The sequence below is a fragment of the Telmatherina bonti genome, assembly GCF_933228915.1.
Source record: "Telmatherina bonti genome assembly, chromosome: 1".
NCBI classification, from domain to species: Eukaryota; Metazoa; Chordata; class Actinopteri; order Atheriniformes; family Telmatherinidae; genus Telmatherina; species Telmatherina bonti.
The window spans coordinates 1,261,683-1,405,417 of record NC_136619.1 but is presented as its reverse complement, the minus strand read 5'-3'; the positions used below and the strand labels follow the sequence as shown (position 1 = coordinate 1,405,417).

At 51.5% G+C, this 143,735-nt stretch overlaps 2 protein-coding genes across 4 annotated transcripts in view; both read left to right on the top strand.

Annotated features, from left to right (window-relative positions):
• The first annotated feature begins 23,318 nt into the window (after window positions 1-23,318).
• On the top strand, window positions 23,319-112,664 carry arnt2 (aryl-hydrocarbon receptor nuclear translocator 2). 2 transcript variants are annotated; one of them, XM_079239732.1, is made up of 20 exons: window positions 23,319-23,560; window positions 66,829-66,940; window positions 69,826-69,873; window positions 72,636-72,683; window positions 73,145-73,358; window positions 75,983-76,196; window positions 80,660-80,762; window positions 85,807-85,872; window positions 91,460-91,545; window positions 97,683-97,759; window positions 98,191-98,325; window positions 101,704-101,778; window positions 102,048-102,199; window positions 104,698-104,770; window positions 106,081-106,192; window positions 106,289-106,391; window positions 106,462-106,594; window positions 107,865-108,015; window positions 111,650-111,795; window positions 111,884-112,664. In XM_079239732.1, the coding sequence occupies exons 1-20, from the start codon at window positions 23,530-23,532 to the stop codon at window positions 111,980-111,982; spliced, it is 2,178 nt and encodes a 725-aa protein (XP_079095858.1). In that variant the 5' UTR covers window positions 23,319-23,529; the 3' UTR covers window positions 111,983-112,664. The 2 variants fall into 2 exon arrangements, with proteins under 2 accessions (XP_079095858.1, XP_079095859.1); XM_079239733.1 differs by lacking the exon at window positions 72,636-72,683.
• A 29,960-nt stretch (window positions 112,665-142,624) lies between these two features.
• Window positions 142,625-143,735, top strand: part of abhd17c (abhydrolase domain containing 17C, depalmitoylase) — a 32,545-nt gene continuing 31,434 nt past the window's right edge. Inside the window, exon 1 of one of the 2 annotated variants that reach the window (XM_079239643.1) lies at window positions 142,625-142,662. The gene's annotated coding sequence lies outside the window, so the exon portion shown is untranslated. Of the gene's footprint in view, window positions 142,663-143,560; window positions 143,689-143,735 lie in introns of those variants that run through there. The other variant, XM_079239642.1, reaches the window with a different exon arrangement.

Here is a 143,735-nt window from a genome sequence, read left to right as displayed (position 1 = left end):
AAGGGGACATGGAGACGGAGGGAACGGGTTGACAGGGGGACATGGAGACGGAAGGAACGGGGGGACATGGAGACGGAGGGAAAGGGGGGACATAGAGATGGAGGGAACCGGGGGACATGGAGACGGAGGGAACCGGGGGACATGGAGACGGAAGGAACGGGTTGACAGGGGGACATGGAGACGGAGGGAACCGGGGGACATGGAGACGGAGGGAACGGGGGGACATAGAGATGGAGGGAACCGGGGGACATGGAGACGAGGGAACGGGTTGACAGGGGGACATGGAGACGGAAGGAACGGGTTGACAGGGGGACATGGAGACGGAGGGAACGGGGGGACATGGAGATGGAGGGAACCGGGGGACATGGAGACGGAGGGAACGGGTTGACAGGGGGACATGGAGACGGAGGGAACGGGTTGACAGGGGGACATGGAGACGGAGGGAACGGGGGGACATGGAGATGGAGGGAACGGGGGGACATGGAGATGGAGGGAACCGGGGGACATGGAGACCGAGGGAACGGGTTGACAGGGGGACATGGAGATGGAGGGAACGGGTTGACAGGGGGACATGGAGACGGAGGGAACGGGTTGACAGGGGGACATGGAGACCGAGGGAACGGGTTGACAGGGGGACATGGAGACGGAGGGAACGGGGGGACATGGAGATGGAGGGAACCGGGGGACATGGAGACGGAGGGAACGGGTTGACAAGGGGACATGGAGACGGAAGGAACGGGGGGACATGGAGACGGAGGGAACGGGGGGACATAGAGATGGAGGGAACCGGGGGACATGGAGACGGAGGGAACCGGGGGACATGGAGATGGAAGGAACGGGTTGACAGGGGGACATGGAGACGGAGGGAACCGGGGGACATGGAGACGGAGGGAACGGGGGGACATGGAGATGGAGGGAACCGGGGGACATGGAGACGGAGGGAACGGGTTGACAGGGGGACATGGAGACGGAGGGAACGGGTTGACAGGGGGACATGGAGACGGAAGGAACGGGGGGACATGGAAATGGAGGGAACCGGGGGACATGCAGACGGAGGGAACGGGTTGACAGGGGGACATGGAGACGGAAGGAACGGGGGGACATGGAGATGGAGGGAACCGGGGGACATGGAGACGGAGGGAACGGGTTGACAGGGGGACATGGAGACGGAGGGAACGGGTTGACAGGGGGACATGGAGACGGAGGGAACGGGGGGACATGGAGATGGAGGGAACCGGGGGACATGGAGACGGAGGGAACGGGTTGACAGGGGGACATGGAGACCGAGGGAATGGGTTGACAGGGGGACATGGAGACGGAGGGAACGGGTTGACAGGGGGACATGGAGACGGAGGGAACGGGTTGACAGGGGGACATGGAGACGGAGGGAACCGGGGGACATGGAGATGGAGGGAACCGGGGGACATGGAGACGGAGGGAACGGGTTGACGGGGGGACATGGAGACGGAGGGAACGGGTTGACAGGGGGACATGGAGACGGAAGGAACGGGGGGACATGGAGACGGAGGGAACGGGGGGACATAGAGATGGAGGGAACCGGGGGACATGGAGACGGAGGGAAACGGGGGACATGGAGACGGAAGGAACGGGTTGACAGGGGGACATGGAGACGGAGGGAACCGGGGGACATGGAGACGGAGGGAACGGGGGGACATAGAGATGGAGGGAACCGGGGGACATGGAGACGGAGGGAACGGGTTGACAGGGGGACATGGAGACGAGGGAACGGGTTGACAGGGGGACATGGAGACTGAAGGAACGGGTTGACAGGGGGACATGGAGACGGAAGGAACGGGGGGACATGGAGATGGAGGGAACCGGGGGACATGGAGACCGAGGGAACGGGTTGACAGGGGGACATGGAGACCGAGGGAACGGGTTGACAGGGGGACATGGAGACGGAGGGAAAGGGTTGACAGGGGGACATGGAGACGGAGGGAACGGGGGGACATGGAGATGGAGGGAACCGGGGGACATGGAGACGGAGGGAACGGGTTGACAGGGGGACATGGAGACGGAGGGAACGGGTTGACAGGGGGAAAATGGAGACGGAAGGAACGGGGGGACATGGAGATGGAGGGAACCGGGGGACATGGAGACCGAGGGAACGGGTTGACAGGGGGACATGGAGACTGAGGGAACGGGTTGACAGGGGGACATGGAGACGGAGGGAACGGGGGGACATGGAGATGGAGGGAACCGGGGGACATGGAGACCGAGGGAACGGGTTGACAGGGGGACATGGAGACGGAGGGAACGGGTTGACAGGGGGACATGGAGACGGAGGGAACGGGTTGACAGGGGGACATGGAGACGGAAGGAACGGGGGGACATGGAGACGGAGGGAAAGGGGGGACATAGAGATGGAGGGAACCGGGGGACATGGAGACGGAGGGAACCGGGGGACATGGAGACGGAAGGAACGGGTTGACAGGGGGACATGGAGACGGAGGGAACCGGGGGACATGGAGACGGAGGGAACGGGGGGACATAGAGATGGAGGGAACCGGGGGACATGGAGACGAGGGAACGGGTTGACAGGGGGACATGGAGACGGAAGGAACGGGTTGACAGGGGGACATGGAGACGGAGGGAACGGGGGGACATGGAGATGGAGGGAACCGGGGGACATGGAGACGGAGGGAACGGGTTGACAGGGGGACATGGAGACGGAGGGAACGGGTTGACAGGGGGACATGGAGACGGAGGGAACGGGGGGACATGGAGATGGAGGGAACGGGGGGACATGGAGATGGAGGGAACCGGGGGACATGGAGACCGAGGGAACGGGTTGACAGGGGGACATGGAGATGGAGGGAACGGGTTGACAGGGGGACATGGAGACGGAGGGAACGGGTTGACAGGGGGACATGGAGACCGAGGGAACGGGTTGACAGGGGGACATGGAGACGGAGGGAACGGGGGGACATGGAGATGGAGGGAACCGGGGGACATGGAGACGGAGGGAACGGGTTGACAAGGGGACATGGAGACGGAAGGAACGGGGGGACATGGAGACGGAGGGAACGGGGGGACATAGAGATGGAGGGAACCGGGGGACATGGAGACGGAGGGAACCGGGGGACATGGAGATGGAAGGAACGGGTTGACAGGGGGACATGGAGACGGAGGGAACCGGGGGACATGGAGACGGAGGGAACGGGGGGACATGGAGATGGAGGGAACCGGGGGACATGGAGACGGAGGGAACGGGTTGACAGGGGGACATGGAGACGGAGGGAACGGGTTGACAGGGGGACATGGAGACGGAAGGAACGGGGGGACATGGAAATGGAGGGAACCGGGGGACATGGAGACGGAGGGAACGGGTTGACAGGGGGACATGGAGACGGAAGGAACGGGGGGACATGGAGATGGAGGGAACCGGGGGACATGGAGACGGAGGGAACGGGTTGACAGGGGGACATGGAGACGGAGGGAACGGGTTGACAGGGGGACATGGAGACGGAGGGAACGGGTTGACAGGGGGACATGGAGACGGAGGGAACGGGGGGACATGGAGATGGAGGGAACCGGGGGACATGGAGACGGAGGGAACGGGTTGACAGGGGGACATGGAGACCGAGGGAATGGGTTGACAGGGGGACATGGAGACGGAGGGAACGGGTTGACAGGGGGACATGGAGACGGAGGGAACGGGTTGACAGGGGGACATGGAGACGGAGGGAACCGGGGGACATGGAGATGGAGGGAACCGGGGGACATGGAGACGGAGGGAACGGGTTGACGGGGGGACATGGAGACGGAGGGAACGGGTTGACAGGGGGACATGGAGACGGAAGGAACGGGGGGACATGGAGACGGAGGGAACGGGGGGACATAGAGATGGAGGGAACCGGGGGACATGGAGACGGAGGGAAACGGGGGACATGGAGACGGAAGGAACGGGTTGACAGGGGGACATGGAGACGGAGGGAACCGGGGGACATGGAGACGGAGGGAACGGGGGGACATAGAGATGGAGGGAACCGGGGGACATGGAGACGGAGGGAACGGGTTGACAGGGGGACATGGAGACCGAGGGAACGGGTCGACAGAGGGACATGGAGACGAAGAGAACGGGGGACATGAAGATAGAGGGAACCGGGGGACATGGAGACGAGGGAACGGGTTGACAGGGGGACATGGAGACTGAAGGAACGGGTTGACAGGGGGACATGGAGACGGAAGGAACGGGGGGACATGGAGATGGAGGGAACCGGGGGACATGGAGACCGAGGGAACGGGTTGACAGGGGGACATGGAGACGGAAGGAACGGGTTGACAGGGGGACATGGAGACGGAGGGAAAGGGTTGACAGGGGGACATGGAGACGGAGGGAACGGGGGGACATGGAGATGGAGGGAACCGGGGGACATGGAGACGGAGGGAACGGGTTGACAGGGGGACATGGAGACGGAGGGAACGGGTTGACAGGGGGAAAATGGAGACGGAAGGAACGGGGGGACATGGAGATGGAGGGAACCGGGGGACATGGAGACCGAGGGAACGGGTTGACAGGGGGACATGGAGACCGAGGGAACGGGTTGACAGGGGGACATGGAGACGGAGGGAACGGGGGGACATGGAGATGGAGGGAACCGGGGGACATGGAGACCGAGGGAACGGGTTGACAGGGGGACATGGAGACGGAGGGAACGGGTTGACAGGGGGACATGGAGACGGAGGGAACGGGTTGACAGGGGGACATGGAGACGGAGGGAACGGGGGGACATGGAGATGGAGGAAACGGGGGGACATGGAGATGGAGGGAACCGGGGGACATGGAGACCGAGGGAACGGGTTGACAGGGGGACATGGAGACCGAGGGAACCGGGGGACATGGAGACGAGGGAACGGGTTGACAGGGGGACATGGAGACGGAAGGAACGGGTTGACAGGGGGACATGGAGACGGAGGGAACCGGGGGACATGGAGACGAGGGAACGGGTTGACAGGGGGACATGGAGACGGAAGGAACGGGTTGACAGGGGGACATGGAGACGGAGGGAACCGGGGGACATGGAGACGGAGGGAACAGGGGGACATGGAGACGGAAGGAACGGGTTGACAGGGGGACATGGAGACGGAGGGAACCGGGGGACATGGAGACGGAGGGAACGGGGGGACATAGAGATGGAGGGAACCGGGGGACATGGAGACGGAGGGAACGGGTTGACAGGGGGACATGGAGACCGAGGGAACGGGTCGACAGAGGGACATGGAGACGAAGAGAACGGGGGACATGAAGATGGAGGGAACCGGGGGACATGGAGACGAGGGAACAGGTTGACAGGGGGACATGGAGACGGAAGGAACGGGTTGACAGGGGGACATGGAGACGGAGGGAACGGGGGGACATGGAGATGGAGGGAACGGGGGGACATGGAGATGGAGGGAACCGGGGGACATGGAGACCGAGGGAACGGGTTGACAGGGGGACATGGAGATGGAGGGAACGGGTTGACAGGGGGACATGGAGACGGAGGGAACGGGTTGACAGGGGGACATGGAGACCGAGGGAACGGGTTGACAGGGGGACATGGAGACGGAGGGAACGGGGGGACATGGAGATGGAGGGAACCGGGGGACATGGAGACGGAGGGAACGGGTTGACAAGGGGACATGGAGACGGAAGGAACGGGGGGACATGGAGACGGAGGGAACGGGGGGACATAGAGATGGAGGGAACCGGGGGACATGGAGACGGAGGGAACCGGGGGACATGGAGATGGAAGGAACGGGTTGACAGGGGGACATGGAGACGGAGGGAACCGGGGGACATGGAGACGGAGGGAACGGGGGGACATGGAGATGGAGGGAACCGGGGGACATGGAGACGGAGGGAACGGGTTGACAGGGGGACATGGAGACGGAGGGAACGGGTTGACAGGGGGACATGGAGACGGAAGGAACGGGGGGACATGGAAATGGAGGGAACCGGGGGACATGGAGACGGAGGGAACGGGTTGACAGGGGGACATGGAGACGGAAGGAACGGGGGGACATGGAGATGGAGGGAACCGGGGGACATGGAGACGGAGGGAACGGGTTGACAGGGGGACATGGAGACGGAGGGAACGGGTTGACAGGGGGACATGGAGACGGAGGGAACGGGTTGACAGGGGGACATGGAGACGGAGGGAACGGGGGGACATGGAGATGGAGGGAACCGGGGGACATGGAGACGGAGGGAACGGGTTGACAGGGGGACATGGAGACCGAGGGAATGGGTTGACAGGGGGACATGGAGACGGAGGGAACGGGTTGACAGGGGGACATGGAGACGGAGGGAACGGGTTGACAGGGGGACATGGAGACGGAGGGAACCGGGGGACATGGAGATGGAGGGAACCGGGGGACATGGAGACGGAGGGAACGGGTTGACGGGGGGACATGGAGACGGAGGGAACGGGTTGACAGGGGGACATGGAGACGGAAGGAACGGGGGGACATGGAGACGGAGGGAACGGGGGGACATAGAGATGGAGGGAACCGGGGGACATGGAGACGGAGGGAAACGGGGGACATGGAGACGGAAGGAACGGGTTGACAGGGGGACATGGAGACGGAGGGAACCGGGGGACATGGAGACGGAGGGAACGGGGGGACATAGAGATGGAGGGAACCGGGGGACATGGAGACGGAGGGAACGGGTTGACAGGGGGACATGGAGACCGAGGGAACGGGTCGACAGAGGGACATGGAGACGAAGAGAACGGGGGACATGAAGATAGAGGGAACCGGGGGACATGGAGACGAGGGAACGGGTTGACAGGGGGACATGGAGACTGAAGGAACGGGTTGACAGGGGGACATGGAGACGGAAGGAACGGGGGGACATGGAGATGGAGGGAACCGGGGGACATGGAGACCGAGGGAACGGGTTGACAGGGGGACATGGAGACGGAAGGAACGGGTTGACAGGGGGACATGGAGACGGAGGGAAAGGGTTGACAGGGGGACATGGAGACGGAGGGAACGGGGGGACATGGAGATGGAGGGAACCGGGGGACATGGAGACGGAGGGAACGGGTTGACAGGGGGACATGGAGACGGAGGGAACGGGTTGACAGGGGGAAAATGGAGACGGAAGGAACGGGGGGACATGGAGATGGAGGGAACCGGGGGACATGGAGACCGAGGGAACGGGTTGACAGGGGGACATGGAGACCGAGGGAACGGGTTGACAGGGGGACATGGAGACGGAGGGAACGGGGGGACATGGAGATGGAGGGAACCGGGGGACATGGAGACCGAGGGAACGGGTTGACAGGGGGACATGGAGACGGAGGGAACGGGTTGACAGGGGGACATGGAGACGGAGGGAACGGGTTGACAGGGGGACATGGAGACGGAGGGAACGGGGGGACATGGAGATGGAGGAAACGGGGGGACATGGAGATGGAGGGAACCGGGGGACATGGAGACCGAGGGAACGGGTTGACAGGGGGACATGGAGACCGAGGGAACCGGGGGACATGGAGACGAGGGAACGGGTTGACAGGGGGACATGGAGACGGAAGGAACGGGTTGACAGGGGGACATGGAGACGGAGGGAACCGGGGGACATGGAGACGAGGGAACGGGTTGACAGGGGGACATGGAGACGGAAGGAACGGGTTGACAGGGGGACATGGAGACGGAGGGAACCGGGGGACATGGAGACGGAGGGAACAGGGGGACATGGAGACGGAAGGAACGGGTTGACAGGGGGACATGGAGACGGAGGGAACCGGGGGACATGGAGACGGAGGGAACGGGGGGACATAGAGATGGAGGGAACCGGGGGACATGGAGACGGAGGGAACGGGTTGACAGGGGGACATGGAGACCGAGGGAACGGGTCGACAGAGGGACATGGAGACGAAGAGAACGGGGGACATGAAGATGGAGGGAACCGGGGGACATGGAGACGAGGGAACAGGTTGACAGGGGGACATGGAGACGGAAGGAACGGGTTGACAGGGGGACATGGAGACGGAGGGAACGGGGGGACATGGAGATGGAGGGAACCGGGGGACATGGAGACGGAGGGAACGGGTTGACAGGGGGACATGGAGACGGAGGGAACGGGTTGACAGGGGGACATGGAGACGGAAGGAACGGGGGGACATGGAGATGGAGGGAACCGGGGGAAATGGAGACCGAGGGAACGGGTTGACAGGGGGACATGGAGACGGAGGGAACGGGTTGACAGGGGGACATGGAGACGGAGGGAACGGGGGGACATGGAGACGGAGGGAACGGGGGGACATGGAGATGGAGGGAACCGGGGGACATGGAGACCGAGGGAACGGGTTGACAGGGGGACATGGAGACCGAGGGAACGGGTTGACAGGGGGACATGGAGACCGAGGGAACGGGTTGACAGGGGGACATGGAGACCGAGGGAACGGGTTGACAGGGGGACATGGAGACCGAGGGAACGGGTTGACAGGGGGACATGGAGACGGAGGGAACGGGGGGACATGGAGATGGAGGGAACCGGGGGACATGGAGACGGAGGGAACGGGTTGACAGGGGGACATGGAGACCGAGGGAACGGGTTGACAGGGGGACATGGAGACGGAGGGAACGGGTTGACAGGGGGACATGGAGACGGAGGGAACGGGTTGACAGGGGGACATGGAGACGGAGGGAACGGGGGGACATGGAGATGGAGGGAACCGGGGGACATGGAGACGGAGGGAACAGGGGGACATGGAGACGGAAGGAACGGGTTGACAGGGGGACATGGAGACGGAGGGAACAGGGGGACATGGAGACGGAGGGAACGGGGGGACATAGAGATGGAGGGAACCGGGGGACATGGAGACGGAGGGAACGGGTTGACAGGGGGACATGGAGACCGAGGGAACGGGTTGACAGGGGGACATGGAGACCGAGGGAACGGGTTGACAGGGGGACATGGAGACGGAGGGAACGGCTTGACAGGGGGACATGGAGACGGAGGGAACGGGTTGACAGGGGGACATGGAGACCGAGGGAACGGGTCGACAGAGGGACATGGAGACGAAGAGAACGGGGGACATGAAGATGGAGGGAACCGGGGGACATGGAGACGAGGGAACGGGTTGACAGGGGGACATGGAGACGGAAGGAACGGGTTGACAGGGGGACATGGAGACGGAGGGAACGGGGGGACATGGAGATGGAGGGAACCGGGGGACATGGAGACGGAGGGAACGGGTTGACAGGGGGACATGGAGACGGAGGGAACGGGGGGACATGGAGATGGAGGGAACCGGGGGACATGGAGACGGAGGGAACGGGTTGACAGGGGGACATGGAGACGGAGGGAACGGGTTGACAGGGGGACATGGAGACGGAGGGAACGGGTTGACAGGGGGACATGGAGACGGAGGGAACGGGTTGACAGGGGGACATGGAGACGGAGGGAACGGGTTGACAGGGGGACATGGAGACGGAGGGAACGGGTTGACAGGGGGACATGGAGACGGAAGGAACGGGGGGGACATGGAGACGGAGGGAACGGGGGGACATAGAGATGGAGGGAACCGGGGGACATGGAGACGGAGGGAACAGGGGGACATGGAGACGGAAGGAACGGGTTGACAGGGGGACATGGAGACGGAGGGAACCAGGGGACATGGAGACGGAGGGAACGGGGGGACATAGAGATGGAGGGAACCGGGGGACATGGAGACGGAGGGAACGGGTTGACAGGGGGACATGGAGACCGAGGGAACGGGTCGACAGAGGGACATGGAGACGAAGAGAACGGGGGACATGAAGATGGAGGGAACCGGGGGACATGGAGACGAGGGAACGGGTTGACAGGGGGACATGGAGACGGAAGGAACGGGTTGACAGGGGGACATGGAGACGGAGGGAACGGGGGGACATGGAGATGGAGGGAACCGGGGGACATGGAGACGGAGGGAACGGGTTGACAGGGGGACATGGAGACGGAAGAAACGGGTTGACAGGGGGACATGGAGACGGAAGGAACAGGGGGACATGGAGATGGAGGGAACCGGGGGACATGGAGACGGAGGGAACGGGTTGACAGGGGGACATGGAGACCGAGGGAACGGGTCGACAGGGGGACATGGAGACGAAGAGAACGGGGGACATGAAGATGGAGGGAACCGGGGGACATGGAGACGAGGGAACGGGTTGACAGGGGGACATGGAGACGGAAGGAACGGGTTGACAGGGGGACATGGAGACGGAGGGAACGGGGGGACATGGAGATGGAGGGAACCGGGGGACATGGAGACGGAGGGAACGGGTTGACAGGGGGACATGGAGACGGAAGAAACGGGTTGACAGGGGGACATGGAGACGGAAGGAACAGGGGGACATGGAGATGGAGGGAACCGGGGGACATGGAGACGGAGGGAACGGGTTGACAGGGGGACATGGAGACGAAAGGAACGGGGGGACATGGAGATGGAGGGAACCGGGGGACATGGAGACAGAGGGAACGGGTTGACAGGGGGACATGGAGACGGAGGGAACGGGTTGACAGGGGGACATGGAGACGGAGGGAACGGGTTGACAGGGGGACATGGAGACGGAGGGAACGGGTTGACAGGGGGACATGGAGACGGAAGGAACGGGGGGACATGGAGACGGAGGGAACGGGGGGACATAGAGATGGAGGGAACCGGGGGACATGGAGACGGAGGGAACAGGGGGACATGGAGACGGAAGGAACGGGTTGACAGGGGGACATGGAGACGGAGGGAACCGGGGGACATGGAGACGGAGGGAACGGGGGGACATAGAGATGGAGGGAACCGGGGGACATGGAGACGGAGGGAACGGGTTGACAGGGGGACATGGAGACCGAGGGAACGGGTCGACAGAGGGACATGGAGACGAAGAGAACGGGGGACATGAAGATGGAGGGAACCGGGGGACATGGAGACGAGGGAACGGGTTGACAGGGGGACATGGAGACGGAAGGAACGGGTTGACAGGGGGACATGGAGACGGAGGGAACGGGGGGACATGGAGATGGAGGGAACCGGGGGACATGGAGACGGAGGGAACGGGTTGACAGGGGGACATGGAGACGGAAGAAACGGGTTGACAGGGGGACATGGAGACGGAAGGAACAGGGGGACATGGAGATGGAGGGAACCGGGGGACATGGAGACGGAGGGAACGGGTTGACAGGGGGACATGGAGACGGAAGGAACGGGGGGACATGGAGATGGAGGGAACCGGGGGACATGGAGACGGAGGGAACGGGTTGACAGGGGGACATGGAGACGGAGGGAACGGGTTGACAGGGGGACATGGAGACGGAGGGAACGGGGGGACATGGAGATGGAGGGAACCGGGGGACATGGAGACCGAGGGAACGGGTTGACAGGGGGACATGGAGACCGAGGGAATGGGTTGACAGGGGGACATGGAGACGGAGGGAACGGGTTGACAGGGGGACATGGAGACGGAGGGAACGGGGGGACATGGAGATGGAGGGAACCGGGGAACATGGAGACGGAGGGAACGGGTTGACAGGGGGACATGGAGACGGAAGGAACAGGGGGACATGGAGACGGAGGGAACGGGGGGACAGGGGGACATGGAGACCGAGGGAACGGGTTGACAGGGGGACATGGAGACGGAAGGAACGGGTTGACAGGGGGACATGGAGACGGAGGGAACCGGGGGACATGGAGACGGAGGGAACGGGGGGACATAGAGATGGAGGGAACCGGGGGACATGGAGACGGAGGGAACGGGTTGACAGGGGGACATGGAGACCGAGGGAACGGGTCGACAGAGGGACATGGAGACGAAGAGAACGGGGGACATGAAGATGGAGGGAACCGGGGGACATGGAGACGAGGGAACGGGTTGACAGGGGGACATGGAGACGGAAGGAACGGGTTGACAGGGGGACATGGAGACGGAGGGAACGGGTTGACAGGGGGACATGGAGACGGAAGGAACGGGGGGACATGGAGATGGAGGGAAATGGGGGACATGGAGACCGAGGGAACGGGTTGACAGGGGGACATGGAGACGGAGGGAACGGGTTGACAGGGGGACATGGAGACGGAGGGAACGGGGGGGACATGGAGATGGAGGGAACCGGGGGACATGGAGACGGAGGGAACGGGTTGACAGGGGGACATGGAGACGGAGGGAACGGGTTGACAGGGGGACATGGAGACGGAAGGAACGGGGGGACATGGAGATGGAGGGAACCGGGGGACATGGAGACCGAGGGAACGGGTTGACAGGGGGACATGGAGACCGAGGGAACGGGTTGACAGGGGGACATGGAGACGGAGGGAACGGGGGGACATGGAGATGGAGGGAACCGGGGGACATGGAGACCGAGGGAACGGGTTGACAGGGGGACATGGAGACCGAGGGAACGGGTTGACAGGGGGACATGGAGACGGAGGGAACGGGTTGACAGGGGGACATGGAGACGGAGGGAACGGGGGGACATGGAGATGGAGGGAACGGGGGGACATTTAGATGGAGGGAACCGGGGGGAAAGGAGACCGAGGGAACGGGTTGACAGGGGGACATGGAGACCGAGGGAACGGGTTGACAGGGGGACATGGAGACGGAGGGAACCGGGGGACATGGAGATGGAGGGAACCGGGGGACATGGAGACGGAGGGAACGGGTTGACAGGGGGACATGGAGACGGAAGGAACGGGGGGACATGGAGACGGAGGGAACGGGGGGACATAGAGATGGAGGGAACCGGGGGACATGGAGACGGAGGGAAACGGGGGACATGGAGACGGAAGGAACGGGTTGACAGGGGGACATGGAGACGGAGGGAACCGGGGGACATGGAGACGGAGGGAACGGGGGGACATAGAGATGGAGGGAACCGGGGGACATGGAGACGGAGGGAACGGGTTGACAGGGGGACATGGAGACCGAGGGAACGGGTCGACAGAGGGACATGGAGACGAAGAGAACGGGGGACATGAAGATGGAGGGAACCGGGGGACATGGAGACGAGGGAACGGGTTGACAGGGGGACATGGAGACTGAAGGAACGGGTTGACAGGGGGACATGGAGACGGAGGGAACGGGTTGACAGGGGAACATGGAGACGGAGGGAACGGGGGGACATGGAGATGGAGGGAACCGGGGGACATGGAGACGGAGGGAACGGGTTGACAGGGGGACATGGAGACGGAAGGAACGGGTTGACAGGGGGACATGGAGACGGAGGGAACCGGGGGACATGGAGACCGAGGGAACGGGTTGACAGGGGGACATGGAGACCGAGGGAACGGGTTGAAAGGGGGACATGGAGACGGAGGGAACGGGGGGACATGGAGATGGAGGGAACCGGGGGACATGGAGACCGAGGGAAAGGGTTGACAGGGGGACATGGAGACGGAGGGAACGGGTTGACAGGGGGACATGGAGACGGAGGGAACGGGTTGACAGGGGGACATGGAGACGGAGGGAACGGGGGGGACATGGAGATGGAGGGAACCGGGGGACATGGAGACCGAGGGAACGGGTTGACAGGGGGACATGGAGACGGAGGGAACGGGTTGACAGGGGGACATGGAGACGGAGGGAACGGGGGGACATGGAGATGGAGGGAACCGGGGGACATGGAGACCGAGGGAACGGGTTGACAGGGGGACATGGAGACAGAGGGAACGGGGGGACATAGAGATGGAGGGAACGGGGGGACATGGAGACCGAGGGAACGGGTCGACAGAGGGACATGGAGACGAAGAGAACGGGGGACATGAAGATGGAGGGAACCGGGGGACATGGAGACGAGGGAACGGGTTGACAGGGGGACATGGAGACGGAAGGAACGGGTTGACAGGGGGACATGGAGACGGAAGGAACGGGTTGACAGGGGGACATGGAGACGGAGGGAACCGGGGGACATGGAGACGAGGGAACGGGTTGACAGGGGGACATGGAGACGGAAGGAACGGGTTGACAGGGGGACATGGAGACGGAGGGAACCGGGGGACATGGAGACGGAGGGAACGGGGGGACATAGAGATGGAGGGAACCGGGGGACATGGAGACGGAGGGAACGGGTTGACAGGGGGACATGGAGACCGAGGGAACGGGTCGACAGAGGGACATGGAGACGAAGAGAACGGGGGACATGAAGATGGAGGGAACCGGGGGACATGGAGACGAGGGAACCGGTTGACAGGGGGACATGGAGACGGAAGGAACGGGTTGACAGGGGGACATGGAGACGGAGGGAACGGGGGGACATGGAGATGGAGGGAACCGGGGGACATGGAGACGGAGGGAACGGCTTGACAGGGGGACATGGAGACGGAGGGAACGGGTTGACAGGGGGACATGGAGACGGAAGGAACGGGGGGACATGGAGATGGAGGGAACCGGGGGAAATGGAGACCGAGGGAACGGGTTGACAGGGGGACATGGAGACGGAGGGAACGGGTTGACAGGGGGACATGGAGACGGAGGGAACGGGGGGACATGGAGATGGAGGGAACCGGGGGACATGGAGACCGAGGGAACGGGTTGACAGGGGGACATGGAGACCGAGGGAACGGGTTGACAGGGGGACATGGAGACTGAGGGAACGGGTTGACAGGGGGACATGGAGACGGAGGGAACGGGGGGACATGGAGATGGAGGGAACGGGGGGACATGGAGACCGAGGGAACGGGTTGACAGGGGGACATGGAGACCGAGGGAACGGGTCGACAGAGGGACATGGAGACGGAGGGAACCGGGGGACATGGAGACGGAGGGAACGGGGGGACATAGAGATGGAGGGAACCGGGGGACATGGAGACCGAGGGAACGGGTCGACAGAGGGACATGGAGACGAAGAGAACGGGGGACATGAAGATGGAGGGAACCGGGGGACATGGAGACGAGGGAACGGGTTGACAGGGGGACATAGAGACGGAAGGAACGGGTTGACAGGGGGACATGGAGACGGAGGGAACCGGGGGACATGGAGACGGAGGGAACAGGGGGACATGGAGACGGAAGGAACGGGTTGACAGGGGGACATGGAGACGGAGGGAACCGGGGGACATAGAGATGGAGGGAACGGGTTGACAGGGGGACATGGAGACGGAGGGAACGGGGGGACATAGAGATGGAGGGAACGGGTCGACAGAGGGACATGGAGACGGAAGGAACGGGTTGACAGGGGGACATGGAGACGGAGGGAACGGGGGGACATGGAGATGGAGGGAACCGGAGGACATGGAGACGGAGGGAACGGGTTGACAGGGGGACATGGAGACTGAGGGAACGGGTTGACAGGGGGACATGGAGACGGAAGGAACGGGGGGACATGGAGATGGAGGGAACCGGGGGACATGGAGATGGAGGGAACGGGTTGACAGGGGGACATGGAGACGGAGGGAACGGGTTGACAGGGGGACATGGAGACGGAGGGAACGGGTTGACAGGGGGACATGGAGACGGAGGGAACGGGGGGACATGGAGATGGAGGGAACCGGGGGACATGGAGACCGAGGGAACGGGTTGACAGGGGGACATGGAGACCGAGGGAACGGGTTGACAGGGGGACATGGAGACGGAGGGAACGGGTTGACAGGGGGACATGGAGACGGAGGGAACGGGGGGACATGGAGATGGAGGGAACGGGTTGACAGGGGGACATGGAGACCGAGGGAACGGGTCGACAGAGGGACATGGAGACGGAGGGAACCGGGGGACATGGAGACGGAGGGAACGGGGGGACATAGAGATGGAGGGAACCGGGGGACATGGAGACCGAGGGAACGGGTCGACAGAGGGACATGGAGACGAAGAGAACGGGGGACATGAAGATGGAGGGAACCGGGGGACATGGAGACGAGGGAACAGGTTGACAGGGGGACATGGAGACGGAAGGAACGGGTTGACAGGGGGACATGGAGACGGAGGGAACCGGGGGACATGGAGACGGAGGGAACAGGGGGACATGGAGACGGAAGGAACGGGTTGACAGGGGGACATGGAGACGGAGGGAACCGGGGGACATAGAGATGGAGGGAACGGGTTGACAGGGGGACATGGAGACGGAGGGAACGGGGGGACATAGAGATGGAGGGAACGGGTCGACAGAGGGACATGGAGACGGAAGGAACGGGTTGACAGGGGGACATGGAGACGGAGGGAACGGGGGGACATGGAGATGGAGGGAACCGGGGGACATGGAGACGGAGGGAACGGGTTGACAGGGGGACATGGAGACGGAGGGAACGGGTTGACAGGGGGACATGGAGACGGAGGGAACGGGGGGACATGGAGATGGAGGGAACCGGGGGACATGGAGACCGAGGGAACGGGTTGACAGGGGGACATGGAGACCGAGGGAATGGGTTGACAGGGGGACATGGAGACGGAGGGAACGGGTTGACAGGGGGACATGGAGACGGAGGGAACGGGTTGACAGGGGGACATGGAGACGGAGGGAACGGGGGGGACATGGAGATGGAGGGAACCGGGGGACATGGAGACGGAGGGAACGGGTTGACAGGGGGACATGGAGACGGAAGGAACGGGTTGACAGGGGGACATGGAGACGGAGGGAACGGGGGGACATGGAGATGGAGGGAACCGGAGGACATGGAGACGGAGGGAACGGGTTGACAGGGGGACATGGAGACGGAAGGAACGGGGGGACATGGAGATGGAGGGAACCGGGGGACATGGAGACCGAGGGAACGGGTTGACAGGGGGACATGGAGACGGAGGGAACGGGTTGACAGGGGGACATGGAGACGAAGGGAACGGGTTGACAGGGGGACATGGAGACGGAGGGAACGGGTTGACAGGGGGACATGGAGACGGAGGGAACGGGGGGACATGGAGATGGAGGGAACCGGGGGACATGGAGAATGGAGACCGAGGGAACGGGTTGACAGGGGGACATGGAGACGGAGGGAACGGGTTGACAGGGGGACATGGAGACGGAGGGAACGGGTTGACAGGGGGACATGGAGACGGAGGGAACGGGGGGACATGGAGATGGAGGGAACCGGGGGACATGGAGACGGAGGGAACGGGTTGACAGGGGGACATGGAGACGGAGGGAACGGGTTGACAGGGGGACATGGAGACGGAAGGAACGGGGGGACATGGAGACGGAGGGAACGGGGGGACATAGAGATGGAGGGAACCGGGGGACATGGAGACGGAGGGAACAGGGGGACATGGAGACGGAAGGAACGGGTTGACAGGGGGACATGGAGACGGAGGGAACCGGGGGACATGGAGACGGAGGGAACGGGGGGACATAGAGATGGAGGGAACCGGGGGACATGGAGACGGAGGGAACGGGTTGACAGGGGGACATGGAGACCGAGGGAACGGGTCGACAGAGGGACATGGAGACGAAAAGAACGGGGGACATGAAGATGGAGGGAACCGGGGGACATGGAGACGAGGGAACGGGTTGACAGGGGGACATGGAGACGGAAGGAACGGGTTGACAGGGGGACATGGAGACGGAGGGAACGGGGGGACATGGAGATGGAGGGAACCGGGGGACATGGAGACGGAGGGAACGGGTTGACAGGGGGACATGGAGACGGAAGAAACGGGTTGACAGGGGGACATGGAGACGGAAGGAACAGGGGGACATGGAGATGGAGGGAACCGGGGGACATGGAGACGGAGGGAACGGGTTGACAGGGGGACATGGAGATGGAAGGAACGGGGGGACATGGAGATGGAGGGAACCGGGGGACATGGAGACGGAGGGAACGGGTTGACAGGGGGACATGGAGACGGAGGGAACGGGGGGACATGGAGATGGAGGGAACCGGGGGACATGGAGACCGAGGGAACGGGTTGACAGGGGGACATGGAGACCGAGGGAATGGGTTGACAGGGGGACATGGAGACGGAGGGAACGGGTTGACAGGGGGACATGGAGACGGAGGGAACGGGGGGACATGGAGATGGAGGGAACCGGGGAACATGGAGACGGAGGGAACGGGTTGACAGGGGGACATGGAGACGGAAGGAACGGGGGGACATGGAGACGGAGGGAACGGGGGGACAGGGGGACATGGAGACCGAGGGAACGGGTTGACAGGGGGACATGGAGACGGAAGGAACGGGTTGACAGGGGGACATGGAGACGGAGGGAACCGGGGGACATGGAGACCGAGGGAACGGGGGGACATAGAGATGGAGGGAACCGGGGGACATGGAGACGGAGGGAACGGGTTGACAGGGGGACATGGAGACCGAGGGAACGGGTCGACAGAGGGACATGGAGACGAAGAGAACGGGGGACATGAAGATGGAGGGAACCGGGGGACATGGAGACGAGGGAACGGGTTGACAGGGGGACATGGAGACGGAAGGAACGGGTTGACAGGGGGACATGGAGACGGAGGGAACGGGTTGACAGGGGGACATGGAGACGGAAGGAACGGGGGGACATGGAGATGGAGGGAACCGGGGGACATGGAGACCGAGGGAACGGGTTGACAGGGGGACATGGAGACCGAGGGAACGGGTTGACAGGGGGACATGGAGACGGAGGGAACGGGTTGACAGGGGGACATGGAGACGGAGGGAACGGGGGGACATGGAGATGGAGGGAACCGGGGGACATGGAGACGGAGGGAACGGGTTGACAGGGGGACATGGAGACGGAGGGAACGGGTTGACAGGGGGACATGGAGACGGAAGGAACGGGGGGACATGGAGATGGAGGGAACCGGGGGACATGGAGACCGAGGGAACGGGTTGACAGGGGGACATGGAGACCGAGGGAACGGGTTGACAGGGGGACATGGAGACGGAGGGAACGGGGGGACATGGAGATGGAGGGAACCGGGGGACATGGAGACCGAGGGAACGGGTTGACAGGGGGACATGGAGACCGAGGGAACGGGTTGACAGGGGGACATGGAGACGGAGGGAACGGGTTGACAGGGGGACATGGAGACGGAGGGAACGGGGGGACATGGAGATGGAGGGAACCGGGGGACATGGAGACCGAGGGAACGGGTTGACAGGGGGACATGGAGACCGAGGGAACGGGTTGACAGGGGGACATGGAGACGGAGGGAACCGGGGGACATGGAGATGGAGGGAACCGGGGGACATGGAGACGGAGGGAACGGGTTGACAGGGGGACATGGAGACGGAAGGAACGGGGGGACATGGAGACGGAGGGAACGGGGGGACATAGAGATGGAGGGAACCGGGGGACATGGAGACGGAGGGAAACGGGGGACATGGAGACGGAAGGAACGGGTTGACAGGGGGACATGGAGACGGAGGGAACCGGGGGACATGGAGACGGAGGGAACGGGGGGACATAGAGATGGAGGGAACCGGGGGACATGGAGACGGAGGGAACGGGTTGACAGGGGGACATGGAGACCGAGGGAACGGGTCGACAGAGGGACATGGAGACGAAGAGAACGGGGGACATGAAGATGGAGGGAACCGGGGGACATGGAGACGAGGGAACGGGTTGACAGGGGGACATGGAGACTGAAGGAACGGGTTGACAGGGGGACATGGAGACGGAAGGAACGGGGGGACATGGAGATGGAGGGAACCGGGGGACATGGAGACCGAGGGAACGGGTTGACAGGGGGACATGGAGACGGAGGGAACGGGTTGACAGGGGAACATGGAGACGGAGGGAACGGGGGGACATGGAGATGGAGGGAACCGGGGGACATGGAGACGGAGGGAACGGGTTGACATGGGGACATGGAGACGGAAGGAACGGGTTGACAGGGGGACATGGAGACGGAGGGAACCGGGGGACATGGAGATGGAGGGAACCGGGGGACATGGAGACCGAGGGAACGGGTTGACAGGGGGACATGGAGACGGAGGGAACGGGTTGACAGGGGGACATGGAGACGGAGGGAACGGGGGGACATGGAGATGGAGGGAACCGGGGGACATGGAGACGGAGGGAACGGGTTGACAGGGGGACATGGAGACGGAGGGAACGGGTTGACAGGGGGACATGGAGACGGAAGGAACGGGTTGACAGGGGGACATGGAGACGGAAGGAACGGGTTGACAGGGGGACATGGAGACGGAGGGAACCGGGGGACATGGAGACGAGGGAACGGGTTGACAGGGGGACATGGAGACGGAAGGAACGGGTTGACAGGGGGACATGGAGACGGAGGGAACCGGGGGACATGGAGACGGAGGGAACGGGGGGACATAGAGATGGAGGGAACCGGGGGACATGGAGACGGAGGGAACGGGTTGACAGGGGGACATGGAGACCGAGGGAACGGGTCGACAGAGGGACATGGAGACGAAGAGAACGGGGGACATGAAGATGGAGGGAACCGGGGGACATGGAGACGAGGGAACCGGTTGACAGGGGGACATGGAGACGGAAGGAACGGGTTGACAGGGGGACATGGAGACGGAGGGAACGGGGGGACATGGAGATGGAGGGAACCGGGGGACATGGAGACGGAGGGAACGGGTTGACAGGGGGACATGGAGACGGAGGGAACCGGGGGACATGGAGATGGAGGGAACCGGGGGACATGGAGACCGAGGGAACGGGTTGACAGGGGGACATGGAGACGGAGGGAACGGGTTGACAGGGGGACATGGAGACGGAGGGAACGGGGGGACATGGAGATGGAGGGAACCGGGGGACATGGAGACGGAGGGAACGGGTTGACAGGGGGACATGGAGACGGAGGGAACGGGTTGACAGGGGGACATGGAGACGGAAGGAACGGGTTGACAGGGGGACATGGAGACGGAAGGAACGGGTTGACAGGGGGACATGGAGACGGAGGGAACCGGGGGACATGGAGACGAGGGAACGGGTTGACAGGGGGACATGGAGACGGAAGGAACGGGTTGACAGGGGGACATGGAGACGGAGGGAACCGGGGGACATGGAGACGGAGGGAACGGGGGGACATAGAGATGGAGGGAACCGGGGGACATGGAGACGGAGGGAACGGGTTGACAGGGGGACATGGAGACCGAGGGAACGGGTCGACAGAGGGACATGGAGACGAAGAGAACGGGGGACATGAAGATGGAGGGAACCGGGGGACATGGAGACGAGGGAACCGGTTGACAGGGGGACATGGAGACGGAAGGAACGGGTTGACAGGGGGACATGGAGACGGAGGGAACGGGGGGACATGGAGATGGAGGGAACCGGGGGACATGGAGACGGAGGGAACGGGTTGACAGGGGGACATGGAGACGGAGGGAACCGGGGGACATGGAGACGAGGGAACGGGTTGATAGGGGGACATGGAGACGGAAGGAACGGGTTAACAGGGGGACATGGAGACGGAAGGAACGGGTTGACAGGGGGACATGGAGACGGAGGGAACCGGGGGACATGGAGACGAGGGAACGGGTTGACAGGGGGACATGGAGACGGAAGGAACGGGTTGACAGGGGGACATGGAGACGGAGGGAACCGGGGGACATGGAGACGGAGGGAACGGGGGGACATAGAGATGGAGGGAACCGGGGGACATGGAGACGGAGGGAACGGGTTGACAGGGGGACATGGAGACCGAGGGAACGGGTCGACAGAGGGACATGGAGACGAAGAGAACGGGGGACATGAAGATGGAGGGAACCGGGGGACATGGAGACGAGGGAACCGGTTGACAGGGGGACATGGAGACGGAAGGAACGGGTTGACAGGGGGACATGGAGACGGAGGGAACGGGGGGACATGGAGATGGAGGGAACCGGGGGACATGGAGACGGAGGGAACGGGTTGACAGGGGGACATGGAGACGGAGGGAACGGGTTGACAGGGGGACATGGAGACGGAAGGAACGGGGGGACATGGAGATGGAGGGAACCGGGGGAAATGGAGACCGAGGGAACGGGTTGACAGGGGGACATGGAGACGGAGGGAACGGGTTGACAGGGGGACATGGAGACGGAGGGAACGGGGGGACATGGAGATGGAGGGAACCGGGGGACATGGAGACCGAGGGAACGGGTTGACAGGGGGACATGGAGACCGAGGGAACGGGTTGACAGGGGCACATGGAGACTGAGGGAACGGGTTGAAAGGGGGACATGGAGACGGAGGGAACGGGGGGACATGGAGATGGAGGGAACGGGGGGACATGGAGACCGAGGGAACGGGTTGACAGGGGGACATGGAGACCGAGGGAACGGGTCGACAGAGGGACATGGAGACGGAGGGAACCGGGGGACATGGAGACGGAGGGAACGGGGGGACATAAAGATGGAGGGAACCGGGGGACATGGAGACCGAGGGAACGGGTCGACAGAGGGACATGGAGACGAAGAGAACGGGGGACATGAAGATGGAGGGAACCGGGGGACATGGAGACGAGGGAACGGGTTGACAGGGGGACATGGAGACGGAAGGAACGGGTTGACAGGGGGACATGGAGACGGAGGGAACCGGGGGACATGGAGACCGAGGGAACGGGTTGACAGGGGGACATGGAGACCGAGGGAACGGGTCGACAGAGGGACATGGAGACGAAGAGAACGGGGGACATGAAGAGAGAGGGAACCGGGGGACATGGAGACGAGGGAACGGGTTGACAGGGGGACATGGAGACGGAAGGAACGGGTTGACAGGGGGACATGGAGACGGAGGGAACGGGGGGACATGGAGATGGAGGGAACCGGGGGACATGGAGACGGAGGGAACGGGTTGACAGGGGGACATGGAGACGGAGGGAACGGGTTGACAGGGGGACATGGAGACGGAGGGAACGGGTTGACAGGGGGACATGGAGACGGAGGGAACGGGTTGACAGGGGGACATGGAGACGGAGGGAACGGGTCGACAGAGGGACATGGAGACGAAGAGAACGGGGGACATGAAGATGGAGGGAACCGGGGGACATGGAGACGAGGGAACAGGAGGACATTGAGACAGAGGAAACGGGTCAACAGAGGGACATGGAGACGGAGGGAACGGGAGGACATGGAGATGGAAGGAACGGGGGGAGACCTACTGGTGTGAAACAATCAGATTTTTTACATGTAGAGTCAGAATCCGCAGAACTCAGATCCATTTTATATTTTGTTGGCTGAACTGGTAACCATGGTTACTGACAAATGAGCAGCAAGATCCCCCCGGTCCAGAACCGGTTCTGATAGACCTGCTCCCCCCAGTCCGGACCTGGATCTGACGGACCCGCCCCCCCCCTCGGTCCGGACCTGAATCTGACGGACCCGTCCCCCAGCCGGTCCGGACCTGGTTCTGACCGACCCGCCCCCCGGTCCGGACCTGGTTCTGATGGACCCGTCCTGTTTAACATGCATGTATTCTAGCCGCTGAAGTCTCGCGGTGTTTCCATTCAGACATCTCGCATGTCATTAAGTCTTTTCTCCCCCTCTCCTCCTCTCCTCCTCTTGTTTCCCTGCTGAGCAGCCGGTTCGGTTCGGTGGGATCTGGATCCTGGTTCTGGTTTCGAGCGCTTGGCGTTCGGACCGAGTCTCGCGCTAACCTCTGCAGAGTGAAGACTCGTCGCGCGCCTCTCCCGCCGTGATCAGCAGCGGCGCTTTCATCTGTCCGGAGGAAACATGGCGACTCCCGCCGCGGTCAACCCGTCCGGTGAGTCCGAACCGAGCCTGTTTCTGCCGCGGACCGGTGTGTGTGTGTGTGTGTGTGTGTGTGTGTGTGTGTGTGTGTGTGTGTGTGTGTGTGGAAGCGAGGCTGGGCGCTCCGCGGGGGGAGGCCTCCATCCCTTTCCCCCGCCCGGCCCGGATCTGGAGATCAGGCTCGGTTCCGCTGCTGGTTCCGTGGGTTCGAACCTCCAGCGGGTTTTCTGGTTTATTGATCCTTTGTTGTATTTGCGCTCGAGCTCCGCCAGTATGACAGGTTGGTGCGCGTGCGCGTGCAGTTTTCCCGTTTCCGTCATAACAAAGGTTCTGGAGTTTGGTGTTTCCGTCCAGATCTGCCGGAGCAGACACTGATCAAGGCCCAGTTCTGGTGGTGTCAGGTGGCATCCAGCTTCAGCTTTGCCTTGTTCTGGTCCGTGAGGGTTGGGAGGTTCTGGTTTTGGTCCGTGTGGGTTGGGAGGTTCTGGTTCTGGTCAGTGAAAGTGGACCGGACTCAGTTCTGCTGCTTGGACAGATCCAGTCCTAACTGGTCTGGTAGTTGGTCTGTGGGACGAAGATGTGGATCAGGACTGGTTCTGTGTGGAACCGTTTCAGAACCGGAGCAGCATCTGGGTTGAGGTCCAGCTGTGATGTTTGGAACATTCTCCACCTGCTGCTGGTTTCCCACCATCACTCACTGGGAATCTGGGATGTTGGAACGCTGCAAGGTCCTCCCAGCAGCTCCCAGTAACTCCCAGTTGCTCCCAGTAGCAGGACAAGGTGTGGGACGGAGCCGGAAGTCTGGTCGTCTTGAGACGTCTTGGTTCAGAATTTCTTCCAGTCAGAAACTGGAGACAAACTGGAAGTAAACCTGGAAAACGATGATTTACTGGAATAAAACGTGTTTTATCTTTTCATGGCAGGACTGCACCATTCTGGATAAAATGAGAATCAGGATTTTTCCACTTAGAACTGAGATCACGATTCTCTCAGGATTTTTTTCCACTGTGTGTGTGACACAAGCTAACTATTTATCCAGCTCGTCATGTCTCTAGAAAGTACAGAAAGGAGTGGGAATCAAATCCTGAATTAAAAACTGGCTGAAGCCGTTTATTGGAGACGATACGAGGACATTCTGCCTGGATTATAAGACTGATTTCTACGCTAAACTCTGCGATAAAAAAAATACATGACAACTTATAAACGTATCCATAAAGCAAAGCCTTATAATAGTTCATCATTTGAAAAGTCCTCCCTAGAGCACCTATTTTCATACGTTGCATTTATTACATCATGCAAAGGCACTTTATTTTGTTTTAAAATGACATGTTTCTGCCGATGCTTTAACTGTTCAATAAATACGGTTTTGATCAGTTTGCTTCGTTACAATTTCATCCTTTTGGCATGAATGTTTAAAATCAGCATATCTTAATGCAGTATGAACAGTTATGTTTTAATGGAGACACAAAATCATCTTACTGATGTGATTGTATGCACCAAAGCATTCATTCAAGGCTAAGGAAAATATCAAGGTATATATCGTATATCGTGACATGGCATAAAAATATCGGGATATTACTAAAAGGTCATATCGCTCAGCCCTAGTCTCCAGTAACTCTAGAAACATTCCAGTAACCCCAGAAACGTCTCCAGAGACGTGTCTAGTAACGTCTCCGGTAACGTCTCCGGTAACGTCTCCAGAAACGTCTCCAGAAACGTCTCCAGTAACATCTCCAGTAACGTCTCCAGTAACGTCTCCAGTAACTCCAGTAACGTCTCCAGTAACGTCTCCAGTAACGTCTCCAGTAACGTCTCCAGTAACTCCAGTAACTCCAGTAACGTCTCCAGTAACGTCTCCAGTAACGTCTCCAGAAACGTCTCCAGAAACGTCTCCAGTAACGTCTCCAGTAACTCCAGAAACGTCTCCAGTAACTCCAGTAATGTCTCCAGTAATGTCTCCAGTAACGTCTCCAGAAACGTCTCCAAAAACGTCTCCAGTAACTCCAGTACCGTCTCCAGTAAGATCTCCAGTAACGTCACCTCTAACGTCTCCAGTAACTCCAGTAACGTCTCCAAAAACGTCTCCAGTAACACCAGTAGCGTCTCCAGAAATTTCTCCAGAAACATCTCCAGTACCGTCTCCAGTAAGATCTGCAGTAACGTCACCTCTAACGTCTCCAGTAACTCCAGTAACGTCTCCAAAAACGTCTCCAGTAACACCAGTAGCGTCTCCAGAAATTTCTCCAGAAACATCTCCAGTAACGTCTCCAGTAACTCCAGTAACGTCTCCAGTAACGTCACCTGTAACATCTCCAGTAACTCCAGAAACGTCTCCAGTAGCTCCAGTAACGTCTCCAGTAACATCTCCAGAAACTCCAGTAACGTCTCCAGCAACTCCAGTAACGTCTCCAGCAACTCCAGAAACGTCTCCGGTAACGTCTCCAGAAACGTCTCCAGTAACGTCTCCAGTAACTCTAGAAACATCTCCAGTAACGTCTCCAAAAACGTCTCCAGTAACTCCAGTACCGTTTCCAGTAACATCTCCAGTAACGTCTCCAAAAACGTCTCCAGTAACTCCAGTACCGTTTCCAGTAACATCTCCAGTAACGTCACCTGTAACTTCTCCAGTAACGTCTCCAAAAACGTCTCCACTAACACCAGTAGCGTCTCCAGAAATTTCTCCAGAAACATCTCCAGTAACGTCTCCAGTAACTCCATAAATGTCTCCAGTAACTTCAGTAACGTCTCCAGTAACTCCAGTACCGTCTCCAGTAACTCCAGTACCGTCTCCAGTAACGTCTCCAGTAACGTCACCTGTAACATCTCCAGTAACATCTCCAGTAACGTCTCCAGTAACATCTCTAGTAATGTCTCCAGCAACTCCAGTAACGTCTCCAGTAACATCTCCAGTAACGTCTCCAGTAACATCTCCAGTAACGTCTCCAGTAACATCTCCAGTAACGTCTCCAGAAACTCCAGTAACGTCTCCAGTAACGTTCCAGCAACTCCAGTAACATCTCCAGTAACTCCAGAAATGTCTCCAGTAACTCCAGAAACGTCTCCAGTAACGTCTCCAGAAATGTCTCCAGTAACGTCTCCAGTAACTCCAGTAATGTCTCCAGAAACATCTCCAGAAACGTCTCCAGTAACATCTCCAGTAACGTCTCCAGCAACTCCAATAACGTTCCAGCAACTCCAGAAACGTCTCCAGAAACGTCTCCAGAAACGTCTCCAGTAACGTCTCCAGCAACACCAGTAGCGTCTCCACTAACGTCTCCAGAAATTTCTCCAGAAACATCTCCAGAAACATCTCCAGAAACATCTCCAGAAACTTCTCCAGAAACATCTCCAGAAACGTCTCCAGTAACTCCAGTAACGTCTCCAGTAACTCCATAGACGTCTCCATAAACGTCTCCAGTAACGTCTCCAGCAACTTCAGTAATGTCTCCAGCAACTTCAGTAACGTCTCCAATAACATCTCCAGTAACGTCTCCAGTAACGTTTCCAGTAACATCTCCAGTAACGTTTCCAGTAACGTCTCAGCAACTCCAGTAACGTCTCAGCAACTCCAGTAACGTCTCAGCAACTCCAGTAACGTCTCCAGCAACTCCAGTAATGTCTCCAGTAACGTGTCCAGTAACTCCAGTAACGTGTCCAGTAACTCCAGTAACGTCTCCAGCAACTCCAGTAACGTCTCCAGTAACTCCAGTAACGTTCCAGCAACTCCAGTAACGTCTCCAGCAACTCCATAAACGTCTCCAGCAACTCCAGAAACGTCTCCAGTAACGTCTCCAGCAACTTCAGTAATGTCTCCAGCAACTTCAGTAACGTCTCCAATAACATCTCCAGTAACGTCTCCAGTAACGTTTCCAGTAACATCTCCAGTAACGTTTCCAGTAACGTCTCAGCAACTCCAGTAACGTCTCAGCAACTCCAGTAACGTCTCAGCAACTCCAGTAACGTCTCCAGCAACTCCAGTAATGTCTCCAGTAACGTGTCCAGTAACTCCAGTAACGTGTCCAGTAACTCCAGTAACGTCTCCAGCAACTCCAGTAACGTCTCCAGTAACTCCAGTAACGTCTCCAGTAACTCCAGTAACGTCTCCAGCAACTCCAGTAACGTCTCCAGCAACTCCAGTAATGTCTCCAGCAACTCCAGTAATGTCTCCAGCAACTCCAGTAATGTCTCCAATAACGTCTCCAGTAACGTCTCCAGCAACTCCAGTAACGTCTCCAGCAACTCCAGTAACGTCTCCAGTAACTCTAGAAACATCTCCAGTAACGTCTCCAAAAACGTCTCCATTAACTCCAGTACCGTTTCCAGTAACATCTCCAGTAACGTCTCCAAAAACGTCTCCAAAAACGTCTCCAGTAACTCCAGTACCGTTTCCAGTAACATCTCCAGTAACGTCACCTGTAACGTCTCCACTAACACCAGTAGCGTCTCCAGAAATTTCTCCAGAAACATCTCCAGTAACGTCTCCAGTAACTCCATAAATGTCTCCAGTAACTCCAGTAACGTCGCCTGTAACGTCTCCAGTAACTCCAGAAACGTCTCCAGTAACGTCTCCAGTGACGTCTCCAGTAACATCTCCAGTAACATCTCCAGTAATGTCTCCAGCAACTCCAGTAACGTCTCCAGCAACTCCAGAAACGTCTCCAGTAACATCTCCAGTAACGTCTCCAGAAACTCCAGTAACGTTCCAGCAACTCCAGTAACATCTCCAGTAAGTCCAGAAATGTCTCCAGTAACTCCAGAAACGTCTCCAGTATCGTCTCCAGAAATGTCTCCAGTAACATCTCCAGTAACTCCAGAAATGTCTCCAGTAACTCCAGAAACGTCTCCAGTAACATCTCCAGTAACGTCTCCAGCAACTCCAATAACGTTCCAGCAACTCCAGAAACTTCTCCAGTAACTCCAGAAACGTCTCCAGTAACGTCTCCAGTAACACCAGTAGCAACACCAGTAGCGTCTCCACTAACGTCTCCAGAAATTTCTCCAGAAACTTCTCCAGAAACATCTCCAGTAACTCCAGTAACGTCTCCAGTAACTCCATAGATGTCTCCATAAACGTCTCCAGTAACTCCAGAAACGTCTCCAGTAACGTCTCCAGTAACTCCAGAAATGTCTCCAGTAACGTCTCCAGCAAATCCAGTAATGTCTCCAGCAACTTCAGTAACGTCTCCAATAACATCTCCAGTAACGTCTCCAGTAACGTCTCCAGTAACGTTTCCAGTAACGTCTCAGCAACTCCAGTAACGTCTCAGCAACTCCAGTAACGTCTCAGCAACTCCAGTAACGTCTCCAGCAACTCCAGTAATGTCTCCAGTAACGTCTCCAGTAACTCCAGAAACGTCTCCAGTAACTCCAGTAACGTCTCCAGTAACGTCTCCAGCAACTCCAGTAACGTGTCCAGTAACTCCAGTAACGTCTCAAGCAACTCCAGTAACGTGTCCGGTAACTCCAGTAATGTCTCCAGCAACTCCAGTAACGTCTCCAGTAACTCCAGTAACGTCTCCAGTAACTCCAGTAACGTCTCCAGTAACTCCAGTAACGTCTCCAGTAACTCCAGTAACGTTCCAGCAACTCCAGTAACGTCTCCAGCAACTCCATAAACGTCTCCAGCAACTCCAGTAACGTCTCCAGCAAATCCAGTAACGTCTCCAGCAAATCCAGTAATGTCTCCAGCAACTTCAGTAACGTCTCCAATAACATCTCCAGTAACGTCTCCAGTAACGTTTCAGCAACTCCAGTAACGTCTCAGCAACTCCAGTAACGTCTCCAGCAACTCCAGTAACGTCTCCAGTAACGTCTCCAGTAACTCCAGAAACGTCTACAGTAACTCCAGTAACGTCTCCAGTAACTCTAGTAACGTCTCCAGTAACGTCTCCAGCAACTCCAGTAACGTGTCCAGTAACTCCAGTAACGTCTCCAGCAACTCCAGTAACGTGTCCGGTAACTCCAGTAATGTCTCCAGCAACTCCAGTAACGTCTCCAGCAACTCCAGTAACGTCTCCAGCAACTCTAGTAACGTCTCCAGCAACTCCAGTATCGTCTTCAGTAACTCTAGTAACGTCTCCAGTAACTCTAGTAACGTCTCCAGTAACTCCAGAAACGTCTCCGGTAACGTCTCCAGAAACGTCTCCGGTAACGTCTCCAGAAACGTCTCCAGAAACGTCTCCAGTAACGTCTCCAGTAACTCCAGAAACATCTCCAGAAACATCTCCAGTAACGTCTCCAAAAATGTCTCCAGTAACGTCTCCAGTAACGTCACCTGTAACGTCTCCAGTAACGTCTGCAGTAACTCCAGTAACGTCTCCAGTAACATCTCCAGTAACGTCTCCAGTAACATCTCCAGTAACGTCACCTGTAACGTCTCCAGTAACTCCAGTAACGTCTCCAAAAACGTCTCCACTAACACCAGTAGCGTCTCCAGAAATTTCTCCAGAAACATCTCCAGTAACGTCTCCAGTAACTCCATAAATGTCTCCAGTAACGACTCCAGAAACGTCTCCAGAAACTCCAGACACGTCTCCAGTAACTCCAGAAACGTCTCCAGTAACTCCAGAAACGTCTCCAGTAACTCCAGAAACGTCTCCAGTAACTCCAGAAACGTCTCCAGTAACTCCAGAAACGTCTCCAGTAACTCCAGAAACGTCTCCAGTAACTCCAGAAACGTCTCCAGTAACTCCAGAAACGTCTCCTGTGTCTCCAGTAACACCAGTAACGTCTCCAGTAACGTCTCCAGTAACGTCTCCAGTAACGTCTCCAGAAACGACTCCAGAAACTCCAGAAACGTCTCCAGTAACTCCAGAAACGTCTCCAGTAACTCCAGAAACGTCTCCTGTAACTCCAGAAACGACTCCAGTAACACCAGTAACGTCTCCAGTAACGTCTCCAGTAACTCCAGAAACGTTCCAGCAACTCCAGTAACGTCTCCAGTAACTCCAGTAACATCTCCAGTAACGTCTCCAGTAACGTTCCAGCAACTCCAGTAACATCTCCAGTAACTCTAGTAACGTCTCCAGTAACTCTAGTAACGTCTCCAGTAACTCTAGTAACGTCTCCGGTAACTCCAGAAACGTCTCCGGTAACGTCTCCAGAAACGTCTCCAGAAACGTCTCCAGAAACGTCTCCGGTAACGTCTCCAGAAACGTCTCCAGAAACGTCTCCGGTAACGTCTCCAGAAACGTCTCCGGTAACGTCTCCAAAAATGTGTCCAGTAACTCTAGTAACGTCTCCAGTAACGTCACCTGTAACGTCTCCAGTAACGTCTGCAGTAACTCCAGTAACGTCTCCAGTAACGTCTCCAGTAACGTCTCCAGTAACGTCTCCAAAAACGTCTCCACTAACACCAGTAGCGTCTCCAGAAATTTCTCCAGAAACATCTCCAGTAACGTCTCCAGTAACTCCATAAATGTCTCCAGTAACGACTCCAGAAACGACTCCAGAAACGTCTCCAGAAACTCCAGAAACGTCTCCAGAAACTCCAGAAACGTCTCCAGTAACTCCAGAAACGTCTCCAGTAACTCCAGAAACGTCTCCTGTATCTCCAGTAACACCAGTAACGTCTCCAGAAACGACTCCAGAAACTCCAGAAACGTCTCCAGTAACTCCAGAAACGTCTCCAGTAACTCCAGAAACGTCTCCTGTAACTCCAGAAACGACTCCAGTAACACCAGAAACGTCTCCGGTAACGTCTCCAGAAACGTCTCCAGAAACGTCTCCGGTAACGTCTCCAGAAACGTCTCCGGTAACTCCAGAAACGTTCCAGCAACTCCAGTAACGTCTCCAGTAACTCCAGTAACATCTCCAGTAACGTCTCCAGTAACGTTCCAGCAACTCCAGTAACATCTCCAGTAACTCTAGTAACGTCTCCAGTAACTCTAGTAACGTCTCCAGTAACTCTAGTAACGTCTCCAGTAACTCTAGTAACGTCTCCAGTAACTCCAGTAACGTCTCCAGCAACTCCGGTAACGTCTCCGGTAACGTCTCCAGAAACGTCTCCGGTAACGTCTCCAGAAACGTCTCCAGAAACGTCTCCAGTAACGTCTCCAGTAACGTCTCCAGCAACTCTAGTAACGTCTCCAGTAACTCCAGTATCGTCTTCAGTAACTCTAGTAACGTCTCCAGTAACTCTAGTAACGTCTCCAGTAACTCCAGAAACGTCTCCGGTAACGTCTCCAGAAACGTCTCCGGTAACGTCTCCAGAAACGTCTCCGGTAACGTCTCCAGAAACGTCTCCAGAAACGTCTCCAGTAACGTCTCCAGTAACTCCAGAAACATCTCCAAAAATGTCTCCAGTAACGTCTCCAGTAACGTCACCTGTAACGTCTCCAGTAACGTCTGCAGTAACTCCAGTAACGTCTCCAGTAACATCTCCAGTAACGTCTCCAGTAACATCTCCAGTAACGTCACCTGTAACGTCTCCAGTAACTCCAGTAACGTCTCCAAAAACGTCTCCACTAACACCAGTAGCGTCTCCAGAAATTTCTCCAGAAACATCTCCAGTAACGTCTCCAGTAACTCCATAAATGTCTCCAGTAACGACTCCAGAAACGTCTCCAGAAACTCCAGACACGTCTCCAGAAACTCCAGACACGTCTCCAGTAACTCCAGAAACGTCTCCAGTAACTCCAGAAACGTCTCCAGTAACTCCAGAAACGTCTCCTGTAACTCCAGAAACGTCTCCAGTAACTCCAGAAACGTCTCCAGTAACTCCAGAAACGTCTCCAGTAACTCCAGAAACGTCTCCTGTGTCTCCAGTAACACCAGTAACGTCTCCAGTAACGTCTCCAGTAACGTCTCCAGAAACGACTCCAGAAACTCCAGAAACGTCTCCAGTAACTCCAGAAACGTCTCCAGTAACTCCAGAAACGTCTCCTGTAACTCCAGAAACGACTCCAGTAACACCAGTAACGTCTCCAGTAACGTCTCCAGTAACTCCAGAAACGTTCCAGCAACTCTAGAAACGTCTCCAGTAACTCCAGTAACATCTCCAGTAACGTCTCCAGTAACGTTCCAGCAACTCCAGTAACATCTCCAGTAACTCTAGTAACGTCTCCAGTAACTCTAGTAACGTCTCCAGTAACTCTAGTAACGTCTCCAGTAACTCCAGAAACGTCTCCGGTAACGTCTCCAGAAACGTCTCAGGTAACGTCTCCAGAAACGTCTCCAGAAACGTCTCCGGTAACGTCTCCAGAAACGTCTCCGGTAACGTCTCCAGAAACGTCTCCGGTAACGTCTCCAAAAATGTGTCCAGTAACTCTAGTAACGTCTCCAGTAACGTCTCCAGTAACTCCAGTAACGTCTCCAGTAACATCTCCAGTAACGTCTCCAGTAACGTCTCCAGTAACGTCTCCAGTAACGTCACCTGTAACGTCTCCAGTAACGTCTCCAGTAACGTCTCCAAAAACGTCTCCACTAACACCAGTAGCGTCTCCAGAAATTTCTCCAGAAACATCTCCAGTAACGTCTCCAGTAACTCCATAAATGTCTCCAGTAACGACTCCAGAAACGTCTCCAGAAACTCCAGAAACGTCTCCAGAAACTCCAGAAACGTCTCCAGTAACTCCAGAAACGTCTCCAGTAACTCCAGAAACGTCTCCTGTATCTCCAGTAACACCAGTAACGTCTCCAGAAACGACTCCAGAAACTCCAGAAACGTCTCCAGTAACTCCAGAAACGTCTCCAGTAACTCCAGAAACGTCTCCTGTAACTCCAGAAACGACTCCAGTAACACCAGAAACGTCTCCGGTAACGTCTCCAGAAACGTCTCCAGAAACGTCTCCGGTAACGTCTCCAGAAACGTCTCCGGTAACTCCAGAAACGTTCCAGCAACTCCAGTAACGTCTCCAGTAACTCCAGTAACATCTCCAGTAACGTCTCCAGTAACGTTCCAGCAACTCCAGTAACATCTCCAGTAACTCTAGTAACGTCTCCAGTAACTCTAGTAACGTCTCCAGTAACTCTAGTAACGTCTCCAGTAACTCTAGTAACGTCTCCAGTAACTCCAGTAACGTCTCCAGCAACTCCGGTAACGTCTCCGGTAACGTCTCCAGAAACGTCTCCGGTAACGTCTCCAGAAACGTCTCCAGTAACGTCTCCAGAAACGTCTCCAGAAACGTCTCCAATAACTCCAGAAACATCTCCAGTAACGTCTCCAAAAATGTCTCCAGCAACTCCAGTAACGTCTGCAGCAACTCCAGTAACGTCTCCAGCAACTCCAGTAACGTCTCCAGTAACTCTAGAAACATCTCCAGTAACGTCTCCAGTAACGTCGCCTGTAACGTCTCCAGTAACGTCTCCAGTAACTCCAGAAACGTCTCCAGTAGCTCCAGTAACGTCTCCAGTAACATCTCCAGTAACATCTCCAGTAATGTCTCCAGCAACTCCAGTAACGTCTCCAGCAACTCCAGAAACGTCTCCAGTAACATCTCCAGTAACGTCTCCAGAAACTCCAGTAACGTTCCAGCAACTCCACTAACATGTCCAGTAAGTCCAGAAATGTCTCCAGTAACTCCAGAAACGTCTCCAGTATCGTCTCCAGAAATGTCTCCAGTAACATCTCCAGTAACTCCAGAAACGTCTCCAGTAACATCTCCAGTAACGTCTCCAGCAACTCCAATAACGTTCCAGCAACTCCAGAAACTTCTCCAGTAACTCCAGAAACGTCTCCAGTAACGTCTCCAGTAACACCAGTAGCAACACCAGTAGCGTCTCCACTAACGTCTCCAGAAATTTCTCCAGAAACTTCTCCAGAAACATCTCCAGAAACGTCTCCAGTAACTCCATAGACGTCTCCATAAACGTCTCCAGTAACTCCAGAAACGTCTCCAGTAACGTCTCCAGTAACTCCAGAAATGTCTCCAGTAACGTCTCCAGTAACGTCTCCAGCAAATCCAGTAATGTCTCCAGCAACTTCAGTAACGTCTCCAATAACATCTCCAGTAACGTCTCCAGTAACGTCTCAGCAACTCCAGTAACGTCTCAGCAACTCCAGTAACGTCTCCAGCAACTCCAGTAACGTCTCCAGTAACGTCTCCAGTGACTCCAGAAACGTCTACAGTAACTCCAGTAACATCTCCAGTAACTCTAGTAACGTCTCCAGTAACGTCTCCAGCAACTCCAGTAACGTGTCCAGTAACTCCAGTAACGTCTCCAGCAACTCCAGTAACGTGTCCGGTAACTCCAGTAATGTCTCCAGCAACTCCAGTAATGTCTCCAGCAACTCCAGTAACGTCTCCAGCAACTCCAGTAACGTCTCCAGTAACTCCAGTAACGTCTCCAGTAACTCCAGTAACGTTCCAGCAACTCCAGTAACGTCTCCAGCAACTCCATAAACGTCTCCAGCAACTCCATAAACGTCTCCAGCAACTCCAGTAACGTCTCCAGCAACTTCAGTAACGTCTCCAATAACATCTCCAGTAACGTCTCCAGTAACGTCTCCAGTAATGTCTCCAGTAGCGTCTCAGCAACTCCAGTAACGTCTCAGCAACTCCAGTAACGTCTCCAGCAACTCCAGTAATGTCTCCAGTAACGTCTCCAGTAACTCCAGTAACGTCTCCAGTAACTCCAGAAACGTCTCCAGTAACTCCAGTAACGTCTCCAGCAACTCCAGTAACGTCTCCAGCAACTCCAGTAACGTCTCCAGCAACTCCGGTAACGTCTCCAGCAACTCCGGTAACGTCTCCAGCAACTCCGGTAACGTCTCCAGCAACTCCGGTAAAGTCTTCATCAACTCTAGTAACGTCTCCAGCAACTCCAGTAATGTCTTCAGCAACTCTAGTAACGTCTCCAGTAACTCCAGTATCGTCTTCAGTAACTCCAGTAACGTCTCCAGTAACTCTAGTAACGTCTCCAGTAACTCCAGAAACGTCTCCGGTAACGTCTCCAGAAACGTCTCCAGAAACGTCTCCGGTAACGTCTCCAGAAACGTCTCCAGAAACGTCTCCAGTAACTCCAGAAACATCTCCAGTAACGTCTCCAAAATTGTCTCCAGTAACGTCTCCAGTAACATCTCCAGTAACGTCACCTGTAACGTCTCCAGTAACGTCTGCAGTAACTCCAGTAACGTCTCCAGTAACGTCTCCAGTAACATCTCCAGTAACGTCACCTGTAACGTCTCCAGTAACTCCAGTAACGTCTCCAAAAACGTCTCCACTAACACCAGTAGCGTCTCCAGATATTTCTCCAGAAACATCTCCAGTAACGTCTCCAGTAACTCCATAAATGTCTCCAGTAACGACTCCAGAAACGTCTCCAGAAACTCCAGACACGTCTCCAGTAACTCCAGAAACGTCTCCAGTAACTCCAGAAACGTCTCCAGTAACTCCAGAAACGTCTCCAGTAACTCCAGAAACGTCTCCTGTATCTCCAGTAACACCAGTAACGTCTCCAGTAACGTCTCCAGTAACGTCTCCAGAAACGACTCCAGAAACTCCAGAAACGTCTCCAGTAACTCCAGAAACGTCTCCAGTAACTCTAGAAATGTCTCCTGTAACTCCAGAAACGACTCCAGTAACACCAGTAACGTCTCCAGTAACGTCTCCAGTAACTCCAGAAACGTTCCAGCAACTCCAGTAACGTCTCCAGTAACTCCAGTAACGTCTCCAGTAACGTTCCAGCAACTCCAGTAACATCTCCAGTAACTCTAGTAACGTCTCCAGTAACTCTAGTAACGTCTCCAGTAACTCTAGTAACGTCTCCAGTAACTCCAGAAACGTCTCCAGAAACGTCTCCGGTAACGTCTCCAGAAACGTCTCCGGTAACGTCTCCAAAAATGTGTCCAGTAACGTCACCTGTAACGTCTCCAGTAACGTCTGCAGTAACTCCAGTAACGTCTCCAGTAACAGCTCCAGTAACGTCTCCAATAACGTCACCTGTAACGTCTCCAGTAACGTCTCCAAAAACGTCTCCACTAACACCAGTAGCGTCTCCAGAAATTTCTCCAGAAACATCTCCAGTAACGTCTCCAGTAACTCCATAAATGTCTCCAGTAACGACTCCAGAAACGACTCCAGAAACGTCTCCAGAAACTCCAGAAACGTCTCCAGTAACTCCAGAAACGTCTCCAGTAACTCCAGAAACGTCTCCAGTAACTCCAGAAACGTCTCCTGTATCTCCAGTAACACCAGTAACGTCTCCAGAAACGACTCCAGAAACTCCAGAAACGTCTCCAGTAACTCCAGAAACGTCTCCAGTAACTCCAGAAACGTCTCCAGTAACTCCAGAAACGTCTCCTGTAACTCCAGAAACGACTCCAGAAACGACTCCAGTAACACCAGTAACGTCTCCTGTAACGTCTCCAGTAACTCCAGAAACGTTCCAGCAACTCCAGTAACGTCTCCAGTAACTCCAGTAACATCTCCAGTAACGTCTCCAGTAACGTTCCAGCAACTCCAGTAACATCTCCAGTAACTCTAGTAACGTCTCCAGTAACTCTAGTAACGTCTCCAGTAACTCTAGTAACGTCTCCAGTAACTCCAGAAACGTCTCCAGCAACTCCAGTAACGTCTCCAGCAACTCCAGTAACGTCTCCGGTAACGTCTCCAGAAACGTCTCCGGTAACTTCTCCAGAAACGTCTCCAGAAACGTCTCCAGAAACGTCTCCAGTAACTCCAGAAACATCTCCAGTAACGTCTCCAAAAATGTCTCCAGCAACTCCAGTAACGTCTCCAGCAACTCCAGTAACGTCTCCAGCAACTCCAGTAACGTCTCCAGTAACTCTAGAAACATCTCCAGTAACGTCTCCAAAAACGTCTCCAGTAACTCCAGTACCGTTTCCAGTAACATCTCCAGTAACGTCTCCAAAAACGTCTCCAGTAACTCCAGTACCGTTTCCAGTAACATCTCCAGTAACGTCTCCAAAAACGTCTCCAGTAACTCCAGTACCGTTTCCAGTAACATCTCCAGTAACGTCTCCAAAAACGTCTCCAGTAACTCCAGTACCGTTTCCAGTAACATCTCCAGTAACTCCAGTAACGTCTCCAGCAACTCCAGTAACGTCTCCAGCAACTCCAGTAACGTCTCCGGTAACGTCTCCAGAAACGTCTCCGGTAACGTCTCCAGAAACGTCTCCAGTAACGTCTCCAAAAATGTCTCCAGCAACTCCAGTAACGTCTGCAGCAACTCCAGTAACGTCTGCAGCAACTCCAGTAACGTCTGCAGCAACTCCAGTAACGTCTCCAGCAACTCCAGTAACGTCTCCAGCAACTCCAGTAACGTTTCCAGTAACTCCTGTAACGTCTCCAGTAACGTTCCAGCAACTCCAGTAACGTCTCCAGCAACTCCATAAACGTCTCCAGCAACTCCAGTAATGTCTCCAGCAACTCCAGTAATGTCTCCAGTAACGTCTCCAGCAACTCCAGTAACGTCTCCAGCAACTCCAGTAACGTCTCCAGCAACTCCAGTAACGTCTCCAGCAACTCCGGTAACGTCTCCAGCAACTCCGGTAATGTCTTCATCAACTCTAGTAACGTCTCCAGCAACTCCAGTAATGTCTTCAGCAACTCTAGTAACGTCTCCAGTAACTCCAGTATCGTCTTCAGTAACTCTAGTAACGTCTCCAGTAACTCTAGTAACGTCTCCAGAAACGTCTCCGGTAACGTCTCCAGAAACGTCTCCGGTAACGTCTCCGGTAACGTCTCCGGTAACGTCTCCAGTAACGTCTCCAGAAACGTCTCCAGTAACGTCTCCAGTAACGTCTCCAGTAACATCTCCAGTAACGTCACCTGTAACGTCTCCAGTAACGTCTGCAGTAACTCCAGTAACGTCTCCAGTAACGTCTCCAGTAACGTCTCCAGTAACGTCTCCAGTAACATCTCCAGTAACGTCACCTGTAACGTCACCTGTAACGTCTCCAGTAACTCCAGTAACGTCTCCAAAAACGTCTCCACTAACACCAGTAGCGTCTCCAGAAATTTCTCCAGAAACATCTCCAGTAACGTCTCCAGTAACTCCATAAATGTCTCCAGTAACGACTCCAGAAACGACTCCAGAAACGACTCCAGAAACGACTCCAGAAACGTCTCCAGAAACTCCAGAAACGTCTCCAGTAACTCCAGAAACGTCTCCAGTAACTCCAGAAACGTCTCCTGTATCTCCAGTAACACCAGTAACGTCTCCAGAAACGACTCCAGAAACTCCAGAAACGTCTCCAGTAACTCCAGAAACGACTCCAGTAACACCAGTAACGTCTCCAGTAACGTCTCCAGTAACGTCTCCAGTAACTCCAGAAACGTTCCAGCAACTCCAGTAACGTCTCCAGTAACTCCAGTAACATCTCCAGTAACGTTCCAGCAACTCCAGTAACATCTCCAGTAACTCTAGTAACGTCTCCAGTAACTCCAGAAACGTCTCCGGTAACGTCTCCGGTAGCGTCTCCAGAAACGTCTCCGGTAGCGTCTCCAGAAACGTCTCCGGTAACGTCTCCAGAAACGTCTCCAGAAACGTCTCCAGTAACGTCTCCAGTAACTCCAGAAACATCTCCAGTAACGTCTCCAAAAATGTCTCCAGTAACGTCTCCAGTAACATCTCCAGTAACGTCACCTGTAACGTCTCCAGTAACGTCTGCAGTAACTCCAGTAACGTCTCCAGTAACGTCTCCAGTAACATCTCCAGTAACGTCACCTGTAACGTCTCCACTAACACCAGTAGCGTCTCCAGAAATTTCTCCAGAAACATCTCCAGTAACGTCTCCAGTAACTCCATAAATGTCTCCAGTAACGACTCCAGAAACGACTCCAGAAACTCCAGAAACGTCTCCAGTAACTCCAGAAACGTCTCCAGTAACTCCAGAAACGTCTCCAGTAACTCCAGAAACGTCTCCAGTAACTCCAGAAACGTCTCCTGTATCTCCAGTAACACCAGTAACGTCTCCAGTAACGTCTCCAGAAACGACTCCAGTAACTCCAGAAACATCTCCAGTAACGTCTCCAAAAATGTCTCCAGCAACTCCAGTAACGTCTGCAGCAACTCCAGTAACGTCTCCAGCAACTCCAGTAACGTCTCCAGCAACTCCAGTAACGTCTCCAGCAACTCCAGTAACGTCTCCAGCAACTCCAGTAACGTCTCCAGTAACTCCAGTAACGTTCCAGCAACTCCAGTAACGTCTCCAGCAACTCCATAAACGTCTCCAGCAACTCCAGTAATGTCTCCAGTAACATCTCCAGTAACGTCACCTGTAACGTCTCCAGTAACTCCAGTAACGTCTCCAAAAACGTCTCCACTAACACCAGTAGCGTCTCCAGAAATTTCTCCAGAAACATCTCCAGTAACGTCTCCAGTAACTCCATAAATGTCTCCAGTAACGACTCCAGAAACGACTCCAGAAACGACTCCAGAAACGTCTCCAGAAACTCCAGAAACGTCTCCAGTAACTCCAGAAACGTCTCCAGTAACTCCAGAAACGTCTCCTGTATCTCCAGTAACACCAGTACCGTCTCCAGTAACGTCTCCAGAAACGACTCCAGAAACTCCAGAAACGTCTCCAGTAACTCCAGAAACGACTCCAGTAACACCAGTAACGTCTCCAGTAACGTCTCCAGTAACTCCAGAAACGTTCCAGCAACTCCAGTAACGTCTCCAGTAACTCCAGTAACATCTCCAGTAACGTTCCAGCAACTCCAGTAACATCTCCAGTAACTCTAGTAACGTCTCCAGTAACTCCAGAAACGTCTCCTGTAACGTCTCCGGTAGCGTCTCCAGAAACGTCTCCGGTAACGTCTCCAGAAACGTCTCCGGTAACGTCTCCAGAAACGTCTCCGGTAACGTCTCCAGAAACGTCTCCAGAAACGTCTCCAGTAACGTCTCCAGTAACTCCAGAAACATCTCCAGTAACGTCTCCAAAAATGTCTCCAGTAACGTCTCCAGTAACATCTCCAGTAACGTCACCTGTAACGTCTCCAGTAACGTCTGCAGTAACTCCAGTAACGTCTCCAGTAACATCTCCAGTAACATCTCCAGTAACGTCACCTGTAACGTCTCCAGTAACGTCTCCAAAAACGTCTCCACTAACACCAGTAGCGTCTCCAGAAATTTCTCCAGAAACATCTCCAGTAACGTCTCCAGTAACTCCATAAATGTCTCCAGTAACGACTCCAGAAACGACTCCAGAAACGTCTCCAGAAACTCCAGAAACGTCTCCAGTAACTCCAGAAACGTCTCCAGTAACTCCAGAAACGTCTCCAGTAACTCCAGAAACGTCTCCAGTAACTCCAGAAACGTCTCCTGTATCTCCAGTAACACCAGTAACGTCTCCAGTAACGTCTCCAGAAACGACTCCAGTAACTCCAGAAACATCTCCAGTAACGTCTCCAAAAATGTCTCCAGCAACTCCAGTAACGTCTGCAGCAACTCCAGTAACGTCTGCAGCAACTCCAGTAACGTCTCCAGCAACTCCAGTAACGTCTCCAGCAACTCCAGTAACGTCTCCAGCAACTCCAGTAACGTCTCCAGCAACTCCAGTAACGTCTCCAGCAACTCCAGTAACGTCTCCAGCAACTCCAGTAACGTTCCAGCAACTCCAGTAACGTCTCCAGTAACTCCATAAATGTCTCCAGTAACGACTCCAGAAACGACTCCAGAAACGTCTCCAGAAACTCCAGAAACGTCTCCAGCAACTCCAGTAACGTCTCCAGCAACTCCAGTAATGTCTCCAGCAACTCCAGTAATGTCTCCAGTAACGTCTCCAGTAACGTCTCCAGCAACTCCAGTAACGTCTCCAGTAACTCCAGAAACGTTCCAGCAACTCCAGTAACGTCTCCAGTAACTCCAGTAATGTCTCCAGCAACTCCAGTAACGTCTCCAGCAACTCCAGTAACGTCTCCAGCAACTCCAGTAAGGTCTCCAGCAACTCCAGTAACGTCTCCAGCAACTCCGGTAACGTCTCCAGCAACTCCGGTAATGTCTTCATCAACTCTAGTAACGTCTCCAGCAACATCTCCAGTAACGTCTCCAGAAACGACTCCAGAAACTCCAGAAACGTCTCCAGTAACTCCAGAAACGACTCCAGTAACACCAGTAACGTCTCCAGTAACGTCTCCAGTAACGTCTCCAGTAACGTCTCCAGTAACTCCAGAAACGTTCCAGCAACTCCAGTAACGTCTCCAGTAACTCCAGTAACATCTCCAGTAACGTTCCAGCAACTCCAGTAACATCTCCAGTAACTCTAGTAACGTCTCCAGTAACTCCAGAAACGTCTCCTGTAACGTCTCCGGTAGCGTCTCCAGAAACGTCTCCGGTAACGTCTCCAGAAACGTCTCCGGTAATGTCTCCAGAAACGTCTCCGGTAACGTCTCCAGAAACGTCTCCAGAAACGTCTCCAGTAACGTCTCCAGTAACTCCAGAAACATCTCCAGTAACGTCTCCAAAAATGTCTCCAGTAACGTCTCCAGTAACATCTCCAGTAATGTCACCTGTAACGTCTCCAGTAACATCTCCAGTAATGTCACCTGTAACGTCTCCAGTAACGTCTGCAGTAACTCCAGTAACGTCTCCAGTAACATCTCCAGTAACGTCACCTGTAACGTCTCCAGTAACGTCTCCAAAAACGTCTCCACTAACACCAGTAGCGTCTCCAGAAATTTCTCCAGAAACATCTCCAGTAACGTCTCCAGTAACTCCATAAATGTCTCCAGTAACGTCTCCAGTAACATCTCCAGTAACGTCACCTGTAACGTCTCCAGTAACGTCTGCAGTAACTCCAGTAACGTCTCCAGTAACATCTCCAGTAACATCTCCAGTAACGTCACCTGTAACGTCTCCAGTAACGTCTCCAAAAACGTCTCCACTAACACCAGTAGCGTCTCCAGAAATTTCTCCAGAAACATCTCCAGTAACGTCTCCAGTAACTCCATAAATGTCTCCAGTAACGACTCCAGAAACGACTCCAGAAACGTCTCCAGAAACTCCAGAAACGTCTCCAGTAACTCCAGAAACGTCTCCAGTAACTCCAGAAACGTCTCCAGTAACTCCAGAAACGTCTCCAGTAACTCCAGAAACGTCTCCTGTATCTCCAGTAACACCAGTAACGTCTCCAGTAACGTCTCCAGAAACGACTCCAGTAACTCCAGAAACATCTCCAGTAACGTCTCCAAAAATGTCTCCAGCAACTCCAGTAACGTCTGCAGCAACTCCAGTAACGTCTGCAGCAACTCCAGTAACGTCTCCAGCAACTCCAGTAACGTCTCCAGCAACTCCAGTAACGTCTCCAGCAACTCCAGTAACGTCTCCAGCAACTCCAGTAACGTCTCCAGCAACTCCAGTAACGTTCCAGCAACTCCAGTAACCTCTCCAGTAACTCCATAAATGTCTCCAGTAACGACTCCAGAAACGACTCCAGAAACGTCTCCAGAAACTCCAGAAACGTCTCCAGCAACTCCAGTAACGTCTCCAGCAACTCCAGTAATGTCTCCAGCAACTCCAGTAATGTCTCCAGTAACGTCTCCAGTAACGTCTCCAGCAACTCCAGTAACGTCTCCAGTAACTCCAGAAACGTTCCAGCAACTCCAGTAACGTCTCCAGTAACTCCAGTAATGTCTCCAGCAACTCCAGTAACGTCTCCAGCAACTCCAGTAACGTCTCCAGCAACTCCAGTAAGGTCTCCAGCAACTCCAGTAACGTCTCCAGCAACTCCGGTAACGTCTCCAGCAACTCCGGTAATGTCTTCATCAACTCTAGTAACGTCTCCAGCAACATCTCCAGTAACGTCTCCAGAAACGACTCCAGAAACTCCAGAAACGTCTCCAGTAACTCCAGAAACGACTCCAGTAACACCAGTAACGTCTCCAGTAACGTCTCCAGTAACGTCTCCAGTAACGTCTCCAGTAACTCCAGAAACGTTCCAGCAACTCCAGTAACGTCTCCAGTAACTCCAGTAACATCTCCAGTAACGTTCCAGCAACTCCAGTAACATCTCCAGTAACTCTAGTAACGTCTCCAGTAACTCCAGAAACGTCTCCTGTAACGTCTCCGGTAGCGTCTCCAGAAACGTCTCCGGTAACGTCTCCAGAAACGTCTCCGGTAATGTCTCCAGAAACGTCTCCGGTAACGTCTCCAGAAACGTCTCCAGAAACGTCTCCAGTAACGTCTCCAGTAACTCCAGAAACATCTCCAGTAACGTCTCCAAAAATGTCTCCAGTAACGTCTCCAGTAACATCTCCAGTAATGTCACCTGTAACGTCTCCAGTAACATCTCCAGTAATGTCACCTGTAACGTCTCCAGTAACGTCTGCAGTAACTCCAGTAACGTCTCCAGTAACATCTCCAGTAACGTCACCTGTAACGTCTCCAGTAACGTCTCCAAAAACGTCTCCACTAACACCAGTAGCGTCTCCAGAAATTTCTCCAGAAACATCTCCAGTAACGTCTCCAGTAACTCCATAAATGTCTCCAGTAACGACTCCAGAAACGACTCCAGAAACGTCTCCAGAAACTCCAGAAACGTCTCCAGTAACTCCAGAAACGTCTCCAGTAACTCCAGAAACGTCTCCAGTAACTCCAGAAACGTCTCCAGTAACTCCAGAAACGTCTCCTGTATCTCCAGTAACACCAGTAACGTCTCCAGTAACGTCTCCAGAAACGACTCCAGTAACTCCAGAAACATCTCCAGTAACGTCTCCAAAAATGTCTCCAGCAACTCCAGTAACGTCTGCAGCAACTCCAGTAACGTCTGCAGCAACTCCAGTAACGTCTGCAGCAACTCCAGTAACGTCTGCAGCAACTCCAGTAACGTCTCCAGCAACTCCAGTAACGTCTCCAGCAACTCCAGTAACGTCTCCAGCAACTCCAGTAACGTCTCCAGCAACTCCAGTAACGTCTCCAGCAACTCCAGTAACGTCTCCAGCAACTCCAGTAACGTTCCAGCAACTCCAGTAACGTCTCCAGTAACTCCATAAATGTCTCCAGTAACGACTCCAGAAACGACTCCAGAAACGTCTCCAGAAACTCCAGAAACGTCTCCAGCAACTCCAGTAACGTCTCCAGCAACTCCAGTAATGTCTCCAGCAACTCCAGTAATGTCTCCAGTAACGTCTCCAGTAACGTCTCCAGCAACTCCAGTAACGTCTCCAGTAACTCCAGAAACGTTCCAGCAACTCCAGTAACGTCTCCAGTAACTCCAGTAATGTCTCCAGCAACTCCAGTAACGTCTCCAGCAACTCCAGTAACGTCTCCAGCAACTCCAGTAAGGTCTCCAGCAACTCCAGTAACGTCTCCAGCAACTCCGGTAACGTCTCCAGCAACTCCGGTAATGTCTTCATCAACTCTAGTAACGTCTCCAGCAACATCTCCAGTAACGTCACCTGTAACGTCTCCAGTAACGTCTCCAGTAACATCTCCAGTAACGTCACCTGTAACGTCTCCAGTAACTCCAGTAACGTCTCCAAAAACGTCTCCACTAACACCAGTAGCGTCTCCAGAAATTTCTCCAGAAACATCTCCAGTAACGTCTCCAGGAACTCCATAAATGTCTCCAGTAACGACTCCAGAAACGACTCCAGAAACTCCAGAAACGTCTCCAGAAACTCCAGAAACGTCTCCAGTAACTCCAGAAACGTCTCCAGTAACTCCAGAAACGTCTCCTGTATCTCCAGTAACACCAGTAACGTCTCCAGTAACGTCTCCAGAAACGACTCCAGAAACTCCAGAAACGTCTCCAGAAACGACTCCAGAAACTCCAGAAACGTCTCCAGTAACTCCAGAAACGACTCCAGTAACACCAGTAACGTCTCCAGTAACGTCTCCAGTAACTCCAGAAACGTTCCAGCAACTCCAGTAACGTCTCCAGTAACTCCAGTAACATCTCCAGTAACGTCTCCAGTAACGTTCCAGTAACTCCAGTAACATCTCCAGTAACGTCTCCAGTAACGTTCCAGCAACTCCAGTAACGTCTCCAGTAACTCTAGTAACGTCTCCAGTAACTCCAGAAACGTCTCCGGTAACGTCTCCGGTAGCGTCTCCAGAAACGTCTCCGGTAACGTCTCCAGAAACGTCTCCGGTAACGTCTCCGGTAACGTCTCCAGAAACGTCTCCAGAAACGTCTCCAGTAACGTCTCCAGTAACTCCAGAAACATCTCCAGTAACGTCTCCAAAAATGTCTCCACTAACACCAGTAGCGTCTCCAGAAATTTCTCCAGAAACATCTCCAGTAACGTCTCCAGGAACTCCATAAATGTCTCCAGTAACGACTCCAGAAACGTCTCCAGAAACTCCAGAAACGTCTCCAGTAACTCCAGAAACGTCTCCAGTAACTCCAGAAACGTCTCCAGTAACTCCAGAAACGTCTCCAGTAAACGTCTCCTGTATCTCCAGTAACGTCTCCAGTAACGTCTCCAGTAACGTCTCCAGAAACGACTCCAGTAACTCCAGAAACATCTCCAGTAACGTCTCCAAAAATGTCTCCAGCAACTCCAGTAACGTCTGCAGCAACTCCAGTAACGTCTGCAGCAACTCCAGTAACGTCTCCAGCAACTCCAGTAACGTCTCCAGCAACTCCAGTAACGTCTCCAGCAACTCCAGTAACGTCTCCAGTAACTCCAGTAACGTTCCAGCAACTCCAGTAACGTCTCCAGCAACTCCAGTAATGTCTCCAGCAACTCCAGTAATGTCTCCAGTAACGTCTGCAGCAACTCCAGTAACGTCTCCAGTAACATCTCCAGTAACGTCTCCAGTAACATCTCCAGTAACGTCACCTGTAACGTCTCCAGTAACTCCAGTAACGTCCCCAAAAACGTCTCCACTAACACCAGTAGCGTCTCCAGAAATTTCTCCAGAAACATCTCCAGTAACGTCTCCAGTAACTCCATAAATGTCTCCAGTAACGACTCCAGAAACGACTCCAGAAACGACTCCAGAAACGTCTCCAGAAACTCCAGAAACGTCTCCAGTAACTCCAGAAACGTCTCCAGTAACTCCAGAAACGTCTCCAGTAACTCCAGAAACGTCTCCTGTATCTCCAGTAACACCAGTAACGTCTCCAGTAACGTCTCCAGTAACGTCTCCAGAAACGACTCCAGAAACTCCAGAAACGTCTCCAGTAACTCCAGAAACGACTCCAGTAACACCAGTAACACCAGTAACGTCTCCAGTAACGTCTCCAGTGACGTCTCCAGTAACTCCAGAAACGTTCCAGCAACTCCAGTAACGTCTCCAGTAACTCCAGTAACATCTCCAGTAACGTTCCAGCAACTCCAGTAACATCTCCAGTAACTCTAGTAACGTCTCCAGTAACTCCAGAAACGTCTCCGGTAACGTCTCCGGTAGCGTCTCCAGAAACGTCTCCGGTAACGTCTCCAGAAACGTCTCCAGAAACGTCTCCGGTAACGTCTCCAGAAACGTCTCCAGAAACGTCTCCAGTAACGTCTCCAGTAACTCCAGAAACATCTCCAGTAACGTCTCCAAAAATGTCTCCAGTAACGTCTCCAGTAACATCTCCAGTAACGTCACCTGTAACGTCTCCAGTAACGTCTGCAGTAACTCCAGTAACGTCTCCAGTAACATCTCCAGTAACGTCTCCAGTAACATCTCCAGTAACGTCACCTGTAACGTCTCCAGTAACGTCTCCAAAAACGTCTCCACTAACACCAGTAGCGTCTCCAGAAATTTCTCCAGAAACATCTCCAGTAACGTCTCCAGTAACTCCATAAATGTCTCCAGTAACGACTCCAGAAACGACTCCAGAAACGTCTCCAGAAACTCCAGAAACGTCTCCAGTAACTCCAGAAACGTCTCCAGTAACTCCAGAAACGTCTCCTGTAACTCCAGAAACGTCTCCAGTAACTCCAGAAACGTCTCCTGTATCTCCAGTAACACCAGTAACGTCTCCAGTAACGTCTCCAGAAACGACTCCAGTAACTCCAGAAACATCTCCAGTAACGTCTCCAAAAATGTCTCCAGCAACTCCAGTAACGTCTGCAGCAACTCCAGTAACGTCTCCAGCAACTCCAGTAACGTCTCCAGCAACTCCAGTAACGTCTCCAGCAACTCCAGTAACGTCTCCAGCAACTCCAGTAACGTCTCCAGCAACTCCAGTAACGTTCCAGCAACTCCAGTAACGTCTCCAGCAACTCCAGTAACGTCTCCAGCAACTCCAGTAATGTCTCCAGCAACTCCAGTAATGTCTCCAGTAACGTCTCCAGTAACGTCTCCAGTAACGTCTCCAGTAACGTCTCCAGCAACTCCAGTAACGTCTCCAGTAACTCCAGAAACGTTCCAGCAACTCCAGTAACGTCTCCAGTAACTCCAGTAATGTCTCCAGCAACTCCAGTAACGTCTCCAGCAACTCCAGTATCGTCTTCAGTAACTCTAGAAACGTCTTCAGTAACTCTAGTAACGTCTCCAGTAACGTCACCTGTAACGTCTCCAGTAACGTCTCCACTAACACCAGTAACGTCTCCAAAAACGTCTCCACTAACACCAGTAGCGTCTCCAGAAATTTCTCCAGAAACATCTCCAGTAACGTCTCCAGTAACTCCATAAATGTCTCCAGTAACGACTCCAGAAACTCCAGAAACGTCTCCAGAAACTCCAGAAACGACTCCAGAACCTCCAGAAACGTCTCCAGTAACTCCTGTAATGTCTCCAGCAACTCCTGTAATGTCTCCAGCAACTCCAGTAACATCTCCAGTAACGTCTCCAGTAACGTTCCAGCAACTCCAGTAACATCTCCAGTAACTCCAGAAATGTCTCCAGTAACTCCAGAAACGTCTCCAGTAACATCTCCAGTAACGTCTCCAGTAACGTCTCCAGTAACTCCATAGACGTCTCCATAAACGTCTCCAGTAACTCCAGAAACGTCTCCAGTAACGTCTCCAGCAAATCCAGTAATGTCTCCAGCAACTTCAGTAACGTCTCCAATAACATCTCCAGTAACGTCTCCAGTAACATCTCCAGTAACGTTTCCAGTAACGTCTCAGCAACTCCAGTAACGTCTCAGCAACTCCAGTAACGTCTCAGCAACTCCAGTAACGTCTCCAACAACTCCAGTAACGTCTCCAGTAACGTCTCCAGTAACTCCAGAAACGTCTACAGTAACTCCAGAAACGTCTACAGTAACTCCAGTAACTTCTCCAGTAACTCTAGTAACGTCTCCAGTAACGTCTCCAGCAACTCCAGTAACGTGTCCGGTAACTCCAGTAACGTTCCATCAACTCCAGTAATGTCTCCAGCAACTCCAGTAATGTCTCCAGCAACTCCAGTAATGTCTCCAGTAACGTCTCCAGTAACTCCATAAACGTCGCCAGTAACTCCAGAAACAACTCCAGAAACGACTCCAGTAACTCCAGAAACGTCTCCAGTAACGACTCCAGAAACGACTCCAGAAACGACTCCAGAAACATCTCCAGTAACGTCTCCAAAAATGTCTCCAGTAACTCCAGTGACGTCTCCAGTAACGTCACCTGTAACGTCTCCAGTAACGTCTGCAGTAACTCCAGTAACGTCTCCAGTAACATCTCCAGTAACGTCACCTGTAACGTCTCCAGAAACGTCTCCAAAAACGTCTCCACTAACACCAGTAGCGTCTCCAGAAATGTCTCCAGAAACATCTCCAGTAACGTCTCCAGTAACTCCATAAATGTCTCCAGTAACGACTCCAGAAACGACTCCAAAAACTCCAGAAACGTCTCCAGTAACTCCAGAAACGTCTCCAGTAACTCCAGAAACGTCTCCTGTAACTCCAGAAACGACTCCAGTAACACCAGAAACGTCTCCAGTAACGTCTCCAGTAACTCCAGAAACGTCTACAGTAACTCCAGTAACGTCTCCAGTAACGTGTCCAGCAACCCCAGTAACGTTCCAGCAACTCCATAAACGTCTCCAGCAACTCCAGTAATGTCTCCAGCAACTCCAGTAATGTCTCCAGTAATGTCTCCAGTAACGTCTCCAGTAACGTCTCCAGCAACTCCATTAACGTCTCCAGTAACTCCAGTAACGTTCCAGCAACTCCAGTAACGTCTGCAGTAACTCCAGTAACGTCTCCAGTAACATCTCCAGTAACGTCTCCAAAAACGTCTCCGCTAACACCAGTAGCGTCTCCAGAAATGTCTCCAGAAACATCTCCAGTAACGTCTCCAGTAACTCCATAAATGTCTCCAGAAACGACTCCAGAAACGACTCCAGAAACTCCAGAAACGTCTCCAGTAACTCCAGAAACGACTCCAGTAACTCCAGAAACATCTCCAGTAACGTCTCCAAAAATGTCTCCAGTAACTCTAGTAACGTCTCCAGTAACGTCACCTGTAACGTCTCCAGTAACGTCTGCAGTAACTCCAGTAACGTCTCCAGTAACATCTCCAGTAACGTCACCTGTAACGTCTCCAGTAACGTCTCCAGTAACTCCAGTAACGTCTCCAAAAACGTCTCCACTAACACCAGTAGCGTCTCCAGAAATGTCTCCAGAAACATCTCCAGTAACGTCTCCAGTAACTCCATAAATGTCTCCAGTAACGACTCCAGAAACTCCAGAAACGTCTCCAGTAACTCCAGAAACGTCTCCAGTAACTCCAGAAATGTCTCCAGTAACTCCAGAAACGTCTCCTGTAACTCCAGAAACGACTCCAGTAACACCAGAAACGTCTCCAGTAACGTCTCCAGTAACGTCTCCAGTAACTCCAGAAACGTCTACAGTAACTCCAGTAACGTCTCCAGTAACGTCTCCAGTAACGTCTCCAGTAACTCCAGAAACGTCTACAGTAACTCCAGTAACGTTCCAGCAACTCCATAAACGTCTCCAGCAACTCCACTAATGTCTCCAGCAACTCCAGTAATGTCTCCAGTAATGTCTCCAGTAACGTCTCCAGCAACTCCATTAACGTCTCCAGTAACTCCAGTAACGTTCCAGCAACTCCAGTAACGTCTCCAGTAACTCCAGAAACGTTCCAGCAACTCCAGTAACGTCTCCAGCAACTCCAGTAACGTTTCCAGCAACTCCAGTAACGTCTCCAGCAACTCCAGTAAGGTCTCCAACAACTCCAGTAAGGTCTCCAGCAACTTCAGTAACGTCTCCAGCAACTCCGGTAATGTCTTCAGCAACTCCAGTAACATCTCCAGTAACTCCAGTATCGTCTTCAGTAACTCTAGAAACGTCTTCAGTAACTCTAGTAACGTCTCCAGTAACATCTCCAGTAACGTCTCCAGTAACATCTCCAGTAACGTTTCCATTAACGTCTCAGCAACTCCAGTAACGTCTCAGAAACTCCAGTAACGTCTCAGCAACTACAGTAACGTCTCAGCAACTCCAGTAACGTCTCCAGCAACTCCAGTAATGTCTCCAGTAACGTCGCCAGTAACTCCAGTAACGTCTCCAGTAACTCCATAAACGTCGCCAGGTAACTCCAGAAACGACTCCTGTAACTCCAGAAACGACTCCAGTAACACCAGAAACGTCTCCAGTAACGTCTCCAGTAACGTCTCCAGTAACTCCAGAAACGTCTACAGTAACTCCAGTAACGTCTCCATAAACGTCTCCAGCAACTCCAGTAATGTCTCCAGCAACTCCAGTAATGTCTCCAGTAATGTCTCCAGTAACGTCTCCAGTAACGTCTCCAGCAACTCCATTAACGTCTCCAGTAACTCCAGTAACGTTCCAGCAACTCCAGTAACGTCTCCAGTAACTCCAGTAACGTCTCCAGCAACTCCAGTAACGTCTCCAGTAACTCCAGAAACATCTCCAGTAACGTCACCTGTAACGTCTCCAGTAACGTCTCCAGTAACGTCTCCAAAAACGTCTCCACTAACACCAGTAGCGTCTCCAGAAATTTCTCCAGAAACATCTCCAGTAACGTCTCCAGTAACTCCATAAATGTCTTCAGTAACGACTCCAGAAACGACTCCAGAAACTCCAGAAACGTCTCCAGAAACTCCAGAAACAACTCCAGAAACGACTCCAGAAACGTCTCCAGTAACTCCAGAAACATCTCCAGTAACTCCAGAAACGACTCCAGTAACACCAGTAACGTCTCCAGTAACTCCAGAAACGTCTCCATTAACTCCAGAAACGTCTCCATTAACTCCAGTAACGTCTCCATTAACTCCAGTAACGTCTCCAGTAACTCCATAAACGTCTCCAGTAACGTCTCCAGTAACTCCAGTAACGTCTCCAAAAATGTCTCCAGTAACGTCACCTGTAACGTCTCCAGTAACGTCTCCAGCAACTCCAGTAACGTCTCCAGCAACTCCAGTAACGTCTCCGGTAACTCCAGAAACGTCTCCGGTAACTCCAGAAACGTCTCCAGTAACGTCTCCAGCAACTCCAGTAACGTCTCCAGCAACTCCAGTAACGTCTCCAGCAACTCCAGTAATGTCTCCAGTAACGTCTCCAGTAACTCCATAAACGTCGCCAGTAACTCCAGAAACAACTCCAGAAACGACTCCAGTAACTCCAGAAACGTCTCCAGTAACGACTCCAGAAACGACTCCAGAAACGACTCCAGAAACATCTCCAGTAACGTCTCCAAAAATGTCTCCAGTAACTCCAGTGACGTCTCCAGTAACGTCACCTGTAACGTCTCCAGTAACGTCTGCAGTAACTCCAGTAACGTCTCCAGTAACATCTCCAGTAACGTCACCTGTAACGTCTCCAGAAACGTCTCCAGAAACGTCTCCACTAACACCAGTAGCGTCTCCAGAAATGTCTCCAGAAACATCTCCAGTAACGTCTCCAGTAACTCCATAAATGTCTCCAGTAACGACTCCAGAAACGACTCCAAAAACTCCAGAAACGTCTCCAGTAACTCCAGAAACGTCTCCAGTAACTCCAGAAACGTCTCCTGTAACTCCAGAAACGACTCCAGTAACACCAGAAACGTCTCCAGTAACGTCTCCAGTAACTCCAGAAACGTCTACAGTAACTCCAGTAACGTCTCCAGTAACGTGTCCAGCAACTCCAGTAACGTTCCAGCAACTCCATAAACGTCTCCAGCAACTCCAGTAATGTCTCCAGCAACTCCAGTAATGTCTCCAGTAATGTCTCCAGTAACGTCTCCAGTAACGTCTCCAGCAACTCCATTAACGTCTCCAGTAACTCCAGTAACGTTCCAGCAACTCCAGTAACGTCTGCAGTAACTCCAGTAACGTCTCCAGTAACATCTCCAGTAACGTCTCCAAAAACGTCTCCGCTAACACCAGTAGCGTCTCCAGAAATGTCTCCAGAAACATCTCCAGTAACGTCTCCAGTAACTCCATAAATGTCTCCAGAAACGACTCCAGAAACGACTCCAGAAACTCCAGAAACGTCTCCAGTAACTCCAGAAACGACTCCAGTAACTCCAGAAACATCTCCAGTAACGTCTCCAAAAATGTCTCCAGTAACTCTAGTAACGTCTCCAGTAACGTCACCTGTAACGTCTCCAGTAACGTCTGCAGTAACTCCAGTAACGTCTCCAGTAACATCTCCAGTAACGTCACCTGTAACGTCTCCAGTAACGTCTCCAGTAACTCCAGTAACGTCTCCAAAAACGTCTCCACTAACACCAGTAGCGTCTCCAGAAATGTCTCCAGAAACATCTCCAGTAACGTCTCCAGTAACTCCATAAATGTCTCCAGTAACGACTCCAGAAACTCCAGAAACGTCTCCAGTAACTCCAGAAACGTCTCCAGTAACTCCAGAAATGTCTCCAGTAACTCCAGAAACGTCTCCTGTAACTCCAGAAACGACTCCAGTAACACCAGAAACGTCTCCAGTAACGTCTCCAGTAACTCCAGAAACGTCTACAGTAACTCCAGTAACGTCTCCAGTAACGTCTCCAGTAACGTGTCCAGTAACTCCAGTAACGTTCCAGCAACTCCATAAACGTCTCCAGCAACTCCACTAATGTCTCCAGCAACTCCAGTAATGTCTCCAGTAATGTCTCCAGTAACGTCTCCAGCAACTCCATTAACGTCTCCAGTAACTCCAGTAACGTTCCAGCAACTCCAGTAACGTCTCCAGTAACTCCAGAAACGTTCCAGCAACTCCAGTAACGTCTCCAGCAACTCCAGTAACGTTTCCAGCAACTCCAGTAACGTCTCCAGCAACTCCAGTAAGGTCTCCAACAACTCCAGTAAGGTCTCCAGCAACTTCAGTAACGTCTCCAGCAACTCCGGTAATGTCTTCAGCAACTCCAGTAACATCTCCAGTAACTCCAGTATCGTCTTCCGTAACTCTAGAAACGTCTTCAGTAACTCTAGTAACGTCTCCAGTAACATCTCCAGTAACGTCTCCAGTAACATCTCCAGTAAAGTTTCCATTAACGTCTCAGCAACTCCAGTAACGTCTCAGAAACTCCAGTAACGTCTCAGCAACTACAGTAACGTCTCAGCAACTCCAGTAACGTCTCCAGCAACTCCAGTAATGTCTCCAGTAACGTCGCCAGTAACTCCAGTAACGTCTCCAGTAACTCCATAAACGTCGCCAGGTAACTCCAGAAACGTCTCCGGTAACTCCAGAAACGTCTCCGGTAACTCCAGAAACGTCTCCAGTAACGTTTCCAGCAACTCCAGTAACGTCTCCAGCAACTCCAGTAATGTCTCCAGTAACGTCTCCAGTAACTCCATAAACGTCGCCAGTAACTCCAGAAACAACTCCAGAAACGACTCCAGTAACTCCAGAAACGTCTCCAGTAACTCCAGAAACGACTCCAGAAACGACTCCATAAACATCTCCAGTAACGTCTCCAAAAATGTCTCCAATAACTCCAGTAACGTCTCCAGTAACGTCACCTGTAACGTCTCCAGTAACGTCTGCAGTAACGTCTCCAAAAACGTCTCCGCTAGCACCAGTAGCGTCTCCAGAAATGTCTCCAGTAACGTCTCCAGTAACTCCATAAATGTCTCCAGAAACGACTCCAGAAACGACTCCAGAAACTCCAGAAACGACTCCAGAAACTCCAGAAACGTCTCCAGTAACTCCAGAAACGTCTCCAGTAACTCCAGTAACGTCTCCAGTAACTCCATAAATGTCTCCAGTAACGACTCCAGAAACGACTCCAGAAACTCCAGAAACGTCTCCAGTAACTCCAGTAACGTCTCCAGCAACTCCAGTAAGGTCTCCAACAACTCCAGTAAGGTCTCCAGCAACTTCAGTAACGTCTCCAGCAACTCCGGTAATGTCTTCAGCAACTCCAGTAACATCTCCAGTAACTCCAGTATCGTCTTCAGTAACTCTAGAAACGTCTTCAGTAACTCTAGTAACGTCTCCAGTAACATCTCCAGTAACGTCTCCAGTAACGTTTCCAGTAACGTCTCAGCAACTCCAGTAACGTCTCAGCAACTCCAGTAACGTCTCCAGCAACTCCAGTAATGTCTCCAGTAACGTCTCCAGTAACGTCTCCAGCAACTCCATTAACGTCTCCAGTAACTCCAGTAACGTTCCAGCAACTCCAGTAACGTCTGCAGTAACTCCAGTAACGTCTCCAGTAACATCTCCAGTAACGTCTCCAGTAACGTCTCCAAAAACGTCTCCGCTAACACCAGTAGCGTCTCCAGAAATGTCTCCAGAAACATCTCCAGTAACGTCTCCAGTAACTCCATAAATGTCTCCAGAAACGACTCCAGAAACTCCAGAAACGTCTCCAGTAACTCCAGAAACGACTCCAGTAACTCCAGAAACATCTCCAGTAACGTCTCCAAAAATGTCTCCAGTAACTCTAGTAACGTCTCCAGTAACGTCACCTGTAACGTCTCCAGTAACGTCTGCAGTAACTCCAGTAACGTCTCCAGTAACATCTCCAGTAACGTCACCTGTAACGTCTCCAGTAACTCCAGTAACGTCTCCAAAAACGTCTCCACTAACACCAGTAGCGTCTCCAGAAATGTCTCCAGAAACATCTCCAGTAACGTCTCCAGTAACTCCATAAATGTCTCCAGTAACGACTCCAGAAACTCCAGAAACGTCTCCTGTAACTCCAGAAACGACTCCAGTAACACCAGAAACGTCTCCAGTAACGTCTCCAGTAACTCCAGAAACGTCTACAGTAACTCCAGTAACGTCTCCAGTAATGTCTCCAGTAACGTGTCCAGTAACTCCAGTAACGTTCCAGCAACTCCATAAACGTCTCCAGCAACTCCACTAATGTCTCCAGCAACTCCAGTAATGTCTCCAGTAATGTCTCCAGTAACGTCTCCAGCAACTCCATTAACGTCTCCAGTAACTCCAGTAACGTTCCAGCAACTCCAGTAACGTCTCCAGTAACTCCAGAAACGTTCCAGCAACTCCAGTAACGTCTCCAGCAACTCCAGTAACGTTTCCAGCAACTCCAGTAACGTCTCCAGCAACTCCAGTAAGGTCTCCAACAACTCCAGTAAGGTCTCCAGCAACTTCAGTAACGTCTCCAGCAACTCCGGTAATGTCTTCAGCAACTCCAGTAACATCTCCAGTAACTCCAGTATCGTCTTCAGTAACTCTAGAAACGTCTTCAGTAACTCTAGTAACGTCTCCAGTAACATCTCCAGTAACGTCTCCAGTAACGTTTCCATTAACGTCTCAGCAACTCCAGTAACGTCTCAGAAACTCCAGTAACGTCTCAGCAACTACAGTAACGTCTCAGCAACTCCAGTAACGTCTCCAGCAACTCCAGTAATGTCTCCAGTCACGTCGCCAGTAACTCCAGTAACGTCTCCAGCAACTCCAGTAACGTCTCCAGTAACTCCAGAAACGTCTCCGGTAACTCCAGAAACGTCTCCGGTAACTCCAGAAACGTCTCCGGTAACTCCAGAAACGTCTCCAGTAACGTTTCCAGCAACTCCAGTAACGTCTCCAGCAACTCCAGTAATGTCTCCAGTAACGTCTCCAGTAACTCCATAAACGTCGCCAGTAACTCCAGAAACAACTCCAGAAACGACTCCAGTAACTCCAGAAACGTCTCCAGTAACTCCAGAAACGACTCCAGAAACGACTCCATAAACATCTCCAGTAACGTCTCCAAAAATGTCTCCAGTAACTCCAGTAACGTCTCCAGTAACGTCACCTGTAACGTCTCCAGTAACGTCTGCAGTAACGTCTCCAAAAACGTCTCCGCTAGCACCAGTAGCGTCTCCAGAAATGTCTCCAGTAACTCCATAAATGTCTCCAGAAACGACTCCAGAAACGACTCCAGAAACTCCAGAAACGACTCCAGAAACTCCAGAAACGTCTCCAGTAACTCCAGAAACGTCTCCAGTAACTCCAGTAACGTCTCCAGTAACTCCATAAATGTCTCCAGTAACGACTCCAGAAACGACTCCAGAAACTCCAGAAACGTCTCCAGTAACTCCAGTAACGTCTCCAGCAACTCCAGTAAGGTCTCCAACAACTCCAGTAAGGTCTCCAGCAACTTCAGTAACGTCTCCAGCAACTCCGGTAATGTCTTCAGCAACTCCAGTAACATCTCCAGTAACTCCAGTATCGTCTTCAGTAACTCTAGAAACGTCTTCAGTAACTCTAGTAACGTCTCCAGTAACATCTCCAGTAACGTCTCCAGTAACGTTTCCAGTAACGTCTCAGCAACTCCAGTAACGTCTCAGCAACTCCAGTAACGTCTCAGAAACTCCAGTAACGTCTCAGCAACTCCAGTAACGTCTCAGCAACTCCAATAACGTCTCCAGCAACTCCAGTAATGTCTCCAGTAACGTCTCCAGTAACTCCATAAACGTCTACAGTAACTCCAGAAACGTCTCCAGTAACTCCAGAAACGTCTCCAGTAACTCCAGAAACGTCTCCTGTAACTCCAGAAACGTCTCCTGTAACTCCAGAAACGTCTACAGTAACTCCAGTAATGTCTCCAGTAACTCTAGTAACGTCTCCAGTAACTCCAGTATCGTCTCCAGTAACGTCTCCGGTAACTCCAGAAACGTCTCCGGTAACTCCAGAAACGTCTCCGGTAACTCCAGAAACGTCTCCGGCAACTCCAGAAACGTCTCCAGTAACGTTTCCAGCAACTCCAGTAACGTCTCCAGCAACTCCAGTAACGTCTCCAGCAACTCCAGTAACGTCTTCAGCAACTCTAGAAACGTCTTCAGTAACTCTAGTAACGTCTCCAGTAACGTCTCCAGCAACTCCAGTAACGTCTCCAGCAACTCCAGTAACGTCTCCAGTAACGTCTCCAAAAACGTCTCCACTAACACCAGTAGCGTCTCCAGAAATTTCTCCAGAAACATCTCCAGTAACGTCTCCAGTAACTCCATAAATGTCTCCAGTAACGACTCCAGAAACGACTCCAGAAACTCCAGAAACGTCTCCAGAAACTCCAGAAACAACTCCAGAAACGACTCCAGAAACATCTCCAGTAACTCCAGAAACATCTCCAGTAACTCCAGAAACGACTCCAGTAACACCAGTAACGTCTCCAGTAACTCCAGAAACGTCTCCATTAACTCCAGTAACGTCTCCAGTAACTCCAGTATCGTCTCCAGTAACTCCATAAACGTCTCCAGTAACGTCTCCAGTAACTCCAGTAACGTCTCCAAAAATGTCTCCAGTAACGTCACCTGTAACGTCTCCAGTAACGTCTCCAGCAACTCCAGTAACGTCTCCAGCAACTCCAGTAACGTCTCCGGTAACTCCAGAAACGTCTCCGGTAACTCCAGAAACGTCTCCAGTAACGTCTCCAGCAACTCCAGTAACGTCTCCAGCAACTCCAGTAATGTCTCCAGTAACGTCTCCAGTAACTCCATAAACGTCGCCAGTAACTCCAGAAACAACTCCAGAAACGACTCCAGTAACTCCAGAAACGTCTCCAGTAACGACTCCAGAAACGACTCCAGAAACGACTCCAGAAACATCTCCAGTAACGTCTCCAAAAATGTCTCCAGTAACTCCAGTAACGTCTCCAGTAACGTCACCTGTAACGTCTCCAGTAACGTCTCCAGTAACGTCTGCAGTAACTCCAGTAACGTCTCCAGTAACATCTCCAGTAACGTCACCTGTAACGTCTCCAGAAACGTCTCCAAAAACGTCTCCACTAACACCAGTAGCGTCTCCAGAAATGTCTCCAGAAACATCTCCAGTAACATCTCCAGTAACTCCATAAATGTCTCCAGTAACGACTCCAGAAACGACTCCAAAAACTCCAGAAACGTCTCCAGTAACTCCAGAAACGTCTCCAGTAACTCCAGAAACGTCTCCAGTAACTCCAGAAACGTCTCCAGTAACTCCAGAAACGACTCCAGTAACACCAGAAACGTCTCCAGTAACGTCTCCAGTAACTCCAGAAACGTCTACAGTAACTCCAGTAACGTTCCAGCAACTCCAGTAACGTGTCCAGCAACTCCAGTAACTCCAGTAACGTTCCAGCAACTCCATAAACGTCTCCAGCAACTCCAGTAATGTCTCCAGCAACTCCAGTAATGTCTCCAGTAATGTCTCCAGTAACGTCTCCAGTAACGTCTCCAGCAACTCCATTAATGTCTCCAGTAACTCCAGTAACGTTCCAGCAACTCCAGTAACGTCTCCAGTAACTCCAGAAACGTTCCAGCAACTCCAGTAACGTCTCCAGAAACATCTCCAGTAACGTCTCCAAAAATGTCTCCAGTAACTCCAGTAACGTCTCCAGTAACGTCTCCAGTAACGTCACCCGTAACGTCTCCAGTAACGTCTGCAGTAACTCCAGTAACGTCTCCAGTAACATCTCCAGTAACGTCACCTGTAACGTCTCCAGTAACGTCTCCAAAAACGTCTCCGCTAACACCAGTAGCGTCTCCAGAAATGTCTCCAGAAACATCTCCAGTAACGTCTCCAGTAACTCCATAAATGTCTCCAGAAACGACTCCAGAAACGACTCCAGAAACTCCAGAAACGTCTCCAGTAACTCCAGAAACGACTCCAGTAACTCCAGAAACATCTCCAGTAACGTCTCCAAAAATGTCTCCAGTAACTCTAGTAACGTCTCCAGTAACGTCACCTGTAACGTCTCCAGTAACGTCTGCAGTAACTCCAGTAACGTCTCCAGTAACATCTCCAGTAACGTCACCTGTAACGTCTCCAGTAACGTCTCCAGTAACTCCAGTAACGTCTCCAAAAACGTCTCCACTAACACCAGTAGCGTCTCCAGAAATGTCTCCAGAAACATCTCCAGTAACGTCTCCAGTAACTCCATAAATGTCTCCAGTAACGACTCCAGAAACTCCAGAAACGTCTCCAGTAACTCCAGAAACGTCTCCAGTAACTCCAGAAATGTCTCCAGTAACTCCAGAAACGTCTCCTGTAACTCCAGAAACGACTCCAGTAACACCAGAAACGTCTCCAGTAACGTCTCCAGTAACGTCTCCAGTAACTCCAGAAACGTTTACAGTAACTCCAGTAACGTCTCCAGTAACGTCTCCAGTAACGTGTCCAGTAACTCCAGTAACGTTCCAGCAACTCCATAAACGTCTCCAGCAACTCCACTAATGTCTCCAGCAACTCCAGTAATGTCTCCAGTAACGTCTCCAGCAACTCCATTAACGTCTCCAGTAACTCCAGTAACTTTCCAGCAACTCCAGTAACGTCTCCAGTAACTCCAGAAACGTTCCAGCAACTCCAGTAACGTCTCCAGTAACTCCAGTAACGTCTCCAGCAACTCCAGTAACGTCTCCAGCAACTCCAGTAAGGTCTCCAACAACTCCAGTAAGGTCTCCAACAACTCCAGTAAGGTCTCCAGCAACTTCAGTAACGTCTCCAGCAACTCCGGTAATGTCTTCAGCAACTCCAGTAACATTTCCAGTAACTCCAGTATCGTCTTCAGTAACTCTAGAAACGTCTTCAGTAACTCTAGTAACGTCTCCAGTAACATCTCCAGTAACGTTTCCATTAACGTCTCAGCAACTCCAGTAACGTCTCAGAAACTCCAGTAACGTCTCAGCAACTACAGTAACGTCTCAGCAACTCCAGTAACGTCTCCAGCAACTCCAGTAATGTCTCCAGTAACGTCTCCAGTAACTCCAGTAACGTCTCCAGCAACTCCAGTAACGTCTCCAGTAACTCCAGAAACGTCTCCGGTAACTCCAGAAACGTCTCCGGTAACTCCAGAAACGTCTCCGGTAACTCCAGAAACGTCTCCAGTAACGTTTCCAGCAACTCCAGTAACGTCTCCAGCAACTCCAGTAATGTCTCCAGTAACGTCTCCAGTAACTCCATAAACGACTCCAGTAACTCCAGAAACGTCTCCAGTAACTCCAGAAACGACTCCAGAAACGACTCCATAAACATCTCCAGTAACGTCTCCAAAAATGTCTCCAGTAACTCCAGTAACGTCTCCAGTAACGTCACCTGTAACGTCTCCAGTAACGTCTGCAGTAACGTCTCCAGTAACGTCTCCAAAAACGTCTCCGCTAGCACCAGTAGCGTCTCCAGAAATGTCTCCAGAAACATCTCCAGTAACGTCTCCAGTAACTCCATAAATGTCTCCAGAAACGACTCCAGAAACGACTCCAGAAACTCCAGAAACGTCTCCAGTAACTCCAGAAACGACTCCAGTAACTCCAGAAACATCTCCAGTAACGTCTCCAAAAATGTCTCCAGTAACTCTAGTAACGTCTCCAGTAACGTCACCTGTAACGTCTCCAGTAACGTCTCCAAAAACGTCTCCACTAACACCAGTAGCGTCTCCAGAAATGTCTCCAGAAACATCTCCAGTAACGTCTCCAGTAACTCCATAAATGTCTCCAGTAACGACTCCAGAAACGACTCCAGAAACTCCAGAAACGTCTCCAGTAACTCCAGAAACGTCTCCAGTAACTCCAGTAACGTCTCCAGTAACTCCATAAATGTCTCCAGTAACGACTCCAGAAACGACTCCAGAAACTCCAGAAACGTCTCCAGTAACTCCAGTAACGTCTCCAGCAACTCCAGTAAGGTCTCCAACAACTCCAGTAAGGTCTCCAGCAACTTCAGTAACGTCTCCAGCAACTCCGGTAATGTCTTCAGCAACTCCAGTAACATCTCCAGTAACTCCAGTATCGTCTTCAGTAACTCTAGAAACGTCTTCAGTAACTCCAGTAACGTCTCCAGCAACTCCAGTAATGTCTCCAGTAACGTCGCCAGTAACTCCAGTAACGTCTCCAGCAACTCCAGTAACGTCTCCAGTAACTCCAGAAACGTCTCCGGTAACTCCAGAAACGTCTCCGGTAACTCCAGAAACGTCTCCAGTAACGTTTCCAGCAACTCCAGTAACGTCTCCAGCAACTCCAGTAATGTCTCCAGTAACGTCTCCAGTAACTCCATAAACGTCGCCAGTAACTCCAGAAACGACTCCAGTAACTCCAGAAACGTCTCCAGTAACTCCAGAAACGACTCCATAAACATCTCCAGTAACGTCTCCAAAAATGTCTCCAGTAACTCCAGTAACGTCACCTGTAACGTCTGCAGTAACTCCAGTAACGTCTCCAGTAACATCTCCAGTAACGTCTCCAAAAACGTCTCCGCTAACACCAGTAGCGTCTCCAGAAATGTCTCCAGTAACGTCTCCAGTAACTCCATAAATGTCTCCAGAAACGACTCCAGAAACGACTCCAGAAACTCCAGAAACGTCTCCAGTAACTCCAGAAACGTCTCCAGTAACTCCAGAAACGACTCCATAAACATCTCCAGTAACGTCTCCAAAAATGTCTCCAGTAACTCCAGTAACGTCTCCAGTAACGTCTCCAGTAACGTCACCTGTAACGTCTCCAGTAACGTCTGCAGTAACTCCAGTAACGTCTCCAGTAACGTCTCCAAAAACGTCTCCGCTAACACCAGTAGCGTCTCCAGAAATGTCTCCAGTAACGTCTCCAGTAACTCCATAAATGTCTCCAGAAACGACTCCAGAAACTCCAGAAACGTCTCCAGTAACTCCAGAAACGTCTCCAGTAACTCCAGTAACGTCTCCAGTAACTCCATAAATGTCTCCAGTAACGACTCCAGAAACGACTCCAGAAACTCCAGAAACGTCTCCAGTAACTCCAGTAACGTCTCCAGCAACTCCAGTAAGGTCTCCAACAACTCCAGTAAGGTCTCCAGCAACTTCAGTAACGTCTCCAGCAACTCCGGTAATGTCTTCAGCAACTCCAGTAACATCTCCAGTAACTCCAGTATCGTCTTCAGTAACTCTAGTAACGTCTCCAGTAACATCTCCAGTAACGTCTCCAGTAACGTCTCCAGTAACATCTCCAGTAACGTCTCCAGTAACGTTTCCAGTAACGTCTCAGCAACTCCAGTAACGTCTCAGCAACTCCAGTAACGTCTCAGCAACTCCAGTAACGTCTCAGAAACTCCAGTAACGTCTCAGAAACTCCAGTAACGTCTCAGCAACTCCAGTAACGTCTCCAGCAACTCCAGTAATGTCTCCAGTAACGTCTCCAGTAACTCCAGAAACGTCTCCAGTAACTCCAGAAACGTCTCCAGTAACTCCAGAAACGTCTCCAGTAACTCCAGAAACGTCTCCTGTAACTCCAGAAACGACTCCAGTAACTCCAGAAACGTCTACAGTAACTCTAGTAACGTCTCCAGTAACTCCAGTATCGTCTCCAGTAACGTCTCCGGTAACTCCAGAAACGTCTCCGGTAACTCCAGAAACGTCTCCGGTAACTCCAGTAACGTTTCCAGCAACTCCAGTAACGTCTCCAGCAACTCCAGTAATGTCTCCAGTAACGTCTCCAGTAACTCCATAAACGTCGCCAGTAACTCCAGAAACAACTCCAGAAACGACTCCAGTAACTCCAGAAACGACTCCAGAAACATCTCCAGTAACGTCTCCAAAAATGTCTCCAGTAACTCCAGTAACGTCTCCAGTAACGTCACCTGTAACGTCTCCAGTAACGTCTGCAGTAACTCCAGTAACGTCTCCAGTAACGTCACCTGTAACGTCTCCAGTAACGTCTGCAGTAACTCCAGTAACGTCTCCAGAAACATCTCCAGTAACGTCTCCAGTAACTCCATAAATGTCTCCAGTAACGACTCCAGAAACTCCAGAAACGTCTCCAGTAACTCCAGAAACGACTCCAGTAACTCCAGAAACATCTCCAGTAACGTCTCCAAAAATGTCTCCAGTAACTCCAGTAACGTCTCCAAAAACGTCTCCACTAACACCAGTAGCGTCTCCAGAAATGTCTCCAGAAACATCTCCAGTAACGTCTCCAGTAACTCCATAAATGTCTCCAGTAACGACTCCAGAAACTCCAGAAACGTCTCCAGTAACTCCAGAAACGTCTCCAGTAACTCCAGAAACGTCTCCAATAACTCCAGAAACGTCTCCTGTAACTCCAGAAACGTCTCCAGTAACGTCTCCAGTAACTCCAGTAACGTCTCCAGTAACGTCTCCAGCAACTCCAGTAACGTCTCCAGTAACTCCAGAAACGTTCCAGCAACTCCAGTAACGTCTCCAGTAATGTCTCCAGCAACTCCAGTAACGTCTCCAGCAACTCCAGTAAGGTCTCCAGCAACTCCAGTAAGGTCTCCAGCAACTTCGGTAACGTCTCCAGCAACTCCGGTAATGTCTTCAGCAACTCCAGTAACATCTCCAGTAACTCCAGTATCGTCTTAAGTAACTCTAGAAACGTCTTAAGTAACTCTAGAAACGTCTCCAGTAACATCTCCAGTAACGTCTCCAGTAACATCTCCAGTAACGTTTCCAGTAACATCTCAGCAACTCCAGTAACGTCTCAGAAACTCCAGTAACGTCTCAGCAACTCCAGTAACGTCTCAGCAACTCCAGTAACGTCTCCAGCAACTCCAGTAATGTCTCCAGTAACGTCTCCAGTAACTCCAGAAACGTCGCCAGTAACTCCAGAAACGTCGCCAGTAACTCCAGAAACGTCTCCGGTAACTCCAGAAACGTCTCCGGTAACTCCAGAAACGTCTCCAGTAACGTCTCCAGCAACTCCAGTAACGTCTCCAGCAACTCCAGTAATGTCTCCAGTAACGTCTCCAGCAACTCCAGTAATGTCTCCAGTAACGTCTCCAGTAACTCCATAAACGTCGCCAGTAACTCCAGAAACAACTCCAGAAACGACTCCAGTAACTCCAGAAACGTCTCCAGTAACTCCAGAAACGACTCCAGAAACGACTCCAGAAACATCTCCAGTAACGTCTCCAAAAATGTCTCCAGTAACTCCAGTAACGTCTCCAGTAACGTCAACTGTAACGTCTCCAGTAACGTCTGCAGTAACTCCAGTAACGTCTCCAGTAACATCTCCAGTAACGTCACCTGTAACGTCTCCAGTAACGTCTCCAAAAACGTCTCCGCTAACACCAGTAGCGTCTCCAGAAATGTCTCCAGAAACATCTCCAGTAACGTCTCCAGTAACTCCATAAATGTCTCCAGAAACGACTCCAGAAACGTCTCCAGTAACTCCAGAAACGACTCCAGTAACTCCAGAAACATCTCCAGTAACGTCTCCAAAAATGTCTCCAGTAACTCTAGTAACGTCTCCAGTAACGTCACCTGTAACGTCTCCAGTAACTCCAGTAACGTCTCCAAAAACGTCTCCACTAACACCAGTAGCGTCTCCAGAAATGTCTCCAGAAACATCTCCAGTAACGTCTCCAGTAACTCCATAAATGTCTCCAGTAACGACTCCAGAAACGAATCCAGAAACTCCAGAAACGTCTCCAGTAACTCCAGAAACGTCTCCAGAAACTCCAGTAACGTCTCCATAAACGTCTCCAGCAACTCCAGTAATGTCTCCAGCAACTCCAGTAATGTCTCCAGTAACGTCTCCAGCAACTCCAGTAACGTCTCCAGTAACTCCAGAAACGTTCCAGCAACTCCAGTAACGTCTCCAGTAACTCCAGTAATGTCTCCAGCAACTCCAGTAACGTCTCCAGTAACGTCTCCAGCAACTCCAGTAACGTCTCCAGCAACTCCAGTAACGTCTCCAGCAACTCCAGTAACGTCTCCAGCAACTCCAGTAACGTCTCCAGTAACTCCGGTAATGTCTTCAGCAACTCCAGTAACATCTCCAGTAACTCCGGTAATGTCTTCAGCAACTCCAGTAACATCTCCAGTAACTCCAGTAACGTCTCCAGAAATGTCTCCAGAAACGTCTCCAGTAACTCCAGAAACATCTCCAGTAACGTCTCCAAAAATGTCTCCAGTAACGTCACCTGTAACGTCTCCAGTAACGTCTGCAGTAACTCCAGTAACGTCTCCAGTAACTCCAGCAACTCCAGTAACGTCTCCAGCAACTCCAGTAACGTCTCCAGCAACTCCAGTAACGTCTCCAGTAACTCCAACAACTCCAGTAACGTCTCCAGCAACTCCAGTAACGTCTCCAGCAACTCCAGTAACGTCTCCAGCAACTCCAGTAACGTCTCCAGTAACTCCAGCAACTCCAGTAACGTCTCCAGCAACTCCAGTAACGTCTCCAGCAACTCCAGTAACGTCTCCAGTAACTCCGGTAATGTCTTCAGCAACTCCAGTAACATCTCCAGTAACTCCGGTAATGTCTTCAGCAACTCCAGTAACATCTCCAGTAACTCCAGTAACGTCTCCAGAAATGTCTCCAGAAACGTCTCCAGTAACTCCAGAAACATCTCCAGTAACGTCTCCAAAAATGTCTCCAGTAACGTCACCTGTAACGTCTCCAGTAACGTCTGCAGTAACTCCAGTAACGTCTCCAGTAACTCCAGCAACTCCAGTAACGTCTCCAGCAACTCCAGTAACGTCTCCAGCAACTCCAGTAACGTCTCCAGTAACTCCAACAACTCCAGTAACGTCTCCAGCAACTCCAGTAACGTCTCCAGCAACTCCAGTAACGTCTCCAGCAACTCCAGTAACGTCTCCAGTAACTCCAGCAACTCCAGTAACGTCTCCAGCAACTCCAGTAATGTCTCCAGCAACTCCAGTAACGTCTCCAGTAACTCCAACAACTCCAGTAACGTCTCCAGCAACTCCAGTAACGTCTCCAGCAACTCCAGTAACGTCTCCAGTAACTCCAACAACTCCAGTAACGTCTCCAGCAACTCCAGTAACGTCTCCAGTAACTCCAGTAACGTCTCCCGTAACGTCTCCTGTTCTGACCTCCTTGCTACAGAACAACGACATGGTAATCTGGATTTGGTTCATGCTGCTGTGAAATCAGTGATGAAAGTGCCGTTACCATGACCATTCACCCAGAAGCAGCTCAGGCCTTATTTCCTGTGAAAAAGGGCTTCTGGGGACTTCATCATCTACGCTGATTGATTGATTTCTGGGTCGGCTCTGTGGAATCAGCCATCCAGAGTGACGCATGTTCTGGATCGGTTTACAGTTCCCGAGCATTGGAAGATGTTGTCATGGAGACGGTCCCGGAGAATGATGTTGGAGGACTGTCTGGAGATGTTTGTGGGAAACAGAGTCCTGGTGTTGATGTGCTGGTTCTGCTTGTGTCTTCCAGAAATGGGCAGCGAGTTGCCAGGAACGGTGGCTATGCCTGGAGCTGTGGGGTCCAGTCAGGTTCGGATGGGAGGAGCCGTTTCAGGCCGTGGGGGCAAGAGGAGATCTGGAGGGTAAGTATCTTGCTTTGCCAATATTTACAAAGGCAGTAAGTACTTTTAATACTTGTTCTTTACTTTGGTGATTGTTAAGTTAGGTGTTAAATATCCACCTGAAAGAGGAAAGGAAGAAGTGAGAGGAAAAGCAGACAAAACAGTAGCAGCAACCTCCGGACAAGCCAAACCCAGAAACCAGACTAGCAGCTGGAAAGTAACAGGCAGCAGATAGCACGATGCTTCAGGTGGAAGATCTCCCCCTCCACAGTCTCCTAGGCTAGGTGGCGCTGTATACCTCCCGCTGCTCCTTGGTGCTAGGTGGCGCTGTAGACCTCCCGCTGCTCCTTGGTGCTAGGTGGCGCTGTATACCTCCTGCTGCTCCTTGGTGCTAGGTGGCGCTGTATACCTCCCGCTGCTCCTTGGTGCTAGGTGGCGCTGTATACCTCCCGCTGCTCCTTGGTGCTAGGTGGCGCTGTAGACCTCCCGCTGCTCCTTGGTGCTAGGTGGCACTGTATACCTCCTGCTGCTCCTTGGTGCTAGGTGGCGCTGTAGACCTCCCGCTGCTCCTTGGTGCTAGGTGGCGCTATAGACCTCCTGCTGCTCCTTGGTGCTAGGTGGCGCTGTATACCTCCCGCTGCTCCTTGGTGCTAGGTGGCGCTGTATACCTCCTGCTGCTCCTTGGTGCTAGGTGGCGCTGTAGACCTCCTGCTGCTCCTTGGTGCTAGGTGGCGCTGTATACCTCCTGCTGCTCCTTGGTGCTAGGTGGCGCTGTATACCTCCTGCTGCTCCTTGGTGCTAGGTGGCGCTGTATACCTCCTGCTGCTCCTTGGTGCTAGGTGGCGCTGTATACCTCCTGCTGCTCCTTGGTGCTAGGTGGCGCTGTAGACCTCCTGCTGCTCCTTGGTGCTAGGTGGCGCTGTATACCTCCTGCTGCTCCTTGGTGCTAGGTGGCGCTGTATACCTCCTGCTGCTCCTTGGCGCTAGGTGGCGCTGTATACCTCCTGCTGCTCCTTGGTGCTAGGTGGCGCTGTATACCTCCTGCTGCTCCTTGGCGCTAGGTGGCGCTGTAGACCTCCTGCTGCTCCTTGGTGCTAGGTGGCGCTGTATACCTCCCGCTGCTCCTTGGCGCTAGGTGGCGCTGTAGACCTCCTGCTGCTCCTTGGTGCTAGGTGGCGCTGTATACCTCCTGCTGCTCCTTGGCGCTAGGTGGCGCTGTAGACCTCCTGCTGCTCCTTGGTGCTAGGTGGCGCTGTATACCTCCTGCTGCTCCTTGGCGCTAGGTGGCGCTGTAGACCTCCCGCTGCTCCTTGGTGCTAGGTGGCGCTGTATACCTCCCGCTGCTCCTTGGTGCTAGGTGGCGCTGTAGACCTCCCGCTGCTCCTTGGCGCTAGGTGGCGCTGTATACCTCCTGCTGCTCCTTGGCGCTAGGTGGCGCTGTATACCTCCTGCTGCTCCTTGGCGCTAGGTGGCGCTGTATACCTCCTGCTGCTCCTTGGCGCTAGGTGGCGCTGTATACCTCCTGCTGCTCCTTGGCGCTAGGTGGCGCTGTATACCTCCTGCTGCTCCTTGGCGCTAGGTGGCGCTGTATACCTCCTGCTGCTCCTTGGCGCTAGGTGGCGCTGTATACCTCCTGCTGCTCCTTGGTGCTAGGTGGCGCTGTAGACCTCCTGCTGCTCCTTGGTGCTAGGTGGCGCTGTATACCTCCTGCTGCTCCTTGGTGCTAGGTGGCGCTGTATACCTCCTGCTGCTCCTTGGTGCTAGGTGGCGCTGTATACCTCCTGCTGCTCCTTGGTGCTAGGTGGCGCTGTATACCTCCTGCTGCTCCTTGGTGCTAGGTGGCGCTGTATATCTCCTGCTGCTCCTTGGCGCTAGGTGGTGCTGTAGTCCTCCTCCTCATTTTTAGCGTCAAGAGCGGCAGGTTTCCATGTTAAGTCTATGTGGAGGCATGGCAAGGGGGCGTCAAGCTTTCTTGCGTCGTGTTTTGTGCGTCGGCGTTCCACGCCGAAACTTAGGGTGTTCAGACCAAACGTGTTTTGAGCATTTTTGACGCAGAAATCCTCCAGGAGCTGCGAGCTGATCGCTCTGATTGGTTGACGCCCCACGTCAAGTGGCCAAAGTTCAGCTTTGCCCATCTCTGGCTTTTGACTCGCGTTCCACGTGGAACAGGATTCCTGTGGTGAACCCAGACACGGGGCTGAGATGCCATTACTCAATGTAATATGTGGGATAACCATTCCTTGCTAAAAAGCTGAATGTTACTGATTTGGCAACGTAGCAGGATACGTTGCCTAGCAACGCTTTGTTTGGGGGGGGCTCTCTGCTGAGTGTGACTCTTGTTGCATTAACAGTGACTATCACTTCCCTTCGATAGTTCTCCAGCTTTACTTATTAAATAAAACCATGCCGTCTGTCTACTGCACCGCCATCATTCAGACTGACCGGAAGGAAAGCTCCGCCGCGTTCGCCACTGGCTTCAGACAAGCGGCAGACGTGGCAGGAGCGTTTTGGGCGTCAGACATAAAAGTGGCAGTTTAGTGAGCAGCGTCGAGCGTTCAGTGTTTTGTCTGAACACACCGTTAGAGTTCCTGTTTGGCTGGATCAGCGAGGGAGGGTGTGAGTCGAGATTCTTGAATATTTGGAAATGACTTGTTTTTATGTTAATATAAATCAACTGTATTTACTGTAAAGTGCTTTGTGTTGCTTTGTGGCATAAAAAGTGTTTTATAAGTAAGTAAAACAGGAAGCCGACAGAAAGAAGGTAGGAACTCTGTGTCAACACACGAGGCGACAGCTGGATCTGTGGGCTGGACTTTGAGATGTTTGAGGAGAAACTGCGCTGAGACGAGCAGCAGGACGTGCTGACCGCTGAACGCATGATTCTGCTTCCTGTTTGTGTCTTTCAGGATGGACTTTGATGATGAAGATGGAGAAGGACCCAGCAAATTTTCAAGGTGAGAGCTCTGAAGGCTGTCAGGACTCTCAGGTCCAGAACCTGTTCCTGTTGCAGGGTATCGGTGGGAGCCACAAACAGAAAAGATTCAGTATTTTACTGGTGGTGGCGTAACTGGACTAGGTTTCACTTAACCTGCTGTTAACTGACTCTGGAGGGTTTGTGGTAACATCAGAACATCCTGGTAATCCTACAGATACCCTGCCTGTAACATGGACATCTTACTGTTTCCTCCATCGTGCATCCATCAGCGTGTTGGGTACAGTATACAGCAGAGATCCACCTATCACTCACGTGATTTCAGGTTGTATCTTCATCTGTGGCCCACACTTCCAAGATGAGGCTCTCCCAAAGAACATGCAGACATGTGTTTGGTTCAGATGCAGTCCAACATGTGTGGTGTTGATCCGACCGGCAGAATCACAGTGAATGGACAGTCCCAACACCGGACACCACAGGTAGAGGTGTGATGATGTGGGCTGATGTTCATTAGCCCTGCCATGAATGGAGATTTTTCTCATCTGCTCTGTTTCAACAGTGTGAATGTTAGTGATGCTTGTCACTGACGTGTCATCGGAGCAGATATACAAGGCTCATGTGACTTTTTAGAGGCCATACATCTCCACAGTAATCACAGTTGATGATATTGTGATATATATTGTGAGTGCTGTATACTGTATTCACCTATCATCACCTCACCTGTCCTGTCCCAGCTGGTTTCTGTTAGTCTTTTTGTTTTTACTTGTGACGTAGAATAAATGTTGTATCTGGGCTGACGGCACCACCGTGGGCTGTTGAGTGGTGAGGAGGAGGAGATGCTCTGCTGGCTGCGCAGTAGGGCCTCGTACTTCACCAGGTTTTAATAGGGTGGATTGCCCTCTCCGGGTCGGGACTCAGGTCCTGCCTCAAGTGGAGGAGTTTAAATATCTCGGGGTCTTGTTCACGAGTGAGGGAAGGATGGAGCGCGAGATGGACAGACGGATCGGTGCGGCGTCTGCAGTAATGCGGACTCTGCGCCGGTCTGTCGTGGTGAAGAAGGAGCTGAGCCAGAAGGCGAAGCTCTCGATTTACCAGTCGATCTACGTTCCTACCCTCACCTATGGTCATGAGCTGTGGGTCGTGACCGAAAGAAGGAGATCTCGTATACAGGCGGCTGAAATGAGTTTCCTCCGCAGGGTGGCCGGGCTCTCCCTTAGAGATAGGGTGAGGAGCTCGGTCATCCGGGAGGAGATCAGAGTAGATCCGCTGCTCCTCCGCATCGAGAGGAACCAGTTGAGGTGGCTCGGGCATCTGGTCAGGATGCCTCCTGGACCTCCCTGGTGAGGTGTTCCAGGCACGTCCCTCTGGGAGGAGACCCCGGGGAAGACCCAGGACACGCTGGAGGGATTATATCTCTCAGCTGGCCTGGGAACGCCTCGGGATCCCCCCCGCAGAGTTGGCAAATGTGGCTGGGGAGAGGGAAGTCTGGGCTTCCCTGCTTAGGCTGCTGCCCCCGCGACCCGACCCCGGATAAGCAGCAGAAGATGGATGGAAGGATGGAAGGATGGATGGATGGATGGAAGGATGGATGGATGGAAGGATGGATGGATGGATGGATGGATGGATGGATGGATGGAAGGATGTCCATCGTGGAGATCGTTTACTGAAAGTCCAGTTCAAAGATTTTTTTAAAGAAATACTTTAAGTTTATGTAATAAAATAAAAAGATCTGCCATTGTGTTCATGTGTTAGTTGTTATGACTAACCCTAACCCTAGGCCATTCAATGATAGTAACATCTTACATAAATAAAATTTACCTAAATTATAAGTTCAGCGTGAGTTTGGGCTCAGTACGCGGTACCGGCTGATACCAAAAGCCCAGGTGTCAGTATCGGGGAGAAAACACGGTATTGGAGCATGCTTGGTGTTCACGTGGAGAGTTGTCAGGAGGACCGTGCAGAACGTTCAGCCTGCTGCACGTCTGATGTGAAACTGAAAAGATGAATGATGGTCCGCTTCACATGAACCTCCTTCTGCTTCCCGGGATACTTCACTCCATTTGGAGCAGTGGTACACACTCTTGTCCCCTTGTAAAACCAGTGTAAAGCAAACAGAGCGTCCACTGGACCAGTGACTGGAGGATCAGCATGGCGGATACTGGACACATTCTGGTGGCAACCAGTTCAGCTCTGAACACCAAAGTAAAGCCTGACTGCAGAAATGGAAGTACTTGTTGCAAACAACCCACTGATTGGCCATCGACTCCTTTTCACATGGTCAGGGACTGCCGCCCCCTACTGAGCAGTGGTTGCAACTGCACAATGTTTTTCAGGTGGGTCGGTCACTTTAGAGAAACGCAACGTGAAAACAAATCAAACCAAAACAAAGTGTGAAATCCCCTGAATATCCTACTGAGAATTATCTGATATGTGTAAAAAAAGTAAAGAAATCTTCTGTAAATAAATAATAAATGAAAGAAAAAATACAGTTGAAACCATTTCTGCTCTACAATACGTATTATTGTCAGAGTAAAAACTCCCCGACAGTGTTTTGTGTGACCTCAGTTGGGCTGTCATGTCCTATGATGCAAACAGCTCAGTTTATTGTGTTTTTACGCCTCAGAAGCACTGTAGCCACCATCTCTGCATGTGGTGTCTAGTTGTCTCCATGATGCTTACCATTAGCCATCTCCCAGCATGTGTTGGTGTGTGGTGATCACCGCAGGATAGACAACAGCAGCTGCTGCAACCTGAGTCTCATGCCATCTCCTTTTCTTTCTGCAGGTATGATGATGATCAGATTCCTGGTGGGGATAAGGAGAGATATGCCAGGTAGGCTGAGACAGCTGTGTCCTCTGTGGATTCTCGGTCATGGATCAGCACACCAGACCTGATCAAGGCTTAGATTAAGATTAGTGCAGGTGTACAGATGTCTGCAGCACTGTGGTCACTTTAATAGCTGCTGATAAGCAGATCACCACCAACCTTTGTGAACAGGGTTTTTATCCATCAGCATAGTGAGGTTGTCAGAATGATGCTGATAAAGATGGAGAACAACCATTCAGCTGTCCAAAGAGCTGATTGGATGAGGAGGAAAGTGCAGTGATGCTTAAGTTTGCAAGGAAGCCCATGCAAGCTGAGGGAAACCAGCCTGTTTGGAGCTCTCAGTTATCGGTTTGTTGTTCTCAAATGTTCAGAATAAAACAACCAGGTCTGGATTATTAGTTCAGGACTAGCAGGTGTGTCCCAGGCTTCTTCCTCCAAGAATCTGACTGAAGTTTTTCTTCCTTTAGAGAGAACCACAGTGAGATTGAGCGGCGCCGGCGCAACAAAATGACTCAGTATATCACTGAGTTGTCAGACATGGTCCCTACCTGTAGTGCTCTGGCCCGAAAGCCTGATAAACTGACCATCCTGCGCATGGCAGTGTCCCACATGAAGTCCATGAGGGGTACCGGTAACACGTCCACAGATGGGGCCTACAAGCCGTCCTTTCTCACTGAACAGGTACCGGCCCAGGTAGAAGGTATTCAGGAAGGATGATCTAGCCAGGCTAGAGTTAGCTTCCACAGGTAAACTAGCCAGGCCAGAGTTGGCTTCCACAGGTAAACTAGCCAGGCCAGAGTTAGCTTCCACAGGTAAACTAGCCAGGCCAGAGTTAGCTTCCACAGGTAAACTAGCCAGGCCAGAGTTAACTTCCACAGGTAAACTAGCCAGGCCAGAGTTAGCTTCCACAGGTAAACTAGCCAGGCCAGAGTTAGCTTCCACAGGTAAACTAGCCAGGCCAGAGTTAGCTTCCACAGATGAACTAGCCAGGCCAGAGTTAACTTCCACAGGTAAACTAGCCAGGCCAGAGTTAGCTTCCACAGGTAAACTAGCCAGGCCAGAGTTAACTTCCACAGGTAAACTAGCCAGGCCAGAGTTGGCTTCCACAGGTAAACTAGCCAGGCCAGAGTTAGCTTCCACAGGTAAACTAGCCAGGCCAGAGTTGGCTTCCACAGGTAAACTAGCCAGGCCAGAGTTAGCTTCCACAGGTAAACTAGCCAGGCCAGAGTTAGCTTCCATAGGTAAACTAGCCAGGCCAGAGTTAGCTTCCACAGGTAAACTAGCCAGGCCAGAGTTAGCTTCCACAGGTAAACTAGCCAGGCTAGAGTTAGCTTCCACAGGTAAACTAGCCAGGCCAGAGTTAGCTTCCACAGGTAAACTAGCCAGGCCAGAGTTGGCTTCCACAGGTAAACTAGCCAGGCCAGAGTTAACTTCCACAAGTAAACTAGCCAGGCCAGAGTTAACTTCCACAGGTAAACTAGCCAGGCCAGAGTTAGCTTCCACAGGTAAACTAGCCAGGCCAGAGTTAGCTTCCACAGGTAAACTAGCCAGGCCAGAGTTAGCTTCCACAGGTAAACTAGCCAGGCCAGAGTTAGCTTCCACAGGTAAACTAGCCAGGCCAGAGTTAGCTTCCACAGGTAAACTAGCCAGGCCAGAGTTAGCTTCCACAGGTAAACTAGCCAGGCTAGAGTTAGCTTCCACTTGTAAAGTAGCCAGGCCAGAGTTAACTTCCACAGGTAAACTAGCCAGGCCAGAGTTAACTTCCACAGGTAAACTAGCCAGGCCAGAGTTAGCTTCCACAGGTAAACTAGCCAGGCCAGAGTTAGCTTCCACAGGTAAACTAGCCAGGCCAGAGTTAGCTTCCACAGATGAACTAGCCAGGCCAGAGTTAGCTTCCACAGGTAAACTAGCCAGGCCAGAGTTAGCTTCCACAGGTAAACTAGCCAGGCCAGAGTTGGCTTCCACAGGTAAACTAGCCAGGCCAGAGTTAGCTTCCACAGGTAAACTAGCCAGGCCAGAGTTAGCTTCCACAGGTAAACTAGCCAGGCCAGAGTTGGCTTCCACAGGTAAACTAGCCAGGCCAGAGTTAGCTTCCACAGGTAAACTAGCCAGGCCAGAGTTAGCTTCCACAGGTAAACTAGCCAGGCCAGAGTTAGCTTCCACAGGTAAACTAGCCAGGCCAGAGTTAGCTTCCACAGGTAAACTAGCCAGGCTAGAGTTAGCTTCCACAGGTAAACTAGCCAGGCCAGAGTTAGCTTCCACAGGTAAACTAGCCAGGCCAGAGTTGGCTTCCACAGGTAAACTAGCCAGGCCAGAGTTAACTTCCACAAGTAAACTAGCCAGGCCAGAGTTAACTTCCACAGGTAAACTAGCCAGGCCAGAGTTAGCTTCCACAGGTAAACTAGCCAGGCCAGAGTTAACTTCCACAAGTAAACTAGCCAGGCCAGAGTTAACTTCCACAGGTAAACTAGCCAGGCCAGAGTTAGCTTCCACAGGTAAACTAGCCAGGCCAGAGTTAGCTTCCACAGGTAAACTAGCCAGGCCAGAGTTAGCTTCCACAGGTAAACTAGCCAGGCCAGAGTTGGCTTCCACAGGTAAACTAGCCACGCCAGAGTTGGCTTCCACAGGTAAACTAGCCAGGCCAGAGTTGGCTTCCACAGGTAAACTAGCCACGCCAGAGTTAGCTTCCACAGGTAAACTAGCCAGGCTAGAGTTAGCTTCCACAGGTAAACTAGCCAGGCCAGAGTTAGCTTCCACAGGTAAACTAGCCAGGCCAGAGTTAGCTTCCACAGGTAAACTAGCCAGGCCAGAGTTAGCTTCCACAGGTAAACTAGCCAGGCCAGAGTTAGCTTCCACAGGTAAACTAGCCAGGCCAGAGTTGGCTTCCACAGGTAAACTAGCCAGGCTAGAGTTAGCTTCCACAGGTAAACTAGCCAGGCCAGAGATAGCTTCCACAGGTAAACTAGCCAGGCCAGAGTTAGCTTCCACAGGTAAACTAGCCAGGCCAGAGTTAACTTCCACAGGTAAACTAGCCAGGCCAGAGTTAGCTTCCACAGGTAAACTAGCCAGGCCAGAGTTAGCTTCCACAGGTAAACTAGCCAGGCCAGAGTTAGCTTCCACAGGTAAACTAGCCAGGCCAGAGTTAGCTTCCACAGGTAAACTAGCCAGGCCAGAGTTAGCTTCCACAGGTAAACTAGCCAGGCCAGAGTTAACTTCCATACCGGAGCCAGCCAAATTATAGTTGTGCTTGTTAAAAGTTCAGCAGCTTGTTTATTAGTCAGATTTTTTTTCTGTGATCATTGTAGGAACTCAAACACTTAATCCTGGAGGCAGCCGATGGCTTCTTGTTTGTGGTTGCTGCGGAGACCGGCCGGGTCATCTACGTGTCGGACTCTGTGACCCCAGTTCTAAACCACCCGCAATCAGAGTGGTTTGGCAGCACGCTGTACGAGCAGGTTCACCCGGACGACGTGGACAAACTGAGAGAACAGCTCAGCACATCGGAGAACTCCATGACGGGTAGAGGAAGCTGACCCATCACCCCTCTGACAATAAGACATCCCCCCACTCAGTCTCCCCTCACCAATTCATAGTCTCCTCTCACTGATTCATAGTCTCCTCTCACTGATTCATAGTCTCCTCTCACTGATTCATAGTCTCCTCTCACTGATTCATAGTCTCCTCTCACTGATTCATAGTCTCCTCTCACTGATTCATAGTCTCCTCTCACTGATTCATAGTCTCCTCTCGCCGATTCATAGTCTGTTCCGCTTTCACACGTAAAATGGTGGACTTGTCATGATACTGCCGCTTGTTTAGCATTAACTCAGCTAGCTTCAGCCAAGTGCAACAGGTTTGGGATGGAAACATTCAGGAGGTGACTGCTGTATTTTTTATCATTTAAAACTTTTCTTCTAAATAGTTAACCATGAAACTTTCTTTCCCATTAAAATTAATGGAAGCATCAGAAAACGAGAAGAGCTTCCACGTCTTTCAGCTTAAAGTGGAACTATTCTGTGCATTTCAGGCTAATTTATGTTTATTTCTGAGCCCAGAAGGGCTGGGATTGATGGAGTTATTGTCACAAATGGCTTTATTTACTTCAGACCGACCCTCTCCGTAGGCTGTCAGATCAGCCTGCGGGCAAAACGAGTGGATTGAGACTCTTCCGCATTAAGCCCCGCCTCCCGCCACTGCACTACATCGGGAGCGCGCACCGCACCTGCTTTCACCGTCATTGTAACGTCTCATAAACAGAAGGATTAGGCTCATATGAACTCCATGAAAAAACAAACTACAATGTCAACACATAGCATCCAGCCCTACATGTTGGAACCTGAATCAGAGCCTGAAAACGAAGTGGAAAACAGCAACCCACAGCAACGAATGCAGCAGGATGTCTCTCTTTGGTAAACTCACCAGCCATCGTTGGAAATAACTTTATCCCACGTTTTCCACCCGCCTGATGTATTTGTACATGCCCTTGTTAACCAGTAGAAGGTAACCAATCACCGAACCTTATCCCCCGGGACGTCACAAGGATTTCCACGTAGAAAAAACTCTCTAAAACCACGCGTTTTTCGTTGCTATGGAAACCGAACGGAGAGAGAGCTGGAACTCAAACTCAAACTCAGACATGAGTTTAGGTGATAAAAAACAGTGTCGTTCACATGTCTGATGAGGATTCAACACTGTAACACTGTAGAAAGCTCAGAAAACTCCAAATACCAGAATAGCACCCCTTTAATGACTCCAGCATGCTTTCAGCTGGAGACACCATTTAAACAAGTCACAAAGGATTCAGCTCTTTAAAATGTCTTTTACCAGTTCTATTCATTCCCTTCTCTCCGGCCGTCATCTCCTGACTTCTCCTTCTCAATCACCCTTTCCTCTTTAAATCTACCTAGATTTCAGCTTTGTAATGAGCTAACGCTTTAACAAGCAGATTTTAACCACATAAAACAGAAATACGCTGATTTAGTTGCACTTTTAACCATTTTCACAATTTTTTATACAGTTTTCAGCTTTAAATCTTCCAACTCCTGACTTCAGGTTAATAATTACTTCATATGAGTGTTGTATCAGTACATGTTAACCAACTTTAACTATCTTCTGCTCATTTCATTTCAACAACCATTTTGCTACATTTAAACACTATTGAGCTTTAGTTCTCTCTTCTATTAATTTTAGCTCAACAGTCATTTCCACTGATGTTTCAACAAGAAGTTTTTATTATCATTATTAATGTAATTATTATTATTACTGAATGTTTGCTGCTTTAATCCAGATGAGGACTAAAAGTTCCTCCTGTTCCAGAAGAGACAGAGCAGGTTGAGGTGGAATCTGTCTGAAATTAATCATACTCTTTATTTTATTTGACCAAAAGACTGGAAATGTTTGAGTCACCGTTTACTTCAGTACAAAACCTCCAGTTTTTGTTGGATTTTGCTATTTATAACTTAAATCATGTTTGGCTCTGCTGATTCTTTTTGATCTAGTCTTTCAAATCTTCGTAGGTTTCATCTTCATGTTGCCTTTTAGGTGTAGATGCTGTAAAGTTGTTGTACACAGTGTCCAGCAGGGGGCAGACATGTTCCGTCTGTTCACTGAACTCCACCACAGAAACACAACAAGTTAGAATAGCACACACACACACACACACACACATACAGAGCAGAGTCATCTGAACGCTGAGCGAGTGTGAGTCAGGATCCGAGCAGTGGAAAAGAACTGGATATCGTACTCGAACATCCAGCAGAATGAAGTTCTGGCTGTGGAACAGTTCCTGTACCAAGAGGAGAACCCTTCATTCCTAACTTATTATTATGATTATTATTATTATTATAAAAACAGAAAAGACAGGAGAAGAGAAGAGAGAAAAGCAACAAACAAGCAGCTGCAAAACATCCTGAAAAGACAAACATGTTCTACAGCTGCAAGCAAGCCGGCAGTATTCCAGGATATAAATCCCACTTAATTCCAGAACCAAACCAACCAGACACCAGTAGGAAGATCATCTGTAGGATCCACCAGCAGCAAAAAGTCTGTGTGTGCACAGTGGGACAGGTGTGTGTGTGTGTGTGTGTGCAGCAGGGTAGGTGTGTGTGTGTGTGTGTGTGTGTGCAGTGAGGCAGGTGTGTGTGTGTGTGTGTGTGCAGTGGGACAGGTGTGTGTGTGTGTGTGTGTGCAGCAGGGTAGGTGTGTGTGTGCAGCAGGGTAGGTGTGTGTGTGTGTGTGTGTGTGCAGTGAGGCAGGTGTGTGTGTGTGTGTGTGTGCAGTGGGACAGGTGTGTGTGTGTGTGTGTGTGCAGCAGGGTAGGTGTGTGTGTGTGTGTGTGCAGTGAGGCAGGTGTGTGTGTGTGTGTGTGTGTGTGTGCAGTGAGGCAGGTGTGTGTGTGTGCAGTGAGGCAGGTGTGTGTGTGTGCAGTGAGGCAGGTGTGTGTGTGTGTGCAGTGAGGCAGGTGTGTGTGCACAGTGGGACAGGTGTGTGTGTGTGTGTGTGTGCAGCAGGGTAGGTGTGTGTGTGCAGTGAGGCAGGTGTGTGTGTGTGTGTGTGTGTGTGTGTGCAGTGGAGCAGGTGTGTGTGTGTGCAGCAGGGTAGGTGTGTGTGTGCAGTGGAGCAGGTGTGTGTGTGTGCAGTGAGGCAGGTGTGTGTGTGTGTGCAGTGAGGCAGGTGTGTGTGTGTGTGCAGTGAGGCAGGTGTGTGTGTGTGTGCAGTGAGGCAGGTGTGTGTGTGTGTGTGTGTGCAGTGAGGCAGGTGTGTGTGTGTGCAGTGAGGCAGGTGTGTGTGTGTGTGCAGTGAGGCAGGTGTGTGTGTGTGTGCAGTGAGGCAGGTGTGTGTGTGTGTGCAGTGAGGCAGGTGTGTGTGTGTGTGCAGTGAGGCAGGTGTGTGTGTGTGTGCAGTGAGGCAGGTGTGTGTGTGTGCAGTGGGGCAGGTGTGTGTGTGTGTGCAGTGAGGCAGGTGTGTGTGCACAGTGGGACAGGTGTGTGTGTGTGTGTGTGTGTGCAGCAGGGTAGGTGTGTGTGTGCAGTGAGGCAGGTGTGTGTGTGTGTGTGTGTGTGTGTGCAGTGGAGCAGGTGTGTGTGTGTGTGCAGCAGGGTAGGTGTGTGTGTGCAGTGAGGCAGGTGTGTGTGCACAGTGGGACAGGTGTGTGTGTGTGTGTGTGTGTGCAGCAGGGTAGGTGTGTGTGTGCAGTGAGGCAGGTGTGTGTGTGTGTGCAGTGGAGCAGGTGTGTGTGTGTGCAGCAGGGTAGGTGTGTGTGTGCAGTGGAGCAGGTGTGTGTGTGTGCAGCAGGGTAGGTGTGTGTGTGCAGTGAGGCAGGTGTGTGTGCACAGTGGGACAGGTGTGTGTGTGTGTGTGTGCAGCAGGGTAGGTGTGTGTGTGCAGTGAGGCAGGTGTGTGTGTGTGTGCAGTGGAGCAGGTGTGTGTGTGTGCAGCAGGGTAGGTGTGTGTGTGCAGTGGAGCAGGTGTGTGTGTGTGCAGTGTGTGTACTAAACATTGGGGTGAGTAATCATGCCCCTCCTCCAGGATCCAGGGGCAGGTCTAGGGGGTCCAGGAGGGGTCGCAGCGGGAGCACCCCGCCTCACCAGGTACCGGCCAGGGACAGAACCCGGAGCCCCGCGTTCCCCACCACCCCCTGGGCGAGCAGGGCTAATCCCACCACAGGACTCAGTCCCCCCCCCCACATCTAACCTCCACCCAGCCCCCAATCTCAAGCCCTGAGTGAGGGCTAAACCCTTGGACTACATGACACCCCCCCCAGCCTTGTGAGGAAGGGGAGAGTCCGGACCCCCGGTCCACATCCCCAAGCCCCCCAACACCGCCCCCAAAGAGCATGTTTACTCCAGTTACATATAGTTCCAGCCCCGCCCCCCTTATCGCCCGCGGCGGCTGACGGATGGTCAGGGCAGGTGCAGCAGGCAGCTGTTGTCCAGGCGACCCGGTTGGGTCCATGTTGTGACGGGGTGCTTGTGTGTCCACAGGGAGGATTCTGGACCTGAAGACGGGCACCGTGAAGAAGGAAGGTCAGCAGTCCTCCATGAGGATGTGCATGGGCTCCCGCCGCTCCTTCATCTGCCGCATGAGGTTTGTCTGTTGCCATGACGACACATGACTCAGCATGTCTGCAGGTTAACTCATCGTGGTTTCCAGTGGGTCCGACTGGTTTCCAGTGGGTCCGACTGGTTTCCAGTGGGTCCGACTGGTTTCCAGTGGGTCAGACTGGGTTCCAGTGGGACAGACTGGTTTCCAGTGGGTCCGACTGGTTTCCAGTGGGTCCGACTGGTTTCCAGTGGGTCCAACTGGTTTCCAGTGGGACAGACTGATTTCCAGTGGGTCCAACTGGTTTCCAGTGGGACAGACTGATTTCCAGTGGGTCAGACTGGGTTCCAGTGGGACAGACTGATTTCCAGTGGGTCCGACTGATTTCCAGTGGGTCCGACTGGTTTCCAGTGGGTCCGACTGGTTTCCAGTGGGTCCAACTGGTTTCCAGTGGGACAGACTGATTTCCAGTGGGTCCAACTGGTTTCCAGTGGGACAGACTGATTTCCAGTGGGTCAGACTGGGTTCCAGTGGGTCCGACTGGTTTCCAGTGGGACAGACTGATTTCCAGTGGGTCCGACTGGTTTCCAGTGGGTCAGACTGGTTTCCAGTGGGTCAGACTGGTTTCCAGTGGGTCCAACTGGTTTCCAGTGGGACAGACTGATTTCCAGTGGGTCAGACTGGTTTCCAGTGGGTCCGACTGGTTTCCAGTGGGTCCGACTGGTTTCCAGTGGGTCAGACTGGTTTCCAGAGGGACAGACTGATTTCCAGTGGGTCAGACTGGTTTCCAGTGGGACAGACTGATTTCCAGTGGGACAGACTGGTTTCCAGTGGGACAGACTGATTTCCAGTGGGTCCGACTGGTTTCCAGTGGGTCAGACTGGTTTCCAGTGGGTCAGACTGGTTTCCAGTGGGTCAGACTGGTTTCCAGTGGGACAGACTGGTTTCCAGTGGGTCAGACTGGTTTCCAGAGGGACAGACTGATTTCCAGTGGGTCAGACTGGTTTCCAGTGGGACAGACTGATTTCCAGTGGGACAGACTGGTTTCCAGTGGGACAGACTGATTTCCAGTGGGTCAGACTGATTTCCAGTGGGACAGACTGGTTTCCAGTGGGACAGACTGGTTTCCAGTGGGTCCGACTGGTTTCCAGTGGGTCAGACTGGTTTCCAGTGGGTCAGACTGGTTTCCAGTGGGTCAGACTGGTTTCCAGTGGGACAGACTGGTTTCCAGTGGGACAGACTGGTTTCCAGTGGGTCCGACTGGTTTCCAGTGGGACAGACTGATTTCCAGTGGGACAGACTGGTTTCCAGTGGGACAGACTGGTTTCCAGTGGGACAGACTGGTTTCCAGTGGGTCCGACTGGTTTCCAGTGGGTCAGACTGGTTTCCAGTGGGACAGACTGATTTCCAATGGGTCAGACTGGTTTCCAGTGGGACAGACTGATTTCCAGTGGGACAGACTGGTTTCCAGTGGGACAGACTGGTTTCCAGTGGGTCCGACTGGTTTCCAGTGGGTCAGACTGGTTTCCAGAGGGACAGACTGGTTTCCAGTGGGTCAGACTGATTTCCAGTGGGACAGACTGATTTCCAGTGGGACAGACTGGGTTCCAGTGGGTCAGACTGGTTTCCAGTGGGACAGACTGGGTTCCATAGGGTCCGACTGGTTTCCAGTGGGACAGACTGGGTTCCATAGGGTCCGACTGGTTTCCAGTGGGACAGACTGGTTTCCAGTGGGTCCGACTGGTTTCCAGTGGGCCAGACTGGTTTCCGGTGGGACAGACTGATTTCCGGTGGGACAGACTGGTTTCCGGTGGGACAGACTGGTTTCCGGTGGGTCCGACTGGTTTCCGGTGGGTCCGACTGGTTTCCGGTGGGTCCGACTGGTTTCCGGTGGGACAGACTGGTTTCCAGTGGGATAGTCTGGGTTCCAGTGGGTCAGACTGGTTTCCAGTGGGACAGACTGGGTTCCAGTGGGACAGTCTGGGTTCCAGTGGGTCAGACTGGTTTCCAGTGGGTCAGACTGGTTTCCAGTGGGTCAGACTGGTTTCCAGTGGGACAGTCTGGGTTCCAGTGGGTCAGACTGGTTTCCAGTGGGTCAGACTGGTTTCCAGTGGGACAGACTGGTTTCCAGTGGGTCCAACTGGTTTCCGGTGGGTCCAACTGGTTTCCGGTGGGACAGACTGGTTTCCGGTGGGTCAGACTGGTTTCCGGTGGGACAGACTGGTTTCCAGTGGGTCCGACTGGTTTCCAGTGGGACAGACTGATTTCCAGTGGGTCCGACTGGTTTCCAGTGGGACAGACTGGTTTCCAGTGGGACAGACTGATTTCCAGTGGGTCCGACTGGTTTCCAGTGGGACAGACTGGTTTCCAGTGGGTCAGACTGGTTTCCAGTGGGTCAGACTGGTTTCCAGAGGGACAGACTGGTTTCCAGTGGGACAGACTGGTTTCCAGTGGGTCAGACTGGTTTCCAGTGGGTCAGACTGGTTTCCAGAGGGACAGACTGGTTTCCAGTGGGTCAGACTGATTTCCAGTGGGTCAGACTGATTTCCAGTGGGTCAGACTGGTTTCCAGTGGGTCAGACTGGTTTCCAGTGGGTCAGACTGGTTTCCAGTGGGACAGACTGGTTTCCAGTGGGTCAGACTGGTTTCCAGTGGGTCAGACTGATTTCCAGTGGGTCAGACTGATTTCCAGTGGGACAGACTGATTTCCAGTGGGTCAGACTGGTTGGACATTTTGGACCTGATTTACACCTTAGCAGCGGCTGCAGTCTGAGCATCGTGAGCTCTACACACCCTGAAGAAGAAAAACTGCTTCATGTAAAGCTGCAGAGGAGCCGCTCAGACCCACAGACCCAAGACTGTAAAGCCTGTTCCATCCTCCACCAGAAGCCAGAACTTTCTTCTTGTTCTCGAGGCTCCGACAAGAAAATGACGTCATTTTGTTCTCGCGGACGTGTTTGAGGACAGTTCTTGACACACCGGGCTGGCAGAACTTTTTTCTTGCGGGGCGAGAAGTATCGTGTGATTGGTCGGACATGTGAGGTGGGCGTGGTTAACACAGAGAAAGCAGGAAGCGGAGTTGCTGCTTCCGTGTGTTTGCTGTTGCCGGCAAAACGGATTGTTTTAATAAAACAGCTGATCGAGGTGGTGAGAAAGTACCAACACTCAAACCCCACCGCGTACACGACCCGCCCCGCCGCGGATGAAGTTGGTCGTTGAATCTGAAGCCAGAAACTCGGAGAGCAGAAACCTCCGCCAAGCACGATGTTAAAGAATCCTTTTAAAACATTCCTGGATCCAAACGGTGATCCGGATCACCACCAGAATTTAATCAGTTCTTCATTTTTACATTTGCAACAACTCTGGAAGTTTTTATAAAAATCCATCCAGTTATCTTGAGCACAAAGACGGCGGGAAAAACATGAGCTGGCGGAGTTAACGACCGGGTTCATGGCACATAAAGCAGACATCCCCCCCCCCCCCCCCCCCAGGTTTTACCCTCAGACCCCATATCAGCTGACATAGTCGACAGCATGCATCCAGCATGGCGGGAAGTCCTCCTGCAGCTCTTACTTCCCACACGCCGTCCGCTGGAGAACGGCGTGCGCTGGAGAACGGCGTGCGCTGGAGAACGCCGTGCACGTTGCGCGTGCACTTTCCCATGGACAGAACCCCTCGCATGGAGATGGAAATGCAGAGAACCTGCAAACAGAAACACAGAGCGGCCATTTCACACAACAGCCAGGACAGTTCAGCATGTTATATAAACCACCAGAACGTTCTCCTGGTTCTGTTAGAACCCTAACCCTGGTTCTGAACGCCACTAGAACAACATGGCATGGTCCGGTTCTGGCGGACATGTGATTGGTCGGTATCATGCAGCCCAGTCGGCATCCAGGCTGCTTTATGTAACGCCGGCTGCAGGAAGCCAACATGTGGTCGCTGGGACGTCCACACAGGGACCCGTCTGTTACTGACGACCTGGCTGCACCCATCAGCGGGTTCAAACCGTCGGCTCTGAGCAAACAAACATTAATACAGCCTGCCTCAGTCCTCAGGGTGAACATCAGCACCACACTGCATTCCTCTCCCTGTTTACTGCAGAGCTTCATGTCGTTATTCATCAGGAAAATCTGCTGAAATCTCCGAGAACCAGGAACAGAGTCTGTCCTGCAGCCTCTCAGGCCCCCATTCCCTGCTTTAGTCACAAACTGGAACTGAAAGCTGATCCTTTCCACAACGTGTCCACTCTCATTTCCAGCTGCAGGAGGGACGTCATTCACCAGTCCGCAGTGACTGGTTTCCCAGTCTGGAGACTCAGACCAACCAGTTCAGCTGCTTTCACAGGAACAGATTTCTGGTGGTGGGAAAGCAAAGTTTGTTTATACGGCACTTTTCACCGACAGGCTTCACAGGAAGACAGCATGACACAGAGAGTGGGAAGTTTGACATATTTCCACGTAAACAAACAGAAAAAGTCTTGTTTAGCTGAAAGAAGAGACGTTTTAAAGGAGTCGTTAGCAGCCGAGTCCGCAGTGATGGGAAGGTCCGTCTGGAGGTCCAGACTTCACCTGAACCGTGAGACAGTGAGGTGTGGCTAAAACTGGTCACCGCCTTGCAGCCTCGCCACGCCGCCTCGCCACACTGCCTCGCCTCGGCTATCTCACTACGGTGGATATGTGGGATACTGAATAAATCCCTTTTTCTTGAGATTTCTGTACTTGATGGAAAAACGTGTCAACGGGTCAAATGTGAAAAATACGAGGCCGGAAGAAAAAGGAATAAAGGTGTCGATAAGTTAACGATGAATATCTGAGTCCAGATGGAAGAAGTTGGTAAAAAGAGGGCATGAGAGGAGAAGTCTTTTCTAGAAGATGAGATGTGTGATGAGTCTGTTTCGGCAAATGAAAAGGGGGTGTTTCAGATAACATCTGATTAGTAAACATCTTAAAGCTGGTTACTACAGACCAGATTCCCCCTCATATTCCAGATCAGTTTCCTGTCTGATCTGGTTCTATTACAAACGGATCTGTCTGAACTGGTCTTGCTACTTGAGTAAACGTTTTTCGATTTGTCTGTGTGTTCTGCAGGTGTGGCAGTGCTCCTCTGGACCACATCTCCCTGAACCGTCTGTCCAACATGAGGAAGAGATACAGGTAGGATCTAATGGAGCATGCCAGTATTCCTGCAAAGCAAATTCCAATTCCAGAACAACTTCCGATTCACATTCCAGAACATCTTCCGATTCACATTCCAGTACAACTTCCAATTCACATTCCAGAATAACTTCCCTATTCCCATTCCAGAACAACTTCCCTATTCCCATTCCAGAACATCTTCCGATTCACATTCCAGTACAACTTCCGATTCACATTCCAGTACAACTTCCGATTCACATTCCAGTACAACTTCCGATTCACATTCCAGTACAACTTCCGATTCACATTCCAGAATAACTTCCCGATTCACATTCAAGAACATCTTCCGATTCCCATTCCAGAACAACTTGCGATTCCCGTTCCAGAACAACTTCCGATTCACATTCCAGAACAACTTCCGATTCCCATTCCAGAACAACTTCCGATTCCCATTCCAGAACAACTTGCGATTCATATTCCAGAACAATTTCCTGTTCACATTCCAAATTAACTTCCAATTCAAATTCAGAACAACTTCCAATTCCCATTCCAGAACATCTTCCGATTCCAAATCCAGAATAACTTACGATTCACATTCCAGAACAACTTCCTGTTCACATTCCAGAACAACTTCCAATTCACATTCCAGATTAACTTCCGGTTCCCCTTCCAGAACATCTTCCGATTCCCATTCCAGAACAACTTCCAATTCACATTCCAAAATAACTTCCGATTCCCATTCCAGAACATCTTCCAATTCCCATTCCAGAACACCTTGCGATTCACATTCCAGAATAACTTCCGATTCCCATTTAAGAACAACTTCCGATTCCCATTCCAGAACAACTTCCGATTCCCATTCCAGAACAACTTCCGATTCCCATTCCAGAACAACTTGCGATTCACATTCCAGAACAACTTGCAATTCACGTTGCAGAACAACTTCCAATTCACATTCCAAATTAACTTCCAATATAAATTCAGAACAACTTCCAATTCACATTCCAGAACAACTTCCAATTCAAATTCAGAACAACTTCAAATTCACATTCCAGAATAACTTCCGATTCCTATTTGAGAACATCTCCCCATTTCCATTCCAGAAAAACTTGCGATTCACATTCCAGAATAACTTCCGATTCCCATTCCAGAACAACTTGCGATTCACATTCCAGAACATCTTCCGATTCCCATTCCAGAACAACTTGCGATACCCATTCCAGAACAACTTGCAATTCCCGTTCCAGAACATCTTCCGATTCCCTTTCTAGAACCACTTTCGATTCACATTCCAGGACAACTTCCAATTCACATTCCAGAACACCTTCCGATTCCCATTCCAGAACAACTTTCGATTCACATTCCAGAACAACTTCCGATTCACGTTCCAGGACAACTTCCCATTCACGTTCCAGGACAACTTGCAATTCCCATTCCCGAACAACTTGCGATACCCATTCCAGAACAACTTGCAATTCACATTCCAGGACAACTTCCTATTCACATTCCAGATTAACTTCCAATTCAAATTCAGAACAACTTCCAATTCACATTCCAGAACATCTTCCGATTCCCATTCCAGAACATCTTCCGATTCCCCTTCCAGAACAACTTGCTATTCACGTTCCAGAACAACTTGTGATTCACATTCCAGAACAACTTCCAATTCACATTCCAGAATAACCTCCAATTCCTTTTCCAGAACATCTTCCCATTCCCATTCCAGAACAACTTGCGATTCACATCCCAGAACGACTTGCGATTCACATTCCAGGGCAGATTCCAGAGCAGTCACAAGATGTTTTGTTTTATGGAAGGTACTGGAAGCTAAAACCCAACTTAACAAAAGCTGTTTAGTACCATTTATATTTGAATTCTTAGATCAACTCGGACGGAATAGCATCATAGTGAGCAAGTCTGTAACGTAAATGTCGTGTTAAGTACTCCTCATCATGTCAGTTAGATTTTACCATCAGGACTGAGCCACAGTCCAACTCCCACATGATGTGTATTTATTATTGGGCTGCACGGTGGCCAAGTGGTTACAGCGAGAACGTCGCTGCTTTCGATCCTCAGGAGGGAGGCTCAGACGTTTTCCCGTCTCGCTCCCACCATCCAGACATGGTGTTCAGTGGATGTCAGGCTGACTAATCTGACTAATCTAAGGCTGACTAATCTAAAACCCTCCCTGGGAGTGAGGAGTGGATGGTCTGGAATGGCGAGAGGTCTCGCATGTCGCTGGGATACACCAGGGCATACCAGCCTCGCCTGTCGCTGGGATACACCAGGGCGTACCAGCCTCGCCTGTCGCTGGGATACACCAGGGCGTACCAGCCTCGCCTGTCGCTGGGATACACCAGGGCGTACCAGCCTCGCCTGTCGCTGGGATACACCAGGGCGTACCAGCCTCGCCTGTCGCTGGGATACACCAGGGCGTACCAGCCTCGCCTGTCGCTGGGATACACCAGGGCGTACCAGCCTCGCCTGTCGCTGGGATACACCAGGGCGTACCAGCCTCGCCTGTCGCTGGGATACACCAGGGCGTACCAGCCTCGCCTGTCGCTGGGATACACCAGGGCGTACCAGCCTCGCCTGTCGCTGGGATACACCAGGGCGTACCCGCCTCGCTTGTCCCTGGGATACACCAGGGCGTACCAGCCTCGTCTGTCGCTGGGATACACCAGGGTGTACCCGCCTTGCCTGTCGCTGGGATACACCAGGGTGCACCCGCCTTGCCTGTCGCTGGGATACACCAGGGTGTACCCGCTTTGCCTGTCACTGGGATACACCAGGGTGCACCCGGCTTGCCTCCTGCGGGGATACACCAGGGCGTACCAGCCTCGCCTGTCGCTGGGATACACCAGGGCGTACCAGCCTCGCCTGTCGCTGGGATACACCAGGGCGTACCAGCCTCGCCTGTCGCTGGGATACACCAGGGCGTACCAGCCTCGCCTGTCGCTGGGATACACCAGGGCGTACCAGCCTCGCCTGTCGCTGGGATACACCAGGGCGTACCAGCCTCGCCTGTCGCTGGGATACACCAGGGCGTACCCGCCTCGCTTGTCCCTGGGATACACCAGGGCGTACCAGCCTCGTCTGTCGCTGGGATACACCAGGGTGTACCCGCCTTGCCTGTCGCTGGGATACACCAGGGTGCACCCGCCTTGCCTGTCGCTGGGATACACCAGGGTGTACCCGCCTTGCCTGTCGCTGGGATACACCAGGGTGTACCCGCTTTGCCTGTCACTGGGATACACCAGGGTGCACCCGGCTTGCCTCCTGCGGGGATACACCAGGGCGTACCAGCCTCGCCTGTCGCTGGGATACACCAGGGCGTACCAGCCTCGCCTGTCGCTGGGATACACCAGGGCGTACCAGCCTCGCCTGTCGCTGGGATACACCAGGGCGTACCAGCCTCGCCTGTCGCTGGGATACACCAGGGCGTACCCGCCTCGCTTGTCCCTGGGATACACCAGGGCGTACCAGCCTCGTCTGTCGCTGGGATACACCAGGGTGTACCCGCCGCGCCTGTCGCTGGGATACACCAGGGTGTACCCGCCTCGCCTGTCGCTGGGATACACCAGGGTGCACCCGGCTTGCCTCCTGCGGGGATACACCAGGGCGTACCCGCCATGCCTGTCGCTGGGATACACCAGGGTGTACCCGCCTCGCCTGTCGCTGGGATACACCAGGGTGTACCCGCCTCGCCTGTCGCTGGGATACACCAGGGTGTACCCGCCTCGCCTGTCGCTGGGATACACCAGGGTGTACCCGCCTCGCCTGTCGCTGGGATACACCAGGGTGCACCCGGCTTGCCTCCTGCGGGGATACACCAGGGCGTACCCGCCGCGCCTGTCGCTGGGATACACCAGGGTGTACCCGCCTCGCCTGTCGCTGGGATACACCAGGGTGTACCCGCCTCGCCTGTCGGGGATACACCAGGGTGCACCCGCCGCGCCTGTCGCTGGGATACACCAGGGTGCGCCCGCCTCGCCTGTCGCTGGGATACACCAGGGTGTGCCCGCCTCGCCTGTCGCTGGGATACACCAGGGCGTACCCGCCTCGCCTGTCGCTGGGATACACCAGGGTGTACCCGCCGCGCCTGTCGCTGGGATACACCAGGGTGTGCCCGCCTCGCCTGTCGCTGGGATACACCAGGGTGTGCCCGCCTCGCCTGTCGCTGGGATACACCAGGGTGTGCCCGCCTCGCCTGTCGCTGGGATACACCAGGGTGCGCCCGCCGCGCCTGTCGCTGGGATACACCAGGGTGCGCCCGCCTCGCCTGTCGCTGGGATACACCAGGGTGCGCCCGCCTCGCCTGTCGCTGGGATACACCAGGGTGCACCCGCCGCGCCTGTCGCTGGGATACACCAGGGTGTGCCCGCCTCGCCTGTCGCTGGGATACGCTCCAGCTCTGAATTTCTGACTGTATGAATTTACACAATTCATCTACTCAGATGATGCAGATTAACCAGTTTAATGAGATTTACTTCAGGAGCTCAGTATTCTACAACATGTCACATGACAGTTTAAATCCGACCAGCAGTGTGTGTGAATTCCGTGGAAATTTCATGTTGCGCCCTACTAATATTATCATATGTGATCTTTGATACTTTATAATAAGCTTCTAAGTGCTCATATTAAAAGGCTTTTATCTTAAGATGTAACCGCGGCTAAGGTCAATTGGACCTGAATGGCTGCTTAGCAGGACACTTTGTCCTGGACTCAACCTTCTGCTTGACATGAAGCGACTGCAGTGCCTTTCGGGTCACAAAAAATGGTAGTTGTAGAGCATTATGTGTATTCTTTATCTGGAGGAGGTTCAAACCTGCCACACATCCAGAAAGGGAGACAACCGAGTAGTGCTCTCTGGTGCCTTTCCGTTTAATCCCGTCAGTACCCTGACCGAAGCCGTGAGAAATGTCAACTTAAGTCAGGGGATGAGGCATGTTAAAGACATGCTGGAGAGGGCTGGTGAGGAGGGAAGGCTGGGTACAGGGTCGGGGGAGGAAGACCAATCTTTCGGTGCAGACGATGTTGGGACAGAGGAAGAGGCGACGGCAGAAAGAGTTAAACTTACTTTAAAAATGATTGAACTCAGCTGCTTTCTAAATCTGCACCAGTTACTCTAACATTCCCTTTACTGCAACCAGTGATGACCTTCATGTCATCCCACCTCGCCACCTCCCTTCCATTTGCCTCTTTTGCTTCCCTGGGGCAGTTTGAGCTCTCTGCACCATCTTAATCTCCTCCTGAACACCATTTCTAAATGCTCCTTTCTCAGGACCTCTTTCAGCTTGCTGCTGATCCACGACTTGTTGTTGGGTTACTCGCAGAGCAGAGAAAAGCTTCTGCTAAATGACAGTAGAGTAGAATAAAATCATCAAATGCTGGAACAGAAAAACATTCAGTCACCTGACGACCTGCAGGTCTGAAAAACAGCATTTAGTCATTTTAACCGACTGTTCTAAACGACTGGATGGAGATATGTCTATCAAACTTAGCTGGCCCTCAGCATTGCACGTTAGGGGGGCATCTTGACATGTAGCCTGCCAGAAAGGCTTCAGGTTTATCATTAAAAACTAAAATGTTATTGTGTGTTCAGGAACGGACTGGGACCCTCTAAGGAAGGGGAGGCTCAGTACTCAGTGGTACACTGCACAGGATACATCAAGGCGTGGCCCCCTGCAGGTAAACACACACAGCTGGAGCCACAAGCAGCTGGTTTCAGCTCCATCCTCGGTGTTGGACAGAGACGTGGAGCTGGGTTCAGTCTGACTGGTTTCCAGTTGCAGCTCTCAGAACTGGTGTGTGCGTTCTCTGACTTCAGTGTGTTTTCCTTCCAGGAACTTGAGGAACTAAACGTTCTGTTTTCATCATGTGTGTTTTCTCTATGTTCTCTGTGATGTTTCTGTACCCTCTGCTGACCGGACCAAACCGGTCGGGTACCAGAATCTCAGCCGGTTCTTATCAGCCATATAGATGCTGGAAATAGTTTCTCTATGTTTGCATAACTGCACATTCTTCCACTGTGAGCCAGCTGGTCCGGACTGGGACCGTTTCAAACTACCAGTCAGAGCATTTTGGGTCTTTCTGTTGGATATTAAAACAAGGAAACGGTAGAAGCTTTTATTCCAGATTATATCCTGCACTGAATCTGAGACGTGGCCACAAACAGTTCAGGTCAGGAGTATTTCCATCTGAAACACTCGGCATGTGTAATCACTGACACATGGCTGACTTCATGCCTCTATAAATACCCTGGAATGTTCTGGGCCCGGTTCTGCAAACAGAGGCAGTCCAGCGACATGCAGACTGATTCATAACAGATGGAGGCGTGTTGAAATCCCGGATCCACGTCGCCTCAGAAAGACCCCACTGCAGAGGACAGATAAAGACAAAAATATGCTTCCATGCATCAAAGAGGGACGGGAACCTTGAGGACAACTGAAGATGGGAAAGTTCCAGATCCCTGGATGTGTCGAACACAATGATGGTGGAAGATGGAGAAACATCTCTTATGTGATGGGTCCATGACTTAGACAAGATACCTTTACAGTCTATCAAGTTTCTGTCAATTCATCAGTGCATAAAGCTATTACTCAATCAATCCATCAGTCCAGCAATCCATCAGTCCATCAATCCATCAGTCCAGCAATCCATCAGTCCATCAATCCATCAGTCCATCAATCCATCAGTCCAGCAATCCATCAGTCCAGCAATCCATCAGTCCATCAGTCCAGCAATCCATTAATCCATCAGTCCATCAATCCATCAGTCCAGCAATCCATCAGTCCAGCAGTCCATCAGTCCAGCAATCCATTAATCCATCAGTCCATCAATCCATCAGTCCAGCAATCCATCAATCCATCAATCCATCAGTCCATCAATCCATCAGTCCAGCAATCCATCAGTCCATCAATCCATCAGTCCAGCAATCCATCAATCCATCAGTCCAGCAATCCATCAGTCCAGCAATCCATCAGTCCATCAGTCCAGCAATCCATTAATCCATCAGTCCAGCAATCCATCAGTCCATCAATCCATCAGTCCATCAGTCCATCAGTCCATTAATCCATCAGTCCATCAATCCATCAGTCCATCAGTCCAGCAATCCATCAATCCATCAATCCATCAATCCATCAGTCCATCAGTCCAGCAATCCATCAGTCCATCAATCCATCAGTCCATCAGTCCAGCAATCCATTAATCCATCAGTCCATCAATCCATCAGTCCATCAGTCCAGCAATCCATTAATCCATCAGTCCAGCAATCCATCAGTCCAGCAATCCATCAGTCCATCAGTCCAGCAATCCATTAATCCATCAGTCCAGCAATCCATCAGTCCATCAGTCCATCAATCCATCAATCCATCAGTCCAGCAATCCATCAGTCCATCAGTCCAGCAATCCATTAATCCATCAGTCCAGCAATCCATCAATCCATCAGTCCAGCAATCCATCAGTCCATCAATCCATCAATCCATCAGTCCATCAGTCCAGCAATCCATCAATCCATCAGTCCAGCAATCCATCAGTCCATCAATCCATCAGTCCATCAGTCCAGCAATCCATTAATCCATCAGTCCAGCAATCCATCAATCCATCAGTCCAGCAATCCATCAGTCCATCAATCCATCAATCCATCAGTCCATCAGTCCAGCAATCCATTAATCCATCAGTCCAGCAATCCATCAGTCCATCAGTCCATCAATCCATCAATCCATCAGTCCAGCAATCCATCAGTCCATCAGTCCAGCAATCCATTAATCCATCAGTCCAGCAATCCATCAGTCCATCAGTCCAGCAATCCATCAGTCCATCAGTCCAGCAATCCATCAGTCCATCAGTCCATCAGTCCAGCAATCCATCAGTCCATCAGTCCAGCAATCCATCAGTCCATCAGTCCAGCAATCCATCAGTCCATCAGTCCATCAGTCCAGCAATCCATCAGTCCATCAGTCCAGCAATCCATTAATCCATCAGTCCATCAGTCCAGCAATCCATTAATCCATCAGTCCAGCAATCCATCAATCCATCAGTCCATCAATCCATCAGTCCATCAATCCATCAGTCCAGCAATCCATCAGTCCAGCAATCCATTAATCCATCAGTCCATCAATCCATCAGTCCAGCAATCCAGCAATCCATCAGTCCATCAATCCATCAGTCCATCAGTCCAGCAATCCATCAATCCATCAGTCCAGCAATCCATCAGTCCATCAATCCATCAGTCCATCAGTCCAGCAATCCATTAATCCATCAGTCCAGCAATCCATCAGTCCATCAATCCATCAGTCCATCAGTCCAGCAATCCATTAATCCATCAGTCCATCAATCCATCAGTCCAGCAATCCATTAGTCCATCAGTCCAGCAATCCATCAATCCATCAGTCTAGCAATCCATCAGTCCATCAATCCATCAGTCCATCAGTCCAGCAATCCATTAATCCATCAGTCCATCAATCCATCAGTCCAGCAATCCATTAATCCATCAGTCCAGCAATCCATCAATCCATCAGTCCAGCAATCCATCAGTCCATCAATCCATTAATCCATCAGTCCAGCAATCCATCAGTCCATCAGTCCAGCAATCCATCAGTCCATCAATCCATCAGTCCAGCAATCCATCAATTCATCAATCCATCAATCCATCAGTCCAGCAATCCATCAATCCATCAGTCCAGCAATCCATCAGTCCAGCAATCCATCAGTCCATCAGTCCAGCAATCCATTAATCCATTAATCCAGCAATCCATCAGTCCATCAATCCATCAGTCCATCAGTCCATCAGTCCATTAATCCATCAGTCCATCAATCCATCAGTCCATCAGTCCAGCAATCCATCAATCCATCAATCCATCAATCCATCAGTCCATCAGTCCAGCAATCCATCAGTCCATCAATCCATCAGTCCATCAGTCCAGCAATCCATTAATCCATCAGTCCATCAATCCATCAGTCCATCAGTCCAGCAATCCATTAATCCATCAGTCCAGCAATCCATCAGTCCAGCAATCCATCAGTCCATCAGTCCAGCAATCCATTAATCCATCAGTCCAGCAATCCATCAGTCCATCAGTCCATCAATCCATCAATCCATCAGTCCAGCAATCCATCAGTCCATCAGTCCAGCAATCCATTAATCCATCAGTCCAGCAATCCATCAATCCATCAGTCCAGCAATCCATCAGTCCATCAATCCATCAATCCATCAGTCCATCAGTCCAGCAATCCATCAATCCATCAGTCCAGCAATCCATCAGTCCATCAATCCATCAGTCCATCAGTCCAGCAATCCATTAATCCATCAGTCCAGCAATCCATCAATCCATCAGTCCAGCAATCCATCAGTCCATCAATCCATCAATCCATCAGTCCATCAGTCCAGCAATCCATTAATCCATCAGTCCAGCAATCCATCAGTCCATCAGTCCATCAATCCATCAATCCATCAGTCCAGCAATCCATCAGTCCATCAGTCCAGCAATCCATTAATCCATCAGTCCAGCAATCCATCAGTCCATCAGTCCAGCAATCCATCAGTCCATCAGTCCAGCAATCCATCAGTCCATCAGTCCATCAGTCCAGCAATCCATCAGTCCATCAGTCCAGCAATCCATCAGTCCATCAGTCCAGCAATCCATCAGTCCATCAGTCCATCAGTCCAGCAATCCATCAGTCCATCAGTCCAGCAATCCATTAATCCATCAGTCCATCAGTCCAGCAATCCATTAATCCATCAGTCCAGCAATCCATCAATCCATCAGTCCATCAATCCATCAGTCCATCAATCCATCAGTCCAGCAATCCATCAGTCCAGCAATCCATTAATCCATCAGTCCATCAATCCATCAGTCCAGCAATCCAGCAATCCATCAGTCCATCAATCCATCAGTCCATCAGTCCAGCAATCCATCAATCCATCAGTCCAGCAATCCATCAGTCCATCAATCCATCAGTCCATCAGTCCAGCAATCCATTAATCCATCAGTCCAGCAATCCATCAGTCCATCAATCCATCAGTCCATCAGTCCAGCAATCCATTAATCCATCAGTCCATCAATCCATCAGTCCAGCAATCCATTAATCCATCAGTCCAGCAATCCATCAATCCATCAGTCTAGCAATCCATCAGTCCATCAATCCATCAGTCCATCAGTCCAGCAATCCATTAATCCATCAGTCCATCAATCCATCAGTCCAGCAATCCATTAATCCATCAGTCCAGCAATCCATCAATCCATCAGTCCAGCAATCCATCAGTCCATCAATCCATTAATCCATCAGTCCAGCAATCCATCAGTCCATCAGTCCAGCAATCCATCAGTCCATCAATCCATCAGTCCAGCAATCCATCAATTCATCAATCCATCAATCCATCAGTCCAGCAATCCATCAATCCATCAGTTCATCGGTCCATCAGTCCATCAACCAGCAATCTATCAACCATCAATCAATCACTCTGATGATGTTATCAGAAACGTTTAAGAAGGAGATCCTGACCTCCTCCTCAATAACATTGTGCAGTTCTTCCTGGAGGATCCTGAAGTTTTCCCGGTCTAAAGGAGCCTGTAATCCTCCTGCAGGTCCTGGTTCTGGTCCACAGTTTCCACTGTCAAAACCTCATGAGCTCCCTTTTTATCCAGAGAAGCAGCATCTCCTCTCACACCTCCTTCTGGACCTGGGATCTCCTCTCACACCTCCTTCTGGACCTGGGATCTCCTCTCACACCTCCTTCTGGACCTGGGATCTCCTCTCACACCTCCTTCTGGACCTGGGATCTCCTCTCACACCTCCTCCTGGACCTGGGATCTCCTCTCACACCTCCTTCTGGACCTGGGATCTCCTCTCACACCTCCTTCTGGCCCTGGGATCTCCTCTCACACCTCCTTCTGGCCCTGGGATCTCCTCTCACACCTCCTTCTGGCCCTGGGATCTCCTCTCACACCTCCTTCTGGACCTGGGATCTCCTCTCACACCTCCTTCTGGCCCTGGGATCTCCTCTCACACCTCCTTCTGGCCCTGGGATCTCCTCTCACACCTCCTTCTGGACCTGGGATCTCCTCTCACACCTCCTTCTGGCCCTGGGATCTCCTCTCACACCTCCTTCTGGACCTGGGATCTCCTCTCACACCTCCTTCTGGCCCTGGGATCTCCTCTCACACCTCCTTCTGGCCCTGGGATCTCCTCTCACACCTCCTTCTGGACCTGGGATCTCCTCTCACACCTCCTTCTGGACCTGGGATCTCCTCTCACACCTCCTTCTGGACCTGGGATAATTTCTGCTGCCTTATCTATGATGTAATTCTTCCAGTCTATCCCGATGTGGGACCACAGCTGAGCGTTGGACCAGAGAAGGTGCAGGAACTGAAGAATTATGTCCTCCAGCTCCGCTCCTTCTTCATTCCACCAGACCAGAGCATCTTCTTCTTTCCTGATGATGAAAATCGTGTCTGTCTCTCCGTCTCTTCTGCATCCGTCCATCCATCTGGACAAGGTCCTGAGCTGTTTAAACTCCTCCTGAAGATCACTCCCTGACAGGTGTCAGGACTCGTCTGTCTCCAAACCATGGAGATCTTCTCCATGCAGTGTTGGAGTGGACATCAAAGGTCCGCTCTGAGAGAACCTAAATCAGCAGGAATACAAGTCAGCAGCAGAAAGTCAACATGCAGGCAGAAGTCGGGCTGCGGATCAGACGTTCTCTGGCTGTTTGTATAAGAAGCTAGAAGCATGAAATAAAGCTGAAAGCTTCAGATTTTATTGAAATGTTCATCAACACAGAGATTGTGGTTCAGAGGAACATAGTTTCTTCTCTGTCCTCCCAGGTATGACCATTCCAGAGGAGGACACGGAGGCTGGGCAGACTGGGAAGTACTGCCTGGTGGCCATCGGGAGGCTGCAGGTGAGAGCTTTTGTTGGCTATGACTCATTTTAATAGAGTTATGTAGCTTTTTTCCTCCTCTTGCTTCTCCACATCACTGTTTTTTTTCTGATCGATCTGTGCTTGTCACTAATTGGTCAAATCAGGAAGTGTGCTTAAGAGCCAAGTCATTAACCCTTCAAACGCCACGAGATGTGCGGCTGCAGCAGACTGTTCCAGATACCAGGAACTGATCGGCACAACCAGGGACTCTTGTAGGAATGTCTGCATGCTTCCATCCTGAAACTGGGGGAGCACTTTCAGATGTTGGCATCTGTGTGAACATTTTGTCTGGCGTACAGAACATTTTGCAGCGGCTGTGCTCCAGCAGCTGCTCTGTGATGATGATGATGATGATGATGTGAAGGTGGAGATGGTCTCCGTGATGTATCCCGCCTGTGCTCCTTCCTCAGGTCACCAGCTCGCCGGTCTCCATGGACTTGAACGGGCTGTCGGTTCCCACAGAGTTCCTGTCCCGTCACAACTCAGACGGCGTCATCACCTTCGTTGATCCTCGCTGCATCAACGTGATTGGCTATCAGCCGCAGGTGAGCTCAGACAGGTCCCACAGCTACCACACAGTGATCAGAACCCCAACAACCGCCAAGCAGACTTTAGGGTGTGTTTCCAGCATCATGCGGAGGCAGTGACATGTATTCATGGGTTGGATAAAACTGCATAGACCAGGTGTGGTGCACACCTGGGAGTGTTCCTCCGCCCCCCAGAGGCCGGCAGGCGCACTGCATTGTTTCTGGTCCGGTTTGCCGTTTTTTTGCCCTACCAGCACCTTTTGGGGTTCCGTACTTTATAGTGACGTCAGACTCCCGCTAGTTTCCCACAGAAACGTATAAACAAAACAACATGGCAGCTAGCGACGAACAACAAGAGCCCCCTCTGCGTTTCCATTACATTTTTTTGCTAAATAAAAATGATATTTGTAAGTTTTGACAAACAACACTTGTGATTTGCGGGTGTTTCCATTGAACCCATGTCACGACCCCCACATCATGACCCCCACGTCACGACCCCAATGTCACGTCTCCCCACGTCACGACCCCCCATGTCACGACCCCCACGTCATGACCCCCCACGTCACGACCCCCCACGTCACGACTCTCCGTCACGTCACGACTCACCGTCACGTCACGACCCCCGTCAAATTCCCAAACGTCGCAACCCCCACATCATGGCCCCCCGTCACGTACACCCGCGTCACGACCCCCACGTCATGGCCCCCCGTCACCTTCCCCCACGTCACTTACACCCACGTCACGACCCCCACGTCATGGCCCCCGGTCACGTTCCCCCACGTCACGACCCCCACGTCACGTTCCCACACGTCACGACTCCCCGTCACGTCACGACCCCCGTCAAATTCCCAAACGTCGCAACCCCCACGCCATGGCCCCCCCGTCACGACCCCCACGTCACATTGCCCCACGTCACATTGCCCCACGTCACATTGCTCCACGTCACGACCCCCACGTCACATTGCCCCACGTCACATTGCTCCACGTCACATTGCTCCACGTCACGACCCCCACGTCACATTGCCCCACGTCACATTGCCCCACGTCACATTGCCCCACGTCACATTGCCCCACGTCACGACCCCCACGTCACATTGCCCCACGTCACATTGCTCCACGTCACGACCCCCACGTCACATTGCCCCACGTCACATTGCTCCACGTCACATTGCTCCACGTCACATTGCCCCACGTCACATTGCCCCACGTCACATTGCCCCACGTCACATTGCTCCACGTCACGACCCCCACGTCACATTGCCCCACGTCACATTGCCCCACGTCACATTGCTCCACGTCACGACCCCCACGTCACATTGCTCCACGTCACGACCCCCACGTCACATTGCCCCACGTCACATTGCTCCACGTCACATTGCTCCACGTCACAACCCCCACGTCACATTGCCCCACGTCACATTGCCCCACGTCACATTGCTCCACGTCACGACCCCCACGTCACATTGCCCCACGTCACGACCCCCGTCAAATTCCCAAACGTCGCAACCCCCACATCATGACCCTCACGTCATGGCCCCCCGTCACGTTCCCACACGTCACGACCCCCCCATGTCACGACTCTCCGTCACGTCACGACCCCCGTCAAATTCCCAAACGTCGCAACCCCCACATCATGACCCCCACGTCATGGCCCCCCGTCACGTACACCCACGTCACGACCCCCACGTCATGGCCCCCCGTCACGTACACCCACGTCACGACCCCCAGGTCACATTGCCCCACGTCACGACCCCCACGTCACGGCCCCCCGTCACGTTCCCCCACGTCACGTACACCCACGTCACGACTCCCACGTCACGGCCCCCGGTCACGTTCCCACACGTCACGACTCCCCGTCACGTCACGACCCCCCGTCACGTCACGACCCCCGTCAAATTCCCAAACGTCGCAACCCCCACGTCACGGCCCCCCGTCACATTGCCCCACGTCACATTGCCCCACGGCACATTGCCCCACGTCACGACCCCCACGTCACGACTCCCCATCACGTCACGACCCCTGTCAAATTCCCAAACGTCGCAACCCCCACATCATGACCCTCACGTCATGGCCCCCCGTCACATTCCCACACGTCACGACCCCCCCATGTCACGACTCTCCGTCACGTCACGACCCCCGTCAAATTCCCAAACGTCGCAACCCCCACATCATGACCCCCACGTCATGGCCCCCCGTCACGTACACCCACGTCACGACCCCCACGTCACGACCCCCACGTCATGGCCCCCCGTCACGTTCCCCCACGTCACGTACACCCACGTCACGACCCCCACGTCACATTGCCCCACGTCACGACCCCCACGTCATGGCCCCCCGTCACGTTCCCCCACGTCACTTACACCCACGTCACGACTCCCACGTCACGACCCCCACGTCACGTTCCCACACGTCACGACTCCCCGTCACGTCACGACCCCCCGTCACGTCACGACCCCCGTCAAATTCCTAAACGTCGCAACCCCCACGTCACGGCCCCCCGTCACGACCCCCCCGTCACGACCCCCACGTCACATTGCCCCACGTCACATTGCCCCACGTCACATTGCTCCACGTCACGACCCCCACGTCACATTGCCCCACGGCACATTGCCCCACGTCACGACTCCCCATCACGTCACGACCCCTGTCAAATTCCCAAACGTCGCAACCCCCACATCATGACCCCCACGTCATGGCCCCCCATCACGTTCCCACACGTCACGACCCCCACGTCACGACCCCCCCATGTCACGTCTGGTGACATTTAAACACAAAAAAGTGCTTCAATTACACTTTTGCAATATATTCCTATATCGAAATGTTTGAAAAACCTCCTCTTGAGATCGTAAAAACTTTAGCAATATTTGAGACTTGAAACGCAGGATTTTCAGTGTGGGAGGGGGGAACATGCCACAGGGGTCTGAAGCCTGATGAAGTCAACAGGCTAGTATTTCTTGTCAAAAATGTGTGAATTAAACAAAAAACAGCAAGAATGTAATAATACATGTATGTTAGAAATATAGCTTTAATAACATTCAGAGTTTTTTAAAATAGTATTTTTTATCAGAGGTCCATTTTCCTGGACACATGGTAAGTTATTTATTCCCTCATTGCCAATTTGGGAAATTGTTATGGTTATTTAATATTAAAATACTCTAAAAGGAATCATTATTTTTCTTCCAAGAGGATGCATTTTTATTTATTTATTTATCAGTTTTTTTTTCAGAATAAAGTTACACAAGTGAAGTGAGGCCGTATCAAACAGAACAGAATGGAGCGAGCGATGAGACCTCTGAGTGGATCCTGGTGCCGGTTCTGGTTTCTTATCGCTGCGGATCTCAGCAGGACGGCTTTGCCTTTATTTCTGACCCGGTTCTCTTTGTTTCCACCCTGCAGGACCTGCTGGGGAAAGACATCCTGGAGTTCTGCCACCCCGAGGACCAGAGTCACCTGAGAGAGAGTTTCCAGCAGGTAGGACCAGATCCTGGGCCTCTGGACCGGACCCTGGGCTCCCGATCTGGACCCTGGGCCTCTGGACCGGACCCTGGGCTCCCAATCTGGACCCTGGGCTCCCGATCTGGACCCTGGGCCTCTGGACCGGACCCTGGGCTCCCAATCTGGACCCTGGGCTCCCGATCTGGACCCTGGGCTCCCAATCTGGACCCTGGGCTCCCGATCTGGACCCTGGGCCTCTGGACCGGACCCTGGGCATCATGCTGAGCGGACTGTCCTCTCTGCAGGTGGTGAAGCTGAAGGGTCAGGTCTTGTCTGTCATGTACCGCTTCCGGATGAAAAACAGGGAATGGATGCTGATCCGAACCAGCAGCTTCACCTTCCAGAACCCGTACTCTGACGAGATAGAGTACATCATCTGCACCAACACCAACGTCAAGTATGTTCCTTCGCCGTTCTGCTCAGATCCTTCACTCTGATGCGGACTTCCTGGCTCTCCCACGTCGGTCCTCAGGCGAACATCTGGTTAACATTGTGATGATCAGCTGGAGATTGCAGTTCAGGTTGGAGATGAGGTCAACTGAATGGAGCTCATCCATCAGAAAGCAGCAAAGTTCAGGAGTGAAGAAGTTTCAGTTCCACAATGAATTCCTGCTGCTCCAGTTCTGGAAGAGCCTGGATTTGATCCACCAAGACGATGGAATGATATTACATTGTTCTTAGGTTGGAAACACATTGCTGAGTAAAGGCGCACATGGCAGAAAAACTGACTAAAACCAAAACAAGTTCGCTACACGACCCAAACCTGTGATATATTTACCTTAAATTTATTCACGTGAACTCTTATACCAACTAGTTTGGTGTTAGCCTAGTGTAAAGTCACCGTGATGAACGGATTCTCCTCCATCTGGACCAGGCGGTTAAAAGTGAAGGCAAAATGGAAGTGCAAAAAACTGCAGTTCTCCCTACATCCACTAGGGGCTGCAAAACAGAGCGAATCCCCATAGACTCCCATGTTAAAGACCAACTTCACAGCAGAAATAAACATGTTTACAGCAGAAATAAACATGTTTACAGCAGAAATAAACATGTTTACAGCAGGAATAAACACGTTTACAGCAGGAATAAACATGTTTACAGCAGAAATAAACATGTTTACAGCAGAAATAAACATGTTTACAGCAGGAATAAACACGTTTACAGCAGGAATAAACATGTTTACAGCAGGAATAAACACATTTACAGCAGGAATAAACACGTTTACAGCAGGAATTAAACACGTTTACAGCAGAAATTAAACACGTTTACAGCAGAAATTAAACACGTTTACAGCAGAAATTAAACACGTTTACAGCAGAAATTAAACACGTTTACAGCAGAAATTAAACACGTTTACAGCAGGAATAAACATGTTTACAGCAGGAATAAACACGTTTACAGCAGGAATAAACACGTTTACAGCAGGAATAAACACGTTTACAGCAGGAATAAACACGTTTACAGCAGAAATTAAACACGTTTACAGCAGAAATTAAACACGTTTACAGCAGAAATTAAACACGTTTACAGCAGAAATTAAACACGTTTACAGCAGAAATAAACATGTTTACAGCAGGAATAAACACGTTTACAGCAGGAATAAACATGTTTACAGCAGGAATAAACACATTTACAGCAGGAATAAACACGTTTACAGCAGAAATAAACATGTTTACAGCAGAAATTAAACACGTTTACAGCAGAAATTAAACACGTTTACAGCAGAAATAAACATGTTTACAGCAGGAATAAACACGTTTACAGCAGGAATAAACACGTTTACAGCAGGAATAAACACGTTTACAGCAGGAATAAACATGTTTACAGCAGGAATAAACACGTTTACAGCAGGAATAAACACGTTTACAGCAGGAATAAACACGTTTACAGCAGGAATAAACACGTTTACAGCAGGAATAAACACGTTTACAGCAGAAATTAAACACGTTTACAGCAGAAATTAAACACGTTTACAGCAGGAATAAACACGTTTACAGCAGAAATTAAACACGTTTACAGCAGAAATTAAACACGTTTACAGCAGGAATAAACACGTTTACAGCAGGAATAAACACGTTTACAGCAGAAATTAAACACGTTTACAGCAGGAATGAACATGTTTACAGTAGAAATAAATTCACCCCATATTTTAGGTTTAATACGTCAGCTTTACCTTCATGACAACTGTGTGGGGGAGTGAATTTTTTTCTAACTCGGCCGTTTAAAAGTAATTTAATCTTGAAGTTCGGCATATTTAGGGGCGGGTCCTTTTGATTGACAGGTACCCGATCTCCTGCTTCAAGTCAGAAGAACGTAGAACAACCGCGCTTTTTAGCCGGTTAACAACGTGACTTAGCTTTAGCTCGCTTACCTCCGTTAGCTGGTTAGCTCCTGTTATCTCCGGGTTAGCTCGGTTAGCTCTTAGCTACAGAAAGCTCAGAGTTCGCTCGATGTCAATCATCCACCACGACGCCCACAGCCCCCCTCTCAGCTCCACCTCTTTGCCCATATTTGTATTTTCCGGGTGAGATGACACGCATGCCCCTGCCAAGATGGTGATGGTAAGAACCGCCCACCGAGCTTCAATTCAGCTCTTCAGAAACCTACGGGTGACGTCACGGAGGCTCCGTCCATCTTTTATATACAGTCTATGGTGGAGGTGTAAAGTCACCGTGATGACTGATCCCACTTTCTGGAACAGAAACTCCAACACAGGGTTAGCATACCCAGACGTTGAACATAAGCCGCTTTCTGGAGCACAAACACGTTGCTTCATTACATCATACTGATGTACTGGGTGTCGGATGGACGGTGGGAGACGCCAAGCAGACTAATGCAGGCTGGTTTTACCTGCCCATGTTGTTGCTGACGGATTTGATTCTGTGTTTGGGTTTCCAGGCAGTTGCAGCAGCAGCAGGCGGAGCTTGAGGTTCACCAGAGAGACGGTCTGACTGCCTACGATTTGTCCCAGGTCAGACTTTATTTACACCATGATTAACCCTTTAAAGCAGAAAATTCTCATTGTTTAAGTATAGTCTTGTTTGTCTTTTAACAAGATGTTTAAAAACTGTTTCCATATCAGAGTAGTTTTGATGTGTCCAAATGGCTGTAGTGCTAAAGGTGTCCACCAGACCAGTATCGGAGGGTGCCAGAAAGTGGTTTAATAGGTCCCAGAGACCGTATGACTCAGATCTACAAGGCGCTAAAGGGTGGGATACAGACTCCACTTACAGGAACAACAGAAACACCATCTAAGATCCAAATGAAACACCAGTTAAATCAGTTTGAAGAGACCTCTATTTTCACCTGGACATGATGATGAAGACACTTCCTGTCAGACTTTCCACCAATCAGAGAGCTTAAACTGACGGTAACGTCCAATCAGGAGCAGCCAAAGATCAACAAGTGATGAGAAAAGCAGGAAAATAATGATCCTCTATGGCTGGAATAAAGCCAGGAAGACGTTTGGGATGCAGCTGAGGTGGAGGTGCTGCAGTGAGGACAGCAGGAAGACGTGGAGATGAGTCTTCATGCTGCTTTATCTGTTTATACATTCATTTTACATCATTTTTGCCTCAGAATCTGACAGCTGAGGCTGAAAACATGGAGACTGCATGGCAACATCACGTCATCAAGGATACATCATGTTTCCATGGCAACATCACGTCTCCATGGCAACGTCACGTCTCCATGGAAACGTCACGTCTCCATGGAGACATCTGAGACGTTCAGTCTTTCCTAACTAGACTGGAAACAAACCCTTTGATACAGAAAACAGAACAGTTAATGAACAGAAACATCAGCTGATTACCAGGAGACGGGTAAGGGTGTCACGGCTGGGTATAAAAGCTGCAAATGTTTAGTCTTTCCAACTAAGACAGTCATCAGGACATAACCGGGTCAACCTGTCTGCTCCGCGACGGGGAGGACGGTCCGCGGCGGGGAGAACAGCACGCCACGATGTCTGCTTTCATGTCAACCTGCTTATTTCATACCAAACTAAAAGCTGCGGCAGGCTGGGTTGTGCCACCTGGATCAGCTGTTTTGTCAGAACAACCTGTTAGATCTGCATCATGTGGAAGAATCAACGCTTCATGTTTTCCTGTGTAAGCCACGCCCACCTCACATGTCCGACCAATCACACCATACTCAGTCCTACAAGCCCCGCCCACGTGTCGACAACGTCTTCAGACACAACATGAAACGTCCTGCTTCCCGCAGCGACAGGCTAAGCAGTGTGTGTGGAGAACACCTGGATATAACTCCTCCCCCTCCCCCCAGGTACCTGTTCCAGGTGTTCATGAGGCGGGAAAGACCATCGATAAGACGGAGGCGCTGTTCGCCCAGGAGAGAGACCCCCGTTTCTCCGACATGTACGGCGCCATCTCTGGATGTAGGACACACACACACACACACACACACACACACACACCCTGCTGTCGCTGCGCTGTGTGTGTTTGTTCTCACCACGCTGTGTCTGTGTGTGTAGCTGCAGAGAAGAAGATGATGGTTCCGTCCTCCACGGCTGGAGGACAGCAGCTGTACTCCCAGACCTCGTCCTTCCAGCAGGGACACTCCGGGAAGAGCTTCAGGTGAGTCTCACCTGGTCTGACGTCTGTAAACGGACCTGAGATCCGGTTTCACCTTGCGTTTGTGTTCCAGCTCCGCCGTCGTCCATGTTCCTGGTGACATCCCGCCATCCGGCTCGTCCAATCAGAACCTGGCTCAGATCTCCAGGCAGCTGAATCCCGGTCAGGTGGCGTGGTCCGGAACCCGGCCGCCCTTCACTGGTCAGGTACCACACACACCTACTGGTCAGGTACCACACACACCTACTGGTCAGGTACCACACACACCTACTGGTCAGGTACCACACACACCTACTGGTCAGGTACCACACACACCTACTGGTCAGGTACCACACACACCTACTGGTCAGGTACCACACACACCTACTGGTCAGGTACCACACACACCTACTGGTTAGGTACCACACACACCTACTGGTCAGGTACCACACACACCTACTGGTCAGGTACCACACACACCTACTGGTCAGGTACCACACACACCTACTGGTCAGGTACCACACACACCTACTGGTCAGGTACCACACACACCTACTGGTCAGGTACCACACACACCTACTGGTCAGGTACCACACACACCTACTGGTCAGGTACCACACACACCTACTGGTTAGGTACCACACACACCTACTGGTCAGGTACCACACACACCTACTGGTCAGGTACCACACACACCTACTGGTTAGGTACCACACACACCTACTGGTCAGGTACCACACACACCTACTGGTCAGGTACCACACACACCTACTGGTCAGGTACCACACACACCTACTGGTCAGGTACCACACACACCTACTGGTCAGGTACCACACACACCTACTGGTTAGGTACCACACACACCTACTGGTCAGGTACCACACACACCTACTGGTCAGGTACCACACACACCTACTGGTCAGGTACCACACACACCTACTGGTTAGGTACCACACACACCTACTGGTCAGGTACCACACACACCTACTGGTCAGGTACCACACACACCTACTGGTCAGGTACCACACACACCTACTGGTCAGGTACCACACACACCTACTGGTTAGGTACCACACACACCTACTGGTCAGGTACCACACACACCTACTGGTCAGGTACCACACACACCTACTGGTTAGGTACCACACACACCTACTGGTCAGGTACCACACACACCTACTGGTCAGGTACCACACACACCTACTGGTTAGGTACCACACACACCTACTGGTCAGGTACCACACACACCTACTGGTCAGGTACCACACACACCTACTGGTCAGGTACCACACACACCTACTGGTCAGGTACCACACACACCTACTGGTTAGGTACCACACACACCTACTGGTCAGGTACCACACACACCTACTGGTCAGGTACCACACACACCTACTGGTCAGGTACCACACACACCTACTGGTCAGGTACCACACACCTGGAATAACAAGATTCCCAGACGGTGTTTCAGATACAAACGGAATCTGTGTTCTCTAGACCAGTAAATCCCAGTCGAGTCCATTTGGGATCAGTTCCAGTCACAACTTCCAGACGGACCCGGCGTCCTACAGTCCGCTGTCGTCCCCGGCAACGTCCTCCCCCAGTGGGAACGCCTACTCAGGCCTCGGCAGCCGCAGCACAGCATTCGGTCAGTTTTCTCCATCTTTACTTCTCCTGTGGACGTGGGAACTGTGGGAACTTTGGGAACTGTGGGAATAGTGGGAACTGTGGGAGCTGTGGAAACTGTGGGAACTGTGGGAATAGTGGGAACTGTGGGTATAGTGGGAACTGTGGGAATAGTGGGAACTGTGGGTATAGTGGGAACTGTGGGAATAGTGGGAACTGTGGGAATAGTGGGAACTGTGGGTATAGTGGGAACTGTGGGAATAGTGGGAACTGTGGGAATAGTGGGAACTGTGGGAATAGTGGAAACTGTGGGAACTTTGGGAACTGTGGGAATAGTGGGAACTGTGGGAATAGTGGGAACTGTGGGTATAGTGGGAACTGTGGGAATAGTGGGAACTGTGGGTATAGTGGGAACTGTGGGAATAGTGGGAACTGTGGGAATAGTGGGAACTGTGGGAATAGTGGAAACTGTGGGAACTTTGGGAACTGTGGGAATAGTGGGAACTGTGGGTATAGTGGGAACTGTGGGTATAGTGGGAACTGTGGGAATAGTGGGAACTGTGGGTATAGTGGGAGCAGTGAGAACTTTTGGAGCTGTGGGAACTGTTGAACATGTTGCAGGTTGGATTTTGTGTGACCAGTCCAGAATAGTCCAGACCAGTCCAGACCAGTCAGGCCAGTCCAGACCAGTCAGGCCAGTCCAGAATAGTCCAGATAAGACAGACCAGTTAGACCAATCCAGACCAGTCCAGACCAGACAGACCAGTCCAGAATAGTCCAGATAAGACAGACCAGTTAGACCAATCCAGACCAGTCCAGACCAGACAGACCAGTCCAGAATAGTCCAGATAAGACAGACCAGTTAGACCAGTCCAGACCAGTTCAGACCAGACAGACCAGTCCAGAATAGTCCAGATAAGACAGACCAGTTAGACCAGTCCAGACCAGTTCAGAATACTCAGACCAGTTCAGACCAGTCCAGACTAGTCAAACCAATCCAGACCAGTCCAGACTAGTCAAACCAGTCCAGACCAGTCAGACCAGCCCAGAACGACCAGTCCAGACCAGTCAGACCAGTGCAGAGCAGTCCAGACCAGTCAGACCAGTCCAGACCGGTCAGACCAGCCCAGACCAGTCCAGACGACTCAGACCTGTCAGACTAGTCCAGACTAGTCAGACCATTCCTGACCAACCAGACCAATTAGCCCAGTCTAGACCAGTCAGACCAGTCCAGACCATTCCAGATCAGTTCGACCAGTCCAGACCAGACAGACCAGTCCAGACCAGTCAGACCAGCCCACACCAGTCCAGACCAGAACAACCAGTCCAGAATAGTCAGACCAGTTAAGACCAGTCAGACCAGTGCTAGCAGTCCAGACCAGTCAGACCACTCCAGAGCAGTCGTACCAGTCCAGACCAGTCAGACCAGTCCAGACCAGTCAGACCAGTCCAGACTAGTCAGACCAGTCCAGACCAGCCAGACCAGTTAGCCCAGTCCAGACCAGTCAGACCAGTCCAGACCATTCCAGATCAGTTCGACCAGTCCAGACCGGTCCGGACCAGTCCAGACCAGTCCAGACCAGTGAAACCAGTCTAGGTTAGTTAGATCAGTCCAGATCAGTCCAGACCAGTCCAGACCAGTGAAACCAGTCCAGGTCAGTTAGACCAGTTAGATCAGTCCAGACCAGTCCAGAATTGTCCAGACCAGTTAGACCCGTCCAGAATAGTTCGGACCAGTCCGACCAGTGCGGACCAGTCCAGACCACTCCAGACCAGTCCAGACTAGTCAGACTAGTCAGACAAGTCCAGACCAGTCCAGGCCAGTCCAGACCAGTCCGACCAGGCCGACCAGTCCAGACCAGAAAGACCAGTCCAGACCAGTCAGACCAGTTCAGACCAGTCCAGACCAGTCCGACCAGTCCAGACCAGTCCAGACCAGTCCTGACCAGTCCAGACTAGTCCAGACTAGTCCAGACTAGTCCAGACCAGTCCAGGCCAGTCCAGACCAGTCCGACCAGTCCGAACAGTCCAGACTATTCCAGACAAGTCAGACCAGTCCGACCAGTCCAGACCAGTTAGACCCGTCCAGAATAGTTCGGACCAGTCCGACCAGTGCAGACTAGTCCAGACCAGTCCAGACCATTCCAGACCAGTCAGACCAGTCCACACCATTCCAGACCAGTCCAGACTAGTCAGACTAGTCAGACCAGTGCAGACCAGTCCAGACTAGTCAGACCAGTCCAGACCAGTCAGACCATTCCAGACCAGTCAGACCATTCCAGACCAGTGCAGACCAGTCCAGACTAGTCAGACTAGTCAGACTAGTCCAGACTAGTCCAGACCAGTCAGACCAGTCAGACCAGTCAGACCATTCCAGACCAGTGCAGACCAGTCCAGACTAGTCAGACTAGTCAGACCAGTCAGACCATTCCAGACCAGTCAGACCATTCCAGACCAGTGCAGACCAGTCCAGACTAGTCAGACTAGTCAGACTAGTCAGACTAGTCCAGACTAGTCCAGACCAGTCAGACCAGTCAGACCAGTCAGACCATTCCAGACCAGTCAGACCATTCCAGACCAGTGCAGACCAGTCCAGACTAGTCAGACTAGTCAGACTAGTCCAGACTAGTCCAGACCAGTCAGACCAGTCAGACCATTCCAGACCAGTGCAGACCAGTCCAGACTAGTCAGACCAGTCCAGACCAGTCCAGACCAGTCAGACCAGTCAGACCATTCCAGACCAGTCAGACCAGTCCACACCAGTCAGGACCAGTCCAGACCAGTCCGACCAGTGCAGACCATCCAGACCAGTTCAGACCAGTTAGACCCGTCCAGAATAGTTCGGACCAGTCCGACCAGTGCAGACTAGTCCAGACTAGTCCACACCATACCACACCAGTCCAGACCAGTCCAACCAGTGCAGACCAGTCCAGACCATTCCAGACCAGTCAGACCAGTCCACACCATTCCAGACCAGTCCAGACTAGTCAGACTAGTCAGACCAGTCCAGACCATTCCAGACCAGTCCAGACTAGTCAGACTAGTCAGACCAGTCCAGACCAGTGCAGACCAGTCCAGACTAGTCAGACCAGTCCAGACCAGTCAGACCAGTCCAGACCAGTCAGACCATTCCAGACCAGTCAGACCATTCCAGACCATTCCAGACCAGTGCAGACCAGTGCAGACCAGTCCAGACTAGTCAGACCAGTCCAGACCAGTCCAGACCAGTCAGACCATTCCAGACCAGTCAGACCATTCCAGACCAGTCAGACCAGTGCAGACCAGTGCAGACCAGTGCAGACCAGTCAGACCATTCCAGACCAGTGCAGACCAGTGCAGACCAGTCCAGACTAGTCAGACTAGTCAGACCAGTCCAGACCAGTCCAGACCAGTCCAGACCAGTCCAGACCAGTCCAGACCATTCCAGACCAGTCAGACCAGTCCACACCAGTCAGGACCAGTCCAGACCAGTCCGACCAGTGCAGACCATCCAGACCAGTCCAACCAGTCCGACCAGTCCAGACCAGTCAGACCAGTCTAGACCACTTCAGACCAGTTAGAACCAGTACATGTGTCAGACTGTTGGCGGTTCTACTGGACCTGTGTGTGTGGGTTCGTCCTGACGAGTGGGTCTGATTCCACACGTGTGTTTCCAGACGTGTCAGGAGAAGGGGGTCAGAGTGGCGCCCAGTTCCAGGGTCGACCCAGTGAGGTCTGGTCCCAGTGGCAGAACCAGCACCATTCCCAGCAGGCTGGGGAGCAGCACACACACCCCAACGCCAGCCAGACGGAAGTCTTCCAGGTAACACACACACACACACACACACACACACACACACACACACACACGCCCCCCAACACGTGTGTGAGCCGTTTCCCGTGTTTTCCAGGACATGCTTCCTATGGCCGGAGATCCCACGCAGGGAACTGGGAACTACAACATCGAGGACTTCGCTGACCTCGGCATGTTCCCAAACTTCTCGGAGTAGCTCGCCGTCCCTGCAGCGTTCCCTTCTCACCGCCGGACTTCCCCCCCCGCCCCCCCCCCCCCCCCACACACACCCCATCTGTAGAGTCATTGTGAAGACGGCGATGAAGAGGAGAGCTCTCCGTCTGAAAACAGACTCTAACGGTTCCGGTTCTGGGAACCGCTGCCTGGACCTGGACCTCCTGCTAAGATGTGTTAGTATCTATCTGTTCTGGATCTATGTTCTGCTCATCTGCATCACCTCCAGCCGCCGCGTCGCTCCGGTCACGTGCAGGTGGATCCGGTCAGGTTCTGCTCAGGCTGGCGCCGAGGAGAAGCTCAGACATCCAGTAACTGGTCCTGTGGACGACCAGTAGTTCCCCAATCCATCCCAGTCCGCAGCAGATACTGGCCTGGACCGAAGCTGGAAGCACCTGAAATGGACCGGTGGTTCTGACCGGCCTGTCGCTCCGATCTCGCCTGCAGGCGCTGGTGGACGCGGCTTTGTAAATACTCTGGTTTCTATGTGGACTCCTTCACACAGTTGCTGGTTTAATGTAGTGTCTGAGGACGTGGTGTGTAACGTGTGTGTGTGTGTGTAACTAGTGGTACTAGGTTAGCTGGTTAGCTGTACATTGACGTGTAGACCTGTATAAACGTGACTTCGTGTAGCGAACTGTGCTCGTGACAATAAACTCTTCCTGTTTCTGTGGCTTCTGTCCGAAGCTCGGCTCTTCTGGAATCTTTGTCACTGATTTAACACCTGTTCACACCTGTTTACACATCACACCTGTTCACACCTGTTTACACATCACACCTGTTCACACCTGTTTACACATCACACGTGTTCACACCTGTTTACACCTGTTCACACCTGTTTACACATCACACCTGTTCACACCTGTTTACACCTGTTCACACCTCCCACCACGCTGACTGCAGACATGTTGGCTTCCTGTTTTACTGAAAAGGTTGCTACCATCAGGAATCACTTCTCTGAGCCTGACCAGCTCAGTCCACCACATCCAGCTAGTGGTGCCTCACTTTGCTCTTTCTGCCCTCTGAATGAGGACCAAGTCTCTAAACTTCTAGTCAACTCTAAAGCCACTATCTGTCCTCTGGATCCGGTCCCTACCGACATCCTGCAGAGCATTTTACCTCCAATCAATCTGCAGTGACCCATATTATCATCTCCTCTCTGGAATCCGCTGTCTTTCCCTCTGTCTTCCAGCAAGCTCGGGTCACCCCGCTGCTGAAGAAACCCACACTCAACCCAGTCCAGGTTGGAAACTACCGGCTGGTCCCACTGGTGCCGTTCATGTCCACACTACTGGAGCGGGTCGTCTTCAGTCTCCCAGTTCCTCCATGATAGAAACCAGTTAGATCCACATCAGTCTGGCTTCACTCCACTGGAACTGGTCTCCTGTCTGCTACTGGTTCCCTAACACCAGATCCACTGGTCAGTCCTCAGTCCTGGTCCTGCTGGACCAGATCCACTGGTCAGTCCTCAGTCCTGGTCCTGCTGGACCAGATCCACTAGTCAGTCCTCAGTCCTGGTCCTGCTGGACCAGATCCACTAGTCAGTCCTGGTCCTGCTGGACCAAATCCACCGGTCAGTCCTGGTCCTGCTGGACCTGTCTGCTGGTTCTGACCCAGCCAACCATCAGATTCTCCTCTCCACTCTCTGAGCTCGGCATCTCTGGATCTGTCCTCTCGTGGTCCACGTCCTACCCCTCAGGAAGATCCTTCAGAGTTTCCTGGCGAGGAGAAGTGTCCAGATCACCTTACCTCCACAGATACATGTGAAGCTCCACTCTATCACACTTGTTCCTACGTCTGCTGCCTGGAATCTGGGTGTCATGGTGGATGACCAGCTGACCTTTAAGGTCCATGTTGCCTCGGTTGCCCGTTCCTGCCGATATGCTCTCTACAACATCAAGAGAATCAGACGTACCTGACAGAACACACGACTCAGCTTCTGGTTCAGGTTCTGTTCATCAATTACCACAGTTCCCAACTGGCAGGTCTCCCTGCATGCTCTATTAAACCTCTGCAGATGATCCAGAACCTGCAGCATATCTGGTCTACAACCAACCCAAAAGAGCTGCTCATCACACTTCACTGGTTTCCAGTTGCAGAGCATCAGATTCAGAGCTCTGCTTCTGGTTTACAAGTCAAACGTCTCCTGTCTACCTTCACGCCTTCATCCAGAGCTACACTCCCTCTCCACAGTTACGCTGTGCCGACTGGGGGGATTCGCTCTGTTTTGGTGCTCCTAGTGGACGAGGGGGGAACTGCATGTTTTGGAAGTTCCACATAGATTTTACTTTTAACTGCCAGAGGTTGTCGCTTGAGCCACCCCAGCAGCAAAGCGCCCAAGCCGGCCACCCAGGAGCCCACCATAGCCCTGCAGATACTGGAGACCCCCAAGCAGCTCCCAGTGCAACGAGGCCACAGTCCTCCACTGACCCTCAGTGATGGAGCTGATCAGAAGGAGTGAAATTCAGCCAGTTGATCCTTTGAGGAGGCAGATATCGTCTCTAGACTGATGTGATCTAATCAGAGATTTCTAAACTGCTGGAAACAGGTTTTTACTTTTCTATTTCCCAAGAACAGTTTTCTTTGCAATACATAACTGTGAGGATTGGGTTTGCAGAGTTAAACCTCATGTTAATTTCACCCCAGTGACCCAGCAGGCCCAGTATGGGGTTTGCAGGTATATTACATTTAAACCAGTCTGACAGATCTCAGCATGGTAGTAGCTGTCTATTGTGTTGTCAGTACAGTGTGGACAGATGTGTGATTGTGACAGACCCATCCTGAACATCCTGTGTCCTGTATAATGAGTTCTATGCAGAATTTTACATTTGAATTCTTAGTCATTCTGAATGTGTTTGAGCAGATTTGTGACCATTCATTTTGATTGAAGTTACTGGATAAGTCTGCTTCCCATTTAGAAGTTGGGAGAGAGATGGAATCTTCTAGCTTCAATAGTAATCTGTATATTTTGGATAGGAGCTTCGGGGCCTTAAGATTTAAGAATTCTGCAACCCTTATAGGTAACTGTAAGTTTAGTTGATCAGTGGTGTATTTCTTACTTATAATAGATTTAAGTTGGTGGTATTCTAAGAATTTGGTGCTGCTGAATTCATACCGTGAAGAAATTGCATCAAATGGCAGAAAGTTTCCATTTTCTATTATATGTTCTAACTGCTTTACTCCTTTATTCTTCCACCGAGGGAAGTTTATCATCTTTTTGTTTTGCAGGAAGTCAGGACTGTTCCAGATGGGTGTGAGCTTACATGGAATAAGCGCAGACTTGGTTACTTTCAGGAATTCCCACCAAGCCGTTAAACTGGAGCTGATGTTAATGCTTTGGAAACATTTATATGACTTGACGGCTGAGCTGATGAATGGTAAATCTACAAACAAAGTGAAAAATAGTTTCACCACATTCCTTCCTGATACAACAGCACTCCTTAATTCCTGTCTGACATTTGGCAAGCTGTGCAGCAGATGGGATGGTATGTCTGGATGTCTTCATTTACATGCCCTGCCGTCATCCCGCTCTGCTCTACATCTGCTTGATTTCCATCAGCTGATAATGGAGCTACGATGGTGTTTGTTTAACTCAGATGGTATGTGGGCTATTTACTGTACTTTGCCTTGAGCTCCTAAACCATCACATCCAGTCAAAGCTGAGCTGTGTCTGTTTGGAGATAGCATTTAATTAGCATAAGCCTCTAAGAAGACATGAAGTGGGTGTATGTTTGTGTTCATTGTGGCTGCAGTGCATAGCTACATTCTTGTCTGCAGTCAGTATGTCTCCATGCTGACAGGTCTATCTTAAATCATAACCCTAACAATCTCTTCCAAACACACTGAAAAACAACATTTGAACCACAAAGGACAAAAAACAATTAAATCTATGTGTTTACTTGCTGACATAAACTCAACACAACTATATCTGCATCCACTCAGTCCTGTTGTTTGTCTCCATTGTTTACTTTTCAGTCAGTTCCACAAACTTTTAGTTTTAAAGTGTTCCAGCAGACCCCTCCTGAGCTGCCATCTCATCGTGGTGGAGGGGTTTGTGTGTCCTGAAGATCCTAGTAACCATGTTGTCTGGGGCTGTATGCCCCTGGTAGGGTCACCCAGAGCACTTAGCCTGGTCCCTCCCTATGTGCACTCAGAGAGACTCCTATGATGACAACAACCATGGAGATAAATGTTCCCTTGACCGGACGAGGGTCGCCGAAGCCCCCCTCTGGAGCCAGGCCTGGGGGTGGGGCATGACGGCGAGTTACTACCCTATTTTTCTATTGATTTTGTATAATTGTTCATATTACAGTTTGTACTGCTGGACCAGACGAAAGAAGAAGAAAGAAAAGGGACAGAAAGAGAGAGATGAAAAAAAGAACCAGAGAAAACACCTTTTGGAAAGAGATAAAGACAGAGAAAAAATGCATACATATGCATTTACATGCACATATACACATACAAGCCAACTATAGATTCACTGTCCCTCTAAAGAAGGAAAAAGCCATCAACTGTCAGGAGAACCAGAAACTAACAAGTTAAATCAGAAAGAAAACCAGCTGCTTAATGAATAAACCTGCAGACGACTCAGTGACTGTCACATGCAGAACATACAGAGTGGAACGTGTTCAGAGAAGAGTGATCATGCTAATGTGACCCCGCCCACACATTGTGACCCCCGCCCATACAAAGGCAAGAGGAAGGCCAGAAAATTAAAAAGTCTTTTTAGTATTTTTATTTCCAAATTTGACAGTTCAAAGTGATTTTAGGTATCTATTTGCTGGACCATGTTTAAAAATGAAGTCCTAAATGTCCTTTTCTTCATCGTTTTACTTCAGTTACACAGTGGGCAGTTAATGATAATAATAATTTTATTCAAGAATAAAAATGCAGCTATATTTTGAAAATGGAAAAGCATTTCTATTATTGCACTTTATTTTTGATTCTGGTACAAAATTGCTTTCATATTAAGAGTTTTTATTACTAATACTTAACATGAACTACAGTTTTTGTGTCACATGAATGTGGTTGGACAAACATCTGGTCGAATCTTGTTAAATTCAGTGAGTGTGGAGTGTTAAAAGCAGACATTAACGAGTTCTGATTTAGAAATTTTAGACATTTTAATTATTTTAAGCATAATATAAAAATGCAAAAACGTTAAGGAGAGAACTGTTACCATGGTAAAAGAAAAATAAAAAATGTTTTAAAAAAGAAGTTAAAAAAGGTAAACATCAGCCAAGATATCCGGTTGTACCGGAAGTCCGGCTTGTCAGTGTCCAGGGGAAATAGCTTCTTTCTGTGCTACCTGACATTAGCGTTAGAAGTTTACTTACTTGAAGTAATGTGTACAAAAGGTGGATTTGTTCTGTCGAGGCAGACTGCCGACGAGCTCTGTGCTCCAACAGAAAACATATTTATATCATGTGTTTTTATTTAGCTGTTAGCTTCAGACCAGCTAGCCTTCCTGCCTACAGTCTGTTGATAGTTTAGCCTGTTAGCTTCAGAGCAGCTAGCCTTCCTCTCTACAGTCTGTTGATGGTTTAGCCTGTTAGCCTCAGAGCGGCTAACCTTCCTGCCTACAGTCTGTTGATGGTTTAGCCTGTTAGCTTCAGACCTGTTAGCCTTCCTGCCTACAGTCTGCTGATCGTTTAGCCTGTTAGCTTCAGAGCAGCTTGCCTTCCTGCCTACAGTCTGCTGATGGTTTAGCCTGTTAGCCTCAGAACAGCTAGCCTTCCTGCCTACAGTCTGCTGATGGTTTAGCCTGTTAGCTTCAGAGCAGGTAGCCTTCCTGTCTACAGTGTGCTGATGGTTTAGTATGTTAGCCTCAGAGCAGCTAGCAGCTAGCCTTCCTGCCTGCAGTTTGCTGATGGTTTAGCCTGTTAGCTTCAGACCAGCTAGCCTTCCTGCCTACAGTCTGTTGATGGTTTAGCCTGTTAGCTTCAGAGCAGCTAGCCTTCCTGCCAACAGTCTGCTGATGGTTTAGCCTGTTAGCCTCAGAGCAGGTAGCCTTCCTGCCTACAGTCTGCTGATGGTTTAGCCTGTTAGCCTCAGAGCAGCTAGTAGCTAGCCTTCCTGCCTGCAGTCTGCTGATGGTTTAGCCTGTTAGCTTCAGAGCAGGTAGCCTTCCTGCCTACAGTCTGTTGATGGTTTAGCCTGTTAGCTTCACAGCAGCTAGCCTTCCTACCTACAGTCCGCTAATGGTTTAGCCTGTTAGCCTCAGAGCAGCTAGCCTTCCTGCCTACAGTCTGTTGATGGTTTAGCCTGTTAGCTTCAGAGCGGCTAGCCTTCCTCTCTACAGTCTGCTGATGGTTTAGCCTGTTAGCTTCAGACCAGCCAGCCTTCCTGCCAACAGTCTGTTGATGGTTTAGCCTGTTAGCTTCAGAGCAGAAAGCCTTCCTGTCTACAGTGTGCTGATGGTTTAGTCTGTTAGCCTCAGAGCAGCTAGCCTTCCTGCCCACAGTCTGCTGATGGTTTAGCCTGTGAGCTTCAGAGCAGGTAGCCTTCCTGCCTACAGTCTGCTGATGGTTTAGTCTGTTAGCCTCAGAGCAGCTAGCCTTCCTGCCTACAGTCTGCTGATGGTTTATCCTGTTAGTTTCACAGCTGTTAGCCTTCCTGCCTACAGTCTGCTGATGGTGTAGCCTGTTAGCTTCAGAGTAGCTTGCCTTCCTGCTTACAGTGTGATGATGGCTTAGCCTGTTAGCTTCACAGCAGCTAGCCTTCCTACCTACAGTCCGCTAATGGTTTAGCCTGTTAGCCTCAGAGCAGCTAGCCTTCCTGCCTACAGTCTGCTGATGGTTTAGCCTGTTAGCTTCAGAGCAGCTAGCCTTCCTGCCTACAGTCTGTTGATGGTTTAACCTGTTAGCTTCAGAGCAGCTAGCCTTCCTGCCTACAGTCTGCTGATGGTTTAGCCTGTTAACTTCAGAGCAGCTAGCCGTCCTGCCTAGAGTCTGCTGATGGTTTAGCCTGTTAGCCTCAGAGCAGCTAGCCTTCCTGCCAACAGTCTGCTGATGGTTTAGCCTGTTAGCTTCAGAGCAGCTAGCCTTCATGCCTACAGTCTGCTGATGGTTTAGCCTGTTAGCTTCAGAGCAGCTAGCCTCCATGCCTACAGTCTGCTGATGGTTTAGCCTGTTAGCTTCAGAGCAGCTAGCCTTCCTGCCTACAGTCTGCTGATGGTTTAGTGTGTTAGCCTCAGAGCAGCTAGCCTTCCTGCCTACAGTCTTCAGATGGTTTAGCCTGTTAGCCTCGGAGCAGCTAGCAGCTAGCCTTCCTGCCTGCAGTCTGCTGATGGTTTAGCCTGTCAGCTTCAGAGCAGTTAGCCTTCCTGCCTACAGTCTGTTGATGGTTTAGCCTGTTAGTTTCAGAGCAGCTAGTCTTCCTTCCTAAAGTATGATGATGGTTTAGCCTGTTAGCCTCAGAGCAGCTAGCCTTCCTGCCTACAGTCTTCAGATGGTTTAGCCTGTTAGCCTCGGAGCAGCTAGCAGCTAGCCTTCCTGCCTGCAGTCTGCTGATGGTTTAGCCTGTCAGCTTCAGAGCAGTTAGCCTTCCTGCCTACAGTCTGTTGATGGTTTAGCCTGTTAGTTTCAGAGCAGCTAGTCTTCCTTCCTAAAGTATGATGATGGTTTAGCCTGTTAGCTTCGGAGCAGCTAGCCTTCCTGCCTACAGTCTTCTGATGGTTTAGCCTGTTAGTTTCAGAGCAGCTAGTCTTCCTTCCTAAAGTATGATGATGGTTTAGCCTGTTAGCTTCGGAGCAGCTAGCCTTCCTGCCTACAGTCTGCTGTTAGTTTCAGAGCAGCTAGTCTTCCTTCCTAAAGTATGATGATGGTTTAGCCTGTTAGCCTCAGAGCAGCTAGCCTTCCTGCCTACAGTCTTCAGATGGTTTAGCCTGTTAGCCTCGGAGCAGCTAGCAGCTAGCCTTCCTGCCTGCAGTCTGCTGATGGTTTAGCCTGTCAGCTTCAGAGCAGTTAGCCTTCCTGCCTACAGTCTGTTGATGGTTTAGCCTGTTAGTTTCAGAGCAGCTAGTCTTCCTTCCTAAAGTATGATGATGGTTTAGCCTGTTAGCTTCGGAGCAGCTAGCCTTCCTGCCTACAGTCTGCTGATGGTTTAGCCTGTTAGCTTCAGACCAGCTAGCCTTCCTGTCTACAGTCTGCTGATGGTTTAGCCTGCTAGCTTCAGAGCAGCTAGCCTTCCTGCGTACAGTCTGCTGATGGCTTAGCCTTTTAGCTTCAGAGCAGTTAGCCTTCCTGTCTACAGTCTGCTGATGGCTTAGCCTGTTGGCTTCAGAGCAGCTAGCCTTCCTGCCTACAGTCTGCTGATGGTTTAGCCTTTTAGCTTCAGAGCAGCTAGCCTTCCTGCCTACAGTCTGCTGATGGTTTAGCCTTTTAGCTTCAGAGCAGCTAGCCTTCCTGCCTACAGTCTGCTGATGGCTTAGCCTGTTGGCTTCATAGCAGCTAGCCTTCCTGCCTACGGTCTGCTGATGGTTTAGCCTGTTAGCGTCAGAGCAGCTAGCCTTCCTGCCTACAGTCTGCTGATGGTTTAGCCTGTTAGTTTCAGAGCAGCTAGTCTTCCTGCCTACGGTCTTCAGATGGTTTAGCCTGTTAGCCTCGGAGCAGCTAGCAGCTAGCCTTCCTGCCTGCAGTCTGCTGATGGTTTAGCCTGTCAGCTTCAGAGCAGTTAGCCTTCCTGCCTACAGTCTGTTGATGGTTTAGCCTGTTAGTTTCAGAGCAGCTAGCCTTCCTGCCTACAGTCTTCAGATGGTTTAGCCTGTTAGCCTCGGAGCAGCTAGCAGCTAGCCTTCCTGCCTGCAGTCTGCTGATGGTTTAGCCTGTCAGCTTCAGAGCAGTTAGCCTTCCTGCCTACAGTCTGTTGATGGTTTAGCCTGTTAGTTTCAGAGCAGCTAGTCTTCCTTCCTAAAGTATGATGATGGTTTAGCCTGTTAGCTTCGGAGCAGCTAGCCTTCCTGCCTACAGTCTGCTGATGGTTTAGCCTGTTAGCTTCAGACCAGCTAGCCTTCCTGTCTACAGTCTGCTGATGGTTTAGCCTGCTAGCTTCAGAGCAGCTAGCCTTCCTGCGTACAGTCTGCTGATGGCTTAGCCTTTTAGCTTCAGAGCAGTTAGCCTTCCTGTCTACAGTCTGCTGATGGCTTAGCCTGTTGGCTTCAGAGCAGCTAGCCTTCCTGCCTACAGTCTGCTGATGGTTTAGCCTTTTAGCTTCAGAGCAGCTAGCCTTCCTGCCTACAGTCTGCTGATGGTTTAGCCTTTTAGCTTCAGAGCAGCTAGCCTTCCTGCCTACAGTCTGCTGATGGCTTAGCCTGTTGGCTTCATAGCAGCTAGCCTTCCTGCCTACGGTCTGCTAATGGTTTAGCCTGTTAGCGTCAGAGCAGCTAGCCTTCCTGCCTACAGTCTGCTGATGGTTTAGCCTGTTAGTTTCAGAGCAGCTAGTCTTCCTTCCTACAGTCTGATGATGGTTTAGCCTGTTAGCTTCGGAGCAGCTAGTCTTCCTTCCCACAGTCTGATGATGGTTTAGCCTGTTAGCTTCGGAGCAGTTAGCCTTCCTGTCTACAGTCTGCTGATGGCTTAGCCTGTTAGTTTCAGAGCAGCTAGTCTTCCTTCCTACAGTCTGATGATGGTTTAGCCTGTTAGCTTCGGAGCAGCTAGCCTTCCTGCCTACAGTCTGCTGATGGTTTAGTCTGTTAGCCTCAGAGCAGCTAGCCTTCCTGCCTACAGTCTGCTGATGGTTTATCCTGTTAGTTTCACAGCTGTTAGCCTTCCTGCCTACAGTCTGCTGATGGTGTAGCCTGTTAGCTTCAGAGTAGCTTTCCTTCCTGCTTACAGTGTGATGATGGCTTAGCCTGTTAGCTTCACAGCAGCTAGCCTTCCTGCCTACAGTCTGTTGATGGTTTAACCTGTTAGCTTAAGAGCAGCTAGCCTTCCTGCCTACAGTCTGCTGATGGTTTAGCCTGTTAACTTCAGAGCAGCTAGCCGTCCTGCCTAGAGTCTGCTGATGGTTTAGCCTGTTAGCCTCAGAGCAGCTAGCCTTCCTGCCAACAGTCTGCTGATGGTTTAGCCTGTTAGCTTCAGAGCAGCTAGCCTTCATGCCTACAGTCTGCTGATGGTTTAGCCTGTTAGCTTCAGAGCAGCTAGCCTTCATGCCTACAGTCTGCTGATGGTTTAGCCTGTTAGCTTCAGAGCAGCTAGCCTTCCTTCCTAAAGTATGATGATGGTTTAGCCTTTTAGCTTCGGAGCAGCTAGCCTTCCTGCCTACAGTCTGCTGATGGCTTAGCCTGTTGGCGTCAGAGCAGCTAGCCTTCCTGCCTACAGTCTGCTGTTAGTTTCAGAGCAGCTAGTGTTCCTTCCTACAGTCTGATGATGGTTTAGCCTGTTAGCCTCAGAGCAGCTAGCCTTCCTGCCTACAGTCTGTTGATGGTTTATCCTATTAGCTTCAGAGCTGTTACCCTTTCTGCCTACAGTCTGCTGATGGTTTAGCCTGTTAGCTTCAGAGTAGCTTTCCTTCCTGCTTACAGTCTGTTGATTGTTTAGCCTGTTAGCTTCAGAGCGGCTAGCCTTCCTCTCTACAGTCTGCTGATGGTTTAGCCTTTTAGCTTCAGACCAGTTAGCGTTCCTGCCTACGGTCTGTTGATGGTTTAGCCTGTTAGCTTCAGAGCGGTTAGCCTTCCTGCCTACAGCCTGCTGATGGTTTCGCCTGTTAGCTTCAGAGCAGCTAGTCTTCCTGCCTACAGTCTGTTGATAGTTCAGCCTGTTAGCTTCAGAGCAGCTAGTCTTCCTGTCTACAGTGTGCTGATGGTTTAGTCTGTTAGTCTCAGAGCAGCTAGCCTTCCTGCCTACAGTCTGCTGATGGTTTAGCCTGTTAGCTTCAGAGCAGCTAGCCTTCATGCCTACAGTCTGCTGATGGTTTAGTGTGTTAGCCTCAGAGCAGTTAGCCTTCCTGTCTACAGTCTGCTGATGGCTTAGCCTGTTGGCTTCAGAGAAGCTAGCCTTCCTGCCTACGGTCTGCTGATGGTTTAGCCTGTTAGCGTCAGAGCAGCTAGCCTTCCTGCCTACAGTCTTCTGATGGTTTAGCCTGTTAGTTTCAGAGCAGCTAGCCTTCCTGTCTACAGTCTGCTGATGGCTTCGCCTGTTGGCTTCATAGCAGCTAGCCTTCCTGCCTACGGTCTGCTGATGGTTTAGCCTGTTAGCGTCAGAGCAGCTAGCCTTCCTGCCTACAGTCTTCTGATGGTTTAGCCTGTTAGTTTCAGAGCAGCTAGTCTTCCTTCCTACAGTCTGATGATGGTTTAGCCTGTTAGCTTCGGAGCAGCTAGTCTTCCTTCCCACAGTCTGATGATGGTTTAGCCTGTTAGCTTCGGAGCAGTTAGCCTTCCTGTCTACAGTCTGCTGATGGCTTAGCCTGTTGGCTTCAGAGCAGCTAGTCTTCCTGCCTACGGTCTGCTGATGGTTTAGCCTGTTAGCGTCAGAGCAGCTAGCCTTCCTGCCTACAGTCTTCTGATGGTTTAGGCTGTTAGTTTCAGAGCAGCTAGTCTTCCTTCCTACAGTCTGATGATGGTTTAGCCTGTTAGCTTCGGAGCAGCTAGCCTTCCTTTCTACAGTCTGCAATAGTTTAGCCTGTTAGTTTCAGAGCAGCTAGTCTTCCTTCCTACAGTCTGATGATGGTTTAGCCTTTTAGCTTCGGAGCAGCTAGCCTTCCTGCCTACAGTCTGCTGATGGTTTAGCCTGCTAGCTTCAGAGCAGGTAGCCTTCCTGCCTACAGTCTTCTGATGGTTTAATCTGTTAGCCTCAGAGCAGCTAGCCTTCCTGCCAACAGTCTGTTGATGGTTTATCCTGTTAGCTTCAGAGCTGTTAGCCTTCCTGCCTACAGTCTGCTGATGGTTTAGCCTGTTAGCTTCAGAGTAGCTTTCCTTCCTGCTTACAGTCTGTTGATTGTTTAGCCTGTTAGCTTCAGAGCGGCTAGCCTTCCTCTCTACAGTCTGCTGATGGTTTAGCCTTTTAGCTTCAGACCAGCTAGCCTTCCTGCCAACAGTCTGTTGATGGTTTAGCCTTTTTAGCTTCAGAGCAGTTAGCCTTCCTGCCTACGGTCTGTTGATGGTTTAGCCTGTTAGCTTCAGAGCAGCTAGTCTTCCTGCCTACAGTCTGTTGATAGTTCAGCCTGTTAGCTTCAGAGCAGCTAGTCTTCCTGTCTACAGTCTGCTGAGGGTTTAGCTTGTTAGCTTCAGAGCAGCTAGCCTTCCTGCCTACAGTCTGCTGATGGTTTAGCCTGTTAGCTTCAGAGCAGCTAGCCTTCATGCCTACAGTCTGCTGATGGTTTAGCCTGTTAGCTTCAGAGCAGCAAGCCTTCATGCCTACAGTCTCCTGATGGTTTAGCCTGTTAGCTTCAGAGCAGCTAGCCTTCCTGCCTACAGTCTGCTGATGGTTTAGTGTGTTAGCCTCAGAGCAGCTAGCCTTCCTGCCTACAGTCTGCTGATGGTTTAGCCTGTTAGTTTCAGAGCAGCTAGTCTTCCTGCCTACAGTCTGATGATGGCTTAGCCTGTTGGCTTCAGAGCAGCTAGCCTTCCTGCCTACAGTCTTCTGATGGTTTAGCCTGTTAGTTTCAGAGCAGCTAGTCTTCCTTCCTACAGTCTGATGATGGTTTAGCCTGTTAGCTTCGGAGCAGCTAGCCTTACTGCCTACAGTCTGCTGATGGTTTAGCCTGTTAGTTTCATAGCAGCTAGTCTTCCTTCCTACAGTCTGATGATGGTTTAGCCTGTTAGCTTCGGAGCAGCTAGCCTTCCTTCCTACAGTCTGCTGATGGTTTAGCCTGCTAACTTCAGAGCAGGTAGCCTTCCTGCCTACAGTCTGCTGATGGTTTAGTCTGTTAGCCTCAGAGCAGCTAGCCTTCCTGCCTACATTCTGTTGATGGTTTATCCTGTTAGCTTCAGAGCTGTTAGCCTTCCTGCCTACAGTCTGCTGATGGTTTAGCCTGTTAACTTCAGAGCAGCTAGCCGTCCTGCCTAGAGTCTGCTGATGGTTTAGCCTGTTAGCCTCAGAGCAGCTAGCCTTCCTGCCAACAGTCTGCTGATGGTTTAGCCTGTTAGCTTCAGAGCAGCTAGCCTTCATGCCTACAGTCTGCTGATGGTTTAGCCTGTTAGCTTCAGAGCAGCTAGCCTTCATGCCTACAGTCTTCTGATGGTTTAGCCTGTTAGCTTCAGAGCAGCTAGCCTTCCTGCCTACAGTCTGCTGATGGTTTAGTGTGTTAGCCTCAGAGCAGCTAGCCTTCCTGCCTACAGTCTTCAGATGGTTTAGCCTGTTAGCCTCGGAGCAGCTAGCAGCTAGCCTTCCTTCCTGCAGTCTGCTGATGGTTTAGCCTGTCAGTTTCAGAGCAGCTAGCCTTCCTTCCTAAAGTATGATGATGGTTTAGCCTTTTAGCTTCGGAGCAGCTAGCCTTCCTGCCTACAGTCTGCTGATGGCTTAGCCTGTTGGCGTCAGAGCAGCTAGCCTTCCTGCCTACAGTCTTCTGATGGTTTAGCCTGTTAGTTTCAGAGCAGCTAGTCTTCCTGCCTACGGTCTGCTGATGGTTTAGCCTGTTAGCGTCAGAGCAGCTTGCCTTCCTGCCTACAGTCTTCTGATGGTTTAGCCTGTTAGTTTCAGAGCAGCTAGTCTTCCTTCCTACAGTCTGATGATGGTTTAGCCTGTTAGCTTCGGAGCAGCTAGCCTTCCTGCCTACAGTCTGCTGTTAGTTTCAGAGCAGCTAGTGTTCCTTCCTACAGTCTGATGATGGTTTAGCCTGTTAGCCTCAGAGCAGCTAGCCTTCCTGCCTACAGTCTGTTGATGGTTTATCCTGTTAGCTTCAGAGCTGTTACCCTTTCTGCCTACAGTCTGATGATGGTTTAGCCTGTTAGCTTCAGAGTAGCTTTCCTTCCTGCTTACAGTCTGTTGATTGTTTAGCCTGTTAGCTTCAGAGCGGCTAGCCTTCCTCTCTACAGTCTGCTGATGGTTTAGCCTTTTAGCTTCAGACCAGTTAGCGTTCCTGCCTACGGTCTGTTGATGGTTTAGCCTGTTAGCTTCAGAGCGGTTAGCCTTCCTGCCTACAGCCTGCTGATGGTTTCGCCTGTTAGCTTCAGAGCAGCTAGTCTTCCTGCCTACAGTCTGTTGATAGTTCAGCCTGTTAGCTTCAGAGCAGCTAGTCTTCCTGTCTACAGTGTGCTGATGGTTTAGTCTGTTAGTCTCAGAGCAGCTAGCCTTCCTGCCTACAGTCTGCTGATGGTTTAGCCTGTTAGCTTCAGAGCAGCTAGCCTTCCTGCGTACAGTCTGCTGATGGTTTAGCCTGTTAGCTTCAGAGCAGCTAGCCTTCATGCCTACAGTCTGCTGATGGTTTAGTGTGTTAGCCTCAGAGCAGTTAGCCTTCCTGTCTACAGTCTGCTGATGGCTTAGCCTGTTGGCTTCAGAGCAGCTAGCCTTCCTGCCTACGGTCTGCTGATGGTTTAGCCTGTTAGCGTCAGAGCAGCTAGCCTTCCTGCCTACAGTCTTCTGATGGTTTAGCCTGTTAGTTTCAGAGCAGCTAGCCTTCCTGCCTACAGTCTGTTGATGGTTTATCCTGTTAGCTTCAGAGCTGTTACCCTTTCTGCCTACAGTCTGCTGATGGTTTAGCCAGTTAGCTTCAGAGTAGCTTTCCTTCCTGCTTACAGTCTGTTGATTGTTTAGCCTGTTAGCTTCAGAGCGGCTAGCCTTCCTCTCTACAGTCTGCTGATGGTTTAGCCTTTTAGCTTCAGACCAGTTAGCGTTCCTGCCTACGGTCTGTTGATGGTTTAGCCTGTTAGCTTCAGAGCGGTTAGCCTTCCTGCCTACAGCCTGCTGATGGTTTCGCCTGTTAGCTTCAGAGCAGCTAGTCTTCCTGCCTACAGTCTGTTGATAGTTCAGCCTGTTAGCTTCAGAGCAGCTAGTCTTCCTGTCTACAGTGTGCTGATGGTTTAGTCTGTTAGTCTCAGAGCAGCTAGCCTTCCTGCCTACAGTCTGCTGATGGTTTAGCCTGTTAGCTTCAGAGGAGCTAGCCTTCCTGCGTACAGTCTGCTGATGGTTTAGCCTGTTAGCTTCAGAGCAGCTAGCCTTCATGCCTACAGTCTGCTGATGGTTTAGCCTGTTAGCTTCAGAGCAGCAAGCCATCCTGTCTACAGTCTGCTGATGGTTTAGCCTGTTAGCTTCAGAGCAGCTAGCCTTCCTGCCTACAGTCTGCAGATGGTTTAGTGTGTTAGCCTCAGAGCAGTTAGCCTTCCTGTCTACAGTCTGCTGATGGCTTCGCCTGTTGGCTTCATAGCAGCTAGCCTTCCTGCCTACGGTCTGCTGATGGTTTAGCCTGTTAGCGTCAGAGCAGCTAGCCTTCCTGCCTACAGTCTTCTGATGGTTTAGCCTGTTAGTTTCAGAGCAGCTAGTCTTCCTTCCTACAGTCTGATGATGGTTTAGCCTGTTAGCTTCGGAGCAGCTAGTCTTCCTTCCCACAGTCTGATGATGGTTTAGCCTGTTAGCTTCGGAGCAGTTAGCCTTCCTGTCTACAGTCTGCTGATGGCTTAGCCTGTTGGCTTCAGAGCAGCTAGTCTTCCTGCCTACGGTCTGCTGATGGTTTAGCCTGTTAGCGTCAGAGCAGCTAGCCTTCCTGCCTACAGTCTTCTGATGGTTTAGGCTGTTAGTTTCAGAGCAGCTAGTCTTCCTTCCTACAGTCTGATGATGGTTTAGCCTGTTAGCTTCGGAGCAGCTAGCCTTCCTGCCTACAGTCTGCTGATGGTTTAGCCTGTTAGCGTCAGAGCAGCTAGCCTTCCTGCCTACAGTCTTCTGATGGTTTAGGCTGTTAGTTTCAGAGCAGCTAGTCTTCCTTCCTACAGTCTGATGATGGTTTAGCCTGTTAGCTTCGGAGCAGCTAGCCTTCCTGCCTACAGTCTGCAATAGTTTAGCCTGTTAGTTTCAGAGCAGCTAGTCTTCCTTCCTACAGTCTGATGATGGTTTAGCCTTTTAGCTTCGGAGCAGCTAGCCTTCCTGCCTACAGTCTGCTGATGGTTTAGCCTGCTAGCTTCAGAGCAGGTAGCCTTCCTGCCTACAGTCTTCTGATGGTTTAATCTGTTAGCCTCAGAGCAGCTAGCCTTCCTGTCAACAGTCTGTTGATGGTTTATCCTGTTAGCTTCAGAGCTGTTAGCCTTCCTGCCTACAGTCTGCTGATGGTTTAGCCTGTTAGCTTCAGAGTAGCTTTCCTTCCTGCTTACAGTCTGTTGATTGTTTAGCCTGTTAGCTTCAGAGCGGCTAGCCTTCCTCTCTACAGTCTGCTGATGGTTTAGCCTTTTAGCTTCAGACCAGCTAGCCTTCCTGCCAACAGTCTGTTGATGGTTTAGCCTTCTTAGCTTCAGAGCAGTTAGCCTTCCTGCCTACGGTCTGTTGATGGTTTAGCCTGTTAGCTTCAGAGCATCTAGTCTTCCTGCCTACAGTCTGTTGATAGTTCAGCCTGTTAGCTTCAGAGCAGCTAGTCTTCCTGTCTACAGTCTGCTGAGGGTTTAGCTTGTTAGCTTCAGAGCAGCTAGCCTTCCTGCCTACAGTCTGCTGATGGTTTAGCCTGTTAGCTTCAGAGCAGCTAGCCTTCATGCCTACAGTCTGCTGATGGTTTAGCCTGTTAGCTTCAGAGCAGCAAGCCTTCATGCCTACAGTCTCCTGATGGTTTAGCCTGTTAGCTTCAGAGCAGCTAGCCTTCCTGCCTACAGTCTGCTGATGGTTTAGTGTGTTAGCCTCAGAGCAGCTAGCCTTCCTGCCTACAGTCTGCTGATGGTTTAGCCTGTTAGTTTCAGAGCAGCTAGTCTTCCTGCCTACAGTCTGATGATGGCTTAGCCTGTTGGCTTCAGAGCAGCTAGCCTTCCTGCCTACAGTCTTCTGATGGTTTAGCCTGTTAGTTTCAGAGCAGCTAGTCTTCCTTCCTACAGTCTGATGATGGTTTAGCCTGTTAGCTTCGGAGCAGCTAGCCTTACTGCCTACAGTCTGCTGATGGTTTAGCCTGTTAGTTTCATAGCAGCTAGTCTTCCTTCCTACAGTCTGATGATGGTTTAGCCTGTTAGCTTCGGAGCAGCTAGCCTTCCTTCCTACAGTCTGCTGATGGTTTAGCCTGCTAACTTCAGAGCAGCTAGCCTTCCTGCCTACAGTCTGCTGATGGTTTAGTCTGTTAGCCTCAGAGCAGCTAGCCTTCCTGCCTACATTCTGTTGATGGTTTATCCTGTTAGCTTCAGAGCTGTTAGCCTTCCTGCCTACAGTCTGCTGATGGTTTAGCCTGTTAGCTTCAGAGTAGCTTTCCTTCCTGCTTACAGTCTGTTGATTGTTTAGCCTGTTAGCTTCAGAGCGGCTAGCCTTCCTCTCTACAGTCTGCTGATGGTTTAGCCTTTTAGCTTCAGACCAGCTAGCCTTCCTGCCAACAGTCTGTTGATGGTTTAGCCTGTTAGCTTCAGAGCGGTTAGCCTTCCTGCCTACAGCCTGCTGATGGTTTCGCCTGTTAGCTTCAGAGCAGCTAGTCTTCCTGCCTACAGTCTTTTGATAGTTCAGCCTGTTAGCTTCAGAGCAGCTAGTCTTCCTGTCTACAGTGTGCTGATGGTTTAGTCTGTTAGTCTCAGAGCAGCTAGCCTTCCTGCCTACAGTCTGCTGATGGTTTAGCCTGTTAGCTTGAGAGCAGCAAGCCTTCCTGTCTACAGTGTGCTGATGGTTTAGTCAATTAGCCTCAGAGCAGCTAGCCTTCCTGCCTACAGTCTGCTGATGGTTTAGCCTGTTAGCTTCAGAGCCGGTAGCCTTCCTGCCTACAATCTGCTGATGGTTAAGTCTGTTAGCCTCAGAGCAGCTAGCCTTCCTGCCTACAGTCTGTTGATGGTTTATCCTGTTAGCTTCAGAGTTGCTTTCCTTCCTGCTTACAGTGTGATGATGGTTTAGCCTTTTAGCTTCGGAGCAGGTAGCCTTCCTGCCTACAATGTGCTGATGGTTTAGTCTGTTAGCCTCAGAGCAGCTAGCCTTCCTGCCTACAGTCTGTTGATGGTTTATCCTGTTAGCTTCAGAGCTGTTAGCCTTCCTGCCTACAGTCTGATGATGGTCTAGCCTGTTAGCCTCAGAGCAGCTAGCCTTCCTGCCTACAGTCTGTGGATGGTTTATCCTGTTAGCTTCAGAGCTGTTACCCTTTCTGCCTACAGTCTGCTGATGGTTTAGCCTGTTAGCTTCAGAGTAGCTTTCCTTCCTGCTTACAGTCTGTTGATTGTTTAGCCTGTTAGCTTCAGAGCGGCTAGCCTTCCTCTCTACAGTCTGCTGATGGTTTAGCCTTTTAGCTTCAGACCAGTTAGCGTTCCTGCCTACGGTCTGTTGATGGTTTAGCCTGTTAGCTTCAGAGCGGTTAGCCTTCCTGCCTACAGCCTGCTGATGGTTTCGCCTGTTAGCTTCAGAGCAGCTAGTCTTCCTGCCTACAGTCTGTTGATAGTTCAGCCTGTTAGCTTCAGAGCAGCTAGTCTTCCTGTCTACAGTGTGCTGATGGTTTAGTCTGTTAGTCTCAGAGCAGCTAGCCTTCCTGCCTACAGTCTGCTGATGGTTTAGCCTGTTAGCTTCAGAGCAGCTAGCCTTCCTGCGTACAGTCTGCTGATGGTTTAGCCTGTTAGCTTCAGAGCAGCTAGCCTTCATGCCTACAGTCTGCTGATGGTTTAGCCTGTTAGCTTCAGAGCAGCAAGCCATCCTGTCTACAGTCTGCTGATGGTTTAGCCTGTTAGCTTCAGAGCAGCTAGACTTCCTGCCTACAGTCTGCTGATGGTTTAGTGTGTTAGCCTCAGAGCAGTTAGCCTTCCTGTCTACAGTCTGCTGATGGCTTCGCCTGTTGGCTTCATAGCAGCTAGCCTTCCTGCCTACGGTCTGCTGATGGTTTAGCCTGTTAGCGTCAGAGCAGCTAGCCTTCCTGCCTACAGTCTTCTGATGGTTTAGCCTGTTAGTTTCAGAGCAGCTAGTCTTCCTTCCTACAGTCTGATGATGGTTTAGCCTGTTAGCTTCGGAGCAGCTAGTCTTCCTTCCCACAGTCTGATGATGGTTTAGCCTGTTAGCTTCGGAGCAGTTAGCCTTCCTGTCTACAGTCTGCTGATGGCTTAGCCTGTTGGCTTCAGAGCAGCTAGCCTTCCTGCCTACGGTCTGCTGATGGTTTAGCCTGTTAGCGTCAGAGCAGCTAGCCTTCCTGCCTACAGTCTTCTGATGGTTTAGCCTGTTAGTTTCAGAGCAGCTAGTCTTCCTTCCTACAGTCTGATGATGGTTTAGCCTGTTAGCTTCGGAGCAGCTAGCCTTCCTGCCTACAGTCTGCAATAGTTTAGCCTGTTAGTTTCAGAGCAGCTAGTCTTCCTTCCTACAGTCTGATGATGGTTTAGCCTTTTAGCTTCGGAGCAGCTAGCCTTCCTGCCTACAGTCTGCTGATGGTTTAGCCTGCTAGCTTCAGAGCAGGTAGCCTTCCTGCCTACAGTCTGCTGATGGTTTAGTCTGTTAGCCTCAGAGCAGCTAGCCTTCCTGCCAACAGTCTGTTGATGGTTTATCCTGTTAGCTTCAGAGCAGCTAGCCTTCCTGCGTACAGTCTGCTGATGGTTTAGCCTGTTAGCTTCAGAGCAGCTAGCCTTCATGCCTACAGTCTGCTGATGGTTTAGCCTGTTAGCTTCAGAGCAGCAAGCCATCCTGTCTACAGTCTGCTGATGGTTTAGCCTGTTAGCTTCAGAGCAGCTAGCCTTCCTGCCTACAGTCTTCTGATGGTTTAGCCTGTTAGTTTCAGAGCAGCTAGTCTTCCTTCCTACAGTCTGATGATGGTTTAGCCTGTTAGCTTCGGAGCAGCTAGTCTTCCTTCCCACAGTCTGATGATGGTTTAGCCTGTTAGCTTCGGAGCAGTTAGCCTTCCTGTCTACAGTCTGCTGATGGCTTAGCCTGTTGGCTTCAGAGCAGCTAGCCTTCCTGCCTACGGTCTGCTGATGGTTTAGCCTGTTAGTTTCAGAGCAGCTAGTCTTCCTTCCTACAGTCTGATGATGGTTTAGCCTGTTAGCTTCAGAGCGGCTAGCCTTCCTCTCTACAGTCTGCTGATGGTTTAGTCTTTTAGCTTCAGACCAGCTAGCCTTCCAGCCAACAGTCTGTTGATGGTTTAGCCTGTTAGCTTCAGAGCGGTTAGCCTTCCTGCCTACAGCCTGCTGATGGTTTCGCCTGTTAGCTTCAGAGCAGCTAGTCTTCCTGCCTACAGTCTTTTGATAGTTCAGCCTGTTAGCTTCAGAGCAGCTAGTCTTCCTGTCTACAGTGTGCTGATGGTTTAGTCTGTTAGTCTCAGAGGAGCTAGCCTTCCTGCCTACAGTCTGCTGATGGTTTAGCCTGTTAGCTTGAGAGCAGCAAGCCTTCCTGTCTACAGTGTGCTGATGGTTTAGTCAATTAGCCTCAGAGCAGCTAGCCTTCCTGCCTACAGTCTGCTGATGGTTTAGCCTGTTAGCTTCAGAGCCGGTAGCCTTCCTGCCTACAATCTGCTGATGGTTTAGTCTGTTAGCCTCAGAGCAGCTAGCCTTCCTGCCTACAGTCTGTTGATGGTTTATCCTGTTAGCTTCACAGCTGTTAGCCTTCCTGCCTACAGTCTGCTGATGGTTTAGCCTGTTAGCTTCAGAGTTGCTTTCCTTCCTGCTTACAGTGTGATGATGGTTTAGCCTGTTAGCTTCGGAGCAGGTAGCCTTCCTGCCTACAATGTGCTGATGGTTTAGTCTGTTAGCCTCAGAGCAGCTAGCCTTCCTGCCTACAGTCTGTTGATGGTTTATCCGGTTAGCTTCAGAGCTGTTAGCCTTCCTGCCTACAGTCTGCTGATGGTTTAGCCTGTTAGCTTCAGAGCAGGTAGCCTTCCTGCCTACAATCTTCTGATGGTTTAGTCTGTCAGCCTCTGAGCAGCTAGCCTTCTTGCTTACAGTCTGTTGATGGTTTATCCTGTTAGCTTCAGAGCTGTTTGCCTTCCTGCCTAGAGTCTGCTGATGGTTTAGCCTGTTAGCTTCAGAGTAGCTTTCCTTCCTGCTTACAGTGTGATGATGGCTTAGCCTGTTAGCTTCACAGCAGCTAGCCTTCCTGTCTACAGTCTGCTGATGGTTTAGCCTGTTAGCTTCAGAGCAGGTAGCCTTCCTGCCTACAATCTGCTGATGGTTTAGTCTGTTAGCCTCAGAGCAGCTAGCCTTCCTTCCTACAGTCTGTTGATGGTTTATCCTGTTAGCTTCAGAGCTGTTAGCCTTCCTGCCTACAGTCTGCTGATGGTTTAGCCTGTTAGCTTCAGAGTAGCTTTCCTTCCTGCTTACAGTATGATGATGGCTTAGCCTGTTAGCTTCACAGCAGCTAGCCTTCCTACCTACAGTCCGCAAATGGTTTAGCCTGTTAGCCTCAGAGCAGCTAGCCTTGCTGCCTACAGTCTGCTGATGGTTTAGCCTGTTAGCTTCAGAGCAGCTAGCCTTCCTACCTACAGTCTGCTGATCATTTAGCCTGTTAGCTTCAGAGCAGCTAGTCTTCCTGCCTACAGTCTGTTGATTGTTTAGCCTGTTAGCTTCAGAGCAGCTAGCCTTCCTCTCTACAGTCTGCTGATGGTTTAGCCTTTTAGCTTCAGACCAGCTAGCCTTCCTGCCAACAGTCTGTTGATGGTTTAGCCTGTTAGCTTCAGAGCGGTTAGCCTTCCTGCCTACAGCCTGCTGATGGTTTCGCCTGTTAGCTTCAGAGCAGCTAGTCTTCCTGCCTACAGTCTTTTGATAGTTCAGCCTGTTAGCTTCAGAGCAGCTAGTCTTCCTGTCTACAGTGTGCTGATGGTTTAGTCTGTTAGTCTCAGAGCAGCTAGCCTTCCTGCCTACAGTCTGCTGATGGTTTAGCCTGTTAGCTTGAGAGCAGCAAGCCTTCCTGTCTACAGTGTGCTGATGGTTTAGTCAATTAGCCTCAGAGCAGCTAGCCTTCCTGCCTACAGTCTGCTGATGGTTTAGCCTGTTAGCTTCAGAGCCGGTAGCCTTCCTGCCTACAATCTGCTGATGGTTTAGTCTGTTAGCCTCAGAGCAGCTAGCCTTCCTGCCTACAGTCTGTTGATGGTTTATCCTGTTAGCTTCACAGCTGTTAGCCTTCCTGCCTACAGTCTGCTGATGGTTTAGCCTGTTAGCTTCAGAGTTGCTTTCCTTCCTGCTTACAGTGTGATGATGGTTTAGCCTGTTAGCTTCAGAGCAGGTAGCCTTCCTGCCTACAATGTGCTGATGGTTTAGTCTGTTAGCCTCAGAGCAGCTAGCCTTCCTGCCTACAGTCTGTTGATGGTTTATCCTGTTAGCTTCAGAGCTGTTAGCCTTCCTGCCTACAGTCTGCTGATGGTTTAGCCTGTTAGCTTCAGAGCAGGTAGCCTTCCTGCCTGCAATCTGCTGATGGTTTAGTCTGTCAGCCTCTGAGCAGCTAGCCTTCCTGCTTACAGTCTGTTGATGGTTTATCCTGTTAGCTTCAGAGCTGTTTGCCTTCCTGCCTACAGTCTGCTGATGGTTTAGCCTGTTAGCTTCAGAGTAGCTTTCCTTCCTGCTTACAGTATGATGATGGCTTAGCCTGTTAGCTTCACAGCAGCTTGCCTTCCTACCTACAGTCCGCTAATGGTTTAGCCTGTTAGCCTCAGAGCAGCTAGCCTTGCTGCCTACAGTCTGCTGATGGTTTAGCCTGTTAGCTTCAGAGCAGCTAGCCTTCCTACCTACAGTCTGCTGATCATTTAGCCTGTTAGCTTCAGAGCAGCTAGTCTTCCTGCCTACAGTCTGTTGATAGTTCAGCCTGTTAGCTTCAGAGCAGCTAGTCTTCCTGCCTACAGTGTGCTGATGGTTTAGCCTGTTAGCCTCAGAACATCTAGCCTTCCTGCCTACAGTCTGTTGATGGTTTATCCTGTTAGCTTCACAGCTGTTAGCCTTCCTGCCTACAGTCTGCTGATGGTTTAGCCTGTTAGCTTCAGAGTTGCTTTCCTTCCTGCTTACAGTGTGATGATGGTTTAGCCTTTTAGCTTCAGAGCGGCTAGCCTTCCTACCTACAGTCTGCTGATGGTTTAGCCTTTTAGCTTCAGAGCAGGTAGCCTTCCTGCCTACAGTCTGCTGATGGTTTAGCCTGTTAGCTTCAGAGCAGCAAGCCTTCCTGTCTACAGTGTGCTGATGGTTTAGTCTGTTAGCCTCAGAGCAGCTAGCCTTCCTGCCTACAGTCTGCTGATGGTTTAGCCTGTTAGCTTCAGAGCCGGTAGCCTTCCTGCCTACAATCTGCTGATGGTTTAGTCTGTTAGCCTCAGAGCAGCTAGCCTTCCTGCCTACAGTCTGTTGATGGTTTATCCTGTTAGCTTCACAGCTGTTAGCCTTCCTGCCTACAGTCTACTGATGGTTTAGCCTGTTAGCTTCAGAGTTGCTTTCCTTCCTGCTTACAGTGTGATGATGGTTTAGCCTTTTAGCTTCAGAGCAGGTAGCCTTCCTGCCTACAATGTGCTGATGGTTTAGTCTGTTAGCCTCAGAGCAGCTAGCCTTCCTGCCTACAGTCTGTTGATGGTTTATCCTGTTAGCTTTAGAGCTGTTAGCCTTCCTGCCTACCGTCTGCTGATGGTTTAGCCTTTTAGCTTCAGAGTAGCTTTCCTTCCTGCTTACAGTGTGATGATGGCTTAGCCTGTTAGCTTCAGAGCGTCTAGCCTTCCTACCTACAGTCTGCTGATGGTTTAGCCTTTTAGCTTCAGAGCAGGTAGCCTTCCTGCCTACAGTCTGCTGATGGTTTAGCCTGTTAGCCTCAGAGCAGGTAGCCTTCCTGCCTACAATGTGCTGATGGTTTAGTCTGTTAGCCTCAGAGCAGCTAGCCTTCCTGCCTACAGTCTGTTGATGGTTTAGCCTGTTAGCTTCAGAGCAGGTAGCCTTCCTGCCTACAATCTGCTGATGGTTTAGTCTGTCAGCCTCAGAGCAGCTAGCCTTCCTGCCTACAGTCTGTTGATGGTTTATCCTGTTAGCTTCAGAGCAGGTAGCCTTCCTGCCTACAGTCTGCTGATGGTTTAGTCTGTCAGCCTCAGAGCAGCTAGCCTTCCTGCCTACAGTCTGTTGATGTTTTAGCCTCAGAGCAGCTTGCCTTCCTGCCTACAGTCTGCTGATGGTTTATCCTGTTAGCTTCAGAGTAGCTTTCCTTCCTGCTTACAGTGTGATGATGGCTTAGCCTGTTAGCTTCAGAGCAGCTAGCCTTCCTACCTACAGTCTGCTGATGGTTTATCCTGTTAGCTTCAGAGCTGTTAGCCTTCCTACCTACAGTCTGCTGATGGTTTAGCCCGTTAGCTTCAGAGTAGCTTTCTTTCCTGCTTACAGTGTGATGATGGCTTAGCCTGTTAGCTTCAGAGCAGCTAGCCTTCCTCTCTACAGTCTGCTGATGGTTTAGCTTGTTGGCTTCAGAGCAGCTAGCCTTCCTGCCTACAGTCTGTTGATGGTTTAGCCTTTTAGCCTCAGAGCAGCTTGCTTTCCTGCCTACAGTCTGCTGATGGTTTAGCCTTTTAGCCTCAGAGCAGCTTTCCTTCCTGCCTACAGTCTGCTGATGGTTTAGTCTGTTAGCCTCAGAGCAGCTAGCCTTCCTGCCTAGTCTGTTGATGGTTTAGCCTGTTAGCTTCAGAGCAGCTTGCCTTCCTCTCTACAGTCTGCTGAGGGTTTAGCCTGTTAGCCTCAGAGCAGCTAGCCTTCCTGCCTACAGTCTGCTGATGGTTTAGCCTGTTAGCTTCAGAGCCGGTAGCCTTCCTGCCTACAATCTGCTGATGGTTTAGTCTGTTAGCCTCAGAGCAGCTAGCCTTCCTGCCTACAGTCTGTTGATGGTTTATCCTGTTAGCTTCACAGCTGTTAGCCTTCCTGCCTACAGTCTACTGATGGTTTAGCCTGTTAGCTTCAGAGTTGCTTTCCTTCCTGCTTACAGTGTGATGATGGTTTAGCCTTTTAGCTTCAGAGCAGGTAGCCTTCCTGCCTACAATGTGCTGATGGTTTAGTCTGTTAGCCTCAGAGCAGCTAGCCTTCCTGCCTACAGTCTGTTGATGGTTTATCCTGTTAGCTTTAGAGCTGTTAGCCTTCCTGCCTACCGTCTGCTGATGGTTTAGCCTGTTAGCTTCAGAGTAGATTTCCTTCCTGCTTACAGTGTGATGATGGCTTAGCCTGTTAGCTTCAGAGCGGCTAGCCTTCCTACCTACAGTCTGCTGATGGTTTAGCCTTTTAGCTTCAGAGCAGGTAGCCTTCCTGCGTACAGTCTGCTGATGGTTTAGCCTGTTAGCCTCAGAGCAGGTAGCCTTCCTGCCTACAATGTGCTGATGGTTTAGTCTGTTAGCCTCAGAGCAGCTAGCCTTCCTGCCTACAGTCTGTTGATGGTTTATCCTGTTAGCTTCAGAGCTGTTAGCCTTCCTGCCTACAGTCTGCTGATGGTTTAGCCTGTTAGCTTCAGAGTAGCTTTCCTTCCTGCTTACAGTGTGATGATGGCTTAGCCTGTTAGCTTCAGAGCACGTAGCCTTCCTGCCTACAATGTGCTGATGGTTTAGTCTGTTAGCCTCAGAGCAGCTAGCCTTCCTGCCTACAGTCTGCTGATGGTTTAGCCTGTTAGCTTCAGAGTAGCTTTCCTTCCTGCTTACAGTGTGATGATGGTTTAGCCTGTTAGCTTCACAGCAGCTAGCCTTCCTGTCTACAGTGTGCTGATGGTTTAGTCTGTTAGCCTCAGAGCAGCTAGCCTTCCTGCCTACAGTCTGCTGATGGTTTAGCCTGTTAGCTTCAGAGCAGGTAGCCTTCCTGCCTACAATCTGCTGATGGTTTAGTCTGTTAGCCTCAGAGCAGCTAGCCTTCCTGCCTACAGTCTGTTGATGGTTTATCCTGTTAGCTTCAGAGCTGTTAGCCTTCCTGCCTACAGTCTGCTGATGGTTTAGCCTTTTAGCTTCAGAGTAGCTTTCCTTCCTGCTTACAGTGTGATGATGGCTTAGCCTGTTAGCTTCAGAGCAGCTAGCCTTCCTACCTACAGTCTGCTGATGGTTTATCCTGTTAGCTTCAGAGCTGTTAGCCTTCCTGCCTACAGTCTGCTGATGGTTTAGCCTATTAGCTTCAGAGAAGCTTTCTTTCCTGCTTACAGTGTGATGATGGCTTAGCCTGTTAGCTTCAGAGCGGCTAGCCTTCCTACCTACAGTCTGCTGTTGGTTTAGCCTGTTAGCTTCAGAGCAGGTAGCCTTCCTGCCTACAGTCTGTTGATGGTTTATCCTGTTAGCTTCAGAGCTGTTTGCCTTCCTGCCTACAGTCTGCTGATGGTTTAGCCTGTTAGCTTCAGAGTAGCTTTCCTTCCTGCTTACAGTGTGATGATGGCTTAGCCTGTTAGCTTCACAGCAGCTAGCCTTCATGTCTACAGTGTGCTGATGGTTTAGTCTGTTAGCCTCAGAGCAGCTAGCCTTCCTGCCTACAGTCTGCTGATGGTTTAGCCTGTTAGCTTCAGAGCAGCTAGCCTTCCTGCCTACAGTCTGCTGATGGTTTAGCCTGTTAGCTTCAGAGCAGGTAGCCTTCCTGCCTACAATCTGCTGATAGTTTAGTCTGTTAGCCTCAGAGCAGCTAGCATTCCTTCCTACAGTCTGTTGATGGTTTATCCTGTTAGCTTCAGAGCTGTTAGCCTTCCTTCCTACAGTCTGCTGATGGTTTAGCCTGTTAGCTTCAGAGTAGCTTTCCTTCCTGCTTACAGTGTGATGATGGCTTAGCCTGTTAGCTTCACAGCAGCTAGCCTTCCTACCTACAGTCCGCTAATGGTTTAGCCTGTTAGCCTCAGAGCAGCTAGCCTTCCTGCCTACAGTCTGTTGATGGTTTAGCCTGTTAGCCTCAGAGCAGCTAGCCTTCCTGCCTACAGTCTGCTGATGGTTTAGCCTGTTAAACTCAGAGCAGCTAGCCTTCCTGACTACACTCTGCTGATGGTTTAGCCTGTTAGCTTGAGAGCAGCTAGCCTTCCTGCCTACAGTCTGCTGATGGTTTAGCCTGTTAGCCTCAGAGCAGCTAGCCTTCCTGCCTACAGTTTGCTGATGGTTTAGCCTGTTAGCCTCAGAGCAGCTAGCCTTCCTGCCTACAGTTTGCTGATGGTTTAGCCTGTTAGCCTCGGAGCAGCTAGCAGCTAGCCTTCCTGCCTTCAGTCTGCTGAGGGTTTAGCCTTTTAGCTTCAGAGCAGCTAGCCTTCCAGCCTACCGTCTGCTGATGGTTTAGCCTGTTAGCTTAAGAGCGGCTAGCCTTCCTGCCTACAGTCTGCTAATGGTTTAGCCTGTTAGCCTCAGAGCAGCTAGCCTTCCTGCCTACAGTCTGTTGATGGTTTAGCCTGTTAGCCTCGGAGCACCTAGCAGCTAGCCTTCCTGCCTGCAGTCTGCTGATGGTTTAGCCATTTAGCTTCAGAGTAGCTTTCCTTCCTGCTTACAGTGTGATGATGGTTTAGTCTGTTAGCCTCAGAGCAGCTAGCCTTCCTGCCTACAGTCTGTTGATGGTTTAGCCTGTTAGCCTCGGAGCACCTAGCTGTTAGCCTTCCTGCCTACAGTCTGCTGATGGTTTAGCCTGTTAGCTTCAGAGTTGCGTTCCTTCCTGCTTACAGTGTGATGATGGCTTAGCCTGTTAGCTTCACAGCAGCTAGCCTTCCTGTCTACAGTGTGCTGATGGTTTAGCCTTTTAGCTTCAGAGCAGGTAGCCTTCCTGCCTACAGTCTGCTGATGGTTTAGCCTGTTAGCTTCAGAGCAGGTAGCCTTCCTGCCTACAATCTGCTGATGGTTTAGTCTGTTAGCCTCAGAGCAGCTAGCCTTCCTGCCTACAGTCTGCTGATGGTTTATCCTGTTAGCTTCAGAGCTGTTAGCCTTCCTGCCTACAGTCTGCTGATGGTTTAGCCTTTTAGCTTCAGAGTAGCTTTCCTTCCTGCTTACAGTATGATGATGGTTTAGCCTGTTAGCTTCAGAGTTGCTTTCCTTCCTGCTTACAGTGTGATGATGGTTTAGCCTTTTAGCTTCAGAGCGGCTAGCCTTCCTACCTACAGTCTGCTGATGGTTTAGCCTTTTAGCTTCAGAGCAGGTAGCCTTCCTGCCTACAGTCTGCTGATGGTTTAGCCTGTTAGCTTCAGAGCAGCAAGCCTTCCTGTCTACAGTGTGCTGATGGTTTAGTCTGTTAGCCTCAGAGCAGCTAGCCTTCCTGCCTACAGTCTGCTGATGGTTTAGCCTTTTAGCTTCATAGCCGGTAGCCTTCCTGCCTACAATCTGCTGATGTTTTAGTCTGTTAGCCTCAGAGCAGCTAGCCTTCCTGCCTACAGTCTGTTGATGGTTTATCCTGTTAGCTTCACAGCTGTTAGCCTTCCTGCCTACAGTCTACTGATGGTTTAGCCTGTTAGCTTCAGAGTTGCTTTCCTTCCTGCTTACAGTGTGATGATGGTTTAGCCTTTTAGCTTCAGAGCAGGTAGCCTTCCTGCCTACAATGTGCTGATGGTTTAGTCTGTTAGCCTCAGAGCAGCTAGCCTTCCTGCCTACAGTCTGTTGATGGTTTATCCTGTTAGCTTTAGAGCTGTTAGCCTTCCTGCCTACCGTCTGCTGATGGTTTAGCCTGTTAGCTTCAGAGTAGCTTTCCTTCCTGCTTACAGTGTGATGATGGCTTAGCCTGTTAGCTTCAGAGCGGCTAGCCTTCCTACCTACAGTCTGCTGATGGTTTAGCCTTTTAGCTTCAGAGCAGGTAGCCTTCCTGCCTACAGTCTGCTGATGGTTTAGCCTGTTAGCCTCAGAGCAGCTAGCCTTCCTGCCTACAGTCTGCTGATGGTTTAGCCTGTTAGCCTCAGAGCAGCTAGCCTTCCTGCCTACAGTCTGTTGATGGTTTATCCTGTTAGCTTCACAGCTTTTAGCCTTCCTGCCTACAGTCTGCTGATGGTTTAGCCTGTTAGCTTCAGAGCAGGGAGCCTTCCTGCCTACAATCTGCTGATGGTTTAGTCTGTCAGCCTCAGAGCAGCTAGCCTTCCTGCCTACAGTCTGTTGATGGTTTATCCTGTTAGCTTCAGAGCAGGTAGCCTTCCTGCCTACAATGTGCTGATGGTTTAGTCTGTCAGCCTCAGAGCAGCTAGCCTTCCTGCCTACAGTCTGTTGATGGTTTATCCTGTTAGCTTCAGAGCTGTTTGCCTTCCTGCCTACAGTCTGCTGATGGTTTAGCCTGTTAGCCTCAGAGCAGCTAGCCTTCCTGCCTACAGTTTGCTGATGGTTTAGCCTGTTAGCCTCGGAGCAGCTAGCAGCTAGCCTTCCTGCCTTCAGTCTGCTGAGGGTTTAGCCTTTTAGCTTCAGAGCAGCTAGCCTTCCAGCCTACCGTCTGCTGATGGTTTAGCCTGTTAGCTTCAGAGCGGCTAGCCTTCCTGCCTACAGTCCGCTAATGGTTTAGCCTGTTAGCCTCAAAGCAGCTAGCCTTCCTGCCAACAATCTGCTGATGGTTTAGTCTGTTAGCCTCAGAGCAGCTAGCCTTCCTGCCTACAGTCTGTTGATGGTTTAGCCTGTTAGCCTCGGAGCACCTAGCAGCTAGCCTTCCTGCCTGCAGTCTGCTGATGGTTTAGCCTGTTAGCTTCAGAGTAGCTTTCCTTCCTGCTTACAGTGTGATGATGGCTTAGCCTGTTAGCTTCACAGCAGCTAGCCTTCCTATCTACAGTGTGCTGATGGTTTAGTCTGTTAGCCTCAGAGCAGCTAGCCTTCCTGCCTACAGTCTGCTGATGGTTTAGCCTGTTAGCTTCAGAGCAGCTAGCCTTCCTGCCTACAATCTGCTGATGGTTTAGTCTGTTAGCCTCAGAGCAGCTAGCCTTCCTGCCTACAGTCTGTTGATGGTTTATCCTGTTAGCTTCAGAGCTGTTAGCCTTCCTGCCTACAGTCTGCTGATGGTTTAGCCTTTTAGCTTGAGAGTAGCTTTCTTTCCTGCTTACAGTATGATGATGGCTTAGCCTGTTAGCTTCACAGCAGCTAGCCTTCCTACCTACAGTCCGCTAATGGTTTAGCCTGTTAGCCTCAGAGCAGCTAGCCTTGCTGCCTACAGTCTGCTGATGGTTTAGCCTGTTAGCTTCAGAGCAGCTAGCCTTCCTACCTACAGTCTGCTGATCATTTAGCCTGTTAGCTTCAGAGCAGCTAGTCTTCCTGCCTACAGTCTGTTGATAGTTCAGCCTGTTAGCTTCAGAGCAGCTAGTCTTCCTGTCTACAGTGTGCTGATGGTTTAGCCTGTTAGCCTCAGAACATCTAGCCTTCCTGCCTACAGTCTGTTGATGGTTTAGCCTTTTAGCTTCAGAGCAGCTAGCCTTCCTGCCTACAGTCTGTTGATGGTTTATCCTGTTAGCTTCACAGCTGTTAGCCTTCCTGCCTACAGTCTGCTGATGGTTTAGCCTGTTAGCTTCAGAGTTGCTTTCCTTCCTGCTTACAGTGTGATGATGGTTTAGCCTTTTAGCTTCAGAGCGGCTAGCCTTCCTACCTACAGTCTGCTGATGGTTTAGCCTTTTAGCTTCAGAGCAGGTAGCCTTCCTGCCTACAGTCTGCTGATGGTTTAGCCTGTTAGCTTCAGAGCAGCAAGCCTTCCTGTCTACAGTGTGCTGATGGTTTAGTCTGTTAGCCTCAGAGCAGCTAGCCTTCCTGCCTACAGTCTGCTGATGGTTTAGCCTGTTAGCTTCAGAGCCGGTAGCCTTCCTGCCTACAATCTGCTGATGTTTTAGTCTGTTAGCCTCAGAGCAGCTAGCCTTCCTGCCTACAGTCTGTTGATGGTTTATCCTGTTAGCTTCACAGCTGTTAGCCTTCCTGCCTACAGTCTACTGATGGTTTAGCCTGTTAGCTTCAGAGTTGCTTTCCTTCCTGCTTACAGTGTGATGATGGTTTAGCCTTTTAGCTTCAGAGCAGGTAGCCTTCCTGCCTACAATGTGCTGATGGTTTAGTCTGTTAGCCTCAGAGCAGCTAGCCTTCCTGCCTACAGTCTGTTGATGGTTTATCCTGTTAGCTTTAGAGCTGTTAGCCTTCCTGCCTACCGTCTGCTGATGGTTTAGCCTGTTAGCTTCAGAGTAGCTTTCCTTCCTGCTTACAGTGTGATGATGGCTTAGCCTGTTAGCTTCAGAGCGGCTAGCCTTCCTACCTACAATCTGCTGATGGTTTAGCCTTTTAGCTTCAGAGCAGGTAGCCTTCCTGCCTACAGTCTGCTGATGGTTTAGCCTGTTAGCCTCAGAGCAGCTAGCCTTCCTGCCTACAGTCTGCTGATGGTTTAGCCTGTTAGCCTCAGAGCAGCTAGCCTTCCTGCCTACAGTCTGTTGATGGTTTATCCTGTTAGCTTCACAGCTTTTAGCCTTCCTGCCTACAGTCTGCTGATGGTTTAGCCTGTTAGCTTCAGAGTAGCTTTCCTTCCTGCTTACAGTGTGATGATGGCTTAGCCTGTTAGCTTCAGAGCAGGTAGCCTTCCTGCCTACAATGTGCTGATGGTTTAGTCTGTTAGCCTCAGAGCAGCTAGCCTTCCTGCCTACAGTCTGTTGATGGTTTATCCTGTTAGCTTCAGAGCTGTTAGCCTTCCTGCCTACAGTCTGCTGATGGTTTAGCCTGTTAGCTTCAGAGTAGCTTTCCTTCCTGCTTACAGTGTGATGATGACTTAGCCTGTTAGCTTCAGAGCGGATATTCTTCCTACCTACAGTCTGCTGATGGTTTCGCCTGTTAGCCTCAGAGCAGGTAGCCTTCCTGCCTACAATCTGCTGATGGTTTAGTCTGTCAGCCTC

Excerpts from the sequence above, each read along its gene's own strand:
- arnt2 (XM_079239732.1), top strand. The coding sequence starts at position 23,530 with ATGGCGACTCCCGCCGCGGTCAACCCGTCCG. Across the intron at positions 66,941-69,825 it reads GGCAAGAGGAGATCTGGAGG|GATGGACTTTGATGATGAAG; the intron begins GTAAGTATCTTG and ends TGTGTCTTTCAG. Across the intron at positions 80,763-85,806 it reads TCCTTCATCTGCCGCATGAG|GTGTGGCAGTGCTCCTCTGG; the intron begins GTTTGTCTGTTG and ends TGTGTTCTGCAG.